General features: G+C 56.3%; 3 protein-coding genes across 7 annotated transcripts; 2 read left to right on the top strand and 1 right to left on the bottom strand.

The window, feature by feature from the left end:
* Nucleotides 1-3,312: 3,312 nt before the first annotated feature.
* On the top strand, nucleotides 3,313-27,596 carry CSNK1E (casein kinase 1 epsilon). Its single transcript, XM_053894688.1, is given in 14 exon segments — nucleotides 3,313-3,555; nucleotides 6,966-7,053; nucleotides 15,117-15,227; nucleotides 15,344-15,492; nucleotides 16,973-17,045; nucleotides 17,048-17,148; nucleotides 17,150-17,173; nucleotides 17,175-17,202; nucleotides 18,174-18,344; nucleotides 19,845-19,993; nucleotides 24,106-24,298; nucleotides 24,398-24,537; nucleotides 25,287-25,352; nucleotides 26,338-27,596. Coding segments are annotated over 12 exon segments (1,248 nt in total). The 5' UTR covers nucleotides 3,313-3,555; nucleotides 6,966-6,977; the 3' UTR covers nucleotides 25,320-25,352; nucleotides 26,338-27,596.
* Nucleotides 27,597-39,722: 12,126 nt separating this feature from the next.
* Nucleotides 39,723-89,018, top strand: TMEM184B (transmembrane protein 184B). Of its 2 annotated transcripts, XM_019446871.2 has the most exons (10): nucleotides 39,723-39,869; nucleotides 64,500-64,748; nucleotides 66,225-66,390; nucleotides 78,255-78,345; nucleotides 78,803-78,878; nucleotides 81,956-82,047; nucleotides 83,014-83,183; nucleotides 83,626-83,820; nucleotides 85,609-85,629; nucleotides 86,471-89,018. In XM_019446871.2, the coding sequence occupies exons 2-10, from the start codon at nucleotides 64,557-64,559 to the stop codon at nucleotides 86,710-86,712; spliced, it is 1,245 nt and encodes a 414-aa protein (XP_019302416.2). In that variant the 5' UTR covers nucleotides 39,723-39,869; nucleotides 64,500-64,556; the 3' UTR covers nucleotides 86,713-89,018. The 2 variants fall into 2 exon arrangements, with proteins under 2 accessions (XP_019302416.2, XP_019302414.2); XM_019446869.2 differs by lacking the exons at nucleotides 39,723-39,869; nucleotides 85,609-85,629.
* A 1,562-nt stretch (nucleotides 89,019-90,580) lies between these two features.
* MAFF (MAF bZIP transcription factor F) lies at nucleotides 90,581-101,949 on the bottom strand. 4 transcript variants are annotated; one of them, XM_019446876.2, is made up of 4 exons: nucleotides 100,905-101,151; nucleotides 95,538-95,779; nucleotides 92,593-92,658; nucleotides 90,581-92,324 (listed from the first exon to the last, which is right to left on the bottom strand). In XM_019446876.2, the coding sequence occupies exons 3-4, from the start codon at nucleotides 92,626-92,628 to the stop codon at nucleotides 91,872-91,874; spliced, it is 489 nt and encodes a 162-aa protein (XP_019302421.2). In that variant the 5' UTR covers nucleotides 92,629-92,658; nucleotides 95,538-95,779; nucleotides 100,905-101,151; the 3' UTR covers nucleotides 90,581-91,871. The 4 variants fall into 4 exon arrangements, with proteins under 4 accessions (XP_019302421.2, XP_019302420.2, XP_019302419.2 ...); XM_019446875.2 differs by lacking the exons at nucleotides 95,538-95,779; nucleotides 100,905-101,151 and adding exons at nucleotides 93,376-94,413; nucleotides 94,446-94,581; XM_019446874.2 differs by lacking the exons at nucleotides 95,538-95,779; nucleotides 100,905-101,151 and adding an exon at nucleotides 101,835-101,949.
* Between the last annotated feature and the right edge of the window lie 511 nt (nucleotides 101,950-102,460).

Below are 102,460 nucleotides of genomic sequence, written 5' to 3'. Positions count from 1 at the left end.
CAAGAGACACTATTCTTGATACTGGTGACCAGTCGTGTCCCCAAAATAGCAATAATGCCCTGCCTTCATGTAGCTTTTATTCTAGAAGGAGACTCAGACCAAAAAAAAAAAAAAAAAAAAAAAAAATTCAAGTAAGTATCATGTAGAATACGTTATAGAGAGATATGTTATATAGAGAATATGTTAGAGAAATGATACATAGAGAATATATTATAGAGAGATAAGTGCCAGGAAAAAATGAAGCGGAGAAAGGGGGAAGCAGTGCCCTAGTGGGGTCAGGATCTTCAGTTAGGACTGGAAGATCTCTCTGTGAAGGGGGTGAAAGCCAAGACCTCAGGGAGGTGAGGGAATGAGCCATGTGGGTGTCTGAGGGAAAAGCATCCCAGGCAGCAGGAACAGCCAGGGCTAAGGCCTCAGCACAGATTGCATAGGGCCATTTGAAGGACCTTCCCTGATGTTTAGTAAACCCCAGGGTGCCCACAGTCAAGACTCAGATTACAGATCCCTTTGGGAGGACTGAAAACTTCCCCCCCCCATCTCTGGTTTCTTCTGCAATATTGTTTTGTGGTCTGGCAGTTCCAGGGCATTCCTTGAGATCCCCAGCCAGGTGCTCCAGGGTGCCAAGGAAACAGTAGGGTCAGATTGGGAGAGTGCTGGGGAGTCTCTCCTCCTGACCCCGGTGCAGAGCAGCCAAACTCCAGGGTGGGGCCCATGTGAGCTGGGACCTATTGTTCAAGGTTGATTGCATCTTCTGGGTGAGTGAGTGGGTGTGCAGGGAGCGGACTGGGGTGAACTCAAGCGGGCCGCACCTTGGGTGTTACGTCCCAGGAGGAATCATTGAGAACCTAGTATGAAGACAGAAGTCAGGCCCAGAGGCTGCTAGAACTCCGTAAGCTTTCTCCCCCCCTTGGAACTGCCTCCATTCCTCCACTCAGTTTTGTGTCACATCTCAGTTTCTCCTTAGAGCTGAGCTGCAAAGCTCTTTAGAAGGACCCTGGGGGGCTAGTCTTCTAGGAGTTTAGGAAAGAGGAGAACTGGGGCCCACACATAGGTAATCAGAGTCTGGGTGTGGGCGGTGGGTGGAGACAGCAGGAGAAAGCCTTGGAGCAGGCCTTAGGGGACAAGTAGATCTTAAGACTGGGTGGCCCAGGAAACTGACCAGAATCCTTCCGTGGGGGGTGGGGGTGTGACAAGATTGGACAGGGAAACTGGGACTTTGTGGTTAATGCGTGCCCTTAGGCAAGCACTGTTAAGAGCCTCAGATGCGGGCTCTGTGCTCTGTGCTGTGTAAACTCAGGGAAAGAATAGAGTAGGATTTAATCTGTTGTTGTCTGAGAGGTTAACCACCTCCCCCAGGGCCAGGTGCTCCGTGGATGCTAAAGCCGGACCAGTCCCTTCCTGGAGAGGGAGGCCATAATTGGGAAGCAGAGCCCAGGTCGGAGGGGTGGGCGGTGACACAGGGGTGCATTCCACCCTTGCTCAGTACTTCCAAGGGTCCTCTGCCTGGGGCCCCAGGCCTGGGCACCTTGTGTCGCTTTAGGAGAACACGCGGCCCCATGGAGGGCTGGCATCCTTGGACACTGGAAACAGAGCCTCTGGATTCAGGGTTGGCGAGATTGAGATGAGAACAGATGACAAAGGGCATTGGTATGTATCACAGGGTGGTGGCTGGCCTCTAGGACAGGGTCACACTTGGGGACTTCTAGGGGATGAAGGAAGTCATAAAAATGGATACAACAGACTCACGTGAGGAAACGAGATGGGGGGCTGCTGCCTCGGCCAGCTGAGTGTGGTCACAGCCCGGTGTGAGTTTGGACCCAGAGTGGCCCGTTTTCCCAGGGCTTCAAGAGAAATAGGGAATACGGATCTGTAACATGAAATCGGCCTATTTACAATACTGGTTATCAATGAACAAAACAGTATAAATAACAAAGAAACACCGTGCAGGTCCAGCAAAGCCCACCACCTTCCCTGGTGACCCCCTGCTCTGGCAAAGGGTGCGCTGAGGTCAGGTCCCCAGCTGACTGCTGATCTCCCCTGGGAGAAGGTTTGTTGTCACTTTCCTGCTCTTGGAAATGACCTCATGATAGACTCAGTCTTCCAGGGACATCGGGAGAACAGAGCTATCTATCTCTTTGGCTGTGCTGTGTGGTCCTGAGCAAACCCCTCCCCTCTCTGGGTCCCATTTCCTGCTGTGTGCTAGAGAAGAGCCTGGTCTGCAGGGCTCCCACCAGTTTGGACAGTGTGTGACTAAGTCCCTCAGGCTCGAGGGAAGATGCAGTTATTATAGAAGTGACTCTTCCCGGGAACCATGCTTCCGGGATCGGATACAGTGCACTCTGGCATTTTGTGTGTCCGCAATCACAGTTGTGCGTGTGAATGGATGTGTGTCATAATTTGGAGCTGTGCACGGCGCAGTGTCAATATCGTCTTAATAACTTTGCCCTAGAACCTTTCATTGGCTACCCTGGAAGCTGGTGAGAAGCCTTAATTAATTCTCCCAGTGACCTGGGGAGCAGGGTCTTCTTCCTGATTTGCAGATATGGAACCCCAAGCCCAGAGTTGGGAGGTGCCTTAGCTAACCTTGCACCACTGGCGCCCCTGACTCAAGTGTTAGCTCCGTGGCAGTGTGTGGGGTTCCTCATGAAACCAGTGAGACCAGGATTAGGGTTTGGGGATCTGTTTTGTACCCATCACAGTTTGAGCTGCTGGAAAAGCAGGGAGGGAGACGGAAAAGGTCTTTGCCTTTGATCTTCCCGTGGGTGGTGGTGGTGGTGGTGAGGATAGCCGAGCCCTGGCTACCTCCCTGGGTCTTTTGTCAACATCCCTATCTCTTGCTGTCCTGTCAAATCATTGCCCCCTGAATTAACCTGGACTGTGTCCTCTGCAGTCCTCAGAGCCCCCGAAACATTCTCCTCTGGTTTGAGAGGAGAGAGAACCGAGCAGGTGGAAAAGGAGGCTCTGGGTCTAGAAAACCCCAGCTTTTCGTGCGCCCGCCTCCTCCCCACCCCCACCCAGCGTTTTCCACCTGTGCCCCAGACTGGATCAGGGTGTCGGTGTCTGTGTGTGTTCCCCGGCCCCACACGTAAGACCGCCTTCCCGCAACGCGCTCCTCGCCAGGCTGGGGGACTGTGTTTCCCTGCCGCGCCCCCCCTCCCCCCACCAGCGTCCCCGGGAGCCGAGGGCGCGGGCCCTTTAAATCCTCCGGGGCGGCGGCGGCGGGCCGGGGATGACATCAGCGGTCGGGCCCGGGGCTCAATGGGAGCCGGCGGGCGCGCGCCGGCCGGGAGCGCGCGAGCCGGCGGCGGGGGCGGGCGGGCAGGAGGGCCCGGAGGAGGGAGGTGGCGGCGGCGGCGGCGGCGGCGGCGAGAACCTAGAGCCAGAGCCCGGCCGGGGCCGAGCGGAGCGGAGCGCGGCGGCGGCGGCGGCGGCTGGGCCGGGAGAGGCTGGCGCGCCGGGCGGCTCCGCGAATCCTCCGGCATCCGCCCCGGCGGGCCGCCCCCGCCCGCGGCAGCCCCCAGAGCAGCGGCCCGGTACCGGCGCCTTCCCGGCGGGGTAAATATTGGGGGGCCGCGGGCCCGCGGAGGGGCGCAAACCCGGGGGGAAACGGGGCTCCCTCCGCCTCTTTGTTTTTGCGCGAGAGGGAGGGGAGGGGAGGGCGGACACACGCGCGTTCGCACTCGGGTACGGGGAGGGGGGGGGGGCAGCCCGGGCGCCGCCCGCTCGGCCCGGCGAGGACAAAGGCGCGGCTGGGGACGAGGAGGAGGAGGGTGACTATTATTTTGCAGGCTTAACCGGGGGAGGCCCCCCCAGTCTGGCCCGCCTCCCCCTCCCCCAGCTGGACCCTTCAAGGCCCCAGCCGGCCGAGAGGCCACCCCGGGCTGGGATTGGGGGGACGCTGCGGGGGGGAGGGGGAGGTCCGGGACTAGGGTGCTGGGGCCACCCTAGACTGTTGATACTGTTGATTCGGGCTTCTCGGCCAAACCCTGGGCTTCTGTGTGTTTCGCTGGACAATCAGCAGCGCCTCCCCCCTTCTCTCCCGGCTCGGGGCCCCGGACCTGGGGGTCAGCAAGGCTGCTCCCGTGTGTCGGATGGGGGTGCTCGGGGGGCGCCTGGGGGCCCTGAGGTGATGGGGTGTGTGGTCACTCAGCCACAGATTCTGTTTTCCTTTGTGGAGAGAAAGAAAGGGGTGGGGGTTATTTATCAGATCGCATTCTCCCGTTTCTGCTGGGAGAAATCCGTGTTTTGCGAGTCTCCGTGGACACAAACTATGTTTTGTCCGGGTCTCTCTAGAGAGAGGATTCCCAAGCTCCTCTTCACGCCCAAACTCAAAGTGGGGTGAGCCCCCTCCCCAACTTTTCCCTTAGTTCTCTTGCTTGTGTTCTCAGCACAACCTTCCTGGGCACAGCCTTCCTCAGGGAGAAGGATCTGGGGAGACGGGGATCCAGAGTGTCTGAAGTTACACCCAGCGAATGCCTGTTTGGGGGCTCCTTTGCCTTACTGTCTAGAGCGTCCCTCCAATTTTTATTTTAATGGTCCAGTGATAAGGGCTCTGGCTGGGGGTGAGGGGGTATCAGAGAGTAAGAAAACTGTCCATGTGCTCTGCTGCTTGGTAGTTTGTGTAATTTTTTTTTAACCCGCTGAAACTCCGGATTTGCGTCTGCTTTTTTTTTTTTTTTTTCTTTTTCACTTCGTTTTTTTCCACCCCCCTCCCCCCCCCCCCCCCCATGGGAGAATCGGCAAAGAACTGGAAAGCTTCTCCTTTTCCTGACTCTATCCTTTCTCCTTTCCTCCGGGCGGCTTTTTAGGGGACAGTGCTGGGACAGTCTAGGCTCTCTCTGGGGCCCTGCCCCCCGCCCCGGGTCTGGGTGGCTAGCGCCCAGCCGTGGTTTCCTGCAGGGCTGTCGTTTGCACCCTCTCTTCTTCCCTTCTCTGCCCACAGCCCGGTGAGTGGGGAGGGGCTGGGGGGTCATGTGCAGTGTATTTATGTAATTTATGTAAGACACCCAGACGGAGGGCGCGGGTATTTATATAACCTGGCGTGGGTATTTATGTAATATAGGATGCGGGTATATTTATGTTTCTCTCCTAACCTGCGGCTTTCCTGGCTGCCATGTGTGGTCTCTGAATTGGCGTTGGGGGAAAACGGACTGGGGGAGCAGTGTTTGTGTATGTACACACCCGTGACCCCCCCCCCCCCCGTCCCCTCCCTCTCTGTGCGGCTCACGGTGTGCGTCTGCTTTTCTTTCTTCCTTTGGTGGGTACACACAGGTCGGTGTGTATGTGAAATGTGAGTTTTCTGCAAATGTGGGAGAGTGTTCCACTGGCAGCCGCGGCACCTCAGCCGGGACTGGCCAGGCGTGTGGGCAGAGGCCCTTGGTTGAGAGCCCAGAGTTTGGCTGGCATGGGGTGGAGGCTACTTCCTTGTGGCCACCGGGGGAAGGGCCAGTGGCGGCTCCCTGGGAGTGAGGTGCCAGGGCTGGATGTGTGTCCTGGGCAGGAGCTGTCGGCTTCTGGCCTCTGCGGGGCCAGAGAGCTCCAGCCTGGCCATCTGTGAACTAGATCTCGCCCATCTCCCCTCCCAGGTGGGTCTGGCTTTGGGGATAGCGTTTGGCATAGGAAAGAGGCAGGGCTGCTGTGCCTGGTACATACAGCTGCTTTTCTGTCTTCCTGCTTTGCTTCCCAGGCCTGGCAGGAAATCAGTCCTGATTGTGTCAGGTGGGGCAGCGGGAACCCTGTCTGGGTCCGAGGTGAGGAGACTGCCACCAAGTTGCTGCTGTGGAGTGTGGGGCAGGTGATGTGGCCTCCCTAGTTCCCTGTCTGCAAAGGGAGACCCCCCCCACACATGAACACTCTGAGACGTTAGGGATCCCCCGTCTTTCTCCCCATTTGATAGTTCACCATCCCCTCTCCCCTAACTGTAGAAACCATCTCCTGGCCTTTGAGTTTCTTCTTCTGCAGGCCAGGATCCTGGAGGGCACAGGGATCCCCACCAGGGTGGCCCCTGATGTCTCATGGGCTTGGGCACAGGATGGGGCACAGGAAGGAGGGGAGCTGCTCACATCAGCATCCTTCCCTCAGACCTCTCCTCCCACCCCAGAGGCCAGTGGCTAAAAACCTGGCTTTGGTTGCCTCAGTTGCTCTGTGGGGCCCTCTGGGGAGACCCTCCTTCTAGTCTTGAAGGAAGCCAACCCCAAACTGTCCATCCCCAAAAATACGTGCAGCGAGACCTGTGTGAGGTGCTTGGTGTTGTGGGAGAGGGAGGTGACTGGGTGTTCTGGTGGCCCCCTTTCCTGGCTGCCCCCTGGGTTGGGGAGGAGGCCCCTCTCCAGCAGGGCACGCCGCACACTGGCAAGTTCTGGCCTCTGGAAAGACCAGGCCAGGCCGTGGAGGCCTCGTGTCCAGTTCCTGGCACTAGAAGCAGAGAAGGTTAGGGGTGGGGGCCGGGGTTAGGGTTCACCTTGTCCTTCCGTCCCTGGAGGTTGGAACTTGCCGGTGGTTGCCATGGTAGCACCCCCAGAACGAGCAGCTCCTGTGCCCCCCCATCACTCCCTTTGTCTTTGATTTTCCTTTCAAGGTCTTGGCCCTTTGTGACTGGCCCGCACCTGAGAGGCTCTTATTGGAGGGTCCCCAGATGAGTGTCCCCCGGGGAGATGCTTGCTTGGCTCTTTCCTCCCGGGCCTTATCTCCAATTCCGCCTTCTGCCTGGCCACCCTGACATGTGTTCTCAGCCCGCCTCCGCTATTGCTCACATGTGGAGGCCATCAGGCCACCTGGCACCTGGATGCCCTCGGGCAAAGCCAGGCCAAATCTCTTCCTGTACAGTGGGAGGGAGAATGTTGGTCTCCCGAGTTCCTTGGGTCTTTCCCTGGCCTTTGGTGGGGGATGTGGTGGGGTCCAGCGGCCTAGTCTCCCTTCCCGGCTCCCCGCTTCCCTGACCCGTGTGTCTCTGCTTCCCTCTGCAGCGAGAGTGAGTCATGGAGCTGCGTGTGGGGAACAAGTACCGCCTGGGACGGAAGATCGGGAGTGGGTCCTTTGGAGACATCTACCTGGGTAAGTGTCTCTGGTTCCGGCCTAGTGGTTTTGGGGCCCTGGGGACAGCGCCGGGGACAAGCAGGAGGGAATGTGGCAGGTCTTCAGGCTCTGAAGCCAGAACTTGGCTTCAGGCCTCCCGTGGCATGTTTGGGCCATTTTGTCCCCAGGGCCATCCCAGGTAAGGAGGGAAGCAGCAGGTTGTGGGGGAGGCAGGCCAGGGGGCTCCTCACGCAGTCAGGGTGGGGTGGGGTGCCCACCTGCTGCAGGCTGGGCAGAAGAGGGTATTTTTAGCTCTGGTTTCCAGCTGCAGGTGACCTGGGTCTCCAGCTGGGCGTGGGAAAGGCCAGGCTGGGGTAGCACCCCTGTTTCTTGCCTCCTGGGAGAAGGATGCTAATAGGCAGAGGAGGCCTGGGCCCCCTCCCTCTGCTTGGGGGGCCCCCTGGAATTCAGCCCAGGCGGGCTTCGGAATGACAATGACGCAGGCTCTCCCAGTAACCTCTGGGTGAGGGTGGGGGGTAGGGGTCTGGCCATAGCGTTCTGGATCTTTCTCTCCGGATGTGCTTCCTGTTGAACGTCTGAGTTTGTTCCCGTGTTGTCATTTGAAACGAATCGCTCACCCCGTTCCCTGACCTGGCAGAAAAGGGTCTGGAGGGGAGATACTGTGTGGGTAACCTTGAATGGGAGTTAGAGCAGGGTGGCCAGCCCCTGGGGTTTATCCTCATTCCTGTCCCTCTTTTCTTCCTTGGAAAAGCAAGGTAAATAATTTCTGTCCCGGGCAGAGAAAAGCATCAAGGCAGTGTGCTGTGCTCATTGGTTCTGAACTTGGGGAGGAGGGGGTTTCTCTCACCCAGTGGTCTGGGTCTCTGCCCTCTTGGGGTACGGACTCCTTCTTGGTGAGCTGCTGCCTCCCCCATCGGAGGGGACAGGGAGGGGACGTTCTCTGAGCACGTAGTTGGTTCTGGGCAGGGTCCTAGTTGAATGTGGTCGCCCCGCACAGCAGCAGCCTCTAGAGCCGTGCTGTCCCTTCCGCACACATCAAGAAGCAGGTGCAGTACCATCAAATTGGCCACCCAGGGTTTCTCTTGAACACTAGAAAAGGCAGTCTTTATACCCCACATGAGCGAGAGGGTGTGACAGAACATGAGGGGAAGACGTCAGACAGACCCGAGTTCCAGACCTGGCTTTGTGCAGCTGCAGGAAAGTCGTGTGGCTGCTCTGTGCCTCAGTGTCCCCATACGGGAAGTTTGTGTGATGTTGAGGCCTGGCTGACCAAGAGCAAAAGGCACGGGGAGTAGTTTTTGGCACATGTGCACATCTGCTTCTAGGAAGCATCCAATCCAGGGCCTTCTCTTTGCAGAAGGAACAGAATGGGGAGAGGCAGGCCAAGGTCATTTCAGAAAGCTAGTGTCCCTGGTCCATGTGGTGGGACCTCCCTGGGGGCAGGACTTCTTGTTTATCTAGTTTATTTTAAAAACCAGACCCAGCTTTGCTTCTCTTTGGACAGGCCCTGATGTAAACTCTACCAGGGTGCTTCTCGTATGCCCTTGAACAGGTGATGACCTCTGCCAGCCTTGGCTCCCCTGTCAGTAAAACGGGGTCATGAGGCCCGCAGGGTGGTGAGAAGTCACGAGATCAGAGTGTGCACAACGCCCGCACGTGTCGGCCCAGCGGTAGTGCTTTTATGTTGCCCCCCCCCCCCCCCCAGCCCTCCGTCTTTTTTGGGATTTGCTACTGTCCAAAGGGTTTGGGTCCCCTTCGGCCTGAGTGGAGGTGGGGAGCCCGTTCTGCCCTGAGCAGCTGCCCTGTCCAGCCTTTGCTGGGTGCTCAGGCCGAGGGGGTCCTGGCATGACGCCGCGTCCTGCTCATTCCTGGGCTCCTGCTAGTGTGGGGACAGTGGCGATTGTAGGGCCTCCCCGGCTGGCCTCGCTGGCTCCCTTTGTTCAGAGCTCTGGCTGCATTCTTGTCGCTGGTGCCTGTGCCAGGGCCTGACTCCAGATGGCCTCTGCAGGTGGGGTTGGGTGCGGCCTCCGGGCCCTGCTTTCCAGGATCACCCGAAGGCGAGTGCTTTGTGGATATGGCTTCGAGGCCTGCAGCTTCTCTTCCGGTCCCGCCTCCAAGTATCATAAGGGGACAACCAGGAGAGTGGGACCAGCTTTGTCAGGGCCTCAGGTCAGCTACACGGGGTCCAGAAGTGGCCGAGACTGTGCCCACTCTACCACCACTGGCTGTGCGCCCTTGAGAACTCCCTGTGCCTCTTAGTCTCTGCTCCTCGGTTCTCAATGGCGAGGGGACGGTGCTCCCCAACAGGTGGTTGTTGGGGTGCTTTCTTCTGCACTTCCAGTCCAGCCAGGTCCCTGATTATATACGTGAGTCTGTGCTGGGGAGAATGAGCCCCCACGTGAGGTTGGTCACCCCCTCTCCCCACCCAGGACTTCCCCAGGCCCCAGATCCTAGGGCGGGCCGGCTCCAAGCCCTTCTCCGTGTCCCAAGTTTGTTTTCCAGACTGGCCCATCCCCCAACAGGGCCACTGTATCCAACTGCTGGGTCACCTCCACCACCCCTGCTCTGGCACTCTTCACTTAGAATTCTCCTCCATTGCCCCCACAGAAGGTGAGCGGTGTTCATCCAGGGCAGGGCTGCCTTAGTGGTCCAGGGCTCACTGTGTATGTGTCTGTCGATTGAACGACTGAGCTGCTAGACAGTTGGAGTAGAGAAGAAAAAAGAGTCTTTGGGGACTAACATTTAAATCCTGGCTCTGCCCCCAGCTAGACCTATGACCTCGGGCCAGTTACGTCACCTTACTGAGCCTCAGTGGCAGAACGAAGGGAGCTCAGAGACAAGGCTTGCAGCTTCCTGATAGAACCCAGAGGCAGCAAAAGGGGCCTTGTGGTGGTGGGAGCCTCTGGGGGCAGGCAGCTGTGGTGGCTTTCCAGCATTCTGCAGGGACACGAAGCCTTGGCCTAGGAGCGAGGTCCGTGTCCTGGGGAAGCGAGCGTGGCATTTAGTCTTTGACCTTTGGTGTTTTAGTTTCTGTGGCTGTCAAGGAGAGATACAAACAGTCCTCGCGGGACTGCAGGAGAGTTCAAAGGAAGAAAGGGCTCCTTCCCCTCTCCCCCTCTCCCCCCTGCACACATCTGCTGAATCATAAGAGGCCCCACTTCCAAAGTGTCAAGGTCTCTGCCTCCTGCCTGGCTGGGACCACAGTCAGCTCTTGCCTGGACAGTTAGTTGGAGCGGCTCCTTCTGGGGCTCCCTCGCCCCTCACATGCCCTTCCAGTCCTTTCTAATATGGCGGTGGGTCCGAACGAGGCCGGGGGGTGGGGGGGAGTACAGATTTATGTGTCCCACAGGAGACATTTGGCAAGATCTGGGGACATTTTTGATCGTTTCAACTCAGGGAAGAGGAGGGTACTGCTGGCAGCTGGTGGGTGGAGGTCAGAGATGCTGCTGACGGCACAGCAAAGCACAGGACGGTCCCCACAGCAAAGAACTGCTGGGCCTCGGGTGCCAGTGGGAAGGCCGAGAAAGCCTGTAGTAAGGCATTCATACCCGGCCTGCAGAGTCTCAGGCTCATGGCCGGGATCTTAGCCTGGCATTTGAGACCCTTCTGATCTCTCCCTTGCTCACCTCTTCCCGTGTCTTCTTCAGCTACCTCCAGCTCTGGCTGCACCAAACGACTCAGAGTTCGCTGCACCCCACTCCCGTCTGGCCTTCGCAGGTGCTGTGACCTCCCTCTGGCACAGTCCCGCTCATGCATCGGGAGCCCTCGCGGCCTTTCCTCCCACTGGCCTGCGCGTGGTTAGGACCTCTGTGGGCTCACCTCTGAAGCCCAGGGGCCGGTACTTACCAAACCCAACTTTTGTTGAGCACTTACTGCGTGCCAGGCACTCAAAACACCCTCTCCCGTGCCACGACCTTACTGTCCCCGAGACACGTGTGTGGCTCTCCCCGGCGATGACTGTTGCTATGCCAGAAGCGCTTTACAGTTTGCAAAGTACTTTTTCCCCCGTGGCTCCCCGGATTTGGTCCTCTGTGTTCTTTTTCATTTTAGTTTCATTTTACGTGGTTCAAAAATGAAACGACACAAAACCCAAAACCAAAACACAAAAGCATGCTACGTGAAAGAAGCCAGTCACAAAAGATCGCACGTCGTGTGATTTCACTTACACGAAACGTCCAGAATAGGCACATCCATAGACACAAAGGAGATGAGTGGTTTTGCCCAGAGCTGGGGTTTGGGGGAGATGCGGAGCGAGTACTGAGGGGTACTGGTGTTTGGGGTGAACTTGTGAATATGCTAAAAAACCACCGCATTATATACTTCGGAAGTGAGTGGAAGTGTGTGAATTCTGTTCCAACACAGGTGTTGGGAAAAAGTGACCACGAGGAACCTGGTATCCAGTGCGGTGTCCCTTCACCCTTCCGGGGCTAGGGGTCGGCGGAGCCCTGTAGCCCTCCCGGGTCCTTACTGGTTTCTCACGCTTCTTTGCAGTGTTTTCTTACGTAGATACAACCAAACACAGATCGGGACGATTTCCCCACCTTTCTTTGTTTGTTTGTTTGTTTTCAAACTGGAAAGAGCAGAGAATACATACTACTCTGCACTTTGCTTTTTCACTTCCTGTATCTTTGAGATCTGTTGGCTTGGGCACAGAGAGAGCTTCCTCATTCTTTTTCCATTGTATTCTGGGTTCTTGGTGGGCCCTTCTTTCTTTAACCCGTCGCCAGAATGATGGCCATCTGGGCTGTGTCCACGTTTTGTTGTTGGAAACAGCTCACCACGGACAGCCTCGTCCCGGGCCTCTTTTGCACTCGCCAGGGTGTGGCGTGCAGTCCCGAAGCGGGAGCGGGGACGCGCCTGGGGCAGCCCACCGCCCCACAGCTCTGCCGGGACAGCACCCGCGTCTTACTGTTGTGGCATTGCCACCAGTCACAGGTGGGAGTGCTTTTTCAGGACCACGTGCGTTTCTCTCATAAGGGGGCTGAGCATCTTTTCATGAGAGTACGCCATTTTTATATGAATGATTTCCTCCTCTCCAAGTGTGTGTTCAGATTCTTTACACTATTTCCTTTGAGCCTTGAGTCTTTTTCCTACTGATACGTAGGAGCTCGTTAACGTAGTAGGGCCACCAGCCCTTTGCCGCTGCGAAGAGTTACAAGTATGTATTTCTTAGGACTTTGTTGCTGGTGTTTTTGCCACAGAGAAGGGATTCCCTTTCTGGATGGGACAGAGCCCCCCCCCCCCTTTTTTTTAATGGCCTTCGGATTTTAAATCAGGGATTAAAAGGCTTGCCTACCCCAAAGTTAGAAGGCAGTTCTCTCTTCTATTCCTCTAACGTCTCATTGTTTTCTTTTCTTTTTTTTTAACTTTTTAAGATTTTTTTTTTTGTTTTTAAGTAATCTCTACACCCGAAGTGGGTCTTGAACTTACAACCCCGAGATCAAGAGTCACATGCTCCACTGACTGAGCCCGCCAGGCGCCCCTCGATGTTTTCTTTTTATTAAGTGTCGAGTAGGCACAAAGGAATACGTACAACAAATATGCATGGTGTTGGGCACCCTTCCCCTCGGGGGAGGACGCGCCTGTCATCTTGCAGGCCCCTGGCACCCCACTGTATCCCCTCCTCTGCTTTCCCCTCACAGAGCGAACCACTGACGATTGAGATCGTTCCCTCTTGCGAAAGAGTTTTATCACGTTTGTATCCCTAGCCCTGACACTGCTCAGCACTGCACGTTTTGAACTGTGCCTGCCTTGTTCTGTCTTCCTCTTTTTTCTCTTCAGTTGAGGTGAAATGCACATAACAAAATTAACCGTTTTTAAAGTACACAGTTAAGTGGCCTGCGGGACGTTCCCGGTGTCGTCCTGCAACCACCATTCCTACCTAGTCCCGAAACATTTTCATCACCCCAAAAGAAAACCCTGTACCCATTAAGCAGGTACTCCCTCTTTCCCCCCTCCCCCGACCCCTGGCAGGCACCAATCTACTTCCTGTCTCCGCAGATGGACCTATTCTGGACATTTCCGATCATGGAATCATGCAATATTTACGCTTTTGCGTCTGGCTTCTTCACATAGCGTGTTTGTAAGGTTCATTAGCGTTGCAGCGTGAGTCCGTCCTTCGTCCCCTTTTGGGCGGGATAACATCCCACCGCGTGGAGAGATGCATTCAGTGTGTCCACGGGTTCGGTGCTGGGCACTGGGTTGTGTTCACGTTGGGTTCCTGTGAATGGTGCCGCCCCTTGCTGCCTTGTACTGAGTGCGAAGATGCCGGGAGCCGCCCGCCAACCTTTCCTCTGCACTGCCCTGCGGCATCCCTCGCTCTGAGACTGCGTCCTGACTTGGCCGTTCTGAGGTTGGACCTGTGGCTGGTTTGGTGGTGTGCACATTCTTGTCCTCCTGGGGGCTCCCATGTTTCTGGAGGGCACACACTCAGGAGTGGGCTTGCTTGGGCGAGGGTTTGTGTGTGTTCAGCTTTACTAGATAAAGAAATGTCAACCTGGTTTTCAAAGTGGCTATGCTTGGGTGCCTGGCTGGTTGAGTCGGTAGAGCATACAGCTCTCGATCTCAGGGTCGTGAGTTCAAGCCCCACATTGGGTATAGAGATTACTTTAAAAAAAAAAATGGGGATGGGGCGCCTGGGTGGCTCAGTCGGTTAAGCGTCTGACTTCGGCTCAGGTCATGATCTCGCAGTTCGTGAGTTCAAGCCCCGCGTCGGGCTCTGTGGTGACAGCTCGGAGCCGGGAGCCCGTTTCAGATTCTGTGTCTCCCTCTCTCTCTCTGACCCTCCCCCGTTCATGCTCTGTCTCTCTCCGTCTCAAAAATAAATAAACGTTAAAAAAAAAAAAATTAAAAAAATGGGGGGGGGCGCCTGGGTGGCTCAGTTGGTTAAGCGTCCGACTTTGGCTCAGGTCATGATCTCATGGTTTGTGGGTTCCAGCCCCACGTGGGCTCTGTGCTGATAGCTCAGAGCCTGGAGCCTGCTTCGGATTCTGTGTTTCCCTCTGTCTCTACCCCTCCCCTGCTCACGCTCTGTCTCTATCTCTCAAAAATAAATTAAAATGTTTTTAAAAAAATTAAAAAAAAAAAAAAAAAGGCCGGGGCGCCCTGGTGGCTCAGTCACTTGAGCATCTGGCTCTTGATTTCAGTTCAGACGGTGATCTCATGATTTGTGAGTTCAAGCCCCACCTCAGGCTCTACGCTGACAGCCAGGAGCCTGCTTGGGATTCTCTCGTTCCTCCCCTCTCAAAATAAACTTGAAAACAAGGGGGGGGGGCGGCAAGTGGCTATGCTCACCTATACCCCTCACCTTTTTCTTTTTGCTACACACTTTTGCTTCACTGGGGCTTTCTCCTGGTGTGTGGTGTGAACTATGCAGCCAGCTGTTCCAAGGACCCTTATTACAGAGCCTCGTCCTTTCCCCTGACTTGAGACTCAGACCTTCCCTCACCCTCAATTCTTCTCGTGGTAGCGTTCTCCTCTGGACTTTCTGCTCGGTTTGTGTGTTAAGACTACACTGTTTAAGTGGTTGCAGCTACGGTTATAGCCGGCCCCATCTCTCAAGTCTAGCCCCCAGACCTCTAGCTCAGTCCACTCAGTATTGGAGCTGGGGAAACTGAGGCAAGGCACAATGTGGATGTGGGTCTTTGTTGAGACAGAGCCTTGCCCTGCCCCCTTCTCTCCTTCCCACACTGACATGCCACTGACCTCACTCCTCTCCGGCTCAGTGGCTCCCATTCACCAGGATAAAATTCCTTTTACGTGACACGTCTCCCTTTACATCTGGCCTTCCCGCTGCGCCGGCCCGTGGCTCTGTGACATGTCTGTAGTTCTTCCCATCCCTCCCCTCACACGTGCTGCCCTTCTTGCTCTCTGCAGTCGCCTAAGCTGGGCTGGTTCCTGCCCTGTGCCCGCAGCCCCTCCACTTCCCTTGGATGCGGCGCCGGGCCCTTTGCCACCATTCCGGCCTCCCCCAAGGGGTGCTGAACTGCTCCGGGGCAAACACGAGTTAGCCCTGGCCCGGGGCCACCTGCCTGGCCCAGCGTGACCCAGGTCCCTTGTGCTCCTCCCCCCGCCCCTGGCAGGTGCCAACATCGCCTCTGGTGAAGAAGTTGCCATCAAGCTAGAGTGTGTGAAAACGAAGCACCCGCAGCTGCACATCGAGAGCAAGTTCTACAAGATGATGCAGGGGGGAGGTGAGAGCTGTAGGGGCCTGGGGGCGGAGCGTGAGGAACTGTGCATGAATATGCGCACAGCGTTCACAGGAGGGCCTACCCTGACGCCCCCCCCCCCCCCCCACTCTGGCCCTCAGTGGGAATCCCGTCCATCAAGTGGTGCGGAGCCGAAGGTGACTACAACGTGATGGTCATGGAGCTGCTGGGGCCCAGCCTGGAGGACCTCTTCAACTTCTGCTCCCGCAAGTTCAGCCTCAAGACGGTGCTGCTCCTGGCCGACCAGATGGTGAGCCCCCACCTCCCCTCCCAAGCCAGGGACTGTGGGCTCTGCTGGGCTTGCAGCTGCCCTCCCAACCGCTGCGTCCCCACCGTGCCACTGGGCACAGGGTGCCAGCTCTGCCTGCTGCCTCTGGAGGCTGCCACAGCGGGAGGCAGTGACAGGGCCATAGGGACAGGCTTGCTTCCTGGACCGGGACCAGAGGTCCTTGACCATTGGCTATAGAATGGAGGAAGGGGTTAAATGCAGATTCCCGGTCCCACTCCAGAAATCCTGGGTTGGGCTCTTGGGGTAGGACCTGCTCTCCCGGTGATTTCTAAAACTAGTGAGCATACAGACCTGGGTCCCGCCCCGCTGTGGTGACTGTAGGAGACCGCTAAGCCTCTCGGAGCCTCAGTCGTCTCAGATGAGAGTCTCCCCTTTGCTGCGTTGGTCAAATGGGACTCCGCACGGTGCCTGGACCAGAGTAGATGCCTACTGATGAGCTCTCCTTGGGTCCTGACGCCCTGTTAAAACTCAGGGGCGGAAAACTCTTTAAAAATATAAAAAGCACAGAATTTTGGACTCTTATTTTATATTTACATTAGCTCTGTGCCCAACGTGGGGCCTCAAACTCACGACGCTGAGATCAAGAGTCCGCACACTCTGCTGAGTAAGCCAGCCAGGTGCCTCAAAAGCATACAATGTTGGACCCGGAATGATACGCAGACCTCTTATTAGGCAGGGGTCAGGGTCTGCGGCTGACCTACAGAAAGTCTGCAGGCACCTGCAATTTTGGTCTAAACGTGTGTGTGCAGAGGAGAGTCGTCAGGTTCTCACGGGATGTGACACTCAATAAAGGCTTAGGAAATACTCAGCCGTGCCAAGCGAAGCTGTGGAGTTTCAGAAGCCTGAGGTCCAGAAAGGGGACTGACTAGCCAGAGGGTGTATCGTACGCGTATAAGTCAACTTACTTTTCTGACCTGATGTTTAAAGGAAGAGAAGAGTCTGTGTCTGCCCTGACTTGGGTGTCCTTTGCAAGCTGGGGGACAAATTCCTGTCTTTTAGACTCCATCTCTGTCACCATTGTCGAGGCTTCATTGGCTCTTCTCCCTCTCCCCCTTCCCCGTAATTTGGTTGCCAGAACACCCTTCGAAATGCTTCTCTGACTCTGGCTTCCGGCAGCAAAGGCTTCCATGGGGGCCCAGATGCCTTTCCAGGTTTCATTTCCTATCTTGCTCTCTTTCCCCATCTCACAACAACCTCGGTGAACTCCTCTTTCAGATTTCTGTATCACTTCCTCCAGGAAGCCTTCTCTGACTTGCCCCTGGAAATCGTCTTACATAGTTGCAGATAGATCTTTCTCCCCTACCCGGGGCAGGGACCATGGATGTGTTTTCCGTCCCTGCCACCCCAGTCCTCCGCCCCCAATCCAGGGCCTGGCGCAGAGTGCTTGGCGAAGGCCCTTCCGTGGAACCGCTTGCTGAATGATTTGCTGTCCCCTCCCCAGATCAGCCGCATCGAGTACATCCACTCCAAGAACTTCATACACCGCGACGTCAAGCCCGACAACTTCCTCATGGGTTGGGGAAGAAGGGCAACCTGGTGTACATCATCGACTTTGGCCTGGCCAAGAAATACCGGGATGCCCGCACCCACCAGCACATCCCCTACCGGGAAAACAAGAAACTTGACTGGCACTGCCCGCTATGGCCTCCATCAACACCCATCTGGGCATCGGTGAGTGTCCGAGGCCCGAGAGCAGTGTGCACCCATGGGCTGCTGGCCGGGACCCCAGCTTTCTGTGGCCTGGATTTACCCCTCACCACCATCCCCCCCCCCCCACCCCCCACCCGGCCTTTTTTTTCAGTTTATTTATTTTGAGAGAGAGATTGAATCCCAACTAGGCTCCGTGCCATCAGCGCAGAGCCAGATGCAGGGCTCGAACTCACAGGACTGCGGGATCACGACCTGAGCTGAAATAAGAGTTGGACGCTTAACCAACTGAGCCACCCAGGGCACCCAGTTCCCCCAATTTTTTGCCCCAAAGTCAGATCTTCCCCTTAAGAAGAACTGTGGCGTAGCGAGTGCCTGAACGTGCCTTTTTCATCCCCACGGCAGCCTTGGAGAACGGGTGGGGACGGTCCCCTTTTACAGTGTGGGGAACGCGGGCTCACAGGTGCAGCACAGGTTGCTTTAGGCTGTGCGGCTTGGTACGAAAGCTGGATTTGACCTCAGCCCTGGGTGATGCCACGCTCGTGCCCTGCCCGCAGAGTGGGCTGGCGGGGAGGTACCAGGGTACCCGTTATATATAGTTACTGATTGAAGAAGTACCTGAGCTGGAGAAACTGCCCTTTTCTTTCCTTTTTCTTCTTTTAATGTTTATTTGGGTTGGGGGGGGGAGTGTGGTGAGTTTGGGGAGGGACAGAGAGAGGGAGGGAGACAAAGGATCTGAAGCAGGCTGCGTGCCAACAGCAGAGAGCTCAGACCATGAACCGCGAGATCATGGCCCGAGCCGAAGCCAGATGCGCCCCCAAACTGCCCTTTTCTGCAGAAGCGTTAATAACCTGCACCTGTTTGTGTTGGGGTTGCAGCAAGTGAGCGTGAGGGGGTGCAGGGGCGGTGCCCCCCCCGTTGAGGAGGGTGTCCTGGAGGAGGGGATCCCGGCCCGGGCGGACCCTGCCCCTCACCCCGTCCTCGATTCCATGCAGAGCAAAGCCGTCGAGACGACCTGGAGAGTCTGGGCTACGTGCTCATGTACTTCAACCTGGGCTCCCTGCCCTGGCAGGGCCTCAAAGCGGCCACCAAGCGCCAGAAGTACGAGCGCATCAGCGAGAAGAAGATGTCGACGCCCATCGAGGTCCTCTGCAAAGGCTACCCCTGTGAGTAGCCCAGGTGGGGAGGCGGCCAGCCTGGGGACCCCTGAAGGCCTCTCGGAGGGGAAGACAAGGCCACGCAGCCCACACCGGACCGCTGCTGCCCCCCCCCGCCCCCCCCCCCCCCCCGCGCCAGAACCGTTAATCGCATGCGCCCTGTCGCTGCTCGGGCCTCCTCTCCGGCCTCTTCTCGCAAGGGCTGCGTGTTAGGAAAAGCTAGTTCGGCCTTACCCCGGGAGCCTCCTTTGCTACCCGCATAGAACATGTCCCTACTGACGCTTCTCCCCAAATGTGGGGGGTGTTACCCGCCCCTCGAGCCGTTCTGTGCGACACCAGCTGGGTGTCCTCTAGTGCAGCTCCGTTCGGGCCGCCGTCCGCCTGGAGGTTCAGGGCTTGATCCCACGGGCTGTCCTCCTCCTCCCACCTCAGATGCCACTGACAAGTCCAGGTTGCCACCTGCGCCGTGTGTCTGAGGTTCCCACGCCCTGCTCTTCGGCTGGGATTAATCTGCTAGGGCGGCTCGTAGGAGCCCGGGAAACTTACCTCGTCTACCACTTTATTAAAGGCTGTGCCGAAGGGTGTGGACGAACAGCCAGAGGAAGGGGTTCGTAGGGCGAGGTGTGGGAGGGGCCCGAGCACAGGGGCTTCTGTCCCCAGGGAGTCAACGTGTGTCACCCTCCTGTAGGTGGATGCGTTCACCTGGAAGCTGCCCAGACCCCACACTGTTGGGGTTTTTTACGGAGGCTTCCTCACGTAGGCATAAACAGTCACTGACTCCATTTCCAGCCCCCTCCCCTCTAGAGAAGTGTTTGGGGAGATGGGGCGTGAAAATTCTAAGCTTTCTAATCGTGGCTTGGTCTTCCTGGTGACCAGCTCCCATCCATCCAGGAGCCGCCGGGAGCCCACCCAGAGTCGCCTCATCCGGAACAAAAGATTCTCCTAGTGCTCTCAGCGTTTAGGGCTTCCCCAGGGTTTTAGGAACTCTGTGCCAGGAACCGGGGGCAGAGCCCGGTGTACGTTCTGTTTTCTGTTCTCTCACGAGGGGCTCTCCCCACCGCTGCTGTGGGCAGGAGGAGATGGAAGGTTTCCCCCTGTGGCTTAGCGCACGTTGGGAGTTCCCATTGATTGGGCTCTTGGCTGTCCGTTGGGCTTGACAGCTCTTGATCTGCTATCTGCAAGGCTCCCAGAATGGTCGGCAGGAGCAGGTAGAGCGGTGACCTAAGGCCCTGTGGGGCCTGCTCACCGCGGGGGGACGCTCGCCCCTAACACACGCCTCCTCGGTTCTCATCGAGTCTTCGGAGGCTCTGCCTGCAGGCAGGGACAGGTCTTAGTGCCACCCGGACGCCCAGAGTTCTGCTCTGGCGCCATCTTGTGTGTCGCCCCCCCCCCCCCCCCGCCTTAGGTTGAAAGTATTTGTGGGGACGGTGGGTGGGTGGGACGACACAGGCTGCTGGGCCGCCCGGGAGCCCGGGCCTCACCTTTTCTGTGCCTTGTGACCCCCGCCAGCCGAGTTCTCAACATACCTCAACTTCTGCCGCTCGCTGCGGTTCGACGACAAGCCCGACTACTCCTACCTGCGCCAGCTCTTCCGCAACCTCTTCCACAGGCAGGGCTTCTCCTACGACTACGTCTTCGACTGGAACATGCTCAAATTCGTGAGTCACGTGGAGGCCAAGGCGGGCTTGGGGGACTGGACGGGGAAGGCCCTGACTCACGAGGCCAAAGTGACCCAGTGGCGGGCGGGGCTCCCGAAAAACGGGAGCTATGAGCTGGACAGCGCAAGCGACCTCGCTGGGGTCCTGGAGTCCCCGCGCCCCCCCCGCTCCGGCCTCATCTGTGCTGACAGCACGTGCCGCTGTGGTCAGCAGGGCCCGGGCAGGGCTCCACCTCCCACCAGACCCAAGAGGACCTGGCTGGGCCTCGAGTCCCTCCTGGGCGCTCTCGGTGGTGCGTGGGTGGCGCTGGCGGGCCCCCCCGCTGTCCTCATTGTCGCCTACACCACCCTGCTCTTGTTCTGCACGTCCCAGGCGGCTGCCTTCACCGTGGCCCCTCTGGCCAGCCTGGACCCATTCATTGTGGTTTCTTTCTTCCTGGTCATGGGACCCTGGGTGTTGCTAGGCGGTTGCTCTGTCTCCCTCTCTTAAGGGTCTTGGGGGTAGGGTGGGGAGAAGCGTGCGCCAGCCATGCCCCGGAGCTCCGGAATCTGTGAAATTGTGTGTCTTGTTTCACATCTCTTCTGGAAAAGGGGGCTTCCTCGAGCCAGGCTCAGCCCCGTGACAGCGAAGCTATTGCACTGCCCTGCCCCCGCCCCTGTCCCTGTGCCGGGCCCGCGTACCCACCCTCTTACTGGTAAGGACCCTCTGAGGCCTGGCCTTTCCAAGATTTACCGCTTGGCTGGGCAAGCACAAGAGGCTGAGCCTCTGCTGTGCTCTCTGTCCCTTCCAGGTGCCCGGCGCCCCTGGGCACCCAGGGCCCTCCAGATAGGCCCGTGGAGGAGGTGGAGGAGCTGCCCCCCCAAAACTACTGGCCCGTGGTCTGGACTCCAGGGCCCCAGTTCTGACGTCACCAGGTGTGTCTGAGCCCATCGGGGCCAGGCCTGAGGAGGTGTCCCTTGGCGTGGTGGGGTGTGGTGGAGAGGGGGTGGTGGAGAAGGCCCTGCCGGGAGCTTCTTGGGGATGAATCAGCAGCTGCCTGACGAACAGAGCCTGAAGGAGGGATGATGTTCACCGCCCCGGAGGGCCTGGTGGGAACGGGCTCCGGGAGCGGCTTCAGCAAGACCCTGACGGTGGCCTCTGTATCGAACCCGAACTCATTAAACGCCCCCCCACCTGTACCGCGCTCCATCCTGGTGTGCCTGTCCTTTCGTGGCGGATCCCCTCGGCTCGCTCTGCCAGACGCTCAGGACGCGAGGCCTTATTCTCTTGGACGCTGGGGTCGGCACTGGCTCTCGCGCCCCTCTTCTCTCTGGGTCTCAGGCAGTGGCCTGGTACCGTTCCCTGAGGAGTTCGACAGAGGTCGGGCAGAGAACGGCGGTCTCACGGGCCAGGGGACCCGAGGGGTAGGGGTGGGAGATGGGCAGTGGGGCACCGTACAACCCAGACCTTGCAGCCGGGAGTGTGGCCGGGGGCCAGCTCTTCTCGCCGGAGGGCGTTGCTCAAGGCATCTGGACGCTGGGCACTCACTCATCTTTGTGGAAAGTCATTCCTGGGTCTGGTTCGGGGATGGGCTTGGCCCTTCCTCTCCGTGTAGCTCCAAGAACGGGTTTTACGTTGTCTAGGCTTGGGCCATGCCATATGGTAGCCCCTGGCTCCGTGTGGCTGGTTTTTAATTAATTAAAACTAAAGCTGAAAATGTAGTCCCTCGGTTGCATTTGCTACATTTCAAGCCCTCAGGAGCCACAAGCGGCTGGTTAGTGGCTACCATAGCCAGCGAGGTAGACGTGAACCTTCCCGTCATCACAGAAAGCTCTACTCTAGATGGCTCCTCACAGAACCTCTCGTGGGAGCATCCGGCTGGCAGCATCTCACGTCAAGCCAGGCCAAGAGCGCCCTCCCCGCTCACTGCTGCCACTCTGAGCCCTTCCTGGGGTCCCCTTTGAGGCAAGCTCTCGAGTCGGAAGCTGAGCAGAGGTGCCGGCGGCCTTATTCCGCACCGATCTCTGACTCGGCCTGGGCTGGATCAGCGGGCGCCTTTGACCCCGTCACCATGGTGAGCTCGACCGTCTTCACCTGCCCTTTGGCCGAAGCATCTGCAGACCTGTGACGGGGACCTTCCATGCCTTCACCTCAAGGCCAGGCCCCCCGGTGCCGTTACCAGCACCTACCTGCAGACTGGACACCGTGCTGGGCACAGAGGGCCACGGGAAGGATCTTACCCTTGACTGAGAGCTTCTCTCCCTGAAGTGGCCACCCCGTTCAGCATCAGGGCCCCGGAATCCCTGGATACGTGGAGCCTGGGACACTGCTCTCAGCACACAGAGCCGCTGTGTTCCAAGGTCCAACCAGCAGGCCAGGAGGATACTCCATATAGCCAAGGACAGGGGTCCACACGACAGGGCTGGATGCTTGTGTGACTTTGATGTTGACCTTTTGTGTTTTCTGTGGGCAAATAAAAGCCAAGAAACCTCCCCGGTGTGCATTTCTTGAGGCATCACTGGTTAGGTGGAAACGTGGAGAATAGCTCCTCCTGCTTCGGGCCTGGCCTTGACCCGAGACTGCTGGGGTCACAAAGGGCAGGGTCTCCAGCCCTCTGCTCAGTCGGTCGCCCCAAGGCTGTGCCCCTCTGAAGGGACCACTTGACTTCATCAGCCTCAGTTCCCCCAGGCAGGGGATGAACACATCCCTGGCCTGCCCTCAGGAGGTTTCCTGAGCGGTGCTGCGGCTCTTCTCACAGGCTTGCTCTCGTTCCGGCTGAGTTGCTCTCAGCCAGCTTGTCACTGAGTGGGCAGGAGCCCGGGAGTGGAGAGGGGGTGGAGACTGGGAGTCAGGAGGTTGAACCCTGGTGGTTCCAGGCCTGCCTGCACAGGCCTGTGGGCGGGAGGGCTGGGCATGCGCATCCCTAAAATGTCCTACAAAGTCCTCTGGGGTGCAGAGCGCAGAGCAGAGCCGGGTGGCAGAGGCCTGGATTCAAATCCCGGCTCTACCCTGAGCTGTGACCCCACGTAGGTCATGAGGACTCCTTGGGCCTCAGTTCCTCACTAGGATTCAGGGATCATTCTGATCCCTAGTCCCTACCTCTTGGAGTTGCTTCAAGGCCACGGCCATCCCCAGCCGTCATTTCCCAAGGACAGCAGGGCCTTCTCGGCCATTTCCCTGGGAGAGACACAGGGTTGCAGGAGCCTGCACCCCGTGGCCTGTGACCAGGCCCCCCCACTCAGCCTGCAGCTCTCTTCTCCACAGATGCGGCCCCCCTCCTGCCAGCCCCCTGCCCTTCCCTGTGGACGACCCCAGGACCAACTAGGTAACGCGGCCGGGTGCCGCTCCCACGCCGGGCTCCTTTTCTCTGGGCCTTTCTCCTTTCCTCCTGCACTGGGCGGGGGCAGCAGCTGGAGGGCAGGCCCTGGGGGCTCATGTTCCCCCTTCTGCCCCAGCCTGCCTGTTGGGCCTCTATTTCTTCTATGGGGCATCTAGCCCGTTCTTTCTCGAGCTCCCCCTGAGCTCTTGTCTTGTCCCAGGGCCGGCAGCATCTGTGTGAGTCCCTGGGCCTCCCCCACAGCACCTGCCAAAAGTCACTGCCAGGTCCAGGGACAGGGGAAGAAGAGCCTTTGACAAGATCCCCTGGCTGGCGCCCTGGTCCAAGTGCTGGCCCTGCCTTTAGCTAGCCTGTTACTCCTTCTCTGGGTCTCTGAACACCTGCTCTGCTCTGTTTGGAAACCTGGAGGGGCCAAGGGCTTCTGAACACAGTAGGGGCCCAGGTTGGGAGGGCCAAGGAGTGCCCTTGGTCTTTGTGGGGCATTAGCCCTCTCGGCTCTGCTTCGGCCCCATGAGACCAGGGCAGAGTGACCTCCCTCTGCTTGTCAGACCCAGCTTCCTCCTCCTTCCGGGCGGTCGTGTGGCTTCGTTTCTCTGTACTGTGTGATCGCGGGTCATTCCCAGGCTTCTTGGGCTTCCTGCCTGGCGGGGAGGAGGTTGGACCAGAGGGTTTCTGAGCTGCGTCTCCCCCAGGTGCCCGCCTGGCCTCCTTCCCTGTGCTCTGCCCTGCGCGAGTGCCGGATCTCAGAGCACCCTGAGCTCACAGGGGCTGACCAAGTCTCATCTCCTCCCCACAGGGCGCAGCCCGGAACCCCGAGGACGTGGACCGGGAGCGGCGAGAACACGAGCGCGAGGAGAGGATGGGGCAGCTCCGGGGGTCTGCCACCCGGGCCCTGCCCCCTGGCCCGCCCACGGGGGCCACCGCCAACCGGCTCCGCCCTGCTGCCGAGCCTGTGGCTTCCACCCCAGCCTCCCGCATCCAGCAAGCCGGTGAGCGGGGACCTTGTGTGGCGGGCCGGACCCGGGGGGTGCCGGGGGCACCCAGGGACCCGGACACTGAGGGTGGCTACCCCCCGCCTCACCCTCTAGGCAATACTTCTCCCAGAGCGATCTCACGAGTCGACCGAGAGAGGAAGGTGAGCATGAGGCTACACAGGGGCGCGCCCGCCAACGTCTCCTCCTCCGACCTCACTGGGCGGCAAGAGGTCTCCCGGATTTCAGCCTCACAGGTGAGCCGCCCTCTCTGCAGTCCTCCTGCACCTCACCGCTGCGCCACGGGGCCTTGGCCTGGAGGGAGTCCGGGCTCGGGCTTCTGTTCTTCCCGCTCCGATAACCTTGGAGCAGCCCTTTTTGTTGAGCAGGGACTTGGCTTCCTTTAATCGCTCTGAGGTCAGCTTAGCCCCACTGACCAAAGTAGACTGAGGCTCAGAGAAGTAGGTCGCCCCAGCAGGTGGTGGAGCTGGGATCCTGCCTTCACTACCGGGGCCCGGCCTGGGTGGGCAGCCGGGGAGCTCACAGAGCAGGGGCTCGTGGTCCCTGCCGTCAGGAAGCCTCCCTCAGGTCAGGGTCAACACAGGTGTGAGAGATGGGCAGATCCCGTCTGGTGGCCTCACTCAGGACCATGTTTGGACTGGGAAGGTTAGGAAGGGGCAGTCCGCGGTGGCCCAGGGAAGGTGTCTTGGCAGAGTGGGGCAGGATACCTGCTCTGGTCCTTTTGTCTGCCGTGGGAGAGGCTCGGTGCGCCACGAGCTGGGAGTCTGGTGCCTTGCCTCTCTAGCCAGTGTTCTTGGCTACAAAGCAGCTACATCCTAAGGTTGTTGAGATCGCACAGCCCTGCCCTTGGCTCCAGGGGCAGGGGCCGGGGCAGGGGCCGGGGCCGGGGCCGGGGGTGCGTGGAACTCCACAACGGGAAGAGATTTGCCAGGTTACCATTACTAGCAGCTGATGTCCTCCCCCCGCTGTGCCTCTCCTCCCAAAGACAAGCGTGCCATTTGACCATCTCGGGAAGTGAGGAGGAACCGCCATCCGACCAGTATTTGCTTAGGTGAGTCCATATCTGCTGTGCATGCAGCCCAGCCAGGTCTAGAAACGCCCCTGGCCCCAGGAGGAGACGAGTCTATGTTGTGGGGTACGGGGGGGGGGAGTGGCAGGGACCCCTAAAACCAAGAGCTCTCAAGAGAATTTAAAACCTCGAAGCCACTTGATTCAGGCTCTCAGTAGGCCCGGCCCACACCAGCTAACTTCTGCCAGAAAACTCTTTGCCGTTAGGCCGGTCATCCGTCTGCCCACCCCGCCTCCCCTGCCCGCCTCTTTGCCCTAAAGTTGTCCGGAAAGTTGGTTTCTAGCAGAGAGAGTCTCCCGACCCAAACCCTGACCTCCCCTGGGGCTTTAGTCCTGCCTGTCCCAGCCCTCGGGCTGTTTTTAAACACTTCTTTCACACAAAGCACTAGAATAGGGACTTAGGAGTACTTAGGAGTCTATGTGCTGGAATAGAAGGCGCTCGGTGGCCTCCACAAGCCCTCTGGCCAGTGTGAACCTCGATGGGAGTTTATGACCATGTGTGGTCTCCAGGTGGTGGACAGCAGGCCTCTGCCCTGGGGCCTGGCTTGGGGAAGGGGAGGTGGAGATTCTTTGGGGGTGAGGGGAAGGTCCCAGCTCCCCGGGGGCTACGTACATTTCAGGGGGCTCCGCCAGCTTGGCCTCACACCAGGACGCCCTGGGCACGATTTGCTCTGCAGAAATTCGTTCCAGAGATCGAGCTGGGACCTAAAACAGGGCTTACCTTCGTCGGACCTCAGGTCCAGGGACCAGTCCTTCCGTGGCAGGGTGGGGCAGATGTGTGGCCACTCAGCAAGAGAACAGGAGGGAGAGAGATTGTGTTCTTCCTGTGAAAATGGAGCACCCGCTGTGTGCCCCAAAGAGGGTCCCGTTCAAAGCCTCAGGTCAAGGGCGCAGGAACTGCAGGTGGTCTGGCGGATGGGTGGCCAGAGGCAGACATGCGCCTGATCTGTCTTTTCTCCTCCTTCTAGTGTCTTCACTGTATTTTCTTTTAAAAAACAACAACAACAAAAAGATGGGGGAAAAAACCACTCAAAAGAACAAAAAGGAAAAAAAAAAAACTCAGCGTAAAACCGACGATGGATTTTGTTCCTTTGATTTTTTTTTTCTTTTCTTTTCTTTCTTTTCTTTTTTTTTTTTTTCCTGCCAACGGCAAGAAGATGGGAAACCTTCAGCACAGCGGATCCTTGTCCCTCCGCATTTGCCACTGTCCACAACCTCCAGGCTCCCAAATGCTCCCCCACACACTGGGCTCCGTGTGCCAGACGCCAAGGCCCCGCCCCAGCCAACACAGACACCGGCCGCGAGGGGAGATCTCTGTGTTGGAGATGCAGACGGTCCTCCGGGGCCATCAAGAGATGGCCTGAGGAGCTGGGGGAACGGTTTGGCTGGTCGGAGGCAGATCCCACTGGGTGCTCTTGAACCTCAGGACCCCAGGAGACATGCACAGCCCCTCCCGCCCTGCAGTGACCGTGGCCGAGTTTCTGTGTTGGGCTTTTACCAGCGTCCCCTGAGCGTTTGGGTCCCTTCTTTGCCTCTCCAAGAAGACTTTGAGGAATGGGTCTCAAGGTGGTGGGGGCTGAGATTCCTTGTGTGCGTGTGTGTCTGTATCTGTAGCTCCCAGGACGGCAGGTGCCCCCCCCCCCCCCACCTGCCAGGCCAACGTTTTGTTCTCCTCTTAACAAGGACACAGCGACCTCCACGTCCCTCAAGAAGGCCAGCGGGTCCTCGCCACCGCCGACCCCGGAGACTGTCATCAGCCTGGGGCAGCCCCATCCCACTTTCCTGGTCTTAGGGCAGAATCCGTGGAGACTGCTTCCAGAAAGCATCTGGCTCCTGGGTTATAAATGAATTCTCCGGTCCTGACACCCACTGGGGTCCCACCGTCCCTGGGTCCTGCCTCTCTTGAGGAGGAGCCTGGGGTCAGGGCTGGGCGCTGGGTTTATCCACTCCTAGTTAACAGCTGTTTTTACTTTCTTTTTGTTTGTTTTCTCCATGTGTGTATTTCCTAATTTATTTACCTCTTTTTCCCCTTTTTTCTTTTTCTTTTTTTTTTTTTTAATTAAAGAGCAAAGCTTTTTATTACTTTGTAATTTAAAAAACTGAAAAAAAAAAATACTGAAGAACTTTGGGGGGAATTTTGTACTTTTTTCCTGTGTAAATATTGGACTTTTTTGAGCTTTATTGTGGTTGTTAATTTGAAGTAATAAAGTAGAAAAGGATAACGTGACATGGGCAGCCCTCGGTCCACCTCTTTGCTGGGGCGGGGCGAGGGGGAGCCCCTCCCCCCCACCCCCCTCCGCAGCAGACCTGGGAGCGGGTGTGGCTGGCAGTCATAGGTGCCTCCCTGGGGATCTTTTAAATCAATCTTTCAAAAACCGCAGACACCCGCCAGCCTGCCGGGGGGCCTCATTCAAGTGCAGATTCTGACTCCGGAGGGTTGGTGTGTGGGGACTGAGTGTCTGCCCCCTCACAAGGTCCAAATGATGCCTCTGGCCCAGGACCACAACTGCAGAGGAAGGTTGAAAGCTCTCTTCACAACCCGATCTTAACCTACACTAGAAGTCTGAGTGAGGTCCTATTAATCTCCCTGCCTTCAGATGGAAAAACAGAGCACAAGTAAAATAACTTGCCCAAGATCACACAGCTAGCTCTCCAGCAGCAGAAGCAGGATCTGAACTCCACCATCCACCAGGGAGCCCTGTGAGTGGGGATCCCGGGGTCGGGTTCCAGGGCCAACGGTCGCCAGTGACCGTGGGAGGCCTGCCCAGGAGAGTCAGTGGCCCCCCAGCTCTCTGTGTGCCCCCCTCAGGACCTTTCAGGCTGCATATCTGACATCAAGCAGTAAGTGTGGTGTGTTCCCAACTACAGGCCCTGAGGGAAAATCTGAGGAGCTAATATTTTTTTATAAAAAATCTATATCCTGGGGCGCCTGGGTGGCTCAGTCGGTTGAGCGTCTGACTTCGGCTCAGGTCATGATCTCGCGGTTCGTGGGTTCAAGCCCCACATCGGGCTCCGTGCTGACAGCTCGGAGCCTAGAGCCTGCTTTGGATTCTATGTCTCCCTCTCTCTGCCCCTTCCCTGGCTCACAATCTCTCAAAAAAAAAAAAGACATGTTTTAAAAAAAAAGAAAATATGTATCTTTTGCAGCAAAAATCCTAATACTTAGTAACACTAATGTGTTGTTGTATCCTACAATATACGTGAGTTTCCAAATTATAATGAAAATTCTTTTAGGTTTACTTATTTAGAGAGAGGGTGAGAGTGTGCACGGCAAGCGGATAGGGGGTGGGCAGAGAGAGAGAGAGGGAGAGAGAGAGAATCTAAGCAGTCCGCTCTGTCAGCACAGAGCCCAACATGGGACTTGAACCCATGAACCACAAGATCATGACCAGAGCCGAAATCAAGAGTCGAACACTTAACCATCTGAGCCACCCAGGCGCCCCTCAAAATTACAATTTTAATATTACTATGAAATATATACCTGTGGAGTAAAGAGGTGTGTTTACAGTTTTCGGGGGGATTTTATTGTCCTTGGAATGTATTTCACTAAGGATGTATTGTAAGAGCACAGTGCCCAGAAGTAACTTGAAATTATCCTTTTCTCTGTGGTTATTATATTGATTTAGAAAAAAAAAATTATTTTTTTAAATTTGCATCCAAATTAGCATCTAGTGCCACAGTGATTTCAGGAGTGGATTCCTTAGTGCCCCTTCCCCATGTAGCCCCTCCCCCCTCCCACGACCCCTCCAGGAACCCTCAGTTTGTTCTCCATATTTAGGAGTCTCTTCTCTTTGGTCCCCCTCCCTGTTTTTACATATTTTTTGTTTCCCTTCCCTTATGTTCATCTGTTTTGCCTCTTAAAGTCCTCTTATGAGTGAAGTCATATGATATTTGTCTTTCTCTGACTAATTTCACTTAGCATAATATCCTCCAGTTCCATCCACGTAGTTGCAAATGGCAAGATTTCATTCTTTTTGATTGCCGAGTGATACTCCATTGTGTGTGTGTGTGTGTGTGTGTGTGTGTGTGTATACCACATCTTCTTTATCCATTCATCCATCGATGGGCATTTGGGCTCTTTCCATACTTTGGCTATTGTCGATAGTGCTGCTATAAACATGGGGGTGCACGTGTCCCTTCGAAACAGCCCCCCTGTATCCCGTGGATCAATGCCTAGTAGTGCGATTGCTGGGTCGCAGGGTAGTTCTATTTTTAGTTTTTTGAGGAACCTCCATACTGTTTCCCAGAGCGGCTGCACCAGCTTGCATTCCCATAGAAAAAATTTTTTGATGTTTATCTACTTTTGAGAGGGAGAGGGAGACACGGAATCCAAAGCAGACTCCAGGCTCTGAGTTGTCAGCACAGAGCCCAACGCGGGGCTTGAACCCACAAACCACGAGATCATGACCTGAGCCAAAGTCGGATGCTCAGCCAGCTGAGCCACCCAGGCACCCCTGTATTGATTTTAACAATGAGTTAGTGCTCTTCCCCCCATCCTCGTGTTTTCATTTTATTTTGGAGTTGTTACATAGATGAAAGTCAAGCTATATAAAAAGTGAGAATCGCTCCTGTTCCTGTCCCCTCACCCTGTTCCTACCCATGATCCTCGCTGGTTTCTGGCTCATCCTTCCCGTTTCTTATTCTGTGAGCTAATGTAAAAGGGAGCAGGTGGTGCCTGACAGTCTCTGAGGAACTGACATTTAACTGAGACCAGAGGTGACCAGGATGCGTCAACCGTGCACACGGTTTATTTTTATTAAGTTCGCCAGATAATCACCCGGAAATTTTGCCCGGACTGGAGGGGGCAAACATGCCACTTGGTGAATCATTTTCATTCATGCAACAAACAAACATTGACTGGGCTTGTGTGGGTGCCAGGGAAGCCAGGTGCCGAGCTGAAGCAGAGTAGAGTGCTGGGGTGAGGGGTAGGGAGCACAGGGCTGGAGTCCCGAAGGCCAGCTTGGCCCCTCTGTGACCTTGGGCATTGTCTGGGTCCTGGTTTTCTGTAAAACGGGGGTGATGATACCTGCTTCAGAGGGTGCTAGGATTAGGTGAGATGACAGAACAACGTTCGGGTTCTCCATGCCATGTTCCCAACCCTTTGCTCCTAACGATCCTATGAGGTTGGTGGCTAAGGATGCCCGTTTTGTAGATGAGAACACTGAGGCTCAGAGAAACCTGCCTGGCTCCGTAGCCCATGCCTTTAGCCTTCACTACAGCCAGGCACTTTATATGTGCTCAGTAATGGTAACTATACATCTCAAACGTGAGGTGTGACCTTGGCCTCCAGGGGCTCACAGCTTAGGGGAAAGACTCAGACAGACCTAGCAAATGGTTCATCCCAATCCAGAATCCGGTGTGAGATGTTCAGTGTGAACAAGAGACAAAGGAGGGAGGGGAATGTGTCTGGTGTCCTCAAGGAAGGTGTTTCAAAGATACTTGACCTGAGCCTTGAAATGGAACAGTTTGTTGAGGGCAAGTCATTCCTAGCCGAAGAAATAGCATGTGCAAAGGCCCAGAGGTATGAACTAGCTTGATATTCTAATTCCAAGCACAGGGAGGGGCGCCTGGGTGGCTCAGTCTGTTAAGCATCCAACTCTTGTTTTAGCTCAGGTCGTGATCTCACCTTTCATGGGATCGGGTCCCGAGTTGAGCTCTGCACTGACAGTGTAGAGCTTGCTTGGGTTTCTTTCTCTCTCTCTCTCTCTCTCTCCCTCGCTCTGCCCCTCCCCCACTCATGCTCTGCCTCTCAGTCTCTCAAAAATAAATAAATGTTAAAAAATTAAAAAAAAAAAAAATTCCAAGCACAGAGAGGAAGGAGAAGATCCAAAGATCCACTCCACAGCAGCTGATGCTGGAGGACACAGAGGTGATTCTGTAAAAACTTGGGGTGCAGAAAGCTGTTCTCACTTGCAAGCAACTCATTATTCCTGAGACTTGGTTTTCTTATCTGTAAAATGGGAATGATCATGCCATACAAAAGCTGTAGTTCCCCACAGGCCCGACCAATCAGTGCCTACTCTCCTGCCTGACTTTATCTGCCAGCACCTACAATGTGAGACGCGCCTGATTAGGGGAGAGGATCCCCATGGATGTGAACTTGAGGGATGTGAATCTGGCAACAGTAGACAGGGAGAAGGGTTAGGGAGCCATGCCAACAACCCAGGCAGGAGGCATCCAGAAGGCAAGGATGACTGAACCGTTTCAGAACACGGTCTGTTTTTAGCTCGCTGAGAGAGAGAGAGGAGTCAGGAGGCTGTGAGGTTGCCTGCTTGGACGCCTGAGAGCACAGCAGGAACACCGACAGAAAGCTTGAAAGCAGGTGGAGCTGGAGAAGGGCGTTCTGAGAGTTCCAAACCCGGGCGGGGAGGCGGCCAGCGAGGTGGCGGGGGGGAGCAGAGCTGGGGGCGGGGCATCAGAAAGGAGGGCGTGGCCAGCCGCCAGCCGCGAAAGAGCAGTTGAATGGGTGAGGCTGCCGAAAAAGAGAGCTTCTGGCTGACCATTTTGAGTTCCTTAAAAAAGGAATATAATTTAGAAAAAAATGCACGTATCTTAAGTTTACAGCTCCATTGTTCTTCACCTGTCTCTACACACCTGTGAAATCACCACCTGATGAATTGTAGGCGACTGTCAGGACTGCAGCGGGCTCCCTCCGGCCCCTTCCCATACAGTGTCCCCCACTCCCGTACAGACACAGGACGCCACCCTTCCGGATTCCATCAACAGGTGATCTTCTGACTCCAGGAGGTGGGAGGAGGCCGTGCGCGCAGGACCCCCCACGGGAGGAGGAAGGCCTGGGCCCAGCACCTCCTCCGGTGGGTTTTGAGGGTCAGAGACTTGTGCACCTGTTTGGAGGCCGAAGAACCCTTGGGCGGGGGGCGGAGGGGGGGGCCGGTGACGGGCTGCAGAAGGTTTAGAGGAGCGGGGAGAGGAGGGGACAGAGGGAGAACCTGGTCTGGGACAAAAGGAGGGGCAGGGCCTCCACCGGACTCGGTTCGGTCACTTCCCCTGTGTGGCTGGTCACCCGCAAAAACACAAGCCCCTGGTGTCACTGCGCTGCTCCTTCCTAGACGGTGGCCTCCCGTCTGCATTCCTACCTACAACCCAGGGCCTCCCACGGGGAGTGGACCCGGCGGACCCCTGTGGCCAGCTCCGGGGGGGGGGGGGGCACTCCGGCAGGGCTTTAGCGAAGGGAAGAGCCTTCTACTCCAAGATCCTCTCGCCCTCTGCCGCTCCTCCAGCCATGCCCTAGTTGAGAAATAGATGTGGGCAGGGTTGGAGCTAAGAACGCCGAGCCCTGCGTCACATCCTCCCTCCCAGAGCGCACCACACAAGCGCCGGCAGAAACGCGCCGGTCAGTCCGAGGGATGAACACATTCCCAGCTCCCGCCTCGCCCGGCCGGATCCCCAGCCTGTACGACTCTCTTACTCACGCCACACTTCTCTGGGGCCGTGACCCTGCCGTGGGGGAGAAGGGGTCTGGTGCGCACGATCGATGTTGCCGTGGTGACACCTGTCCCCTCCCCTCCTCCTCTCCCTCCGGCCCCTCCCCGCCTCCTCTTCTTTCAGCCTCTCTCCAGCAGCTTCTGTGCCCTCCCAACTGCGTGAGGCCGCAGCCCCCACAGCCTCCTGAGGTTCAGGAAGCTGCCCTTCGGGGCCTGGCTTCACCCAGGCTGTGCTGCCCCTACAGGAGAGGCTGTCGGGACAGGGGAGCAGCCCAGCCGGCTTCCCCGGGTGAGCAGAGTGGAGGGCCCAGCCCTGGGGCACAAGGAGGCTCCCCGGGGACTGTAACCTGGCCTCCTGCAGGTCCCGGGGGAGAATAGCACCGGAGGTAATCACACCTCCCAGCTTTTCATCTCAGCATCTTCAAAGCACCCATGATGAAGGGGCGGCCCCTTTGAAGTTGTACCCAGTCACTGTAGCTCCGAGGCTGGCACGGCCCAGCCTCTTGCTTTCTCCTCTCCTCCCTCTCATCAAAGCCTCTCTGGGGAAACCCTGGACCCTGCCTCCCTAGCTCCCCACCTGCAGTGAACCTCTCTTTCCCAATGGCAGCCCTCCAGGGTAGCTGGCCGCAGCCTGGGATTTTGTAGAGAATCTGACCCATGTTCCTAGGAACTCCAAGGAAACTGGCAGTAAATCCTTCTCTTTGGCCTGCTTTCACTTGCTTGTTTGTTCGTTTCAGCTAGGTAAATTAGAAGTGGGACTCGGCCTCACCTACATGGGAGGGACAGGGGTGTGTGTGTGTGTGTGTGTGTGCACGTATGTGTCTCCACTCAGGCTCTTTTCGCGGCAACCTGTAAATCATCACCAGCCACATCCCTGATTTATACACACACACCCCAGATGGCATCCGAGAAACGGCCTTGCTGATGGCCACTGATGCCCTGAATGTCACCACCCCTACAAGAGAGGCTGTGCGAAGTCGGAAGCATTTTCTCTTGCTGCCCGATTTTCCTAGTCCCCTTTGGGCTGGCATGGGTCCCGGGTTCATGTCACAAACATCCTGTGTGCCAGGCTGCTCTGGTGTGACCTTGGCCTCTCTGCGCCTCAGTTTCCTCATCTGTCAAACGGCAGTCACTGCTGCTTGCTGAGATGACAAAGAGGTTAGTGCATTGCTGGCTCCGAGTGAATGCTCAATAAATAGTAGTTGTGATAAAGGTGATAGAGAGCACACCCCCGTGTGTCAGGTGCTGGGAATGCAAAGATGATTACGATCCGGTCCTTTTTTGCCCTCCATTTATGGGAGCACTGTTCTCCTGACTTCCAGAAATTCTCTGTGCATTTTAAATCATACACACACACACACGCATACGCCCCCCCAATACATATGCCCATATGTATTTGCATTAAATGTGACATCCAGAACTTACTGTCCTTTGTGACATTTGCTTTTTTCCACTTGATGACATATCCAGGGGAACTGATATTTTATCAAGGACCCGAAAGGAGGGGCAGAAGGAAACGGGGCGGAGATAGGAGTCGGGAACATGTTCCCGGTGATGACAACAGCAGCTTCAAGGTCCGACGCTGCTGGAAATAGAATCACTGATGGCAGATCAGAATCAGCCCCGTAGAGCCTGTTTTTGTTTTCAGTTCCAGACAGGAGTTTCACGAAGGGCCTTCTTACTGTTTCTATTTGTAGCTACTAAAAACAGCACACACTGAGTGCCCGTAACATGCCAGGTCCTGTGCCAACAGCCTGACTTGTGTTATCTCATTTAATCCTCACATCAGCCCTGCAGGGATGGATGGTACGGTTAGTGGACCCATTTTACAGAGGAAGAAACTGAGGCTCGGAGAAGCTAAGTGATTTGCTCAAAGCCTCGCAACCTATCAGCGGTGGAGCTGGGCTGTGAACCCAGTGGTTTGGCCACTGCACAGACCAAAGGCCTCAGAAAGAGCCGCCCCCTCCAGATGGCTCTGTCCTGGTGCCTTCGGTGTCTGCTGTTGAAGTCACACGTCAGCCCTTGTCCTTTCCGGGTGACGCTGGGAGAGCCACTTAAACGTCCTGAGCTGCTGGACATCTGAGGGTTTTCCTCCCCAGACGTCCCCTTTTCCTTAACAGACCCTCCCTGCCCTCCCAGTACTTTGGGTTCCTTAGCGGCTGACTCCACCCCCTGGCGCTGGGGGAGGGCCATGATCTAGGCCTGGCCAATTGGAGCACTGCATCTCCTGGCTACAATCATTGGCTCAGAGACTGGAACATGACTCAAGATGGGCCAATCAGAGGGAGTCCTGGGATCAAACTTTTTGAGACTTCTCGAGAAAGAGGTACTCTGCCATCGTCGCTGTGGGGGGCGAGAATGCCCGAGAACGAGGTCGGCGCGTGCGCGCGAACGTACACACACAGGGACGCACACGCGACAGAGAAATAGTGTCCCAATGACCCTGCGGGAAGCCTCCGGTCCGGCTCTGCCTTGCACTTCTAATTAAGCCCATCAATTCACTTTCTTTGTGTAACTGGAACTGGGTTTCAATCTCTTGGCAAACAAAAGGGTCTGACTCAGGTAAAAAGTTAGCTGGGTCTTCAGTCACATTCTGTGGACGGCAGCGCAACCATCAGCGGTGTGCACAGTACTGGGCTGACATTTTCACATACATTTATCGGGACAGTTCTGCCAGATGGGCTGTTCTTACATTCCACCTACTTACTGATGGGGAAACTGAGGCTCCAAGAGGCAAAGCCACATGCCTAAGGTGCTTTGCCTGCCACACCATGCTGCCTTTCCAGGGCACCAGGCCAGGTCCCCCACAGCATCCTTGGGGACAAGTTGGAGACACAGAGGCTGCAGGTAACCTGAGTGCTCTGGGCTCTGGGCCGCTCATCAGCTTGCACTGCTGAGGCCTTCGCTCTTCTGGAATCTGCACTCCCCTGCCAAATGCTAGGAGTGGGTTTTGGATGTGGAGATAATCCAACCAGGTCCCTACCATTGAGAGGTTCTCAGATGCACAGTGAGAAGAAAACAGAAGGAAACAGTAGATCATTTATTTAAATAACCTTTGTTCTTATTTCGGAAATATTACATGCTTTTGCCAACAAATTTTGGAAAATACAGGGAAACAAGGTGGCTGGGGAGGGGGAAGGTAACCAAACCAATATTTATAACCCTGCCACTTAGAAGGACCCACTGTTGCCCTGCATCCGGCTCTCTGCTGTCAGCATAGAGCCTGCTTCAGATTTCAGATCATCTGTCTCCCTCCCCCGCCCCCTGCACCTCCCCGCCTCACGTTCTTTCTCTCAAAAATAAATATTTAATAAAAGGACCCACTGTTGACATTTTGTCATATTTCCTTCCAATCTTTCTTCTAATCTTTTTTTTTTTTTTTTTTTTTTTTTTTTTTTACAGAGTTCAGACCAGGTTGTCATGCAAATGTATTACTTCCTTTTTACTCATTATGATTCCTAATCATTTCCCCACGTTATTAGAAATGTGTAAAGAGGCTATTTTAATACCTACACAATATGCCATTGTATGGATAGGCCGGAATTTACTTCACGGTTCTTTGATGACTTTCAGGTTATTTCCAAACTTTCTGTTGTGGAGAAACGAATTCAGACATGGGGAAAATAGGGGAGGGATCGAGAAGGAACCAAAAGATGACCTCTGGTACGGTCTTTGAGGGAAGAGTAGCTGTTTGCTGGAGGTGGAAAAAGGCATTCTGCCTTCAGTACCCACTGGGCACGTGTAAAGATGACTGGTGGGTGGGGAACTGTTATAATTGTCCAGAGATAAGGGGACCGGAACCAGGGCAGTGACCCCATGCGTGGAGGGGAGAAGGGACCGACGTGAGCAGCATCTTTGAGCCTCCGTGGATGGGCAATTGCATGGACTGGGGAGGAGGCAGAGGGGGTGAACACTGATCTTCATTTTGGAAAGCCTGGGAGAGAGAACGAGGAAAAGCAGAGAGCAAACAACCAGGGTTCCCACTTCCTCCTGCGAACCTGCCGTGTCACCCAGGTCAGGTGACTTTCTGTCTTCAAGCCTAAAAATACCCACGACTTGTCTCTGACCCCACCAGCCTAGGGCCTCCGTAAGTTGAGACCCAAAAGTTAAGTAGGTACCCTTGACGAGCAGGGGCTGAGAACCCGAATTTGGGTGCGGTTTGGCCCCAACACTCTGAAGGGGTTGGCGGAGGTCGGAATGTGTCTGCTTTGTAAGCTTTCTACGCTAAGCATGAGAAATCGCGAAACCGGGACCAGAACTTTGCCCTGGAGAGCTGGAAAGTCATACACAGATGATTATAACGCAACCAATAAGGCTTGTTCTGTGTGTTGGGATAGCCGTGAGGAACTTCTTACCTGAGGCTGGGAAAGAATTTTTTTATAGGACTCTTTCTAGAAGGTATTCATTAGTGCTACAGATACCTTTTGAGTGTGTTCTCTATGCCAACCCCAGTATTAAGTACTGGGATTAGATCAGGAAACAAAAAGAATGTACATCTTTGTCCTCACGGAGCTTTTGTGCTACTGACGGAAGACAGAAAAACAGGCAAACTATCTATTAAGATAGAAATTAAGCGATAAGGGGGAAAATAGAGCATAGTAAGAGGGAAATCAGGAGTGCATGTGAGGGACTTGGCAATTTTATTGGTGTGGTCAGGGAAGGCCTCAATGAGTGAGGAACATTTGAACAAATCCTTGAAGAAGATGAGGGAGGGACCATTTGGATATCTGAGGGAACAGTGATCCTAGCAACTGGAACAGCCAGTGCAAAGGATTTGAGGCAGAGTGTGCTTGGCTTGTCCTAGGAACAGAAAGTGGTCAGTGTGGAGAGAAAGAAGAGGTGGCGATGAGGTCGGACAAACCTTGGTGGATAGAATGTCAAATCAAGCAAGGCTTTGTGAGGATTTGTAAGGACTTTTGCTTTTACTCAGAGTAAAATGGGGGAACAATGGGGGTTTTTTGAGCAAAGGACTCCCGTGTTCTGACTTGGGTTTTAAAAGAATCCCTCTAGGGGTGCCTGGCTGGCTCAGTCAGTGAAAAGTGTGACTTTTTGAGCTTATTTATTTATTTTGAGAGAGAGTGTGTGTGTGCAAGACCACGTGTGTGGGGGAAGGGCAGAGAGAGGAAGAGAGAGAATCCCAAGCAGGTTCTGCTCTGTCAGCACAGAGCCCCATTTGGGGCCTGATCCCATGACCCATGAGATCATGACCTGAGCCAAAATCAAGAGTCCGACGCTGAAATGACTGAGCCACCCAAGCATCCCTAAAAATAAAATCTTAAAAAATAATAATAAAACAAAAGAATCCATCTTGCTCCTATACTGATAGAGACAGGGATGAGGTTAGAATAAGAAAACAGGTTAGGAGAACATTGTGATAATCTTGGTCAGTTTGGGCTGCTGTAACAAATTACCATAGACTGGGTGGCTTATCAACAACAGAAATTTATTTCTCATAGTTCTGGAGGCCGTAAGTCTGAGATCAGGGTGCCCTGCCAGTGCGATTGGGTTCTGATGAGAATCCTCTTCTGGGTTATCGATTGCCAACCTTTCTATTCTCACATGGCAGAAAGGCTAGAGGACTCCCTGGGATCCTTTTTATAAGGGCACTAATCCGACTCATTAGGGCTCCACCCTCGTGACCTAATGACTTCCCAAAGTCCCCACCTCCAATACCATCATACTGGGAGTTAGGATTTCAGCATATGAATTTGCGGGAGACACATTCAGTCTATAACAAGAATATTGCTGTGATCCTTGGCAGAAACTGGATGAGGGTGTTAGCAGTGGAGATGGGGTGGAAGAGATTAGAGTCTAGATATATTTTGCAGGTAGAGCCAAGAGGATTTCCTGCTCCAGTGGGTAACGGAGTGGAAGGAGGGATTCGGGGACGACTCCAGGAGTGCTTTCCCTGAGCACTGGAAAGACAGAGTTGCCAACAGAGGCTGCGAGGGTGTGGGTTTGTATGTGTTTGGAAGGCACGCTGACTTTGAGATGTCTTCTGGACCTCAAGTATGAGTTTTTTTGTTTACTTATTTATTTATTTATTTTGAGAGAGAGAGAGAGGCAGTGTGAGTAGGGGAGGAACAGAATGGGGGGAGGGAGGGGGTGGGTAGAGAGAGAATCCCAAGTAGTCTCCTCACTGCCAGGGGAAAGCCTGCGGGGGTGGGGGGTGGTGAAACTGAGCCACCCAGGCGCCCCATCAAGCATGGAAGTGTTGAGTAGACAGCTCAGGAGAGGAGTCTGGGCAGGGGATATAAATACATTTGGGGATCTGAGCACACCAAGGCCAGAACTTGATTGGATTTTTTTCAGTTAAGTGGGTAAGGTGTAGACCCGGCAAACAGCAATGGGATAGGCGGCTTGAATGACCTCTGAAAAATTTTGCTGGTTAGGCTGCCTAGAGACAGGCGGGGCAAGAATGAAGCGCCTCTGTGAATTGGCACGGGAAGAAAAAGTCTCGTTCTCTGCTCTGCAATTTCATCTCGCGTGATTGCATATAGGACTTCAGTACACGTTAATTCCGCATTTCCACAAGCAGCCTCACTCGACAAATAGCCATTATATATTGTTCCATCTTCAAAACAGGCCCAAATGGAGGTAATTAGGGTTAAGAAAAGTGAAGCGCCAGACAGCCTGCGAGGGTCGGGGACAGACCTCGGAGCCCACGACTCTGTCTGTGCACCCGAAGAAGCTCTGTGGTGGGCAGGGTTGGGGGGTCGAATTGAGGTGGGGGAGACGACTCTTGAGGGTTTGTTTGCGAGCGCCGGGAGAACCTAGGTCTGCCGCACCACCCCGCGGAGAGCTGGGGGTTCCGGGCGCGGCCCCTTTAAGGCCGGGCGGGTGATCTCAGCGGCGAGTTCGCCGCCCCGCCCTCCCCGGAGGCGTGCTCAGCGCGCAGGCGCGCCGCGGCGGCACTCCGCTGGGCCCGGGACCCGCCGGCGGCGGCGAGACACCGGGGCTGCGGCGCCGCCCGCCCGTCCCGCCAGGAGAGTCCGGCTGCCGCGCGCCGTCCGCACACGCCACCGCCACCGCCACCGCAGCCATGGGCTCCTGAGGTACCCAGCCTGGCCGGCCTCGCGCCGAGGCCCCGAGGGGGGTGGCTGCGGACTCCCGGGGGCGGGGGCTGCTCGGTCTTGGAGAGGCCCGCGCGGGGAGCGCCCCACGGGTCGCGTTGGTCGCAGGTCCCGGGGGGGCGGGGAAGGCACGAAGGTGGCCGGCCCGGCCGACGAGGGAGGGGGCGTCCGCCGCCCAGCCCGTCGCGCCCTGCGCCCCCTCCCCGCCCTGCAGGGTCGCCGGGCTGCCCGTGGGTGTGCCTTGGCCCCCTCCTCGCCAACGTGGCAGGCCCTCGCCTGGAGTGTAATCGGACCTGCCTGTGGGGGTGGCGGGGGGAGAGGGAAGGCCGATGGACAGGCCCTTTGCAAGTGGGGTTTGTGTGTGCCCGGTGGGTGTGCTGGCGCCTGGCACCACCGAGCGGGGGAGGCATCCGTGCCCTGTGAGGGTGGCTGTGATCTGGGAGTATGGTTGGCCTGGCCAGGCCTTCGGGGATGCTTGCATGGAGGGTGTACACGCCTTGCATACGAGCCAGCTGCTTGGAGGGGCACCGAGGCTAACCTAGGGCTCAAAGGATATTTGTTTGGAAAGGGACCGTAGAGGCTGCTGTAGGGTGTATGTATCCATCCCATGGGTTGTACATTTCCTCTCTGGGCACACTGCTCAGGTCTAGTGCTAGTTGACTCCAGGCCATGGCAAGGCAAGAGGGTTGAGGGAGGGGCATGGGTATCTGTTCCCAATTCACGTTCTCCCTGGGGTTGTGCCAGGCCAGATAGCATATACACATATGCATGGGTGTGCCCGCACGCCCAGGGCACCATGGCGCAAAGCAGGCGTTTGCACACCTGATACCTGGGTGTGAGGTGAAGCCCATGTATTATTTATCTGACTGCCGGGTGTTTCGTGTAAGGAAAGAAGCAGCAATCTGTGCCCTGGAGGCCTGTGCGCTGCGGAGCCAGCCAGGCAAACAACTTCACTTGCACCTGCAGAGGAGATGCAGGTCTCAGAGGTGTGACTTCCTTCACGGGAACCGTGGGGTGGGAGGGTCCCCGCAGCCCGAGCCGTGTGCCCATCTGGGCAGCCCTTGGACCCAAACTATTGATGCCCTGGGCTTCCGGGAGCTCTCAGGTTGGTGGAGGGGATCAAACTTAGAAACGAGTAATCACAATGAAGTGACAAATATAAGACAATAGAGGGAGTGCAGTGTGGGTTCACTGCTGGAAGAGGGGGACCATGGCCAGCAGCAAAGATCCAGCACATGCGGACGGCTGAGCTGAAGCCTGAAGGATGACGAGCATGCGTCTGATGCTTTGGTGTTTACCACATATGTTTTCCCAGTTAATTTTCTCAGTGGCTGTGTGAGTACAGAGCCGTCGTCATCCCCGTGTGCACTTGAGGAAACTGAGACCCAGGGACAGCACATGACTCACTTGTCTGTGGTGCATGGCAGACCTGTGTGGAGCTGTCCTTGAGCCAGGACCTCTCTTGCTGCCGGAACTGGCTGCCTGGTAGCTGATTGAACATCTACGTGCTGGGCACCGTGCTAGGGGCGCAGGTGTCTGAACATGAATGGGGCCTGGGGCCTGGCCTCAGTCCTCCCGGTCTGCTGGGGAGATGGGCATAGACAGTGACCCCCATTCAGACACCAGGGCCCAGTAGCCCGTTCGGGTGGAGAAGGCACCGAATTCCCACCCCACCGAGGACCACAGACAACCCGGGGTACCTTCGTGCGCCCGTTGGGGTTCCGGGTGTGTTGTAAGTTGCTCCCACATGGTGGTGGGCTATACGGAGAGCCCCTTCTAAAGCTCTCCAAGTGGGCGGGAAGGAGACCTTGAAGGCCGAATGGGTGCGAGTGAGCTCCTTGTCCCACTTCACTCGTGTCGGCCGACTCCTGTGGAGTTTGCTCCCCGTCTGCCTTTGAGGTTTTGCTCCTGGTTTCTGGCGGGCCAGCCCAGCTCTCGCCCCAAGAGGGGCTCAGTGCTATTTCCAGTCCCTGCTGTGCTCATTTCTCCCCGTACATTCCCTGGAGTGGAAACAGCCTCAGTCGGGCAGAGTACAGCCCTTCATTGTTTTGAAACTGAGTTAACAGCGAATGCCCTTCTCGCTCTGTGGGGCATTTAGGCTGGGAAATTGGTGCGCGAGTTGTGGAAGGCCCGCAGCCGGGCCCTGGGAGAGCTCTGTGTGAGGCCTGCCGTGGGCCTTCACCGCGGCGGTGGTGGTCAGCACTTGCTGAAGTCCTACTGTGTGCGGGGCTCCTTGCTAGGCCTCAGGGCACAGAGGCCTGAATGGTGCCTTCTAAAAGGCTGTGGTTGGCTGAAGGAGTCCAATGTGTAACAAATATGCAAGACAGTGCTCTACTTGTGGTTGAAACAGAGGCCCTAAAGGGGTGCAGAGGACAATAGGAACAACAGCTTGTTTATTAAGCACTTACTGTGTGCCAGGCACAGTTCAGAGTGCTTTGATGAATTACTGTGTTTCATCCCCCCACCACCTGGTGAGGTGGGATCAGTTACCTTCCCGCTCTGCAGAGTCAGCCTAGCGGGTTCAAGCGGTGGTAACCCTACGGTGTAGGTGTGCCAGAAGTCTTCTAGAAGCCAGAAGGTTGAGGAGCCCCTGGACAGAGTGTGGAGGCCTGGGATACCTCGCCTCCCAGACCACAGTGGCCACAGTGGACCTGGGCATGAAGGTCTTTGAAGGCCCCCCCGCTAAGGAGTTTGAACTTGACCCCCCCCCCGTGTGGTCAGCAGGGAGCCCCCGGAGGTTGCAAAAATGAATTGAGGTCCCCAGCCGTGGGTTACACACGTGAGGGACAGTGTTACCATCTTTTCTCCTTCCCTTATTCCTGCAGAGAACTCCGAGAACACCTGACCTCCCTCTCTCCTTTTTTGCTTTTCCTCCGGACGCTTTTCCCACAGGCATCCTTTTTATTTTAGGCCCAGCTGCCTTCTCCTTTTCTTCCAGCAGCTTCTGGGTTTGACGACCCCGTGTGACCCCGGACAGGCTCTGGAGCCCGCTGTTGCCTTGGTGTGTGCCCTCCAACTGACTTCTGGGACCGGTTGTGAAGTGGCTCCACTGGACCGGAACCCGAGTTCCCCCTGGCTGTCCCGGGTCTTGTGGGTCCCCACTGACTTCTCAAGCCGTAGATCTGGAATGAGCGTGGGCAGCTCCCTTTCCCTGCGGAGAGCTATGGTGGGTGTGCCTCCTCCGCAGGCCCCCACGCTCGGCAGCGCCATAAATACAAGCGGAGGGGCGTGGGGACGGAGCAGGAGCCGGAAAGCTGGGCTTAACTACAGGTCCCATGCGTGAGTTCACTGGGGAGACGCCTGCTCTCCCTGCCCGCTGTGCAGGATGTCCAGGGGCCAGCATTCACGCAGCTTCTCTAGACCCCAGGCCCCGGGGCCGAAAGATGAGGACCCATGGCGTGAGGCACCCGCATCGCATCGGCCTTGGGAGCTTGGGGTATATAGGACATGAAGGGAGGAGTCAGAAGATTTCTGAAGTGGGTGCCTTGGGAGAGGAGGCTGAGAATTCAGTAAGGGGACGAATGGGCACTGACAGCACAGGGGAAAGAAATGCCCCTTTGGGCACAGGGGTGGGGGGTGGGGCGCGGCTGAGCAGTCCTGGTGGCCTGGGAGACCTTCAAATCGGGAGACGTTCAAATCCTCACTCTCTTGTTAGCCCTGCGGGGCCTTGGGCAAGTCGCTTACCAGGTTCTAATTTCTGTTCTTTAAAAGTGGGGGGAAATGACGCAGTTTCCTACATCTGTAACGCGGGAGTAAAAATAGTGCAGCCGTCACGCAGCTGTCATGACCTCATGTCTGCACGGAGCTCAGCACGGCATGTGGCACATAGTACATGCTCAGTGAACACTGGCTTTTATTGTTACGTTACAGGCTGCTCAATTTATTTACGCAAGAAGTATTGCTGGGGTGCCTGGCTGGTTCAGCGAGGAGGGCGTACGCCTCTTGATCTCAAGGTCCTGAGTTCAAGCCCCACCTTTGGTGTGGAACCTATTTAAGAAAAAAAAAAAAACGTATCTAAAAAAACCAAAGAACTGTGTGTCAGTGTGTCAGCGCAGGGAGCTGAGTCCTGCTGGGGAGAGAGACGGCAAACGGGAGCCATGACAGTTGTCGTGGGCACTCTGAGGGAACATCAGGGCATACCTGCCTGGGCAGGCACTTTTCTGATGAGGTGCCATTTAAGCTGCTGTCTCAGGTAAGGAGAGAAGGCAGGTTCCAGCCAGAGGGAACAGCATGTGCAAAGCAGAGGTCTGAGTTCCTGTCTGTAAAGTCATTTGGCATCGGGTCTTAGCACCTGGTGGACCTTCAGTCAATGATCATCGAATGTGATCTTCTCAGCCTCAAAGAGGACAGGAAGGAGAAGAAGTAAAGCGGGAGGGCGCTGCGGAGAGAATTGGATGGTCTTGAAGGTTTGGGTTTACTCCCGTTCCCTCCCCTCTGCTTCCACCGGTACCTGAGTGCAGTGCCGCTAAGCTACCAGCGTCCTCTACAGGGACCCGTTCTCGGACCCTGCTTTGTCTCAGGACTGGGCAGGGGAGGGTGGTGGGGAACACCTCAGGCAGAGGGAGTTGAGATGCCAGAATTAGGTTGCACACCCAGGCAGCGTTTGTTCACATCTCTGTTGCTCCTGTGCTCGGGCAGAACTTGGAAGGATGATGTGTGGCCTCGGTTGGTCATTTCCAGTCTTGGGTGAACGATGGCTCGGTGTCTGCACAATGCCTTGCACAGAGTAGGTGCTGAATAAGTTTTCGGCTGCCCAGATGAACGACCGCGTGGGTTAATGTCATTGCCACTCAGGATAAAGCTGGAATTATTCTCGAGAGGTGACGGACATTGAGGCCAGGATTAATCAGAACAGGATTGTTGATTAGGACCAAGCTTCCATCAGGAGCCGATGGGGCACATGGGAGGTCTCGGATCCGGGAGGTCCGGGGCCTGGGCTGAGAGGCAGGAAGCCCCGCAGTCACCTCCTTTTCCTTCTTCGCTGGGGCGGAAACCAGAGCGGGAAGATCCCACCCAGAAAACCTTTGTGCCTAACCTGCCTCACTTCCGCCTCTACTATGTTTTACAAAGTCACACGCGAGTCGTTGAGTATTTAACGGAAAGTTTGCAGGGGTGATCTCTGTCTTTCAGCCTTTGGAAACAATAGGCTTCTCTTGGTTTGGACAACAGTATACTTGTTGATTGTAGTGAACTTGGAACACAGAAGATTAGTGGGTAAGAATAAACATCACTGCCAGTTTCATAACCAAGAAATAGTCACTGTTGACGTGGGGGCATATTTTCTTTCTAGGTATAATCCGGAATTATCTCGTTGTTCACATAATGCCAGCTCATAAGCATTTACCCATGAAATTAATAAGTTAGCCATAGATACAAAAAAAAAGTTAGAGAAGTTAAAAAACAGAACCCCTGGGGCACCTGGGTGACTCAGTCAGGTAAGTGTCCAACTTCGGCTCAGGTCACGATCTCAAGGTTTCGTGGGTTCGAGCCCCGCGTCGGGCTCTGTGCTGACAGCTCGGAGCCTGGAGCCTGCTTCGGATTCTGTGTCTTCCCCTCTCTCTGCCCCTCCCCCGCTCATGCTCTGTGTCTTTGTCTCTCAAAGGTAAATAAATGTTAAAACAAAACAGAACCCCTGCTGCTGTATCTGGTATCTGTGGGAAAGATGATGTCCCCACCCTTTTTGCACTAGGATGGCACTATGACTCTAAGTGGCAGGCAGAAAACTGCATGGACGTCAGAGAACTGGTGACCTGGGGCAAGTCCCTTGCCCTCTGTGGGGGCTATTTGTACCCGCTCTACTCACCTGCCGTGTGCCGCAAGGCTCAGGTGAGGTCCGTGGTTATAAAGCCTTGAGCTCCCCAAGGGGAGGGCCTGATTTAGAGTAAGAGCAGGTCACGTGAAGACGGGTGTGTGTGTGTGTGTGTGTGTGTGTGTGTGTGTGTGTGTGTGTGGCTTCTTTTCCAACCTGCAGTTTGCTTGCTGATCCTTCTGAAGACTTCGGTCTCCTCGCTGGTGACCTGTGATCTGTGGAGTCTTGTGCCTGCGTCCGTGGGCGGTTCCTGGATAGCAGGGACAGCCACCCCCACCTCAGGGTGGGTGGGGTGAAACCTCTACAAGTTACTGCATCTGTCACAGCGAAGGGATTTTCAGATCCGACGGCCTCCCTGCTCTGGAGGTCATGGTGGAGTTTGGTACTTCGGTACTTGATATTTTTCTCCTGCTACAGCTTCTGTGGACGGCCTGCCCCCGGGGAGGCCCTGCCCCGCTGGCAGGTGGCCGAGAACCTGCGCTCTGCTGGGCCGTGCTGTTCCCCAAAGCCCTCTGGGTCACCATTTACAGGAAGGCTCTGGGGGAAAAATAGCTATAACTCCATGGCTGCTGCTGCTATAGCCACTGGCAGAGCCTCCTGGTCTTTGCCTGTAGCGCTGGGGTTTTTCATTCTAGAACACGCAGAATCTGGGATTCCATCAACCGTCATTTTGGGAGCCTGCAAAGCACAACAGTGGGTATTGGTGAAGGGATGTGTGTGAGGGTATTAATATTAATCAATATTAACCTCCTTTAAAACTGTTTCCTTATTTCTGAGAGCGAGAAAGAGAGAGCGTGAGCTGGGGAGGGGCAGAGAGAGGGGGAGACAGAGAATCTGAAGCAGGCTCTGCCTGGGCTGTCAGTGCAGAGCCCGACGTGGGGCTCAGGCTCACGAACCGTGAGATCACGACCCGGGCTGAAGTCGGACGCTTAACCCAACTGAGAGCCCACCCGGGAGCCCCAACATCTTAATACCAATGTTACTAATCCTCACCAGAATTTGTGTAGGGCTTTGCAGTTTGCAAATCACATTCCACATAAATTATTTCTTTTAATCCTCCCGGTGGTCCTGGAGCCTTGGAATTATTGTGCCTATTTTGGAGCTGGATAGACTGAGGCTCAGAAGGGTGAATTTGCCTGAGATCCTGTGGAGGGAAGCTCACAGGTTTTCGATTTTTATCCTGCGCCCTTGCCGCTCTGAGTGGCCCCCCAGCACAGCTGTGCTGTGAGACCCTAGATTTACTAAAACAGTACGCGTTGCCTCTACAAAGAAAGGTTGATGCGCTGTGCATTTGTTAGAAGAATTTTAGCGGCAGTAACCTCAGTGCATTTGATTTATAGGAGTTCCTGGCCCTCTGGTCCACTGGAGCGGAGCACGGGCCGGAAGCAGGAAGGTTGGTGAGGGTTCTTCCTCTCGAATGCTGTCTTTGGTTTGCCAGGAGGTATCTCCTCCCGTGTTGGGGGTAAAAGACCATTTCCTTCCCACTTCTCCGTAGTTGAGCTGGATTTGTGCAGGGGGGAGGAAACCCTGCCCTGCCCGCTGTGTTTACCCAGCTGTCCTCACAGGGAGGGCACCAGGCATCCAGAGGCCCGCCTCCGTCCTCCTCCGGCTGCCCACTTGAAAAGGAGGGTTTAGGCGGCCATTTTGGTCAGACACATGTCATGTCACAGGCCCGTGGTAGACACAGCAGTGAATGTCGTAGAGCACGAGCGTGCCTTGTGTGGCTGTGGTGTCCCTGCGGCCTGGACAAGGGAAGCACCAGGCGCTCGTCACTCGTTTGGGATGGCCGGGCTGGAGACGCTTGGTCCTCTCGGGCTCTCCACTCCCACCCCTTCCCGCCAGGCCTGCTCTGTGGCCTGCTCCTCCCCTGGGCCCTGGCACCTATGCCCAGGCGGACCACTTATGGCTGGGTGTTCGTGGTGACTCCGGTCACCGTCCACCCTTCCACCTGCCCTGGGGCCAGGGCATCAGAGCCTGTCTGCGCTGGGAAGGGCCGAGGAGCTGAGCAGCTCTGGCCCTTCACCCACAGGTGAAGAAATACACGGGGAGGAGGGCGCTGGGCGAGCAGAGGCCGATGCGCTCTGTCTGCCGAACGGGGCTTTGCTCTACCGTTTCTTCGTCTGGGCACTCTTACAACTACACGTCGTCAGTGTTTTTCCTAACAATTAGGCTTATTTCTTGATGAGGATTTAAACGGATCCCGTCTCTCTGGCAACATTTTCAAAGTCACTTGTACGCGTTCACCCAGCCGTTTGGACTTCCAGGAATTCACCCTACAGGTGTTTTAATATGGGGGCGAAGGGATCTATTGGAAGATTAGTCATTGCTGCCTATTTGCACTAGCGAAAGATTAGAAGGAGCCTAGCGTCCATCCACCGAGGGCCGGGAACAAGTTATGCTGCGTCTAAACCATGGAATACTGTGCGGCTGTGGAAGATAAGGTTGAGACTCCATGCGTGGATACGGAACCGTGGCCGGCACAGTCTGCTGTGAAAGAAACGGGTGCAGGGCAGCATGTCTGGTGTGCCTCCATCTGTGTAAGAAAAGTGCACTTGCTTATGTGCGTACATGAGGTCTCGAGGGGTCTGCACCGAGTCGGTGGTTATGGTGCCTCTGGGTTCGGGCTGGTGCTGGGAGGCTGTTCGCTAGAGACCCTTTGAAGCATTTGCATGCCGAGTCATGGCGATAGACGATTTTTTTTTTCAAAAATTAAATTAAGGAAACAAGAACCGGAAGAAACGTATCCTTACATCTCGCCCGGTGCGGGATTGTCAAGGGTCTGGCCACTCCCTCAAGGACCTGCCAGCCTCACTCAGGCTCCTACCACCATCGAATCAAAAATGCACGCTTGGAGCCCCGGGGCTGGCTCGGTCTGTAGAGCATGCGACTCTTGATCTCAGGGTCATGAGTTCGAGCCCCGTGTTGGACACAGAGTTTACTTAAAAAACAGACAGGGGCGCCTGGGTGGCTCAGTCGGTTAAGCATCCGACGTCGGCTCGGGTCATGATTTCGCGGTGTGTGAGTTCGAGCCCCGCATCGGGCTCTGTGCGGACAGCTCGGAGCCTGGAGCCTGCTTCGGATTCTGTGTCTCCCTCTCTCTCTCTCTCTCTCTCTCTCTCTCTGACCCTCCCCCACTCACGCTCTGTCTCTCTCTCTCTCAAGAATAAATAAACATTAAACAACAACAAAACAGACAACAAAAATGCATGCTTGGGTCTCACAGAGGGGACCAGCTGTGAGGGTTTGGATGTTTCTTGGTAAATACGACCCGAGCCCCAGCCCTGGAGAAACTAGTCACCCCCTTCCTCTGAAACACTGCTATTGGCTGGCTTCTCATTTTATTATTATTTTTTATTTTTAATTTTTTTATAAAATGTTTATTTACTTTGGGGGGTGAGGAGCGGAGAGAGAGCGAGAATCCCAAGCAGGCTTCACGCTATCAGTGCGGAGCCCAACGTGGGGCTCGATCTCACAAACCACGAGATCACTACCTGAGCTGAAATCCAGAGTCCGATGCTTAACTAAGCCACTCGGGCACCCCTGTCTTGTCAGTTTAAATCCTTGCTCCGATACGCTCGCTTCTTAACCTCTGAAACTGGCAGGGGCTTCCCCACTGACAGCAAAATAAAGTTGAACTCAGCCCTGGGCCTTCTAGGCCCTCTTTCCTGGGCCCCTTCTTGAGCCACACTTGACTAGTTACTTTTTCCTCTGTGCGCCTCCCTGACTTCCCACCTCCACGCCTCTGCCCGTGTAGGTCCCTCTCCCTTCCTGCCCTTCCCTCCCTAGCAGTCTCCGTGTGCCCCGAATCCTGTCTGCCTTTCAAGGCCTGGCTGCGTTTCCACCCTCGTGGCGCCCTCTGACCTCTGTGGCTTCTTTATCTGTTCCTCTCGGCTGGCAGGTAAGCCTCTTGACATTGTGTCCTAGGTATCTGATTCCCCGCCCGGCTGTGGGCTCCTTTAAGGCGAAATCCAGGTGAGATTGGAAGCTGTTTGGGGCAGGGCCTGGTTCACCCCTGCGAACCTCAGTGCAGCCGGGCCGAGCAAAGCAGGGACATCGGTCTCGTCTCGGGCCAGAGTGCCTGCATGCGAACTTTCCTTGCGTCCTCATGAGAACCCCTGGGGTGCAGCTGCCATGATGCCCCCTTACAGATGAGGAAGCAGGGCAAGCAGCAAGAAGCTGGATTTGGGCACCCATCTGGCCGCCTCTAAGTCCTACATTGCGTCAATTTTTTCTGTCTCCTCCCCCAAATCACGAGTAATACTGATACCCTGGGCTGACTCACAACCTGTCGCCCTGGCCACAGACAGCCTTGTATTATTTGACTATATTTTCTTCCCCACCAGACTATGAACTCTTAAAGGATTAGAGTCTCGTCTGAGATACCCTTTGGACTTAGCACACAGAAGGTGCTCAAAGATAAATATTTTTATACTTAAAATTTTTTTTTAATGTTTTTATTTATTTTTGAGAAAGCACAAACAGGAGAGGGGCAGAGAGAGGGGGAAGGAGGATCTGAAGCGGGCTCTGCGCTGACAGCAGTGAGCCCGATGTGGGGCTTGAACTCACAAACTGTGAGATCATGACCTGAGTTGAAGTCAGATGCCCAACCGACTGAGCCACCCAGGTGCCCCAATATTTTTCTACTTTTAAAGTTTTTAAGGAGGTTAACTTACTACGTATAGTAAAATACATTAGTCTGGGCACCTGGGTGGCTCAGTCCGTTAAGCGTCTGACTTTGGCTCAGGTCATGATCTCATGGTTTGTGAGTTCGAGCCCCATATCGGGCTCTGTGCTGACAGCATGGAGCCTGCTTTGGATCCTCTGTCTCCCTCTCTCTGCCCTTCCCCACCCCCTCTCTCAAAAATAAATACACATTTAAAATAAATAAAGAAAATACACTAGTCTTAGACCTGTAGCACAATGAGTTTTTACGTCTGTAAGTACCCATATAAACCATGTGCAGATCAAAGTTGCAGAACATTCCCAGAGCCCAGAAGCCTCCCAGGGCTTCCTCCCAAGGTAACCACTACTCACACCTCACCGCTAGTGACTCGCTTTGCCTGGATTTGACCTTTCCAGAAATGGAATCTCATAGAAATACTCTGAGATTCGTCCAGATTGTGACCAGCAGTCCTTTGTTCTTTTTGCCTGCTGTGTGGGGGCCCACCATTTGAAATTATCACCATTTAGCTATCCACTCCCCTGAGGATGGGCACTGGGCTTGTGTCCCACCTCTTGCTGTGTGCACAGGGCTGCAGTGAAGGTTCTTGTTCTTGTCTGCGGGACACGTGCACTGGTCGGGTGAACCCCCGGAGGAACGCTGGCTCCCCCAACTCGGCACGAATCTGCAGGAGTGAAATTCAGGTTGGGATTTCTCACGGAGACACCTGGGGCAAGAGCCGGGTTCCTTGCTCAAGGCACCTCCCGGGTCGGGGCAGGTTCAGGGGTCTTGCTTGGGCAAGCCTGCTCACACGGGGCAGTAGGACAGTTGAGGTTCGTGTGTGTGTGTGTGTGTGTGTGTGTGGTGCTGAATGGGGTTTAGCTGGCTGGAAAGGTGGTCACATTTAAGGGGACATAGAGTCAGGCTAAAGAGGCAGAGCTCTGGCCCGTCTGTTCGCTGTTTGGGAGAAAACTAGAGTGATTCAGATCTGACCTGGTATGTATTAAACAACAATAACAACAACTTAATTACAAGGCCGAATGAAGTCAGCCCTTGCTGACGAATTTTGGATGGCCTTGTTCGCTTAGATTTCTGCTCCACACGAAGGATAGCTACATGATTGGAGGATTTTTCTCTCGTGGTTGGGGGGTTCGTGGGAGCTTGGCCCCGGGAGAAGGGGGAGAGACGAGGAGCCATTGGAGTGGCCTGGCTTGTGGGTGTTGATGAAAGGGAGTGGGGCTGAGAGGGGACCCTGCCCCCTCGTGAGGGCACGTGACCCTCTTCCCAAAGGCTGCCCAGACAGAATTGGCCAGCTCCGGCGCTCCGTTCCTCTAATCCCCTCTGGTGAAGGGCCAGGCTGCGGCCTGCTGACCTGCTCTGATGTGGGTCAGCCTCCCCCCCAGAAGGCAGCCTCCCCAACGCCCCGGAAGTTCACAGAGCCAAACGGCCCCAGGAGGCAGGAGGGCTGTTGTCACTGGCAGGTGTTAGAATGGGGCAGAGTGGCCAGTTCAGATTAGCAATTCCTAAGTTCTACTAGTGAGCTAAGATGGAATGTTTCATATATATATATATATATATATCATATATATATATATATATGATATATATATGATTATATATACATATGATTATATATACGTTTATAAGTATATAGGGGCGCCTGGGTGGCTCAGTCGGTTGAGCGTCCGACTTCGGCTCAGGTCATGATCTCACACTCCGTGAGTTCGAGCCCCACGTCGGGCTCTGTGCTGACAGCTCAGAGCCTGGAGCCCGCTTCAGATTCTGTGTCTCCCCCCTCTCTCTGCCCCTCCCCTGCTCATGCTCTCTCTCTGTCTCAAAAATAAATAAAAATATTTTAAAAATTAAAAAATATATGTATATTTTTTGTTTTTTTGTTTTTAATTTGAGAGAGGGAGAGGGGCAGATGAAGAGAGAGAATCTTAAGCAGGCTCCATGCTGAGCTTCCAACATGGGGCTCAACCCCACAACCCTGGGATCGTGACCTGAGCCTAAATCAAGAGTCAGACTGAGCAATGCAGGTTCCCCTACATACATACATACATACATATACATACATACATATACATACATATACATATACATATATATACACATATATATATGTGCGTGTGTGTGTATAATATATATAAACATAATATATATAAACTTTATATATATATTATATATATATAAACTTTATATATTTATATATATATAATATATATATATATTATATATATATATAAAGTTTATTCTGAGTGAGAGCAAGTTTGTGCAAGGAGTGGGGAAGGAGGGACAGGGAGAGAGAGAGAGAGAGAGAGAGAGAGAGAGAGAGAATCCCAAGCAGGCTCCTTGCTGACAGCAGAGAGCCCGATGTGGGGCTCCACATGAACCACGAGATCATGACCTGAGCCGAGCCAGATGCGCAACTGACTGACCCACCCAGGTGCCCCTCCATATATATATTTTTTATTTTATTTATTAAAAGAATTTTTTTAATGTTTATTTTTGAGGGAGAGAGAGCGAGACAGTGTGAACAGGGGAGGGGCAGAGAGAGGGGGAGACATGAATCCAAAGCAGGCCCCAGGCTCTGAGTTGTCAGTGCAGAGGCCCACACGTGGGGGCTCGAACCCACGAACCGTGAGATCACGGTGTGAGCCGAGGTCGGTCGCTTAACCGACTGAGCCAGCCAGGAGCCCCCCCCCCATATATTTTTAAAAATGAAATATATTCGGCAAAAATCCCTCTCCCAGGCTGTGTTAACATCCTGGGGACGAGCGTGTGAGCAGGTTGCCAGCTTAGCTTGGCCTGTGGGTGTGTGTGGCAACTGCCCGGATGAGCGCTTCACGGCTGCAGCTCCGAAGGGCTTGGGTCTGAACCTAACGAACGAAAATGCGATCTCAGGAGGTTTAAAACAGAGCAAACAATCAGAGACAGGAGGACAAGCCTGGGCGTCAGAGACTGCCGGGCATGTGACCCCCCAGCCTGACCGCAGGATAAAGCGGCTCTCAAATAGGAGAGTCCTTGTAAGAGACAACATGATACAGGGCCAGACCCAGCGCTGAGGGCTTTCCTGTATTAACCTGTTTGCTCCTCACTCTGTATTCCTCACTCTGCTTTCCTGTATTAACTCTGTTTGCTCCTCACGACTCTCTCTGAGGCGGGGGTGACTGCAAGCCCATTTCACAGCTGAGGAAGCTGAAGCAAGGACGCAGAGCTAGTAAGTGGCAGGGCTGGGGCTCAGGTCCAAGTGGCCTGAGTGCAGAGCCCACAGCTCACTGATGGCACTTGGAAATCTGTGGATCTGATGGTGCGGCAAGGGCAGTGTCTGCAGCCCTTTAGCCGGAAGCTGTGGGCAAACCGCCTTGCCCCACTCCCCCCACCCCACCCCACCCCGAGCCTTTGTTTCCTCATCTGTAAACCGGGTGCATTACTTTCCTAAGGCTTCTGCAAGAGAATGCCAGAGACTTAGTGACTTAAGGTACGAATTTATCATCCTGCAGTTTTGAGGTCAGAAGTCCAAAATGTATTTCACTGAGCCCACATCAAGGTGCCGGCACAGCCACGTTCCTTCGGGAGACTCTGTTTCCTTGCCTTCTCAAGCTTCTAGAGGTCACTTGCGTTCTTTGGCTCATGGCCCCTTCCTCCATCCTCAAAGCCAGTAGCCTGGCACCTCCCAGTCTGTCCGCTCTGCGTCCACTGTCACACTGTGTCCTTCACACCCTCAGCCTCCTGCCTCCTTCTTGTAAGGGCCCTCGTGGATTATATCCCGCCTCCGCAGATAATCCAGGAGAATCTCAGGGTCCTTAATTTAGTCACACCTGCCGAGTCCCTTTTGCTGCGTGAGGCAACATATTCCCAGGCTCAGGGGTTTGAGATGTGACATCTCGGGGCGGGGGCGGGGGGGCATTATTCGGTCTTCGGCACAGGAAGTCTGGGGGTGGGGGAGTATTGAAATACTCTGAGATGGTGAGGTGTTCTCTGAAATCCCTAACTCCCAAGGCAGGTGACTGACCTCACACACAGCTTTGTAGCTTTTCTGGAAGAGGTGGGTATCTTCAGGAGGGAGTTAGCCGGAAGATGTCTTGCTCAGAGAAGGATGGGGGTAGGGGCTGTATCAGGGGAAGTGAGCATCTGTAGCCCTCTGGGTGGTTTCCTAAGCAGGCTCCACGCTCAGCTCCGGGGTGGGGGTGGGGGGGCTCGATCCCACGACACTGGGATCATGACCTGAGTTGAAATCAAGAGTCAGGGGGCTCGGGGCACCTGGGTGGCTCAGTCGGTTAAGCGTCCGACTTCGGCTCGGGTCACAATCTCACGGTTTGTGAGTTCGAGCCCCGCGTCGGGCTCTGTGCGGACAGCTCGGAGCCTGGCGCCTGCTTCGGATTCTGTGTCTCCGTCTCTCTCTGCCCCTCCCCTGCTCACGCTCTGTCTCTCTCTGTCTCTCAATAAATAAACGTTAAAAAAAATAAAAAGAAAAGAGTCAGGGGGCTCGATCCCATGACCCTGGGGTCACAACCTGAGTCGAAATCAAGAGTCGGACGCTTAACTGACTGGCGCCCCGAAGCCTGGCTTTCTGACCCACAAGGTGAGTTCCGTCCAGCCCTGTGGCTTGGTGACACCCCCCCCCACCCCGCCCGCGGGGCTCTGCTGTCTAGAGCCCCCTGCGGCCCTCCCGGGGAACTGTACCCCCGCCTGGATGCCCCAACTACACCTCACGCAGCTGTCAGGAAGGCCTTGTCAATCTGGAGAGCCACAGGTGGTCAGTCAGGCACTGCCTGTCCCCCACCTCGCCCCCCCTCCCATCTGTAACAGGGGCTGGATGCAGAGATTCTGCCCCGGGCGTGTTCCTGACCGAGTGCCTGCCCACAAACTGTCCCATGCCTCTGTTCATGTTGTTTCCTCTGCCCCCTAAGCAATCGGTCAGTAAGTACTCTGCCAGCATGGCACACGGTCCCTGCCCTCACGGAGCCCAACTCACAGGATGTTAAGGGAACAGATTAGAGCAAACTCCAATAGGTCATAGAAGGCGATACCTGTCGAGGCTGGCGGGGACAAAGATCCGTGGGTGGGAGCAAGAGAATGCTCCACGCCCCAGGGCTGGGCATGGTGGTGATGGAGGGCATCACAGACGTTCGGAGCTGGAACGAGCTGCGGAGGGCAAACGCCCATTCACTTGTTCCCTTACCCATCCCAAGCGTGGGAAGTGTGAACTGCGTCCAGGCCCTGAGACCGGTGCCAGGTCACGATTACACGTAAGACATGACCTCTGAGCTCCTGGAGGTTGCAGGCCAGCTGGGGAGAAGACAGGCAAGAGTAAACCACCCAACGGAGGCTCCTCGGTCAGTATTCCTGCCCCAGGGGACTTCTAGCCTCATTTGATTGGGAGCTTCCTTTTTCTAGAAGCAACCGGAACATCGCTAGATTGTTCCAGTTGTAAAAACATCTCCGTCTCAGCAGACCCCATCTTTTGCTGCTGCCACCAGGTGGACTGGGGGTGTCTCCTGTTGGACCTCATCGAACGCGTCCCTTTGCCCTGGCTGGCGGGGCCTCTCCACTTTGGAAGACGGGTGTGGGACAGCGTGATGTAGCCTTCATCCTCTGCCCTCACCCGGCCCCGTTCCTCTCTCCAGCCAAAGGTCCAGGTCCTTCAGCCAATCTCTGGAGGTGGGGAGGGGCCTCTCCAAGGTGGGGAGGGGACCAAGTGATGGAAAGCCTGTGTGGTGTGCAGCAGTCAGCTGATTCATAGATTCTTGTCTTCCACATCCCTACGATGGCGTCTGACACAATGCCAGGCTAGAGACCGATGACCCAGGCGTGGGGAGACAAGAAGTGTCCCCGCTGACCTTTTAGTGCCATGGAGCGAGCGCAGTGTGGCTCAGCAGGCACGGGCCGGCCCTCAGGTGAGGCCGTGATGCTTAGGATGGCTTGTGAGCGAAGAGGCAGCTCTCCTTAAGAGGACCAGGGCAGAGTGGAAGGCAAGTTGGCACAGAGGCTCAGGCCATGTGTGTGCGGGGACCCTAAGGGAGGAGGCGGGGGGGGTGGGGGGCGAGGCTGGGACTCGGCTGCCAGGGGCCCCGGGCTTCTCTGCAAAGGAGTCGGGACTGCAGCCCACCCACGTCACATCCCGACTCGTTCTCAAAGGACCTCAGGTCAGGAGGAGGGACATGGTCACGTTTGAAAATAAGGGAAGAAGTAGACCACGCTGATTCCTGCTTCGTCGAACATCAGCCTCCCTGCAGCTCCTGGAGGGCAGCCCAGGCCCCCACCTTTCTGGAATCCAGAACACTCAAAATCCCAAAGGTTCTTCCAAGTCTGCAGCAAACTAATTTTGTGGCAAAAATCTGACCTGAATTGATGTGAGACTAATTATGGTCTTTAAAAATATCTCCTGTTTCTCTATGGAAATTCTATGTGTTTGATTTTTGGGTGCTGCCCACACCCCTCTGGGGTGTCATTCTATGCACACCATATCCAGCACTGTAATCCTTTCTAAATCTGAAAAAACTCTGAATTCCTAAACTCTTTGGGCCCAGGGGCCCCGGCCACAGCATGGTGCACCCGGGAGACAGGTTCAGAGACACCCAGGCACTTGCCCAGTCACAGCTGGGTGGTGGCTCCGGGATTCCAGCTGTTTCCCTGACTCAGAGCCTAGGACAAAGTACAGACCGTGGCCTGGCTTCTTCACAGCCTGGGGGTTGCGTGTCGGTGGGAGGACGCAGGTGTGGAGCGACCTGGCCGGCAGGTGGCTGCTGGGAGAAAGGCGGGGCCCAAGCCTCGACTTTGCTTTGTGTCTGACTCAGCCTGGGATGGAGGGGAACAGGTGCGACTCCAGGAGAGGCCTGAGGACAGGGAAGCAGAGGCATCGGGGAGGAGAGGGAGCCCTGTCAGCGACTGGCTACACTTCTCCGATTCACGCATCCCTGTCGGTAGAAAACTTTCTGGTTCTGGATCTGCACCCCCAGCGTATGCGTATTGCTACATACATGTATTGCCTCGCTGTGAGACCATGTACATCATAAAACCTCCACCAAAAATAGGAACCAAAGCAGGAGCTAAAGATGGGATACTTAAAAAAAAAAAAAAAAAAAAAAATTTTTTTTTTTTTTTTTTTTTGGTGGTACAAAAACCTTCTGGCTTCGTGTGCTTGATTATTTCTGGAACGTGTGCTTTAATGCTCTGTGAGAGAACAGTTGGAAGGTCTGGCTCTGCGTTCAGTTTGTTTAGATGTTTGGTTTTAATGGCTGCCCTCTCCGAAAAAGATCCCTGCCTGAGACATGTAGCTGTACACAGAGGAAACGCATCACTGGCTTTCTTTCTAAATTGGGTTACTCATTTTTCCATCCTGTCCACTGCGTATGCAGAGGATTTGTTGAGATTTGGCTGGTACATTTCCATCCTTCCTGATGCCAATCAGATGTTTTTGTAAACTAAATGGAAGGTATTTTATTTTAAAGTTCTTAACACATGAGTCCAAAACCCAGTCCAGTGCTTTGGAAATTTTTCAACAGATTAGAAAATTCTGTTACGTAGGTTTTTAGGAGTTCAGGTCTGAGAGTTTTCTAAGTTACAGACTTACATTGTTTTCAGTAACAAATCTCTATGGCAGCGGGAACATTCCCCACATTTCCGAATATCCTTTTCCAGAAGGCTCCGCCAGCCTAGGTTGCTTCTGAAAGAGTAGTTCTTCTCCCATTTGTTGTGATAACACGCCTTTCCCACAAAGGGACGTGTTAAATAAACATGCTTAATTTTTTTTTTTTCAACGTTTATTTATTTTTGGGACAGAGAGAGACAGAGCATGAACGGGGGAGGGGCAGAGAGAGAGGGAGACACAGAATCGGAAACAGGCTCCAGGCTCTGAGCCGTCAGCCCAGAGCCCGACGCGGGGCTCGAACTCACGGACCGCGAGATCGTGACCTGGCTGAAGTCGGACGCTTAACCGACTGCGCCACCCAGACGCCCCTAACATGCTTAAAGATGGTTCGGAAACTTAACTGGGAAGCATATTCCTGATAGCCCGTGGTCACAGAGAAAGAAGGACAAATATGGAAATTTTTTTTGTGAACGAAAGAGGTGTTGAAGTAGGTGGTTAGGTCTTTTTGATTGCTTTTCTACAAGATAACCAGTAAATCTCTGAAACAGATGATTTCCTGAGTCACTGCCCATCTCATTACAAATTTTGTGGAAAATTCTGTCCTACTGTCTACAGCGTTTTATTGTGGAAAATTTCAAACACACAGAAGTAGACCAAATGATACAATGAATTTCTGCCTGTCAGTCCCTGCGCTTCAACAGTAAGGAATGTCCTGCCGTCCCGTTGCCTCTATCCCTCTCCCCCTTAAAAAAATTGTTTTTAACGTTTACTTATTTTTTAGAGATAGAGACAGAGCATGAGCAGGGGAGGAGGAGGAGGAGGAGGAGGAAGAGAGAGAGAGAGAGAGAGAGAGAGAGAACAGAATCTGAAGCAGCCTCCAGGCTCTGAGCTGTCAGCACAGAGCCTGACGTGGGGCTCGAACTCACTCACGAACCGCGAGATCATGACTTGAGCCGAAGTCAGATGCTTAACCGACCGAGCCACCCAGATGCCTCTATCCCTCTCCTCCATTTAAAAAGCGAATCCCAGAAGTCCTGTCATTTTTTACCCCTTAATAATTCAGTATGTCTGTCTTCTTGATAAAGACTTTTTAAAACACTTGTTTTATTTTGAAATAATTATAGGCTCACAGGAAGTTGCAAAAAATAGTATTCAGAGTACCCCGTGTCCTTCTTCTCTCAGTGGTGACATCTTGAATTGCTGTAGGACGGTGTTAGAACCAGAAGTGGACATCAGTACAGTACTATTAACTATACCACAGATCTCAGTCAGTTTTCACTGTTCGTGTGTGTGTGTGTGCGTGTGTGTGTAGCCCTGTACAGTTTTATCACCTGCAGACTCATGTAGCCACCACCACTGTCAAGGTAGAAGGGATCTCGTCACCCACAGGGAGGTTCCTGTGCTGCCCTCCATTTGTGCACACACCTTCCTGATCTGTTCTGCATCTTTATAGATTTGCCATTTCGAGAGTGTTCCATAGAACGGATCTAGACAGGATGTGACCTTTTGTGGTTGGCTGTTTTCACGAAACAGAATGCCCTTGAGCTCCATCCAGATTTCTGCCTGTATCAGTAGTTTGTTGCTTTTTATTGCCGAGTAGTATTCCATGGTCTGGACGTACTGGAGTTTAACCTTTTGCCTGTTGAGGGGTATTTTGATTGTTTCCAGGTTTTGGCAATTACAGACACAGCTGCTGCAAACCTAAGTGTGTAGGGTTTTGTGCGAGCATATGGTTTCACTTCTGTAGGAGAAACATCCAAGAGTGATCATTGGGTTGTCTGGTAAATTGCATGTTAGTTTTATAAGAAACTAACTGGTTTCCAGAGTGGCTCTACCATTTTATATTCCTAACAGGAATGTATGTAAGAACGAGTTTCTTCCTCATCCTTGCCAGTGATGTTGTCTCCGTTTTGTATTAATGTGTGTGTAGTGATATCTTGTGGTTTCAGTTTGCATTTCCCTAATTGCTAACGATGTTGAACAGCTGTTTATGTGTTTATTGTCCATGTATCCTTTTTTAAAAAGTTTATTTATTCTGAGAGAGACAAAGACAGCACAAGTGGGGAATGGGCAGAGAGGGAGATAGAGGGAGAGGGAGAGGGAGAGGGGGAGAGAGAGAGAGAGAGAGAGAGAGAGAGAGAGAGAGAATCCCAAGCAGTCTCCTTGCTCCCAGCACAAAGCCCACAAAGCTGCAAGATCATGACCTGAGCCAAAACCAAGAGTTGGATGCTCAACCGACTGAACCACCTGGGCGCCCCTCCATGTATCCTTCTTGAGTGAAATGTCCATTCATACCTTTTGCCCATTTTCTGATGTCTGTCTGTCTGTTTGTTTATTTTACTGTTGAGCTTGAACATTCTTGCTGTATTCTAGATGCTTGCCATTTGCTAGATATGTATCTTCTAAAAATTTATAGCCTTGCATTTTAGATTTAAATCTGTGATCTATTTTGAATTAATTTTTGTATATGGTATAAAGGCTTAGGTTAGGGTTCATTCTTTTTTTTTTTTGCCTCTGGATGTCCAGTTGTTCAGTTCTGTTTATTGAAAAGACGCTTCTTGGGGCGCCTGGGTGGCGCAGTCGGTTAAGCGTCCGACTTCAGCCAGGTCACGATCTCGCGGTCCGTGAGTTCGAGCCCCGCGTCAGGCTCTGGGCTGATGGCTCGGAGCCTGGAGCCTGTTTCCAATTCTGTGTCTCCCTCTCTCTCTGCCCCTCCCCCGTTCATGCTCTGTCTCTCTCTGTCCCAAAAATAAATAAAAAATGTTGAAAAAAAAATTAAAAAAAAAAAAAAAAAAAAGAAAAGACGATTCTTCTCCCAGTGATGAGGATGTTTTTGTACCTGCCCTCCACAATCTCACCTAAGAACGATCTCACCTAAGAATTCCTGTGTGTTACCTATTTCAAAGATATCTTTTCTTCCTTGGTTTGTTAGCCTCAGGACCTAACAAAGTCCACACATTGTATTTAATTGTATCTTGAGTCTCTATTCTGTAATAGCCCCTCAAGCACCTTTGAGTATAAGCCACCGATTTGTTGGCGAAACCAAATCCTCTGACCTATAGACTGTCCCGTAGTCTGGATTTGCCGGCTGCTTCCTCGTGATATCATTTAGTCTGTCCCACTACCCTCTGTATTTCCTAGATACTGGTGGTAGTTCTAGAGGCTTGTGTCAATCCCATTTCACTTTTGGGTAAGCGTCCTCCTTGGGTGGTGCTCTGTGCTCCCTGTGCATCCCATCAGGAAGCTGGAAACTTCTCGCTGCCCCGTTTTGGGGATGCTGATCTTGACTGTGGGTTCAGAGTTGGACTTCCTCCAGCTGCCTGGTGCATCTCTTATCAAGTTCTCCATCAGCCAGGGGCTTTATCATCCATTGATGACCCATGTCTATGTCTAGTATTTGTTTTCGGAGTTGCAAAATGGTCCTTTTTATTCCGTTATTCTGTCTCTCTTTATTAATGGGCCTGCTCTAGAGTAGGACACACCCTTAGCATTCGTGTAGTTACCCTGAAGTATTGTGCATAGGGAAACTGAGGTTCTTAGAGATGAAGTCACTTGTCCACACTAGCCGATGGTGGAGTCTGGCAGGAATCCTGTTGGGTGACCTCAAAGCTGAAGCTTGGCTGTGCTCCTTAAACACTCTGCCCCACAGTCCCTGCCACTCGGAAGCCTTTCCTGACCCTCTCCCCCCCAGCCTTAGGCCGAGGCAGGTGACGCTGCCCGAGTGTTTACTTCAAAGCTGCTGTGAGAAAAAACACGAGGCGATGCTTGGGAAGATGATTTGTAAACCACGAGCGCTGCCTGGCGTCAAGGAGGTGGCTGGGAAACCCGGAAGCGTGGCGAGCACGGCCGGGCCGGAGAGCCCTGCCAGCATCGGCTGCCCCTTCCTGCCAGGAGGGTCTCGGGCCTGCTGGGAAGGGGCCGTGTCCCAGAAGGAGGCTCTGGAGCCGAGGGGGCTGCTCACGCGGAGCCCCCACCTCCGAAGGCGCGGGGACCACAACGTATACATAGGACCTGGGTTTGAGTCCTGGCCCTGACGTTGGGGCGAGTCCCCCACCCTGCTGAGCGGATCTCCTCCTCCTGTGAACTGACTGACCGACACGGGGAGCGTGAAAGAACTCAGCATGCTGGCGTCTCTCCGGGGTCGGGGTCGGAGAGGGGGGCGCTCGAGCGGCCCTGAGCAAAGCCTCCGGAAGAAGCTGGGCCTGGGGCCTTCGCCCGGCTTGCCCGGCTCCCATAGCCGAGGAGCCGTCCTGGCGCGTGTCCCCACCCCGTGAGCAGGGTCAGCTCAGCGGTGCCCCTATGCAGGGCCTCTCAACGCTGCCTTTGGTGGCGAACAAAACAGCCTTTGACCCACCGCCCGCCCTTGCTTGGAAGCCGCAGGTTTAAGAGTATTTGCACTCCCTCCAGGCGCCTCCCCCCACCCAATTCCCTGTGTTTATTCATTTAATTTGGGATGACAGACAACGATGATGATTTACAACCCAAATCTTCTTTTTTAAAGAAGTATTTCTGGCACCGGTTTCCAATTTTGCAGCCATACTTACAGGAGCTATTCTTAGACTTGTCGCTGTTTCCTTTTCAGAGCTCGCCACTGCCACCGGTCTTTATATAGACACCTTCTCCAGTTTGGAGTTTCTTTATATAGATGCCTTCTCCACTTTTGATTTTTAATCTGGATTCTTCTCTTGGTCAGTGTGTTAGAGATCACTTATTTGTGCAGGAAGACAGAAATGCAAAGGGCTCTCGTAGGGTAAAAACTCACAGCTAAGAGCAGAGGTGGCGCCTACGGGGGGCAGGGTTCTGGAGACGTGGGAGAGAGGCCGGGGGGCAAAGCCAGGAGCGTGTGGACACAGTAGGCAAAGAGCCTCTTCGTGCAGGGTCAGGCTGTGGGCCTGGGTGCACCCAGGGTGCCTCTGCTGCAGGGAGATGGCTGTTCCCAGGTGGCTCTGACCAGCCCGTCAGCAGCCGGCAGACCCGAAAGGGACGCCTGTCAGGGCCGCGGGGCTCCGATGCCCTTGGCCACTGCTGTGGCCAGCCTCTCGAGAGTGGCTTTACTCTTTGACAGCAGCTTTTCCTTGGGGGCACCCGGGTTAATTTTTAATGCGAAATTGTTCGTTTGTTACCAGGGGTCTTAGAGTTGCCGCTGGGAAGGGCAGCCGACGGAGAGCCTGCGTGGGGTAACTGGATGGGACCCTAGAACGCCAGCCTGTGTCCCGTCCGCTCCCGTCTTTGTTTTCCCACCCAGGAGCTCCCGTTATGCCAATCCCCTCAGCTGTTTGCTTCTCCGTGAAAGCCTCAAAAATGTTTTGTTTTTTTTTTGTAATAAGGACTCAAAATCAACAGGCAATAAAGTAGATGGCTTTGGTGCTGAGCTTGGTGCTGGGGACTGAATGATGGAAATGTGGTCTTGCCTCGAAGAGTGGACAGCCCCAGGAGGAGAAGCACACGAGCAAGTGACAGGGCTGCATGTTACACAGAAGCACAAAGGCATGGAAAAGGGATCGACGTCCCTGATGGGGGAAGGAGGGCGGGCAGGCATTGAGGAAGAGTGATCCAGAAAACTGGATTAAAAGAGCAGTTTGAAGGCCCACAAGGTGGGCCGCAGAGTTTCTAAAGCAGCACAGACGGATGATGAACGGGTGTCAGCCATTATTAGGGAAGTTGGGGAGAAATGGCAAAGAAAAGGCACAGCCCTTTGAAGAGATAAAGCAACAAAGTGATCTTGCTAGACTGGGAAGTGTCCAGGTGTGTTTATCGAGCGCCTGCTGTATGACCGATGCTGGAGAGTCCACCGCGAGCAGAACGAGCAGAACGCGGGCCCTGCCCTCGGGGCGCTTATGTTCTGGGGAAGGAGGCAGAAAGTTAGCAAGTACGTGAGCAAATGTACACTTTGTCAGAGGGCGTCAGGTGGGAGTGAGTGCTCTGGAGAGAGATCAAGCAAAGAGGCGAGGAGTGCCTGGGGTCGGGCAGGCGTCACCATGTGTGAGCGGGTGGCCAGGGCAGAGACCTACAGGCAGTGCAGAAGCGAGCAGTGTGGCGGAGCAGAGACAGCCGGTGCAAAGGCCCTGCTGCAGGAGCAGGCTCGGCACAGTGGAGGAGCAGCAGGAGGCCTGTGTGGTTGGAGTGGAGGGTCAGGGTGAGAATTGTAAGGAGGGGAGATGAGAGTCCTGGGGAGCCGTCGGCAGTCTTGTGGACCATTGGACAGGTGGCAACTTCCACTTTGAAGGAGATGGGACCTACCGGGGAGTTTTGAGCAAGGGGCGGGAGGGGCCCAGTCTGGCTAACGGCTGAGAAGCCTCATGTGGCCGCCGTGTGTGGGGACTGGACAGTAGGGGCAAAGGCAGAAGCAGAGAGACGGCTCAGGAGTCTGTTTCATGAATCCAGGGGAGACACGGTAGGGGCTGGGGACCATCGTAGTGGCCGGGTCAGGGAGACACGTGGTCAGAGTCCAGTTACATTTTGAAGGTGGACAGAAGAGACCCGGAAGATTGTTTGCAGTGCTGCCACTCACCCGGGAAGGAGGCTAACAGTGCGATTTCCTCTCTTTAGGCCAGCTCCTCGCTTCCTGCAAGAGTTTCTCTCAGGGACCCCCTGCTGCCAGGCACCATGACGGTGAGGGGGGCCGCACTGGCCCCGGATCCAGTGTCGCCCACGACCGTGGCAGCCTCGCCCAGTGTCTCTGTGACCCCTGAGGGCAGCCCCACGGCCATGGAGCAGCCTGTGTTCCTGATGACAACTGCCGCGCAGGCCATCTCTGGCTTCTTCGTCTGGACGGCCCTGCTCATCACCTGCCACCAGGTACCCAGGCCGGTCAGGAGCCTTTGAGCCGGAGAGCCTCTGAAGGCCCTCTGGAAGGATCCTAAGAGGTTTTCTAGCCCAACAGAGTATGAGGCCGAGCTCTGCTGCAGTAATAAATAAGCTGAATCTGGGGGTTCCACCAGGTAGAAGTTGATTCTCGTTCATGTCCCGATCGGTGCGGCTCAGGCCCCACTGTATGGCTCCCACGTCCTGCAGCTTCACGGTGTCATCCGTCTGACAACTGGTTGTGGCTCTTCAGCCGTCTCAGTCCAGAAAGGACACGCGTCACTTCTGCTCACCTTGCGTGGGGCAGAACGTGTGCAGGTTACATGTGCAGCCTGAGCTGTGGGGGGCCCTGCGTGGACACATGGACGTCAGCGGCCCCTTTGCAGATGAAAAACTTGAGACCTCGAGATGGGAGGGGGTGCTGGCCTACTCCCGCACAAGTTGGTGGCAGCACCGGGAGAGAAGCCAGGTCTCCTGTCCCCCCATACGTGCAATCCCCACAGGAGGCTGGTGTGGGCCGAGACCTGGCTCGGCCGTCCGAGGAAGGAGAAGGTTTGAAGAGGGGAGGCTGAGCCCATTCGGGTCCCCGTCCGCTCCTTCACCTACTGTCCTGGGTCCCTGTCCCTCCTCGAATGCGATGGCTTCCAAGGCAGTTGGCTCGTAGCAGATGGGGAATGTTTTGTTCTCTTCCTCCCGAGCCCAGGACTCGGCGGGGCCAAGTGTGAAGTCACGAGAGTTGGGACGGGACTCTGGCTGCTGGGACTGAGGAGGGTGGCCAGAGCAGTTGTTGGCATTTGTGTGTGGCTTCTATTTTCCCCCGCTTTCTAAAAACTGCGCTTCATTCTCCCAGCTTCCCAGCGAGGCAGGCAGCGCTGCCTCTGTGTAACAGATGGGAAAGTGAGACGCAGGATGACGTCACTGCAGCCGCTCAGCCAGAGAGCGCTTCCACCTTCCATGGAAGCGAGGGTCCCGTCTGTCCCACACACGGGGTGGACGCTGCTGCCATGAAACCCCTGGGACCAGGCGTCAGGGAGGCCGGGGTGGAGGCGAGGAGATGTAAATATCTCCTCTGTGCCTCGCCTGAGGTTCCCAGCCCGGCTGTGCACACGGGTCCCCAGGGAGCTTATTATGACTCTAGACTCCCCGGCCATCCTTGACTCTGATCAGTGCAGCCTTGGGCATGTTCTCACGGTCCCCGTGTCTGTGAGTCTGGCCTGGGCACCGCTGAATGCGCCCCTGCAAGCTTTATGCGCCCTCTGGTTTGATGTTCAGAACAGCCCTATGGGGAGTTTCATCATCGAGGAGGGCGCTGAGGCTCGGGGTTCAGCAATGTTCACAGAGCTGGCGAGCGGCAGAGCCGGAGGGCAGAGAGGAGGAGGAGGGTGGCGGCGGTGCTGCTGTGAAGGGCGGGGGGGGGGGGGGGGGGGGGGGGGGGGGGCCCTGACTGAGCCCGCCCCCTTCCGCCCCCAGATCTACATGCACCTGCGCTGCTACAGCTGCCCCAACGAGCAGCGCTACATCGTCCGCATCCTGTTCATCGTGCCCATCTACGCCTTCGACTCCTGGCTCAGCCTTCTCTTCTTCACCAACGACCAGTACTACGTGTACTTCGGCACCGTGCGGGACTGCTACGAGGGTGAGGAGGGCGTGCGGGGCGGGGCGGGGCGGGCCGCACACCCCTCCCCCCGGGCTCCCGGAAGCCCCCCTCCCCGGGTTCCTCCGGGGCCTGCCCCTCGCTTCTCTACCCACTTCAGGGCTTCCAGCCAGGCCCCAGTTGACAGGGGACAGCACACGTCGTAGCACTCTGCCACGTGGCTCCCACAGCCCCTTTACAGGTTACCTGCACGCAGGGACCCCCGCCCCCGGGTCTCCTTTCTCAGTCCGGCATCTCTGATAGGGGTGAGCGGTCAAGAAGTTGTCCTCTCGTTCGTAGATAGAAACCCCAGGTACGGATGGGTCAGGGGTTTAGCCAGGGGCCCATGGCAGGGCAGTGGCAGGGGCGAGCCTCCCTCCCCCACGTGTCTTAATTCTGAGGGCTTTGTCCCGGGAGCAGGCTCTGCTGTGCCACCCAAGAAAGCGACCCGCTGCCTTTCACAGGCCTCGGGTCTCGTGTGTGGTATGGAAGCTCTGGTGCTGAGCTCCAAGCACCGGCCAGGCCCCCCTGCTGGCTGCTGGGCCGAGAGGAGGAAAGCCGAGGAAAGCCGGCCCCTCGGTGCCTGCCTGACCGGCCACCGGACGGGGCAGCTCTCTGCGAGGGCCTGGCCACAGGCACAGGGAGCAGAGACTCAGAGCATCCTGGGCAGACAGGAGAGCTCATGCACAGGGCAAGGAGGGAATCCCTACTCTGCGGGCCGGGAGGTGCGGGGAGCCGGGCTGGGGGCTGGCCGCGGCCAGAAGAGATTAGATTAGATTAGATTAGATCAGATTCTCTTTTTTACTGTGGATGCATAAAACCATGATGCGACTGGAAATTGCAGGTTAGAAAATCTCTCTGTGGAGGATGGGTGAAGGAGGGAGAGGCCAGAGGCCCTGAGACAGGTCACAGGCCCACGATCCCTGGGCCGGCATAGGCCGGCAGGGGTGGTGGGAGGGGGTCCTTGAATTCAGGATCCCCCACTCTGATGCCCCCTGCCCCTCCTGTCAGGGTCGTGCATTTTTCTCTTTCCTCTCGTATCTGCACTGTTGGTCTCAGGCAGAGTGACCAGAAGTCAGGGTTCCTCATGTTGAGGCGGGGCAACGCTGACCATGACCAGTTGTTCACGTCCCTGACTGCGCAAGGGCTTTGCCTCGGGCCCTGGGCTCCGTGGATATCGGAGTGCAGCGTGCTCACCCCCATGGAAGCGGAGTCTCCCTTCCTGTCCCACTTTGAACCTGTGTATCCCTGAGGTCTCGTGGGCCTCAGGAAATGCCTTCGGACTTGGCAAAGAAGAGCGGGCGCCTGACAGGAGCGCTCTGGGCCCCTCCTGCCCCTTCAGCCACAGACCTCGCCCTCACCTGCCCCTCCAGCCCCACCCTCGTGGCCTGACCGTGCATGCCTGCTTTGCCCTCTTCTCCCTGAGTAGACTCAGCTCCTGCGAGAGCAGGAACGGGCAGAGAGCCCAGGTGGTAGGGCCAGGCCAGGTGCTCACTCAGTCTGTATGTTTTGAGTGAATAAGGGACTTTATCAAACACCTGCTGTGTGCCTTGCATTCGCGTGGGGTCTCACCGAATTCCCGGGCTGGGATCCCTGCCTGGCTCTTGCAGCTGAGAATACTGAGGCCGGGTGGGGACCCGCTCCGGGCATAACTGGGGCTCTAATGTCTGATGTCCCTGGAAGCAGCAGAGTCCAGGGAATCCTCTGGGTCCCTGGGGAGCTGCCAAGGCTGGTGTTGAGAATCCTTTTCTGATCACAGATGTGTGCCCGGGGGCAGCCTCTGCCCGCTGGTTCCCTGCCGCGGGGTCCTCCCCTGTGTGGTCAGGGGGCCGTGTAGTCTCCCTCCTCTATGGGGCCCAGAAGACTAGGCTCCTGGCAGAAGAGGAGCCTCAGTACCGTCCTCAGAGACGACGGCAGATGGTTGGCTGGGTCCCCCCACTCCAGAAGCCTCTTTGTTCAGGCCCCTCCTGTCCCAGCCTTCCTCCTGGTCCACTTAAAGGTCCTGGTAAGAAGTCTGCCTCCCTGCTAAGCATGTCTCCTAGCAACGCTATTATCCCCTTGCCTCTCCGCCTCTCCTCTCCCAGGGAGTTTACAAACAGTGAGGCAGCTGCGGGGAAGTCCAGGCCGCCCCAGGGTTCACCAGCTTTAGTGTCTGAGTTGGTGGGCTTGGCCTTTTCTGCACCTCTGCTCAGCGTCTGGGACCCCCTCCCCTTGTCCTTTCATCTGCAAGATCCCCTGCAGAGTTGGCCATAAGAGTAGGTCCCTTAAAATTCAAAAAGAGGCCCCCCCATTCATTCCCCTCGCACCATTCCTTCTCAGTACCCACCCCCCCCCCCCCCGAACCCGGGAAGGGACAGAGGGGAACAGGAATAGGGCTCTGCCGGGCGACCCCTATTTCGGAGCCAGGCAGCCCGCACCCCACTGGGCACTGCACAGATATTGGCTTGTCTTTTCTTTTTACTTTTTTTCTTAAGTTTTTTTTATGTTTATTTATTTTTGAGAGTGAGAGAGACAGAGTGCATGCAGAGGAGGGGCAGAGAGAGAGAGAGAGAGAGAGGGAGAGAGAAGGAGACACAGAATCTGAAGCAGCCTCCAGGCTCCGAGCTGTCAGCACAGAGCCCGATGTGGGGCTCAAACCCACGAACCGTGAGATCATGGCCTGAGCCGAAGTTGGATGCTTAACCAACTGAGCCACCCAGAAACCCCGATTGTCTTTTTAACAAAATTAAAACAACTAAAATGTTAACTCTCATAGTGCACACAGTTGAAAGATAAAATCACCCTGACTCCTCCTCACTCCCAAGTTCACTGCATCTTCAACTCTGTAGACTGTTTTTTTTTTTTTCCTAGAATAACCTAAAAATATGCTTATACTATTGTTTCTTGATCTTTCGGTTTTAGATAGTGCTACATAGTGACCTCCTATTGTACAAGGCTTTGATTTAGGCACCTTATCCCCCGCCCCATCCACATGCACACACACACAGTGCTCTTTTCTTCATTGTGACTAGATCACCGTTTTTTTTCTAAGTCTGCATTCAGCATTTGCTTTATTACCTGTCTGTAAATATTGATCACAGCTGAGCCTGAGTTCTGAGACTACATATCCCTGTATAACTTTTTATTTTCCTCTGGTTACTGCTTGTCTTGCTTTTTGGTTTGCTCTGCTGTGTATCTATCGTTAATCTGTTCCCAAATGCTTCAGCTGAGTAACAGAGAGAAACCTCTCCTCCGTGCAGACACAGCAGTGAATCTGTTAGCTCTGGGTTTCCCTTGCTGGCACTCCCCTGGGCCTTGCTTTTCTTGCTCTGGTCTGGACTGGCTCCTGTCTGGCCTTTTACCACTCAGCTTCTGTCCTGGGTCTCTCCATCACCATCGTTCTGGGATCCTGCTTGTCTCCTCTGCTGAATCGCCTGTTCCCTGGATGCCATTTTTTCCCTTATTTGTGGTCTACTCCCCCTTTTTTGGTCAGTACATACCTTCCCAGAGCTTCCTGGCAAAAAAAAAAAAAGTGCCTGAAAAGCCTAAAATCTGAAAATTATCTGTAACTATTTTTACTGTATTGTCCTATTTGGAGTTTGACGGGAATCCAGTTCTAAGTTGGAAATCATCCTCCCTCTGAATTTTGAAGACGTGTTTCCCCCTGTATTTTAGCTTTCAGTGTTGTCTGGGGAAAGTCTGCTGGATTCTGATCCTTAATGCCTGTATGTGACCTACTTTTTTAAGGCTGGCTTTTGGGACCGTGCCTTTATCCTCCGTGTTTGAGAATCTCCCAGGTAATGGGACGTTCCTCGTGCGGGGCATCTCGTGGGCCCTCTCCGTGTGGAAACCCCTGTCCTGAGGTTCTGGGCAATTTTCTTGTATGTTTCTTGGTAACTTTCCCCCACCACTTAATCCTCCCTTTCTGGAATTCCTGTTTGTAGGATGTTGTGCTTCTGGATTGAAGCTCAGAATTTCTTTATAATTTTCGAGCTTTTTTTTTTTGTTCTGTTTTCAAGGAGCTGCTGTTTTGTTTTGTTTTGTTTTAATCTTTACCCTTGAGTTTTTCTATCAGAGGCTTTATTTATTTATTTATTATTTTCTTTAATGTTTATTCATTTTTGAGAGAGAAAGAGAGAGAGAGAGAGAGAGCGCTGAGTGTGGAACCTGCTTGAGATTCTCTCCCTCTCTCTCCTTCTCTCCCCCTCCCTCTGCCCCTCTTCCCTGCTTATGCGCACTATCTCTCTTTCTCTCTGTCTTTAAAAAAAAAGAAAATGGGGCTTAAAACTGCTGGGCCTCCCAGTTGGGTAACGTGATGTGCCCTCTGCCATTTTTATGCAGGGGAGCAGCGCAGGGGGCAGGCACCAAATGAAGACTTTTTGATTCTGGGCCTGTTTCCCCAGAGAACAGTGTTCTCGCTTCCAGCCTGGGAGGCCAAAGCTGGGCAGGCTGAGTTGAGGGCTCAGATGGGGCAAGGGACCTGGCATCTCGCCCGCCGCATTCAGGCGTTGCCCACTTTCTGGCCATCTCGTTGCCCTCCGCTGAGCCTTGCTCTCCGAGGACAGAACCGCCTCCACCTGCCCTGAAAGTACAAACCCAGTAGCTCCGTGTGGAGATTTGTAGCTGAGTTTCCCGTTTGCACCCTCACCCACAGCCGTCAGAACTGCCCAGCGTGTCTAGTTTTAGGGCTTCTCTGGGGTTCTCGTTGGCCTCCCCCCATCTCCGGGTCGGTGACCACACTGTATCTTCCAGAGCTGTGGGCAGCATCTCTGGTCGGCTGTCTCCTTGTGCGTGAAGGTTTGTACTCTCCCCTCCCCCGCCCCCCGACCGGTTCTCACTTCAGTGGCGTTTCACTGGGGGGGGGGGGGACAGCAAGTAGAACTGAACCCCGCAACTTGGTGGCAGAATTGCTGTCTTCCAAGGTGGGGGTTGCATCTCAAAGAAGTAAATGGCTCACCCAGGGTCACATTTCTCCCATCTGGCAAGGGCTGCGATTCACGTGGCCCCAGGTTGTGCCATCGGGGCAGGGAGACAGAGGAGGGCAGAACGAGCCCCCTGCGTGTACGTAGTGCTTGTGCTCAGGGCGAGGGTAGCCCCTAATGATGACTCTGAGACCGCCCTGGGGAGCTCTGTGATCAGGGGTGCAGAGGGGCCAGAGCTCAGAGGAGGGAGACCTGACTTCTCCCATCGCTTTATGCAAGCACTATTTTCTTTTTCTTTTTTTTCCTTTAAATTTTTTTTACGTTTCTTTATTTTTGAGAGACAGAGAGACACAGCACAAGCAGGGGAGGAGCAGAGAGAAGGGGGACACAAAATCTGAAGCAGGCTCCAGGCTGTCTGCACAGAGTCCGACGCGGGGCTCGAACTCGTGAACCATGAGTTTGTGACCTGAGCCGAAGTCGGCTGCTCAACCTAAGGAGTCACCCAGGCGCCCCAAGCACTGTTTTCTTCATACTGTTTGTGTAGCATTTCAGTTTTACCACCTGTTTTTCGTTACTGTTAGCTCATTCTCCCCTCCCAGTTACCTGGTGGATATACGATCATCCCCATTTTACACGTGCGGAGAAAAGAATTTGAGTCAGTGAAGAAACTTACGATTACCCGGAGAGTAATTGCCAGAGGCCAGACTCACCCCGGGGTCTGTGGTCCCCAGAATTGCCCTGCGTGTCAGCCTGGGTGGAGGAGTGCAAGATGGGTTTCTCTGGTGGAAAATCATGAGCTCTGGTTAGGAGAGGAGAGTTTACGTGCCTGGAAAGAAACAGTTCAAGAATGATGCTTCATCCACCCTGTTTCAGATTTCGGACAAACGTTGCTTCCTGGAATCCGGCCCAAAGTGAAATGTCTTCCTAGGCGCAGAGAGTACAGCAGGGTCACCCGAACCCAGCCGAGGGCCGCACACGCAGGTGTCACAAGAGACTCACCGGCCAGGGTGCTGCCAGCACTCGCTGGCTGTGGTGGGCCAGGGGTGGCTGTCCAGGGTGCTGCCAGAGGCAGCAATTACAGGAGCTGTCGATCAGAATGAAGAAAGGTATTGAGAGGAAACCAGTCAGAAGAGGCGTCAGAAACGGTGATGTGGATGGCAGGACGCAGCCGTAAGCAGAATTGAAAGGACAGAAAAGCCACAAGGGAGTTGGAGAGAGCTGCTGTTGGAGCAGCTCGGGGCAAACCCCCGACCCACCATGGCTGCAGCGAGTGGCATCCGTTCCTGTCCATGGTGATCATTGAAAAAGAGGGGGAAGCATGTTCTGAAGCTCCTGTTTCCTGAGCACAGAAGATTCTGTCCAAAGTGGTCAGAATTAAGTTTTCCAGGGGCGCTTGGGTGGCTCAGTCGGTTGAGCATCCGACTCTTGATTTTGACTCAGGTCATGATCCCAGGGTCTTGGGATCAAGCCCCGCATCAGGCTCCATGCTGAGCGTGGAACCTGCTTAAGATTCTCTCTTTCTCCCTCTACCCCTGTGTCCCACTTGCATTCTCTCTAATTGAAAACACATACATTTTTTTTTTCAGTTTTTTTATTTATTTGAGAGCGAGAGAGCGAGAGCTTGTGAGCAAGTGAGGAAGAGGCAGAATCCCAGGCAGGTTCCGTACTGTCGGCGCAGAGCCCAACGTGGGGCGGCGAAGAAGGCTGGGCCACAGGGCCAGCTGTAGGTGCCGCAGGTGCATGGAGGCGGCGAGTTTGGGACAGCAGTAGGTTGCCCCCAGGGTCGCCGAGGTTCCGCACACGGAGCGTGGCACATCGGAGGTGTCTAGTGAGTGGTTACTGAACGCACGGACAGATGTGCCCGTTTTGACCTGTAGCGGGGAGCTTGTGAGGACTCCTGTCCAGGCAGCTGTGGGTTAGAGAAGCCTCCAGTGAGGAAAGAAGGCCTCGAGTCTCAGGGACAGAAGGGACCTGTAAAGACTAGGTCTCTTAGGAGTCCTTTATGATGACTGCTAAGAGACTCCCCAGCCTCTGATTGCTAGTTTCCACTGGCACAGAGCTCACGACCTTTCATCTCTGAAGACGGCCTGTTGGCAGTTGTTTCTTACATGAGGCCGAAAGCCTAGGATCTGCCCCCTGTCAGACAGGTGGGTCCTGTCTGACTCTCTGGACCACGTCATGTCCTTTATATGAAGAGAGTGACCGTACTGTCTTTTCTCCGGGCCTCAAGGCTCTAGTGTGATCTTGATTTCATCTCCATCTCCTTTGCTCCTGCCTGTGTACCTTTGCTCCAGTCCATTTAAGATTTCGTATCTAGAATGGAGCAGAAAGTTCCAGGTGCCTGATGGTCCAGGGCAGGACAGAGAGAAGGACCATCCCTTCCCTCATGCCGGGTGCTCCCCCTCTAGACTGGAGGGCCTGGTTTGTGGGTCCCTTGGTCGCTTATGTGTCCGCGGGGCCGAGCACAGAGCCTGGCACCAAGCTGTCGTTAGTATTTAGGGGAGGCGTAGAGTCACTTTGTGTCTCTGGGGGCAGAACCGGAGCTGTGGTCAGAAGGGCAGGCGGGCAACAGCCTGTTGCCTAAGAACTGCCCTGCTGACCCCCGACGCAGCAGTTTTGCTCTTCTCAGGCCCGGGGCCGGCATGTTTTCATGTTTGTTCGGTTGGCGGGGGGGGGGGGGCGGGGGTAAAGTTGTCCACTGCAAACACCCTTGCTGGGGTGGGGGTAGTGTTTTGCCTAGCTCTGTAATTTCCTAGGAGGGGATTGATTTGTGCAGATGGTCAATGGGTGCTGATGTGGGCTGTTTGAGTCATCTCGAGGAGATTCTATCTCGTCTCCCTTCTCTAAGAGTGCATTATTGACTCACTAATGATTCTTGAAAGGAAACCGTCAGCGAATTGGTATTTTACAGACCAGCTGGCCCTAGAGCTCTGGTAAAAGGTCAAGAACCTTGAACTGAGAGAGAGAGATGGATGAAATTTGATGATTCCAGCCAGTCGAACGCAGGGCTGGCTGTGGATAGACGGCTCAGCCCCGTAACTCAGGAGGGTGCCGCCGCGTGTTGTGACACAGGAAAGGATGTGAGCTCAGACACCAAGTTCCTCTCAGGAGTGGGTTACAAGACGGCCTGGCTTTGGAGGGTGGTTCCGGGCAAGGGGGCTGATGAGCCTCTGCCCCTGTGGCTTCTCTCGAGGGTTTTTGTCCTTGGGAACCAGAGTCTGATTGCCTGGCGCGGGCGCAGCTGCGCAGCCCAGGAAGGGTGAGCTCCGTGGGTGCAGAACGGGGTGCGGGCCATGTGCCGGCCCCGCCTGCCCGCCTCTCCGAGCTTCACCCCAAGTTAAGGCCCACGTCCGTCTGTTTCTTCTTTCTGTGCTGATTGAGTGTGAGTGCCAGGCCCTCTGGTAGTCAAGGGTAGGCCTCAGTTCCTGCCTGCAAGGACTTTACAGTCTCGAAAGAGCAGTAGGTAACACACTGTGGATTGCTCAGTGTGAGCTCAGCCTTACCAGAGGGGTCACACTCGGCCCTTTCCTCACAGCAGCCACACAAGGAGGGAGCTGCTGTTTTCCATGGCTTACAGATGATGAAAGCAAGGCACAGAGCACTTAAGAAACCTGCCTGAGGTCACACAGCACATAGGTGGTGGACCCGCCATCTGTACCCTGGTAGCCCGGCCCCAGGGTCCACGGCTGTCCTGCTTCATTATGCTGCCCCTGAACCGGAAGGATCGGACGGATCAATAGGGAGACTGTGGTGTGCGGAGCGAGCCGGGCAATGGACAGAGGGCTGCCAAGGGAGAGGTGGCACCTCAGGGCCTGCCTCTGCGAGTTAGCAGAGGCATCAGAACAGGCTGCCACAGAGGTGTGAGAGCCCATTGCACATCCTGGCAATTCCAGGAGTGGTTTTATATCACACACACACACGTATGCATGCACACACACACATATATAACTATATGCACACTTATACGTGCATGTGCATGCATATACACATGTATGTACACACCCACATACATATATGCACACACATATAATACACATATGCACACACGCACATATTGTGTGCACATATATGCACGTATGTACACATCCACAAACGTGCACACACACACGCATGTATACGCATATGTGCCCACATTATACACACGTACGCATATACATATATGCACACACATATACATACATGCATATACACAAATATACACACATTTATGTGCATATACACAAAAGCACATGTATACACACATACATACACGTAAATACACATACACATGCATATATACGTGTACACATGTATATTATATACTCCCATATACAGATATGTATACACATATATGCACACGCATTATATGCATATATGCATATTTATACAACACGCACGTATATACATATATATACACACATATGTATATGTATACATTTACTATGGCTGCATAAATAATCACCCCAGACAGACTAAAACAACCATTTCTTTTGTTCATGGATAGTGCAGTTCAGTAATTTGAAAAGGGCACAGTGGGGATGGTCTGTCCCTGTGCCTTGCTATCTGGGCTTCCACTGGGGGACCTTCAGCTGGGGTGGGATCTGAAGCCTGGTTCACTCATGTGTCTGGCAGTTGATGCTGGCATCGGCTCGTCCCCAGTTCCTCCTGCGTGAGCCACTCTGGGTAGTCTCACCACGTGGGCTGGCTTGGCCTTCCTTGAAACGTGGTGGCTGTGTCCAAGGGCAGGCATCTCCAGAGAAAGAACCAGAGGACAGAGGCCTCCTCTAACCCCAGCGTCAGACGTCTTGGAGTATCGCCTCTGCTGTAGTCACCGCAGTCCCCCCAGATGCAGAGAGAGGGAGGAAGACCCTGTCTCCCCACAGAGGGGTGTCAGTGTCCCAGGGTGTGGCCATCTTTGGGAAGTACCATTGGCCGCAATGCAGCTGGACCCAGCTTGGAATGGACACATCCAGTCTACTTGGCCTTGTGTGGTTTTGGACATTAGCAGACTGCTGTCAGATTTGGCTTGACGCCCACCCTCTTTTAGCCCCAAAGTTCTTGTCACTGAAGAGTGCTTTGGGGCTCGGTGGAGACTTCTGCAGTCCCCACATGTCCGGAGCTGCTCCCATGCCAGGCAGGCAGCTTACAGCGTCCTCCGCCCCATCCAGGGATGCTGGCCGTCACGGAAGACAAGCAGGTAAACCGTGCTGGCCACCTAGTGAGCACTGCTGAGTGCCAACCCCTCTTCTGAGTACTTGGCATACTCAGACCACCTGGCAAGGCAGGTACCTTTACTGTCCCCATTTAACAGATGAGGAGACAGAGACACACAAGGGCCCACAGCTAACCGGTGGCAAACCCGTGTTGCAAACCCTCTGCTGTGTGTCCATAGAGGGACGGTCACAGCACAGTGTGGTGGGTGCTGTGGGTCGTGTGTATTGGGTGCTACCCATCCCAGCTGTGAGCCCTTAGTAGGTTAGAGCAACTGAGTGGTAGGAAGCACCCCAAAAATACTCCTTTTCCCAATTGCTGGAGGCCACTGTTTGCCTATAGCTCTGTCACCAGGCTTGGATGTGCTCCAGTCCCACATTAGTGCCGAGCGCGGTGTCCTGCTCTGGGGAAGAAGTGGGCCCCTTCCAGGGGCCGCAGTCCAGTGACAGCAGTCAGGGATCACGCTCAGCCACACTGCGGGGCGGGAAGTACCGCACAGCGTCTGCGGATCAGCAGTTCCGTGGGTGAGAACGCACCAGCCTCCGTGGCGAGGGGCCAGAGACTTCTCAGGGGGTCTGATAGGTTTCACGGGGATCAGGAGCACGGAGAGGAGGGCGCCCCAGGTAGGGGGATCGGCAAGGGCAAAAGCATGGGGAACATCATAGCCTGCCGGGAAAGAGGGGTATCTAGTTGCTGGGAAGGGTGGGCGGGGGCCAGGTCGCTGTGGAAAAACCTTGAACGCCAAGCCCAGGGCTGCACCACGAGCCTCAAAGCCTCTGTACTACAGGGGGACAGCAAGGAGCAGATGAGAAGGAACCCTCTGGAGGCAGGGCCACTGGTACCCACCCTGCCCTTCCTGTCCCCTCATCCCATTTGGACCCTCAGTCCATCCTTTGCTGGATGTTGTGGAATTTCCCCTGCTCTGCTCAGTCTTCCTCCTGTGCCTTTTCCCTCCGGCGGCCTCTGCTGCGTTCCTCCTGCTCCTCTCCGCTCTCCCCGTCCTTGCCCCTGGTGCGTCCCCGGGCTCCTAGCACCCGGCAGGCTGCAGCCTTCATCTTGCTGGCCCCGCAGAAATCCTCTGACCAGGAGACCCGCTCACAGCGTTTTGCTAGAATTGTAGCGTGGACGACATACTTCTGTGCCGTCGGTCACTGTTGCTGAGTTGTGTCTTTGCGGTGACATCGAGCCGCATCCAGAATGAGCCGGCCCAGCTTCCCACGACGTTCGTGCACCCGCAGAGTTGATGGTGACGTGGGCACACTATCACATCACTGCAGGTTGCTGAACGGACAAAGGTGCTCCTGTCTCAATCTTGTAAAAATTTCTCCTGAGATCCCTCTAGAGAATGTTTTGTGCCTCTTGTGTTGTAAAACTGTGATCCGGCACCACACAAACGGCAAAGCGTCTGAAACTAACAAGCAGTCCTGAAGCCAGTACCTGTTGAACCCCAGAATGTGCCCGTAGCTGGCTCCCACCAGCCCTGTGAGCCCGTCCTGGTCTCCCGCTCCTGCGGCGTCCCCACACAATCCGGAACTTTGTGCCGATTGCCTCCCTGTGTTTCCGGTACGATCAGCAGCGTCATGTGCGCGGCCCGAAACAACATGACTTAGCGTTGCCTGATCTCGGTCACAAATGGAATCCCTGTGTGGGTCCTCACGTCCCTGCGGCCTTGCTGCCCCTGACTGGGGCGCTTTCGTCTCCGCGGCCGTTTAGAATTCCACTATCTGTTTACCCATCCTGTTGATTTGAGTGGTTTTCTCTGGACGCTTTTCACAGCCTTGGTCATCTATAATTTCCTGAGCCTGTGCTATGAGTACCTCGGGGGAGAAAGTTCCATCATGTCAGAGATCAGAGGGAAGCCCATCGAGTGAGTATGAAGTCTCCCTGGAGCCCCCCACAGCACCCCGTTTCCTGGGCCTGTCCTGGCGTCAGCTGGACGCACGGACCGCCTCTGCCCTCGACCTGGCTTTGAGGTGCCCCCGCCACACTTCCTGAGCCACACTGTTCACTGGGACTCGGGGGAGGAGGGCCTCTCTCTCTCTCTTCCCGTCCCTTCCCGTCTGCCGGTTTTTCCCTTCACTGCTTTTTACCTTGGTTTGTTGCTGCCCCGGCCAGCGTACCCCGCTCCCTCGAGCCCTCCCGCAGGCGCACACACCTCCCTTTGTCTCTCCGTGTGCTCGGCCTGGGCTCTGTGCCCCGTTCCCAGCCCAGTGCCCTCCACCCGGACTCGTGTGTATGTGAGGGAGGGCGGCCTTCCCCAGCCCCACGATTCCTGAATCCTGGCTGCCTGCCCGCCAACCCCCTTCTCCGCTTGTCTCTTCCAGGTCCAGCTGTGTGTATGGCACATGCTGCCTCTGGGGAAAGACTTACTCCATCGGATTCCTGCGGTTCTGCAAGCAGGTGTGTGCCCCCGCGGCCGCCCCGGGCAAGGGTTACCGGCCAGGGACCGGGAGCCCCTGGTTGTCAAGTGGCAGAGGCGGACGTAGGGCCCTGGGGACCCACTTGTGGGGCCGCCACCTCCCAGCCCCGGCACCCACTCCCCACGCTGGCAGGAATGCACGCGCGTTCGCAGGGTGTGCTCCAGGGGGCAGCGGCGGGTGTCCTGAAGATGTCTGGACTGGCCCTGGGGCGCGAAGTGGTCCCATACTTTTGCTCACTTTGACCAAGTCTCGGTGGCTGGGGGGGGAATCGGAAAGCGCATGGGGATTCTAGAATCTCAGTTTGAAACCTCTCCTCAGCTGTGGCTGGAGGCCAGGAGGGCTTCTGCGTGAAAGATACATGCCAAGACGGGCCTGTGCAGTCTCTGGTCTGTTCCCCATGTCTCAGTTGGCAGACCACCAGCTTCCGGTTTCCTCGGCTGCCTTCCCTGTGGTCTCGAGTAGCCTGGGCGGAGGCAGTGTGGTGTTGTGGTTAAGTGCATGGGCCTGGGTGTCTGCCCATCTGAGTTTGATTTTCAGCTTTTCCTCTTGACTGTGTGACCTTGGCTAAGTTATGTAACCTCTCTGAGCCTTACTTAGCTAGCTTCTCCTTCTGTAAAATAGGGATAATGATACTTCTTGAGGGATGGTTGAAGGAACAGGTGCGGCGGTGGGTACACAGCAGGCGACACAGACTGGCACGGAGCCCGCTGTCTCTTGTTCGGGGAGGTGCCGCACCTCGCCAGTATGACCTCGATTTAGTCTCCCCTTTGGTGCCAAGACCTCTGCCAGCCCCTCCAGCGTCGCCTAGAGAGTAGTCACAAGGGGAGATGAAAACCACAGCTGATCGCTGTGGCCACCAGAGGGCTGGCCTTTCCGCTCCCCTCTGTGCAGGGCGGGTGGGGGCGGGGGCTGCCTGCAGTGTGGACATACCCGCAAAAGCACCTACCTGGACGTACCAGGTCTACACTGCTGCTTCCAGCTCTGCCTTCCCTTGGGTGTTCTAGATCCCCAGGCTCCCTCCTGGGCCCGGAGGGCAAGAGTTAAAACTGTCCTGGGGTCACGGTGGGTGGGGCCTTTCAGAGCCATTGTTTACCAGCCTTCCAGCCGCCCAGGGCGCAGCTGTGACTCACTGCCTTCTTTGATGAGTATATTGTGTACAAAGTTTTGATCCCATGATCGCTAGCTTGCGTAGCCTTGTTATAAATGATTCCCCAGCCCTGTGGGTTCGGACGTCCTGCTGACTTTCCTGGAGGTGGCAGGGAGAGGTCGTAAGAGGAAAGAGGATAAAAACAGCACCCCTTTCGCTTTGGGAGAAAGTTTCCTCCCGAGAAACGCAGGGCCAGCGCCCAGTATCTGAATCTCCTGGAGAGCCGGTTCAGGGTAGAGACTCTCTGGCCAGCCACCCCCACCCCAGCCTGACGGAGAAGGTCTGTTAGGGAGCTCCGGGCCCGGAATGTGTTTATAGCTCCGCGGGTGGTTCTGATGTCCAGCCTGGCTGGGAACCACTGACTGATTTCGGACCCGATCCAGGGGTGTGGTTGAGCGAAGGCTCGGCGGCCTCTTCTGCCCCTTCAGCTTCTCCGTGCCTTGGTTTCCCCAGCTGACCAGGACGGCACCGGCCTGTTGGCGGGCTCTTAATTCTCCCTGGGCACAGACTGCTGCTCTTTCCTCTTCCCCGAACGTGCTGGTCCTGCTCCCTCAAGGTGTGAGGGTTGGCTGGTGGCAGCATCGCACCTCTGTCCCCGTCACATGTGCTTCCCCACAGCTCAACCCTCCCCCCTCCCCCGGGACTCCCCACAAACTGCACTCAGGTCCCCGACGGGGCAGAAACTTTGGGTTCAACAAGTTACTGTCCCTGCCCCAGGGTCCTTGCCTGGCTTCGAGCCACACTGGCTTCTCCTTTTTTTTTTTTTTTTTAATGTTTATTTCTGGGAGAGAGAGAGCAAGCTGGGGGGGGGGGCGGAGCAGAGAGAGGGGGGCAGGGGGTCCGAAACAGGCTCTGCACTGACAGCAGCGAGCCCAATGTGGGGCTCAGACTCACAAACGGTGAGATCGTGACCTGAGCCAAAGATGGACGCTTAACCAACTGAGCCACCCTGGGTGCCCCTGGCTTATCCTTTTAAAGCTGCTCCCACCTCTACCGAAGGGGCCTTGCGGTTTGGCCTTAGGTCTATTGATTTCAAAAGATCGGTGATTCTGATGGTTTTATGGGCCCCCTGGGTTGTCCTGGAGTCTACTGGAACCTCTGTAGGGCCCTGGGAGGACCCGGTTTAGGAATTCTGCCAGTGGCCCAGCAGATCAGTGGAGGCCTTTATTGAACACAGAGAGCAGGGAGAGTTCCCAGAAGACGCTGATGTGTCCTTCAGCCCTGTGACGTGGCGCTGGTTACATCCGTTTACCAGTGAAGTGGCCGCTCAGAGGCTAAGTGACCGCTCACTTGAGCTTCCCCAGATGGTGGCGAGGCCAGGATTCAGACTCGGATTCGGGACTCCAGACCTTGGGCTTTGGGCTGCTCCCTTTGTTGTGCTCCTGGAGGTCCCCTCCAGCCCCAGGGAGACCCCCAGCTCGGCATAAACCAGCATGGGGCCAGGAACCAGACCCGGGGGTGGATGAGGAGGCCTCGAGCGGGACCCAGGCCCCCTTCCTGCCTGCTGTCCATCACCAGCATCTACCTGCTTGCCTGTCTGCTCTCAGCCTCTCCGTCTCTATAGGAGCTGCGTGCTCTGCTGTCCTCGTCTCTCTGGCACGTTCCTTCTGACCCCTTTTCTGAGGAGCCCTCTCTGATGGGCTCTTCTGTGCTTCTACGCCCCTCCAGTGGCTGTCCTCCCTTCCTCCCTTCCTTCCTTCCTTCCTTCCTTCCTTCCTTCCGCTCGCACAACTGCCTTGCTGACCCCCATAGAATCCGTCTCCTCTTCCAGAAGGCAGTCCCCTCGGGGCAGGACATGGGGCCCCCCCCACCCCGCCCCCCAGCATCCAGCACAGGCCCAGCTGGCCGGAGGAGTGCTTGTCACACAGTTCCTTCACTCATCCTCAACTCTTGGCCTTCTCCCCCAACAGGCCACCCTGCAGTTCTGCGTGGTGAAGCCACTCATGGCTGTCAGCACCGTGGTCCTCCAGGCCTTCGGCAAGTACCGGGATGGTGACTTTGAGTAAGCAGCGGGTCCCCCTGAGGGGCGTTGGGGGGAGGAGTGTGGGTGCAGGAGTGGGTGGGCCTGCCCAGAGGCTGATGCCCTGCCTTAGGGAAGGGAGTGGTTGTAGACTGGCTGCACGCCCATGACCTTCCTTAGAGGGGAGGCCAGTCACAGCGCGGCCCTCCTCACGCCTCCCTGCACCCCTGAGTTGCAAGGCCCAAGCCTGGCGATGACAGCCATCACGCCCGGCCCCGCCTGCAGCCCAGGAGCCAGCCCTCCGCACACATCCCCTTCACGGACGGCCTCCAGAGTGGTGCCCCAGGGGTGGGTCAAGAAGGGACAGCGACCACCCCAAGGCAGGGAGCAAGAAGGTCCGAGCCCTGAGAGGCCTGTCATGAGTCCCCGGGTAGAAGACTTCTTCCACGCGGATTTCATTCCGTTTTGCGGGTTAGTGACGGTGCCTGCGTACCCAGGCCCTGTGCTTGCGGGCACTTGGTGCAGACCCGCTGTACCCCGCGTGATGGCCCCACCGGGGCAGGTGAGCAGACTGAGGCTCAGAGGGGGACGTGACTTGGCTCAAGAGAAAAGAGCAAAGCCGAACTCCGTGTCACTCTGACGCCCGTTGCCCGACCGTCGGGATGAACCCCCGCCCCCAGCCCTGGTGCTGTTGGCTTCTGTGTTGGTGTCCCCACCAGGAGCCTGGGCACCAGAGCCGCAGACCTGCAGCCTGGACACACCTGTGAGCAAAGCAGAGGCGGCAGGGCCGGCTGCACCCCGGGTGCACACCCTTGCACGCCTCCCCTCCTCCGCCCCCTGATGTTTTGGTCGCTTTGAGCCCCTTCTCAGTGGCTCGTGGGGCACAGCTTGGGGGCCACTGCTGAGAGCCGTGGGGTTTGGCATACTGGAGGGGTAGAGGAGGGAGGGAGACCCCTTGTCCCTCAGAAAGCTCTGTCCAAGCCAGAGAACACTCCGTGTTCCCCACAGTGTCACCAGCGGCTACCTCTACGTGACCATCATCTACAACATCTCCGTCAGCCTAGCTCTCTACGCCCTCTTCCTCTTCTACTTTGCCACCCGGGACCTGCTTAGCCCCTACAGCCCTGTCCTCAAGTTCTTCATGGTCAAGTCCGTCATCTTTCTCTCCTTCTGGCAAGGTGAGCCTCTTCCCAGCCCCTGTGAGGCCAGCCCATGCTGCCCTGTCCCCTAAGATATGTCCCCTCCTCCTGCTCTTTGTCCCAGTGCCCATGGGGCCTGTGCCGTCCCGGGATGATCCCAGCCTGGAGCCCAGAGGGTCTCTGTCCACTGGGCACCTCCTGGCCATGGGGGACCTTCGGTGGGGCCACTTCATGGATGGGGGATCCAGGGAACCCCATGTAACTGGTGACATCTCAGTGTTGGTGGCCAGCAAGTAGCCAATACAGTGGGGTTTCCAGAGGCCTCAGCTTGGTGTTGGCATCCCTGACCCACGGGAGCAACCGTGGACCCCGGCTGTCGTCCTTCCTGGCGGGAGTGACGTTCGGGCAGTGCTCCAGGGAGGAAGGGGGGGCCAGAAGAGGGGTCCAGTCTAGGGCCACATGCCCATGCTTCCCCTTCCAGGCATGCTCCTGGCCATCCTAGAGAAGTGTGGGGCCATCCCCAAGATCCACTCGGCCCGCGTGTCTGTGGGCGAGGGCACCGTGGCCGCCGGCTACCAGGATTTCATCATCTGTGTGGAGATGTTCTTTGCGGCTCTCGCCCTGCGGCACGCCTTCACCTACAAGGTCTATGCTGACAAGAGGCTGGATGCGCAAGGTATGAGCCAGGGTCCTGGAGATGACTCCCCAGCAGGAGAAGCCTTCCCCGGCCCCGCCCCGGGGCCCCTCCTGCCCCCCAGTGGCTGACAGGTGGTGACAGGTCAGGCGTCTCCAGCTTACTTGTGGGAGAGGGGACACAGGTCGAGGCTCTCCCCCCCCCACCCCCAACACAAGGTCGCAGGGACGTCCTGGAAGCTGGAGAGCCACCTGTCTCTTGCAGGAGGCCTGGAGTATGGAGACCCCCGAGATGCTACAGCACAATATCCCCACGGGAAGGCCAGGGTGGAGACCCTAGAATAGACAAGCTCCTTGGGGTTCCTCAGGCCAAACGCGGCTTTGCATTCTGTGCTGTAATTGCCTCCTCTCGAAAGTTCTTTTCAGCCCGGTTTACTTCTAAGAAACACCCTCAGATGGTAATCGATCTTAACAGCTTTCTTTTTACACCTGCCCATCTTCCTCTTTGTTAGAAGAGGTTGGCACCCGCCGTTGTACATTAGAATGCCCCGGAGACCCTTTCAGAATCCCATGTGTGAGCCCACCCTCCGAGATCCTGCCATAATAAGTGGTCTGGGCCTGGCGGTAGGGGGTGCTTCCCAAGCTCCCTGGGGCCTGGGGTCAGGGGACCTGCCTCTGGCTGCCGCTGGGCGGAGGGGGGATGGCCAAGGCAGGTGGGAAGAGGAGGCCGGGCTCGCCTGAAATGACTTCTGCGGGTCTGGGGAGGGGAAGCTCCTGGTCTAACACGTCCACCCGGAGGTTGGGCTGCCGGGCGGCTCCCTTCCATGTGGCTGGAGGAGAGAACCCCACTTCCCCAGGCCTAGCGCCCAGGCCCACCACAGGCCCCGGGAGTGGGGGTGGGGAGGGCGGCAGCAGAGCCTCTCGGCCCCCTCCCCTTCTTCCTGGCTGGAGCGAGACCCGCTAGATGCCTGTGGACCGAACCGCACACCGGGTCGCTCAACTCTTGTGCGCCCGACCGTGTTCTCCCAGCACGCTTGCCGGCTGAGGGCTGTAGGCACCCCTGCTCGGTGCCAGGCGCTGTGCTGGCCATGCCCCACTGCTGCCAGCTGGGGTCCCACCCGCTTCCCGCTGGGCCCCCCACCGGAAGGACCTGGCAAACACCCACCCGGTGTTGAGAGCGATGTCCCTTGGACTTGGTCCCCACAGAGCCTGTGCCCTTAGGAAAGTCAGCATTGTGCCTGGAGCCTGGGGCCATAGCAGAGAACCCTTTTGGACCCTTGAGGTTTAAAAAGGCCCACGTGGTGGCTCTGCCGTGGCCCTCTTCCCACCCACTGCTCCCAGACATCCACCCCAGCGAAAAGGAGTGTGGCTAGAAATCCGGCTCTAGCAAAGACCCCAGGCCAGCCCTACCGGGGAAAGGCAGGACCCCACCTCTGTGCTGGGCCCGGGCCTGTTGCCCACACGCTAACCCCTCAGCCCTCCAATCAGGCTTGGGTCCAAAGCCGCCTCGACTGCGGGCTCTGCACAAGTAAGCACACCCCCCCCCCCCCGCCACCCCCCACCGGAAGCGCGAGCCCTGTGGGAGGAGTCATCCCTGGGAGACATGCCCTGCCAGGTGCCAGGCTCCAGGGGGCAGCCGGGGCTGCCCGGGTGCTAGGTGGGGCCTGGCGGGGAGGCGGGAAGGGCGCATGGTTCGGTGTGCCGGCCTCGGTGGTGGGCAGACGGTGTGACTCAGCCGTGTCTCTTGTCTTCTCTATTTCTCTGGCTTCTCTCCCCCTCCCCTCCCCTCCCCTCTCCGCCCTGCTTTTGCCCCGGGTTTGGCCGCGGGCAGTGCCAACATACGGCCCTTACGGTAGGTTCTGCTCTCGGTCTACGCGTCTGTCCTGCACGTCAGTCCTGGTCACTGTCACCAGCATGCCTCTCCCCCTAGCCCCTTCTCTGTGTCCCTGTCTCCCCGACAGGCACCCCCCGGGCAGCAGAGCTCAGAGCACCTGCCTGCCAAGGGCTGCGCTCTGTAGAGTTTGCCTGCTTCCACTCTGGTCTCTCATTGTTCCGGAATGTGCCCTGCCGGGTTCCGGGGGCTTGCGAATGGGAAATCTATGGCCGAGAACATGAAGGTGGAAAGAGCATGCCAAATTTGAATTTGGAGACCCGGGCTTATCCCTTACCTCTAGGTTTTATGGCCTGGGCCAGTTCTCCCCCCTTAACCCACGGGGACGGTTCATTAGAGAGGGAGTCGGGAGGAAGCACGTCAGGGCTGGCGGCTTCCGCCCTCTCGGAGGGGAGCCGGTGAAGACTTACGTCAGCCCCTCTGTGGGCCCGGGCCCCTGGCCGCCAGCTCTGACAGAGCTGGTCAGGCAGACTCCGGTGCCCGTCCCAGGGTGGAGCTGGGCCCCTCCCCCAGCACGCCGGCCTCCCGGGGGCACGCCAGGCTCCTCGTCTGCCGGATGCCATTCTCCACCCTGGGTCCTTTCCCGCCAGCCGGGCTCACGAGCCTCCGGTGGCCGCTTAGCTCAGCGCCCACTCTGTGCCCTGGCCAGAGAGCCATTCCTTTGCCTGTGCCTCCTTGTGTTCTCTGCTGCAGGAGGGGGCGGGTTGGGTGACAGAGCCTTGGGGTGGGGGGGCAGTCCCCGGACCAGGGGCCTCCTGCTGCCCCAGCCCCTCACCCCTGCCTCTGGGCTCCCACCCTGCAGGCCGCTGCGCCCCCATGAAGAGCATCTCTAGCAGCCTCAAGGAGACCATGAACCCGCACGACATCGTGCAGGACGCCATCCACAACTTCTCGCCGGCCTACCAGCAGTACACCCAGCAGTCCACCCTGGAGCCCGGGCCCGCCTGGCGCGGCGGCGCCCACGGCCTCTCCCGCTCCCACAGCCTCAGTGGCGCCCGCGACAACGAGAAGACTCTCCTGCTTAGCTCTGACGACGAGTTCTAGGCGCGGCTGCTGGTGGGGAGGACTGGCGCCTCGGCTCAGGGCAGGCTGTGCTCCCCTCCGGCCTCACGCCCGGGCCGGGAGGCAGGCTGGCACAGCTTTGGCGTCGCCCGTTAATTTATTGGACCAGAAACACTCACATGTCGCTTCCAAAAGAACAGCCAGAAGCTGTCTGCCCAGGGGACAGCCCAGGCTCACGACGAGCCTTCAGGAATATTTATACAAGGCCACCCCCGCGCTGCTGGGCGAGGGACAGAGGATGCGAGGAGCGACTCCCATGCCCCCGTGGCTCGTCCTGTGGCGGCGGCACGTGGGGACCAGCCGCAGCCATGGTGGACCGGCGGCCGCAGCCCTCTCAGCCCCGACGCGGGTCACGCGCTCCCCCGCGAGACTTCCAGCCCTGCCCCCAACACCGTGCAATACTCTGACCTGGGCTCTTTCCTGCCTGCTCCCTCCCCTGTGCCCTCTGTCCTTGCTAGATTAGCCTCACCTCAGGCAGGAGGGGGAGGAGGGAACCCAGATGCTCCCGGTGGCCTCTCCTGACCCAGGGCCTGCCTGGCATGCTGCAAGGACCAGAGCGACACCAAGAGCCACATGGCCCACGTCAGAAGGGCGCTCAGGTGCATCTGGGCCCCTCCTCTGTTGACGAGACCTCTCCAAGCAGGGGTCTCTGGGCCCCTGGGTGTCCTCTCCGTGGCGGCCCCTCCTGCCTGCCTCGTGCCCCTTCCTCCTGGCCTGCTGAGGGCAGCCAGCAGCCCAACTGCCCTAGCGCTTGGGGTCTGTCTTCTTGAGAGCATTTTGGGCAGGGCCCTTGCTTCCCGGCTGCTCAAAGGGTCGGCGGCTCCCAACCCTCCTTCACGGGCTGAGCAGTGAGAACCTCCACAGGGTCCTGGCCTCTCCCTAGGGCTTCTCCTTCCCACCTCAGGGGGAGGGTCTGAGTTTCCACATCTCAGACCAGCTTCTGGAGGAACACGGTCCTGTGGGAGGGAGGACGGAAGGATGGGGCATGCAGCAGGGAGCTGGGAAGTGGGAGTGGTAACCCCAGACTCCTCTTCCTGGCGCCGTATCCACACAGGGCCTGGTGTCCTGCCTCGGCTGGCCCCTCGGCCCATCTCTTCTGTGCCTTAGTCACATACGAAAGCTCCCCCTTCCTAGGCCCTCAGTCTGTCTGGCCGCAGACAGCCCCTGGGGGCGCCCTATCAAGCTACTGGCGCTCAGGATCCTGCAGTGCTGGGCCACGCACCCTCAGACGGGCCTTAGGGGTGGCCAGGATCACCGGTCCCCTCCCCTCGCTCACCTCCACGCCCATACACCTGGAGCCTCCTGGGGCCGGACCCCCCCGCCCCGCCAGGCAGGCAGGGCTTATGCCGGCCACTGTCTTTCTTCGGAAGAGCCTCTGGACAGATAACGATGTAACGATCATACAGGCGGAGCCTTCTGTCCTTTGACACCCAGAGGGCGCTGGGGTTTGGGCTGTAACAGCCTGGAGAAGGTGACAGGGTGAGGAGGGCCCTGCCCTGTGGCACCAGAACTTCACCGTGGAGTCTCTTCCTTTTCGTTCATTACTGGAATGAACTGTGCCAAGGGTCTGCTGGGATGGGGGTGGGGGTGGGGTCCACGACAGCCATCTTTCCAGGCTTCCTTTGGCCCTTGTGACCCAGCCGGCCCCCAGGTCACAGAGGCCTGCGTGCAAGGGTCCCGGAGGCCAGCTCTCGGGCCCTGTCTGGTGGGCCTGGCTCGCTGGGACCAAAGTGCCCAGGAAGGCAGCGAGTGCGAGCGGGCTGTCTGAGGAGAGTCTCCTCCCCCACTCCCAGCTCTGCTTTCGCGAATCTGTTTCTCTGACTCTCCCTCCAGGCCAAACTCCCTGCCGACTCCCTGCCCCCTCGGTCTCTGCCCGCCCTGGCACTGGCCGGCTGGCATGGTCCGTGGGGGGACACGGAGGGGGACTCAGCGGCAAGGAGCTAGCGGCCCCCCGGGGAGATGAGGGCCTAGGAATGCGGGCCCGCCCACTCCACCCCTCCTTCCTAGGATGCATAACCTACCTTTTTTGTTTTTGTTTTTGTTTTTTTTTTTTTTTAATTTTTTTTCCCCAATAGAGTAGCTCTTTGTACATAAAAGATACTTGAAAAATTAATTGTATGATGTATGAGAGGACAGAGTCCCCTAGTTTTGTATCTCGTGTATGACTGCCATGAGTTCCACCAGAAAGCCGCTCTATTTTGGTCTCTGACATTTTAAATGCGTGACAGAAGTGAGCAAATAAAGTGAGAGATCTATATATGAGATAATATAGATTGTATTGAAATCTCTTCTGCCTGTGGGTGAGGTTTTTTTTTTCCCTTCCTCTTCCCGGCCTCCGTGTTCGTGCTTGGGGGTGGGCCGAGTGGTCGTGGGCAGGGGTATCCTAGGAGACGGGATGTGACGTTTAGGTAATGGGGGGAAAAAAAGCCCACATTGCCAGAGGCTGACACTGGGGTCCGGGCTCCCACCGGACCAAGTGTCTCCTCCTCCTCCAGCCGGTGGGACACGGTGGCAGCTTTGGTCCCAAGGGGTCCCCCCTCCACCCCACAGGGCTGGTGCGTGCAGAAGCTCCCCCTTCTGTCAGCCAGCAAAGCGGGGGGGGGCCCAAACGCTGGCAGCCCCATTCCTGCAGGTTCCCCCCAGGGGTTGAAGGGATTTCCAGGGCAGCTGTTCTTCCCAGGCTATCTTCCTGCCTCCCTGAGCCCACCCTCCACCGCGGGACCCTAGGTACCTCCCCCTCAGGGTAAGGAGGCCCGGAGCAGGGCCCGCTGGGCATCGGGCTACCAGGCCAGGTGCCTAGCCTCACGGGGCACCACCAGCCTTTGGGGAGGAGGAGCTGACCTGCTGACAGGAGCGCTCAGGAATGCGGCGTGGGTGGGGGGACTTCCCAGCCAGCCACTAACCTCCACTTGTCCCAGCCCCTGGCTTCCTGCTGCCCTTTCGCAGGCCTGAGCTCAGCTTGGCTTCCGGGGGGTCAGGGATCAGGATCGAGGGCCTCAACCTGAGAGGGGGAGAAAGGCCCGAGGTTGGAGCCAACCCGTGTGGTTCGGCCCCTCCCCGACTTTCAAAGCGGGCAGCTCCCCCAGACGTGTCCTTCCCCGAGCCCAGCCCTGCCATCCGTGTGGACAGAAACCCTCCTCGCTGCAGCTGTCTGTGCCGCTGGAGACGTTTGCTCTGCATGTTCCAGCCTGCAGCCCCCTCGGGTGCCTTCATCCTGCCCATGGGCAAACCCAGGCTGCAAGAAGCTAAGTCACCAAAGGTCACGCGGGTTCAAACCCCGGTCTCCCTGACCCCTCCTTCTCAGGGTGACCCCGAAAGGCAGGTGGATTGGGTTGAAATTAACGACAGCGAGTTCGGAGCGCAAGACGAGACACAGGGTTGCCTTTTCGGCCTGCAGGCTGGGACTGAAGAAGCCACTTCTCTCTCGGCCCCCCTGTGCCTTCCGGAACATGGGGAAAATATTTTCTACTTGGCTGTAGAAAATCAGACCTCGGTGGGAAAGTGCTGGAAAGATTACTCTTAAATCCGGGAATTTTCCTCTGGGCGGGACTGTTTATTCACTGAAGGGATGCCAGGGAATTTAACCCTACATTTCATTGTCCTCCTGGTATTTTCTTCCCCTGGGAGGCTCCAGGCAACCAGACGGAAGAACCAAGGTTTTGGCATCCGCCTGCCCTCTGAGCTCCCAGTGCTAGTGAGCGAGCGAGGGCTGATGGCGCAGTTTCTTCCCTTGCGCGTTGGAGCAGAGGGTCCCGGCTGGGGTTGAAAGCTGGACTCCAGCTTAGGCCCCTCGTTCGGAGCCTCTCCCACCACCCCCTCCCCCAAAAGACCATAGCCCAGAGACGTATACTTCTCCGTGGAAAAAGAGAACTCGACTTTATTCAGAAAGTCTACAAAATACAGAAGGCGGATAAGTCGCTTACTGTAAGTCAGAAAATAAATAAATTCTAGGGGCCGGGCGAATTTTTTGCGTTGTTTTTTTTTTTTTTTTTTTTTTAACATTTCTTGGTCGTTGCCATCCGGCTTTCCCTAAATATAAGATAAAATGTGATTTATTTGCAGATATAAAATATAAAGTCCAGCGCAGGGCCACACACCGCTTTTCCCAGGGAGTGGGTGCTAGGTTTCTGGCTGGGGAGAATAACTTAGATTCGTGCAATAAATAAACAGCGGGGAGGAACAACCGTATTGTGGGGCGGGGAGGGGGGAGAGGGAGGCGCAGGGAGGGTTGGGGCTGGGGCTGGGCTTCCCAGGAGAATGGCAATCAACGACAGTGGCCAGCCCCTAAGCCACGGTGGACATTCCCAGGGGGAGGGGTGGGACCCTTCCCTTCTCAGGACCCCCACCCCTGGCTGCAGGACTTGAGCATCTGTCTTCCCACCTGCCACAGTGGGTGGTCACCTCCTTGGTCCCCCTTCTCTTTGGCTGGCCAGCTCCTTCGATCTCTTCCATCTGTATCACCTTCTCTGGCCTTCTACTTCTCTTCCCCTAACTCACAGAGGCGGCTCCCGGGTCAGGGAGGCCCTTCCATCACCCTTTCCAGTCCGTGTCCACAAGCCCCCTGCCAACCCCCGGCGGGATCCCCTGGCTGGAATCTCGGGGCAGCAGTAAGAAAGCCTAGCTTTCCCAGCTCAACCACCAAGCACAGATGGCCTTGGGCACTAGCATGTCTGCTGAAGGACGGTGTCCCCATCTGTTAACTGACCTTCACTTCTCAGCCCCGGGAGAGGACATATTCCTAAATCCTGGGGGGAGGCGGGGCTGTGGCACGATCTGAGCCAACAGGTTACACAATGAGGGGTGGCCCTCTTCTCCCCGACAGCCCTTCTCTAATCTGCTCTGTATTCCATCCTCCCAGTCCAAGAAGGCAGGACTCTCCGCCAAAAGAGACCCCAGGCGCCTACCCCACCCTACCATTCTCACCAAAGGTGCCCCACCCCAGGGCCACCTATTGGGTCCCGGTTATAGGGGCTACAACGAGGAAGACAGCAGGCTCGGGAGGGAACATGTGGTCACCACAAGAGCTGGTGGCTGCAGAGAAATGGCACCAAGGGACAGAGGCCACGCTTAGGCACTTTGGGAAGGAAGCGGGGGGTCGGAGGGGCGTGGCCTGGAATGGGCGTGGCCGGGCGGGGCGGGCACTAGGAGCAGGCGGCGGGGGCGGGGCCGGGGGCGGGGGCGGAGGCGGGGCCCGGGCCGGGGGCCGACTTGACAATGGTGATGACGCTGGCTGGCGCCACGAGCGCGGCCGGGCCGCGGGTGGCGGCCACCGAGCGCGCGAAGCCCTGCAGCGCCTCGCACTTGCCGCGCAGCGCGTCGAGCTCCAGGCGCATGGCCGCGTTCTCGCGCGCCAGCTTGTCCACCTCGCGCTCCAGCTCCGACTTCTGCTTCTGCAGCTCCTCCTTCTGGCACACGCGCTTCACGCGGCAGCTGGCCGCGTAGCCGCGGTTCTTGAGCGTGCGACGTCGCTGCTTGAGCCGCGTCACCTCCTCGGCCGAGAGCCCGCGCAGGTGCCGGTTCAGCTCGCGCACCGACAGCCCCATCAGGGCCTCGTCTGACAGGTGCGGCGTGTTCTCGCTCAGCTCACGCTTGATCTGGGGACAGCACGTGGAGCGCATGGGGAAACTGAGTGACCTGCTTGCCCCCCACCCCCACCCCCACCCCTCCATCCACCGCCCTGGGCACACAGCCTGTGATCAGGCCTCTTGCTTTCTAGCCCACGGCCCTTCCCGGGGCCTCACGAACACCTGAAGCCTGCTGAGCCACCCTTGAGGATGCCAGTAACTGAAGAGGCAGTTGGGATGGGCCAGCCTAAGCCGGAAGCGAGGGGGAGAACAGGGACAACAGAGGCAGCATCCTCACCTTCAGGGCTTTGCTGGATAAGGGGTCCACAGACATGTTTGCAGAAGGTGCCCTCTGGGCTGAGACCTAGGAGAGAGAGAGGAGACCGAGGTTACTTTCTCTTCTACTTAGAATAAAACTCAGACTCACTGCCTCGGCATTCAAGGCCTCTGCTGTTAAGGAAGTCCTGTCATACCACCTTTCTCTGTCCCAGGGGCCCATTCCAGCCTCAGGACCTTTGCACTTTCTGCTCTCTTTACTGTTCTCTTGCCTTTCATCTTCCCATACCAGCCATCCTTCCACATGGGGTCCAGATATGTCTATTTGATTGTTTTTAACTTCTCACTGAAGTATAACCTACATACACCAAAGCACCCAAAACATATGTGGGGCACCTGGCCGGCTCAGTCCGTAGAGTATGTGACTCTTGGTCTCAGGGCAGTGATTCGAGCCCCACGTTGGGTATGGAACTTACTTAAAAAATAATAATAAATAGGGGCGCCTGGGTGGCTCAGTCGGTTGAGCATCCGACTTGGGCTCAGGTCATGATCTCGCAGTTCGTGAGTTTGAGCCCCGCATCGGGCTCTGTGCAGACAGCTCGGAGCCTGGAGCCTGCTTCGGATTCTGTGTCCCCCTCTCTCTCTGCCCCTCCCCTGCTTGCACTCTGTTTCTCTCTCTCTCAAAAAGAAATAAACATTTAAAAATAATGAATAATATAAATAAAGAAACTTAAAAAAAAAAACCAAAACACCCAAAAAAAACATAGTCCCCTCCTCCCTCTTCCCCAGCCCAAGCCTTCCTCACCAAAGTTTGTCTTGGAGAAGCTTCCTCTGCCCGGCAGCCGCGAGCACGAATTCAGCACCACCCTGGTCAGACAGGGCAGTCGTACCTCAACTGAGGAGGGGCCCAGGGGCCTTCAGTGTATCCTCCATAGGCCTGAAACCTCCATGTTCCTTCGGCAACTATTTATTGAGCATCTACGGTATGCCAAACACTGGCACTGGGGAGATATGGAGAATGCATTCCGGAGGCCAGTGCCCACGAAGGTGACGGTCTCCCCAAGCCCCCTTTTAAAACAGCAGTCCTCTCTGTCCCTGCACATCGGATCTTCTCCCCCATTCGTTGTTAGCCCGCACTTCCTCATCTGTTACCACCCACAGGGAGGCAGTGGGTGGGGGGGGTGAGGAGCACAGAGGACAGGGCGGGAAGACGCCCTGTGACCTCAGATGCAGCACCCTATCAATTCTCATTAGCAATACCCAGTATGACCGCAGGGGCAAGTGAAGGCAAGCCCTGGTTTCTCGAGCTTTCTGAGGGACACACCTCACAGCCTCAGCTCAGCCTCTGATACCTTCCCACGGGCCCCGAGAAACGCAAGTGCCTGGACCCGGATGCCAGACACACCTGGAGCTTTTTGATGGCGGTTCCACTCACTACCTCCGATTCTGGTAGATCGGGTAACTGTTCTGCGCCTCAGTTTCCCCCACAGAGTGTGTTAGGTCACTCATGTTACTTCTCCCTCGGGACCCTCCCGTGGCCCCCATCTCTCTTGGGAGTCAAAGTCAAAGTCATCACGATGGCCCACAGACCACTGCGTGATGTGGCCCCAGCACACGCTTCTGACTTCAGCTTCTGCTTGGCTCCCCTTCCCTTGCGCTGCTCTAGCCACACCCTCCTCCTTGCTCTTCCTCAACAAACCACGCCCACTCCTCCCCAGGGCCTTTGCACTGCCTGTTCTCCTGGCCTGGCTTTCCCTTCCCCTAGATGGCCACAAGGCTTGCTTCCTCACCTTCGGGGCTGTTTTCAAATCTCATGTTCTCACTCCATTTAGAATTCCCAGCCCTGGATACACACACACACGCGCACACACACACACACACACACACACACACTCTCTCTCTCTCTCTCTCCATTTCCCTTTCCTACCTCACGTTTCTTCATGGTACTTTCCACTATATGGAATTGTTATGACATCTATTGCACATATAGGTTCAGTGTCTGCCTCCAGACCTCCTCGTGCCTCCTCGTGCTGCCATTGGAGCGCGAGCTCCACGACAGCAGACATTCTGTCTTGCCCTCTGCCTGCGTGCCAGTGCCCAGGGCCTGGCACACAGCAGGTGCTCACGTATTCCTGCCGAACTACCGTTGGAACTCTCACTGTGACTCAGGCCGACGTGCAGAGAAGCCCCAGGCTTCTCTGGAGCCCCCCAGCAGCTCCTGGGGCCCGTATAGCCAGGGGCTCTGGCACCCCGGAGGGAAGCAAGGAGTGGGACAGGAGGGGGAAGGTGGCACTTGAAGAGATCCCCTGAGAGGGGCAGCCACCGTGGCCGTTGGGCTGGGAGGGTCCTCAGAGCCACCCAGGCTCCTTGCGGTGTAACTGAGTTCCAGAAAGTCCCAAGTAGGACCCTGGCCTTTCACCGGCACTACCCTGAGACCCTCCTACGCCACCCCTGCCAATCCTGCCCTTCAACACGGGCCTCTTAAATAGCCTTCCCGCCACACACACACCGGGGAAGGGCCTAGAATGCTTCTCTGCTGGCCTCCGCTCATCCTCTTCACAGCAACTGGAGGTTCTTTCCACCGGTGACTGTGACCACGTCACCACCCAGATGAAAACCTTCCATGGCCCCTTACCATCCCTGAACAGGGTCCAGGCCCACCTGCGTGGCACCTGAGGCCCGTCTGCCATCACTGCCCGCCCCCATCTGGCAGCTCAGCCACGCGGAGTTTCTTTCACTTCCTCCCTCCCACACCGTATGGCCCCTGGGCAACCCCACGCCCCGTGACACGTCTCCCCCTGACTTTATCTGGCAGACTCCTACTCATCCTTCTGCCCTGGGCCCAGACAACTCCTCCTCCAGGAAGCCCTCCCTGATCCGTAGAATGTCATGGGTGCCGCCCACCCTCGCACATCCCCCCCCCCCCCCCCCATCTTGTGATCGTCTATTTCCTCGTCGTCTCCCCACCTGACAGGGAGCTCTGCGGCAGAAACGGGGCTGGAGCAGTTCTGGGTGCCGAGGCCACCAGCCCCGGGCCCGGCAGGGAGCAGGCGCTGGTGAGACGTGGGTGGGTGGTCTGACACCACGACCCGGCTTGTCAGTGTCCGAAGCGAATGCCAAGCCCGAGCCTAGCTGAACACTGTCCAGGAGAAAACCTCCCTGTGCCCGTCTCCAACTCTTCCTCCGTTCTACCCGCCACCTTCTTCTGCCTGGCAAGAATAGTACACAGAGGCTAGGGAGACGGGAAGGGAGCAGAAGGGATTCTGCCCTCGCGATGCTGGGCCCCCAGGTGGGCTATGGGAAGGAAGGAGCACCGGATGGAGTCGAGCCTGGGTTTGAGTCCCATCTCTGTCTTCTCCGGGTTGTGTGGCCTCAGGCAAGGCACTGCACCTCTCTGGGCCTCCACTTTTCCTACTGTGGGATCAGAACGACACCCGCCGAGCAGGGCTTTGGAGGAACCAAGTGGTATAGAACGCAGAGGTCAGTGAGCACCTGGGGGTCATTAGAATCGCTGAGTCCGTCCAGGAGGGGTCCGGCTGGTAGCCCGCACTGGGACCTTGCTTTGACTCAGGGTCCCCAGGCCGGCTGGGGTCACACGGGAAAAAGGCCCTGGGAGAGCATCCAGCCCTGCATCCTCACTTCACCCACAAGGAGGTGGAGACCCACGGAGGGGCATCTCTTGCCTGAAGTCACACGGCAGGTGAGTGGCTGCCTCCCCCCCAAGTTGGCGGGGGTTGCGGGGGCCGGATTCTGAACACGTGTAAAGGACCCAGAGCTGGATCCGGACCCCTTTCAAACCAGCATCAGCCTGGTCCTCCTGACGGCTCTGTGAGGTAATGCCCAGAGAAGTCAATAGGGTAGTCCAGGGTCACCCACAGAGAGACCTGATAGGAGAGGTGAAGCAGGTTAACTGAGAGCCCGTTGGGTGCCAGGTGCTGAGCCCTGGGTGCTGTGGCTGATGCAGAACCTCGGAAGCACGGCCTGACCCACAGACAAGAGGGGAATCTCTGGGCCTTGGTTTCTTCACTTGTAGAGTGGGGACAATCATAACAGTCTAAGCACGTAAGATACAAGAGACTTAGACAAGGTCAGGAGCTGCAAATGGCTGGCTTACCTCCCCATCGCCCCCACCCCCTCCACTCTCTCTGCAGGCATCACTAATCAATCACAGCACTGTTCCCCCACTGAGCTTTGGGGGGCGGGGGGGGGCGCCTGGGTGGCTCAGTCGGTTGAGCGTCCGACTTTGGCTCAGGTCATGATCTCGTGGTCCGTGAGTTCAAGCCCCGCGTCGGGCTCTGTGCTGACAGCTGAGAGCCTGGAGCCTGCTTCGGATTCTGTGTCTCCCTCTCTCTCTGACCCTCCCCTGCTCGCACTCTGTCTCTCTTTCTCTCAAAAAATAAAAAAATAAAAAAAAATAACAAATAAACATTTAAAAAAAAAAAAAAAAAAAGACAGCCTCAGAATCCTTCTTAACACGGGGCGACTGGGCGGCTCAGTTGGTTAAGCGACTGACTTCGGCTCAGGTCATGATCTTTCACTTTGTGAGTTCGAGCCCCACGTCGGGCTCTGTGCTGACAGCTCAGAGCCTGGAGCCTACCTCGGATTCTATGTCTCCCCCTCTGTCTACCCCTCCCCTGCTCATGCTCTGTGTCTCTCTGTCTCCCAATAATAAATAAATGTTTAAAAAAATTAAAAAAAAAAAAAAAAAAAAGAATCCTTCTCAACACAACACACACCCAAGAGGCGGAAACTGTCGGCCATCCGCTATTCTATAGAACGGCTGAAGTTCCCATCCACTCAGCTGACTGGGATTCTAAATACTTTCAGTTTCTAGGGACACTGTGAACCTGTTCTTCCCTCTTCTCCTCCTCCTTCTCCTGCTCTAGCCTCAGCCCCTTCAAGCAAATCCTGGATGTCAGCAGAGGCACCTTTGTTTGCCCAGGAATGTCCCGGCTCAGCAAAGTCAGGTAATCGCAGAGGGAAAGTCACAAGAAGGGGGAACTGTCTGATAACCTCAGGCTTTCACTCTCCAAGCCCAGGCCAGGGGTCGCAGGGCTCTAAGCCAAGGGGCGTGGACCCTCCGCCAGGCTGCCTCGGCCAGTCTGGGGGACCCTGGGCCGGAGACAGCAGCAGGTCCAACCAGCTCTGTAACTGAGGCAACCGAGCGACTGTTTGATGGCAGTGATGGGCTGGGACCCAGGGGTCCCGGTTCCCAGGACCCCCAGCTCGGGGCCCTTTCTTCAGTGCCGGCCGCCACATCTCCCCCCACCTCCTCAGTTTCTCCTCTTCTTCCCTCGGAGGCCAGCAGAGTTGACCTCCAGGGTCTGCAGGTTCCCAACATTCTTTGGGAGGCATGAGAATGAGTTTACTCTCGGTGATTGATTGACAGCTGCCTCGCCCAGTCAGCAGCTGCCAACCCTGCTGCACCCGCCCCCCTCCCGGGCCCCCTAGTCCACTCCAGAGACATCCTGCAGACGGCCCACCCACTGGCATGGGCTCCTCTCTGGCTGCTGAGCCATTCTGCTTCCTCTGTGAGGACAGAGGGAAAAAATGTGTTTTCCTGGGCCTTGGCCGCCAGCGCTGGTTGGAGCCTCCTCCCTGCTGGAAGCCGAGCAAAGCTGGGAGAGCCCAGCACCCCATGGAAGCAGGGCCCTTGCATTCTAGCTCTGGTTCTGCCACCCCCTCACGCTCACCAACGTGACTTCAAATCCGTCCCTCCCCTCTCTCTCTCTGGGCCTCAGTTTCCCAACATGCCGAACTTCCCCCAAGCCCAATGTACCTCCCAGCACTGATGATTTGGGAGTTTTATAGAGTGTCAGATTCTGGTCCAGAATGGAGCTCCAAAACCACCAGGAGAGCGGACGCCCTGGGAAAGGAAATCAGTGAAGGCTCCCTGGAGGCAGGGGCATGAGAACACAAGCTCGGAGACCATCGGCCTTGACCATTCCTCTGCTCCACCTGCATAGCCAGGGACCACTTCCCCTTTCAGCTGAGCCAGGACTGTAGCTGCCTCCTCGCGGGCTTCCAGGCTGGCCTGCCTCCACTGCCGGCCCTGCCATCTGTCCCGCACCGAGTGATGCCCGAGGGTCTGCTCACTTTTGAGAGGCGGCTTCAAGAACCCTATAGCCCACTCGGGCTCCCTGCTTCACTGGAAGTTTCCCAGGCCTTGTTTTCCAAGTGCCGTGGAGTTCTTTCGGGACACGGGCCTAGTGTTCATTCCTTCATTCAATCAGCAGCCATCCAAGAAGCACCTACTCGGTGCCAGGCTCGGTGCTGGGTCCCGAAGGCCCAAAGATGAATCACAGTCCCTGCCCTTAAGGGCCTCATAGACGACCATCACGCCATCTGAGAACCCAGCTCGCTGGTCACCTCCTCAGGGAAGCCTCCCTTGATTGCCCCGGCTAAGTCGGAGCCCTGTGTACATGCTTTCAAATCACAGTGCCTTCTGCCCCGGACTACCCGTCTCAGCCATGGTTCCGCATTGAGTTTGGTAGCTCTTCCTTCAACTTTGGCTCCCCCTCCTCGATTGGAAGCTCCAGAGGGATCTAATTTGCTCACCATCTCATCCCCAGCATCTGGCCCGTGACAGGCTCCATCGCTGGGGGGAGCCTGGTTCCTGTGCTCCTGGCTGCCGCCTCCCTCACCCAAACCCTATACTCCTGGACGTCCCTGGGTCCAGCCTGGGGCTGTTGGCTCTTCTTTTCCTCCCATAGGCTGCATGTGGAGGCTGCCCCACCCCGCCCCACCCCACCCCCTTCTGCACCCATCCTGCCACCCTGCGTGTTGCCTAGTCCCTGCTGCAGATGGAGATACTGAAGTTCTGAGCTGTGGAAGCAGGGCTCACCAGGGCTCAAAGATTCAAGGTTAAAAGTTCGTCCGGTTCCTCACCCCCTCAAGCTCAATCACTGCCCCCCCACCCCCACCCCGCGGACGATTCTGAAGCCCTGTGGTGGGAGGGGGAGGGCAGAATAGGACCAAGGACTCCCTAGACCCCATCCCGTTCCACGAGGCTGATGCGGACGGGGGTTGAGTTCCGGGCCCCACCCCTCATACGTTGTTCAGGACCAAGATCACCTGTTCCACTGCCTGTTGACCATGCCTAGCCCAGGGTGAGGACTCTGGGTCCTAGGCCTGGCCCAAGCCCTCAACTAGCTCCTCAGGTCCAGCCATCCATAGGTCTGACTAATCCCACCTGGGAACTGAAACCACCAGGAGAGCAGAAACCAGCTCCACCCCATTCTCCTGGTCTCACCCTCCCCAACCCAGCAGGTACAACCTCCAGAACCAGGACCAGCCAGAGGAGCCACCAAAGAGAGGAAGCCACGGATTCCTTCCTACTTCCCAGCTTTGTGGTGGGTTTTCAGGCCCTTCCTGTTCCTCCCGAGAGGGAGGGGATGAGCAACCCCGGGGAGATGAAGGAGAGTCCCTAGGGTCTGCCTTCCTGGGGCAGCTGGAAAACCTGGGGACAAGGACAGAGGCATCAGGGTGCTGGGGCGGGGGGGAGGGGTGGCCCACTCATCTCACCCCCCAGCCCAGCCGGATGGGGCCTTTGATACTTCGCCCCACCCTAGGGCTGCAGGCGCCGGCTCTGGGCGGGGGACAAACACCGCAGTCACATGGCCGTGTCCCTGGGAAACTCCGGGGACAGCCAGGGCCTGGCCGAGGGCTGGACGAAAGGGGACAGCCGAGGGAGAATTCCCGTACCCCCGTGTGACCTTGGAACTGGCCACTTCCCTCGGTCGGGTCCTTATTCCACATTTATTCGTGCGGGCGCACTCTCTCCAAGGCACACACAGGCCCCAGGGTCTTCACCCCCCTGGGAGCGCGCGCGGCGGACACACCACACACACACGCACACGCACACACGCACGCACCGGGCAGGATACGCGGGACACTGGCCCGGGAACACATACGCACGCCCGCCTTCGGACGTAAACAAACCGCGCACGCACTGCTCGCGGGCACCGGTCCAGGGACTGTTCTCACCGAGTCACGTACGTGCACACACCGCCCCCGGTCCCGCCTGGGCGGACGCTGACGCTCGTCGGCCTGCGCTGCCCCTTCCTGCCCCGCTCCGCCGCCTCCCCGCGCGCTCCCCCAGAAGGGGCCCGTCACCACCACACCCCGCCAAGCTCGCCTGGGCCCCGTCTCGGAGCTCCCGGACCTCTGGCCCCCGCCCCCACCCCCACCCGCAAGCCGTCCGGGCGAAGGACACACCAAAGCGCCGACGGAGCGGGGCCCCGGCCGCCCCGCCCCGGGCACGTTCCCGGGCACGGAGACCCTGCCGCCTCGGGTTTCGCGCGCCCGTCCCCGTCTCGGACCCGCGTCCCTCACCCGCGGCCGCTTCGCCTGGCGCCCCGTGCACGCGCGGCTGCCGCTGCCGTCCCGGCGTTGCTGTCTCGGCCCGCGCCCTCCTCCTGTCCGATCCCCCTCCGGTCCCGACCGCCGGTCGCTCCGAGCCGGGCTCCCGAGAGCGCAGCGCCGAGTTTTGTTGTGGGGCGGGCGGCGCGGGGGGCGGCGCGGAGTTGTAAGGCGAGCTTCCCGGAATTACTCACTCACAGGATTCCTTTCATTCATAAAAACCCAGTCATGCGGTGACGTCACCGCCTGGCGGCCCCTACGGCCCCGGAGCGGCCTCCCGGCTCTGGGCCCCGCCCCCAGGCGGCCCCGCCCCGATCGGGCCCCGCCCACGCAAGGCCCGATCTCTGGGCCCCGCCCCCAGGCGGCCCCGCCCCGATCGGGCCCCGCCCACGCAAGGCCTGATCTCTGGGCCTCCGCGAGGCGGGCGTTCTCAACCCCAGTCAGAGGCGGCTGGGTGCGTTCACGTGATACCTCGCGAGAGCCGCGTGGGCGGAGGTGTCATTTGTCTCGTTTTTGCAGTCGACAGCCTCGTACCTCTTCTCCTTTCACCCTACACCCTCTGCCTTGATCTCATCCAGTCCCGTGGTTTTAAACGCCATCCATATGCCCGGGATCCCCAAAGAGCTTCTGCGAGTTCAAGACTGCCCACTCTGCACCTCCACCCGGGTGCCAGAGGAGGACCGCAAAAATCCAATTCCTGACCACCAACACGGCCTCAGCTCCCCCCCACCCCCAGACTCCCCGATTTCAGTTGGTCAAGCCCGATTCTAGGAGCTTTGCTCCATTCCTCTTTCTCCCTTCCTCCCCACCAGTCAGGCTGGCTCTCCCTCCAACGCCGCCGTGCATCTGACCGCGCTACTCCATCCCCCGTCCCCCCACCTGGTCCAGGCACCCTCAACTTACCTGGACAATGGCAGCAAGCTTCCTGATGGCCTCCCCACTTTGCTCCCAACGGCTTTCTTCACGCACCAAAGTTCTTCTTAAAACAAGGATCAGATTGTTTCACACACTTCCTGCTCTCTGGCTTAATTCCCTCACCGGCTTCCGTTTGCATTTGAAATATAAACTGTACTCCTCCTTTTGGTCTCTAGGGCCCTAAGCCATCTGACCTCTACCCAATTCTGCAGCCTCACCTCCTTCCACTCTCCCCTCACGCACTATTCTTCAGTCACACTGCCCTTCTTACTGTTTTTCAAACACGCCTAGCGCGTTCCTACCACAGGTCCTTTGCACAAGCTGTTTCCTCTTCCGTTCGCTGCCAGGCTCTTTCTCATCTCTCAGGTCGGCTTAGATGTCACTGTCTCAGAGAGGCCTTTCCTGACTGCCCTAGCTAAAAGAGCCCCCACTTCTGAAATAGGTTTTTATATTACCTTAATATCTCCTTAATTTAATTACCTTAAATTACCTTTATATTACCTTAATAAGTAAAATAAGGTGTTACCTTGCTTATATAGTTGCTCACTATTTAATGTCTGTCTCCCCAGCCAGAATGTAAGTTTCTTGTCTACCTTGTTCACCACTGCATGTCC

The sequence above is a fragment of the Panthera pardus genome, unplaced genomic scaffold (genome assembly GCF_024362965.1).
Source record: "Panthera pardus isolate Hobbes unplaced genomic scaffold, ASM2436296v1 HiC_scaffold_6, whole genome shotgun sequence".
Classification (NCBI taxonomy): Eukaryota; Metazoa; Chordata; class Mammalia; order Carnivora; family Felidae; genus Panthera; species Panthera pardus.
This window is presented reverse-complemented; position numbering and strand designations above follow the sequence as displayed.

Coding starts and splice junctions, on each gene's coding strand:
- TMEM184B (XM_019446871.2), top strand. CDS start 64,557: ATGACGGTGAGGGGGGCCGCACTGGCCCCGGATCCAGTGTCGCCCACG. Junction 66,391..78,254: donor CGTGCGGGACTGCTACGAGG/GTGAGGAGGGCG, acceptor CGCTTTTCACAG/CCTTGGTCATCTATAATTTC. Junction 83,184..83,625: donor CTTTCTCTCCTTCTGGCAAG/GTGAGCCTCTTC, acceptor TTCCCCTTCCAG/GCATGCTCCTGGCCATCCTA.
- MAFF (XM_019446874.2), bottom strand. CDS start 92,628: ATGTCTGTGGACCCCTTATCCAGCAAAGCCCTGAAG. Junction 92,325..92,592: donor TATCCAGCAAAGCCCTGAAG/GTGAGGATGCTG, acceptor TGCTGTCCCCAG/ATCAAGCGTGAGCTGAGCGA.